The 141,101-nt window shown below is 46.9% G+C and overlaps 6 protein-coding genes and 1 long non-coding RNA gene across 18 annotated transcripts; 3 read left to right on the top strand and 4 right to left on the bottom strand.

The window, feature by feature from the left end:
- The first annotated feature begins 44,058 nt into the window (after nt 1-44,058).
- LOC119809368 lies at nt 44,059-52,383 on the top strand. The gene is given in 11 exon segments (XM_042054713.1): nt 44,059-44,090; nt 45,091-45,179; nt 46,055-46,170; nt 46,691-46,928; nt 47,409-47,550; nt 48,458-48,602; nt 48,812-48,985; nt 49,874-49,953; nt 49,955-50,004; nt 50,486-50,606; nt 52,296-52,383. Coding segments are annotated over 11 exon segments (1,275 nt in total).
- A 9,468-nt stretch (nt 52,384-61,851) lies between these two features.
- On the bottom strand, nt 61,852-79,888 carry Bud13 (BUD13 homolog). Of its 2 annotated transcripts, XM_038323527.1 has the most exons (10): nt 79,712-79,888; nt 75,782-75,872; nt 74,291-74,375; nt 72,415-73,182; nt 70,202-70,419; nt 69,006-69,108; nt 68,548-68,686; nt 68,162-68,346; nt 67,872-67,953; nt 61,852-62,205 (listed from the first exon to the last, which is right to left on the bottom strand). In XM_038323527.1, exons 1-10 carry the CDS (start codon nt 79,852-79,854, stop codon nt 62,112-62,114), a joined length of 1,908 nt encoding a protein of 635 aa, XP_038179455.1. In that variant the 5' UTR covers nt 79,855-79,888; the 3' UTR covers nt 61,852-62,111. The 2 variants fall into 2 exon arrangements, with proteins under 2 accessions (XP_038179455.1, XP_038179456.1); XM_038323528.1 differs by lacking the exon at nt 79,712-79,888 and having other exon boundaries at nt 72,415-73,127.
- A 2,319-nt stretch (nt 79,889-82,207) lies between these two features.
- On the bottom strand, nt 82,208-92,234 carry Zpr1 (ZPR1 zinc finger). Of its 5 annotated transcripts, XM_038324371.2 has the most exons (16): nt 91,993-92,234; nt 91,661-91,783; nt 90,862-91,217; nt 90,576-90,737; nt 90,088-90,178; nt 89,705-89,775; nt 88,596-88,682; nt 88,218-88,340; nt 87,816-87,863; nt 87,578-87,644; nt 87,189-87,259; nt 86,301-86,390; nt 85,612-85,722; nt 84,394-84,480; nt 84,173-84,238; nt 82,208-82,740 (listed from the first exon to the last, which is right to left on the bottom strand). In XM_038324371.2, exons 3-16 carry the CDS (start codon nt 91,036-91,038, stop codon nt 82,606-82,608), a joined length of 1,386 nt encoding a protein of 461 aa, XP_038180299.1. In that variant the 5' UTR covers nt 91,039-91,217; nt 91,661-91,783; nt 91,993-92,234; the 3' UTR covers nt 82,208-82,605. The 5 variants fall into 5 exon arrangements, with proteins under 5 accessions (XP_038180299.1, XP_038180298.1, XP_041910745.1 ...); XM_038324370.2 differs by having other exon boundaries at nt 91,661-92,234; XM_042054811.1 differs by having other exon boundaries at nt 90,862-91,869.
- Nucleotides 92,235-92,364: 130 nt separating this feature from the next.
- Nucleotides 92,365-108,856, bottom strand: Apoa5 (apolipoprotein A5). Of its 5 annotated transcripts, XM_038324375.2 has the most exons (5): nt 95,343-95,576; nt 94,858-95,047; nt 94,626-94,725; nt 93,170-94,137; nt 92,365-92,472 (listed from the first exon to the last, which is right to left on the bottom strand). In XM_038324375.2, the coding sequence occupies exons 2-4, from the start codon at nt 94,979-94,981 to the stop codon at nt 93,186-93,188; spliced, it is 1,176 nt and encodes a 391-aa protein (XP_038180303.1). In that variant the 5' UTR covers nt 94,982-95,047; nt 95,343-95,576; the 3' UTR covers nt 92,365-92,472; nt 93,170-93,185. The 5 variants fall into 5 exon arrangements, with proteins under 5 accessions (XP_038180303.1, XP_038180306.1, XP_038180304.1 ...); XM_038324378.1 differs by lacking the exons at nt 92,365-92,472; nt 95,343-95,576 and adding an exon at nt 108,838-108,856 and having other exon boundaries at nt 92,990-94,137; nt 94,812-94,868; XM_038324376.1 differs by lacking the exon at nt 92,365-92,472 and having other exon boundaries at nt 92,990-94,137; nt 94,812-94,868; nt 95,343-95,571.
- Nucleotides 108,857-122,677: 13,821 nt separating this feature from the next.
- LOC119808821 lies at nt 122,678-125,368 on the top strand. The gene is made up of 2 exons (XR_005284564.1): nt 122,678-122,897; nt 124,814-125,368. It is a non-coding gene; the product is annotated as an uncharacterized LOC119808821 (long non-coding RNA).
- Nucleotides 125,369-130,678: 5,310 nt separating this feature from the next.
- Nucleotides 130,679-139,935, bottom strand: Apoa4 (apolipoprotein A4). The gene is made up of 4 exons (XM_038321276.1): nt 139,827-139,935; nt 132,920-133,061; nt 132,521-132,647; nt 130,679-131,832 (listed from the first exon to the last, which is right to left on the bottom strand). Exons 2-4 carry the CDS (start codon nt 132,966-132,968, stop codon nt 130,842-130,844), a joined length of 1,167 nt encoding a protein of 388 aa, XP_038177204.1. The 5' UTR covers nt 132,969-133,061; nt 139,827-139,935; the 3' UTR covers nt 130,679-130,841.
- On the top strand, nt 138,124-140,305 carry Apoc3 (apolipoprotein C3). 3 transcript variants are annotated; one of them, XM_038321278.1, is made up of 4 exons: nt 138,124-138,216; nt 138,773-138,840; nt 138,960-139,083; nt 140,016-140,305. In XM_038321278.1, the coding sequence occupies exons 2-4, from the start codon at nt 138,786-138,788 to the stop codon at nt 140,134-140,136; spliced, it is 300 nt and encodes a 99-aa protein (XP_038177206.1). In that variant the 5' UTR covers nt 138,124-138,216; nt 138,773-138,785; the 3' UTR covers nt 140,137-140,305. The 3 variants fall into 3 exon arrangements, with proteins under 3 accessions (XP_038177206.1, XP_038177209.1, XP_038177208.1); XM_038321281.1 differs by having other exon boundaries at nt 138,178-138,216; nt 138,759-138,840; XM_038321280.1 differs by lacking the exon at nt 138,124-138,216 and adding an exon at nt 138,217-138,288.
- Nucleotides 140,306-141,101: the final 796 nt, after the last annotated feature.

Genomic DNA, 141,101 nt, shown 5'->3' with positions numbered 1-141,101 from the left:
CCAGGTCAGACAACTGAAGTTCAGAGACCCAACAACTAAACAGAATAGCTGGGACGCCCAACCAGACCCTCTGACACCAAGCCTGGGATTCTGATCACCAACTACATCATCTACAAAGCCTTTTAACCTTTGAAATTCTCACTGAGTTTTAATGACAGTAAAATAAATGCTATACATATTAAACGATCAAACGAAATGCCTGCCCTCCCCCACCAACCATGGGTTTAAATTTTTAAAATTTTTTCTTCCTTTTCTTGGAACTGGAGCATTCTGACAGTAATAGACTCCAAAGAAGAGAGGGAACATAAACATTTCCCAGAGCAAAGAACCTCAATCTGGACACCAGTCTAGGTACCCTCATCCCTCCTTATCCCTCTCGGGGTCCTATGACCCCTGGAAAGAGAGAAACACAGGCCTGTGCTGCCCTCTCGTGACTGTGATGATAATTACAGCCAATACCTTTACACTGTGTACACAGGGTCTGAGCAGCAATAAAGGACAGGTGCCATGCCCCATGTGGGCGCACCAGGCCCCCGAGAATCTGAGGTTTTGCCTGGATACTGGAGCTGAAGCTGGAAACTATGTGCCCCAAAGGGCAATTCATACCCCACTAGCTGACAGAGTATCAGACTCAGGGCTCAGGGATGTATAGCTCAGTTGGTAGTGATTATAGATCATGATCAAAGTCCTGGGTTTGATCTCCAGCATCAGATAAAACCAGGCATGATAATACATGCAAATGATTCTTGCGCTGGGAGACAGAGGTGGGAAGATCAGACGTTCAAGATTACCTTCAGCTACACAGCGAATTGGGGACCAGCCTGGGCTACATGAGACTTCATATACAGAGGTGGAGGTGAGAATCAAGAGATCTCCCCTAGGGTAGGCTCTGGCCTCAGGCTATGAGCAGAATTTCGTGCTGGTATTCACAATCCTCCAAAGTTGGCCACGGCCTCCTACCAGTTCACATCTGTACAAACTCTCCTACTCAAAAGATCTCCTCTGACCTTTCCACAACAGTCTCTCTAGCCTGGCTCGCTGGGTTATCTGGACACCATTCTTCCAGCCTAGAACCCTTTTCAGGACACTCAGACACCCCCACCTCCAGCCATCCCTTGCAGGAGACAGAGAGCCAGCCATAACTGATTCCAGTGCCCACCTGTAGAGTGCCACCCTACCCAGAGCAGGAACCTGCTCAACCCTGCACCCTCTGCTGAGGATTCCGCACAGGCATAGTCAGAAACCAGATCACTTTTGCCTTCCATAAGACCTTCTCTCCTCCAGGACTTCTCCCTTGGATCTAAGAAACTGAATCTCAGTCCCAAAACAGGACAAGAGACAGCAGACGCCAGGCAGCACATAAAACTCCCGAGGGGCCATCAGGAGACTTCATCAGGTCTGCCTTCGTTCTGAGACAGCAGGAATCGTGCAAACCCGGAAGTGAGGACCCGGCTCCTCACCCTTCCATCATTCCATCGGGTCTCAGGGTTGGGGCAGTGTGGAGTCATGGGCAGCTCTTCTCCAGTGAAGACGGCTGGGGCCTCCCCTCCATCATTTCCCCCTTTCGAAGTCAGCTGAGCCAGTGCGGCCCTCCCCCTTTACCCCCTCCCCAAGGCTGGAGTGCATTAGCAGCCTGCCGGCTGTCAGGAGCAGTTCCAGCCGCACCATTTATATTCCTAAGTAGAGGACTTGTTAATATGGAGCCTGCCTCTGGGGAAACAGGAGTGTGCCGGGTGAGAGATGACAAATCACGGCCCAACGGCCAGGCTGAGAGCACTAATGCTCACTTACATCTCATTCATCAGCCCTCACTGGTCAGCGAGCCTCTGCCACCACAGGGCCGACCACAGGGCCAAGGGCTGGCCTCCAGGAGGCCCTCTGGCTCTGCGAACCTCAGGCGCTGATGGCGGGTGGCCTGGTGACCTGTCCTGCCAGCAGGTCACCGAAAGGTCCACGCAAAAGATAATGAAGGTCCCATCCAGCCCCACAAAGTAGACAAGGACCTCACTTCTCGGGATGCAACCCCAGCCCTTGTCTCAGATGACAGGATGAGAATTTGGAGCACCACCGGTTCATCTGGCCACACCTAGCCTCCACACGCAAAGGGTCCGCCAGCCATTGGACCATGACTGGGGCAAGAGACCCCGCTGCCCCGTTCACAGCTTCCCAGCACCCACACAGCACAGGGCAGGGGCTGGGCTGGCTGGGCACTACTTCCTCATGTGGCTGGAGCCTGGTCCCAAGCAGAGCAAGTGTGCAGCTTGAGTAATGGCGGGCACAGATCCACCCGAATCCTGATAAGGGAGAATAATAACTTGTCAAAGATATATATGATATGTGTTTGCTTTCTCGACGGAATATCTATGGGGCTAATTCATCAAGCCGGCGAGCTGGCTGGAGACCCAGGGAGGAACGCAAGGAGGGAGAAACACGTGATGACTAATGCCCCAGTGGAAGGATGGAAACCAACGTGGCCTGCAAAGAACACTGGAAGCTAAGCAGAGCCCTAGCAAGCCCTGAGACTGACCTTGTCCTGGGGCTCATTAGACAGCAGTCTGTGCAGAACTCCCAGTCTAGAGAGCTGGAAGGTGAAGAGATAGAAGGACACCGCCTGGAGGGATCAGCAGACCTCTGTCTCCTCCCACTGCCTTGTCCCCTCTTCTCTCTCACCAGGAGAAAACTCTCCCAGGCCTGACAGAAGGGAAGGATCTGTTCCTCCCAGCTCCAGGTCATCCCAAAAATGCTAAAGTGAAATAAAAAGAAAAGAAAGAGAAATTTTAAAAATAAAGAAAAACACAGCTACCCACCTGGAAGCTCTTGGTGCCCACAGAAGATTCCACCTGCTGCAGACCCACAGGGGGGCCCTGAGAAAGTCCCCCCTGCAGCTGTTTCTTAATGATTCCTGATAGACAGCCCCCCCCCGCCTTTCTCTGCCCTTCCTCCTCTTTTCTTGTCACAGGAATAAAAATAACTGAATAGATTCACATCATCCCAGCACCCACGCTCTCATCCCCAGGGGACTTCCCTGTCCTTCAGTACCCAGAGCCAGGGACCAGTCTCCAGGCAGGGACACCAGCACCCAACACCTCAAGGGGTCTCTAGCGTATGCCCTCTCCGGAAGTGCCCTGCTCAGCCCCCAGCCTCCATGCACCTGATCTGTTTAAGTCTGCTTCTTACCAGTTGCTCCGGATCTCCAGACTCTCGGTCACCATTGCTTCAACACAGGGTAAAGCCCCCATCAGGCACCAGGCCTGACGTTGGCACCGTGTAAGTACCAGAAGGCAGAGATGACAGGCCACCACTACTGGACTCACGCTATGGCGCAGGGAGGCACCTCCACAGCTCCCAGCAGTGGCTCTCCCATGAGGCCCAGCCACTGAAGAGTTCATTCCTGACATAGTTCAGAGGGCCCCTAGGACTCTGCCCAGCTCTTGCTGGGTTTCCATCCCATTAGTGAGAGCTGGCCCCAATCTGTTGTTAAATGTTTTGACTCTCACCCCAGGAGCACATCTGTAAGCCTATCCTGTGGGAATCCCGTGAGTACTGCTGGGTGAGAAATTCCGTTGGCTCCCTGCCTCTCTCCTCCCCTCCTTCCTCCTCCCTTTCTGCATTCATTCTTTTCTTTCTCTTCTGCCTTCCTTGATCTCCTCCCTCTTTCTCTCCTCTTTTCCCCTCCATTTTTCCTCTTCTATCTTTCCTCCTCCCTCCCTCCTTTCTTTCTCTCTGAGGCCTCAGATCTCCCTCACAGCATACCATCCTCTCCCTGCCCTGGATCTGAGCATAGATCCAATTGGTCAGTGCTTACAACCGTGTATCTCCACCATCCTGGCAGAATATGGCAACTCCTATATCCCAAGGGCCAGGAAACATGGCGGCCTGCCCCTCCACAACCCTACTGCTCCCTAGTGGTCCCTGGAAGTCTCTTCCTGTGCACAGACAGCAGGTATCCCTTCAGGGTGTGAAGAAGGGGAGGGGAAAGGAGCGCTGTGCCCCTACCAGGGCAGCCTGGAACTGGAAGCAATTAACTCGGCATTTTCAAATAAGGGCAGTGGAAGCAGGAGGCACAGAACTGAGTCAGCACATTGGAGAAACGGGCTCCAGGCGGCTGGCTCAGCTCGTTAGCAGGGACTGGCTAAGCCAAGGAGATACAAGGTCAGGGAGAGGGGGATAAGAGCCCCCAGACACGGATGAAGTGGGTTTTGAGTCAGGGAAATGGCTTCAGAACCCTCCCTATCCCCTATCCCAGACTCCAGAAGGCCACTGCTTCAGACCAGTGCTCAACCTCTCCTCCCCACACAGAGGCACCCACCAGCCAGCAAACAGGAATGGGAGTCACTTCTCCACCAAGTGTTGGCATCTCAGGAAGCTGTCCCCCAGGCCCTAGAGCCTTTGGAGAACACACACTAGAGAGGACATTAGGAAGTTGAGAGGCCCCAGGGGGAAGCAGTCTGCTTTAGCACTTACATCTGAACTAAGGTACATAGCGTTGGGAAAGGACCTCAGATGGTAGAAGGCAACCTAGCATGCACAAAGCTCCAAATTCAGCCCCAGCACCCTGTAAACAGGTGGGAAGGCACACACCTATGACCCTCGCACTCCGAAGGTTCAGAAGGATCAGAAGTTTAAGATAATCTTCAGCTATAAAGTGAATTCAGGGTCAGCCAAGACTCCATGAGATCATGTTCCAAAATAATAAAATAGTACATATACCCCGGTGGTTTTTCCAAGGGGGGAAAATGTTGAATTTGGTCACCAGCTGAGTCCCTTGCCAGGTTCTAGAAGTGATGCCCATGTCACCCATGATCTTCCTGGCACCCATGATCTGCCTGGAAGGGACAGAGGCTGGGCAGTAGGTATGCAAAGCAATCCATTCTCATCTGTCCCTAGAAAATACCAGAGCTGAGAGCTACGTTAGGACTGCCTGTCTCCAAAGCCTGTGTTTCCCAATTCAGTGCTCCTGAGGTGGGCAGTGGAGGGGAGAAGCTGGTGCTGGAAGGAGAGAAGCCAACAAACTACAGCAAGGCCCATGCGTAAGAAAAGAGAGAGTCCCCACAACTCTGCCACCGTCTAGCTGGTCATGAAGCCAGCCTGTCCCAGCACCTCGACAATGGGCCCCTGCCATGGGAAACTGATTCTGCCTGGTGGGCATGTCACAGTTGGAGCTCCTGAGCGACCCATGAAAGAAAACCTCCTTGCAGATGAGAACAAGAGTTTCCCAGAACACCATCCGTACTGCTCGTCACCTCCGGCAACTCTACTGGTGGTGAAGAGAAGCTATGTGGAGCTCCTTTCGGCCCATTGTTCCTTTTCTGGAAAAGAAGGGACAAGGCTTAGAGCAAGAGCTACAGACTGGGGAGAAGGTGGGTGTCAGTCAAGAACTGTGGGGGAAAAAACTCAAATTAGCCAAGCCACAGCCACGCTGCCCATGAGACACACCAGTTCTCAGACAGTAAAAGCTACAAAGGAAAAAACAGAGATCAGCCTGGGGATGGTGGCGGGGATGGATCCCAGGACTGAGTTGCTACTTCTTTTCAGGATTCCCAACCCAATAGTCACGGGGGCACCCTGGTGATGTCACTCCCTCAGTCCCATTATGTCATCTATCACCGTCCTCCCAATCTTTCCCTAACGTCAAGATGGATGTATTTTTTCCCTTCTCTCATTAGTCTGCCCAAAAGAGGTTAGAAAATCCTGAAGGTAGATTTTTCTAATTAAAAAAAAAAAAAAAAAAAAAAAAAAACAGAGAGCAAATAACTTAAAAGATCGTGAAAGGGGTAAGTGTCCCAGACATGATTGTTTAATGCTACAATTAACACACGCTAGAGTCCACTAGAGAGACGTCCTTGGGAACAGGGCTTTTGACTTTTGTACCGTTTTGCCTTCAATGGCTATAATTGTGCTCAGCACACAGATCTTTGCAATGAAGGGACCAACATGGCAGAGGAACACCCCGCCTGGCACGAGCAGGCACACCGAAGCTCTTTCCTCCAACTTGCAGTACCACGCATCACAGACACGTCAGAACCCACCAGACTTCCTGCTGCCCCCACTCAGCACACCTTACACACAAGCCTCCCTGGGAAATCCCCTTCTAATCCAAAACCCTGTCTACCCACCTCAGCTCCACACTGTAGCTTCCCCACCTCTGGCCTCACCAACCACACCAGGACTTGCTACCATGGCAGACACCTGACAGCCTGAATGACTTTATTCAGTCTCCATGGTGACCAGGTATCCAAAACCTGTTTCCCAAACCTGCATTGCCTACCACTAAAAGTGACAGTGAACTATAATGCCCACAAGTGCCTGCTCAGGTCTTCACAAACTGCCTTGTTCAGAACCATCAGTGACGTGGAGTATGAGTTTGTCCCAAAGGCAAGTGTATTATATAGTCAATGGTGTAGAGATGCCAGGCGTCAGATCCAGCCCTAGGAGTCATCATGGCTCGCCAGGGTCCATGGCCCGGCCTGGGCCCTTCCATCTCTTCTTTGATTCTGTGCAATGGTGTAGAGAAACTCTCTCTTGTTTGGTTTCCTTGACCCCACCACAGGCAGCCTTCAGTTCCCAGCTTGTTAAAGAGTTGGCCTGCCAGCCGGGCGGTGGTGGCGCACGCCTTTAATCCCAGCACTCGGGAGGCAGAGGCAGGCGGATCTCTGTGAGTTCAAGGCCAGCCTGGTCTACAAGTGCTAGGTCCAGGACAGGCTCTAAAAAAAAAGCTGCAGAGAAACCCTGTCTTGAAAAACCAAAAAAAAAAAAAAAAAAGAGTTGGCCTGCCTATAGGTCCACATTCCAAGAATCACTAAATGCAGGCTTCCTCATGCATAGGGGTCTCTCAGATGAGTGATGGTTCAGGAGTCTCCCAGAGAGAAGGTTTTTGGAAGCCTGAATGCTACACTCCTGCAAACCCAAACCACGTCATACACTCAGAGGTGAGAATCAGCATCCCACCAAGCAGAGAAGAATTGCTTCCTAACAGTAGTGCCCAGCAAGTGAGGGCCAGAGCTGAGCAGGTAGCACCATATGGAAGGGAAGGGGATCAACCTGGAGCTCCGAGATGGCTCCTGCTCTTCCCTCCACCTCCACCCCACACACATGCTTTACCGAACAGTGATTCTCAACCTCTCTGTTTCATGTGACCCTTTAATACAGTTCCTCCTAATGTGGTGACCCCCCCCCCCACCATAATTATCTTCGGTGCTACCTCATAACTGAAATTTTGCTGCTGTTATAAATCACAACGTAAATATCTGAGATGCAGAATATCTAACATATTCTACATATGAAAAGATCATTTGATCCCCAAAGGAATCACGACCCACCGGTTGAGAACCCTTGCTTTAGGGCAAGGCTAATAAACTCTCCAGGGATTGTTGGAGGCTCACTCACCTAACAAATGGAGCCAGAATACGAGACTTTTTTTGGCCATGTTCTAGTTTTCTGTCTGTTGCTAAGCTAAAACATTGACCCAAAGCAACCTGGGGGAGTAGAGGCTTTTTTACAGCTCAGGACTCTAGTCCATCATCACAGAAGCCAAGGCAGGAACCTGGAGGCAGGAACTGAAGCAGAGGCCACAGAGGAACCCTGCTTACTGGCTCCTTTTCTGACATGCTCGGCTACTTTTCTTACACAGCCCCTACCTAATGCCTAGAGATGGCACTGTCCACAGCAGACTCCAGCAGGCATTCCCTGGGAACCGGCCAGCTGAGCCAGTCAGGCAGCAAGTAGGCCAGTGGAGCAGGAGGCGAGATTCAGATCTTCACTCTCCCTTCTCTCCTCCAAACCCAATCCCCCAGTCTCATCATCAACCATGTAGCAAATCACCTGCTGTGGCCTCTCTTCTCCCTCTGCCCCATTCCCAGGGAACTAAACAGATCCTGGTGGAAGATCCTGCTTTTCTCCCTCCTGTGGGCCCTCTCAGCACCTCACCGCAGCCTATCCCCATTCCCAAGAGTCAGCTCCCAATACCTAGACACACGTTTTACCCAGCTCCCCCATTGGCCACACCTAGCAAGATCCCAGAAGAATTGCCTACCAGACAACACACAGCTACCACTCTCTCCTAAAAACAAGAGAGGACAATCAAAATCAAGGAACAAAACACCCACTCACTGAAGACAAGACCAGATATCAACACCTAGAATTACAATATTCACAAGCCCAAATGCTTAGACACCAGCATAAAAACAGCATCAATAACAGCCAGGATATCTGTCTCCACTAGAGCCCAGCAACCCAGCAGGCCCTGGGAACTGCAACAGGGCTGAAACATAAGACGGAGGCCTTAAAACAGCCTTTATGTCCATGAGAGGTCCTTAAGTAAGAAATGAAGAACTCCTTTAGAGAAGTCTATGGAAACACAAACAGTGGGGAAAAAATGATGAAATGGTTCAAGATCTGAAAGTGGAAATAGAGTCAATAAGAAAACCCAAACTGAGAGAAATCTGGAATTGAAAAATTTAGGAATCTAAATGGGACCCCCCATAGGTGATCCTCACTAATAGACTACAAAGAGATGGAAGGCAAAATGTCAGGCACTGAAGACACAATGGAAGAAATGTATACCTCAGTCAAAGAAAATGTTAAATCTAAAAAACATCCTGGCACAAAACACCCAGGAAATCTGGGACACTGTGGGAAGAACAAGGCTAAGAATTATAGGAAGAGAGGAAGAAGAAGAAACCTAGGTCAAAGGCTCGAAAAACATTTTCAACAAAATCACAGAAGAAAACTTTCCCAACCTAAGAAGGAGATGACTATTAAGACATAAGAGGCTACAGAACACCAAATAGATGGCCCCAGAGAAGAGATTCCTCTCAGCACATAATCAAAACACTGAAGGCACAGAACAAAGATATAACATTTAAAGCTGCAACAGAAAAAGACCAAGTAACATAAAGGCAGATCTAGTTGGAGATGACCTGACTTCTCAATGGATATTTTAAAAGCCAGAAGGGTCTGGACAGATGTTTACAGATGCCAGCCCAAGCTACAACACCCAACAAAACTATCAATCACATTAGATGGAGAAAATAAGATATCCCATGATAAAACCAAACTCAAGCACTTTCTATCTACAAATCCAGCCCTAAAGAAGGTGCTAGAAAGAAAACTCCAACCTAAAGAGATAAACCACACCCAAGAAAGCAAAGGATATAAATAATTTCTTATAAGCAAATGAGAAGAAGGGGAAACACACACACACACACACACACACACACACACACACTACAAAAACAACAGGAATCAACAGACATTGCTCATTGATAACTCTCAATATTAATGGTCTCAAGTCCCCAATAAAAAGATACGGACAGAATGAATGTGAAAACAGAATGGATATGAAAACAGGATCCATTCTTGTGTTGTATCCAAGAAACACACCTCATCATCAAGGATAGACATTACCTCAAGGCAAAAAAAGATGGAAAAAGATATTCTAAGCAAATGGACCTAAGAAGCAAGCTGGTGTGACCATTTTAACAGCTGAAAAAAAAGACTTCAAAATCAAAACTAATCAAAGGAGATAGGGAAAAATAATATAATAAGATAAATTCACCAAGAGGACATTGCAATTCTTAACATCTATGCAGCAAACACAAAGGCACCAAACTTTATAAAAGAAACACTACTAAAGCTTAATTCACATATTGAACCTCACATACTGATAATAGACTTCAATACCCCATTCTCACCAATAGAGAGGTAATCTAGACAAAAACTAAACAGAGAAATACTGGAGCTGACATTATAAACCAAACAAACCTAAGAGATATCTACAGAACATTTCATCCAAACACAAAAGAATATACTTTCTTCTTAGCACCTCATGGAACCTTCTCCAAAACTGACCAGACACAAAACAAGTCTCAACAGAGACAAGAAAATTGAAATAACACTGTGCATCATATCTGACCACCACAAATTAAAGCTAGACATCAACAACGGCAAAACCCTACAAACTCATGGAGACCAAACAATTCACTACTAAATAAAAAATGGGTCAAGACAGAAATTAAGAAAGGAATTCTTTTCTATAATTGAATGAAAATGAGTACACAACACATCCAAACTTATGGGACACAATGGAGGTAGTTCTAGGAGGTAGGTTCATAGCACTGAGGGCCTAAAATTGTTGGAGAGATCTCATACTAATAATTTAACAGCACACGTGAAAGCTGGAACGTTTTTTGCTGTTTTTATTTCTAAAGAACAAAAAGAAGAAATCACACCCCAAAGGAGTAGACAGCAAGAAAGAATCAAATGCAGGGTTGAAATCAATAAAATAGAAACAAACAAAAAAACACAAAGAATCAATGAAACAAAGAGTTGATTCCTTGAGAAAACCAGTAAAATTGGCAAACCCTTATTCAAATTAACAAAAAGGTGAAAGAGAAGATTCGAATTAACAATAGTAGAGATGAGAAGGGGGATATAATGACAGACACTAAAGAAGTCCAGGAATCACAGGTCATACTTTCAAATTTTTACTCCACCAAATTGAAAAATCTTAAAGAAATGAATAATTTCCTCAATGCATACCACTTACCAAAGTTAAATCAAGATCAGGTAAGAGGGACTGGAAAAATGGCTCAGAGGTTTAGAGCACTGGACGTTCTCTGGAGGTCCAGAGGTACTGGGATCCTGAGATCCTGAGTTCAGCTTCTGACAACCACATGGTGGCTCACAACCATCTATTATGAGATCTGATGCCCTCTGCTGATGGGCAGGGATGCATGCGGACAGAACACTGCATACATAATAAATCAGTAAGTCTTCAAAAAAAAAAATCTGGTAAGCAATTCAAACAGACCTATAACCCCCTAGTAAAATAAAAGCAGTCATTAAAAGTCTCACAAACAAACAATCAAAAAGCCTAGGGCAGGATGATTTTAGTGAAGAATTCTACCAGACTTTCAAAGAGTTAATTCCAAATACTCCTCAAATTATTCTCAAAACAGAAACAGAAGGAACACTGCCTGATTCATTTTGCTAGGCCACAGTTATGCTGGTACCCAACCACATAAGGACCCAACAAAGAAAAAGACCTTCAGAGTATTTTCCCTTATGAACATAGATACAAATTTTTTTTCAAAAAAAAATACTTGCAAACTGAATCTAAGAACACATCAAAAACATTATCCCCGCAATTATCAAGTAGACTTCATCCCAGAGATGGGGATTGGTTCAGCATATGTAAATTGATAAATGTAGTCCACCATATAAACAGGCTGAAAGGCAAAAGTCAGATGATCATTACATTAGATACAGGAAAGGCTTTTAACAAAGTCCAGCACCCTCCACTGTAGAAGTCCTGGAGAGATTAGGGATACAAGGGCCATATTCCAACATAATAAAGGCAGTTTACAGAGAACCCAGGACTAGCATCGACTTAAATGGAGAGAAACTCAAAGCAATTCGGCTAAAATCAGGAAAAAGACAAGGTTGTTCACTCTCTCCATACCTATTCAATATGGTACTTGAAGTTTTAGCTAGATCAACAAAACAACTGAAGGATATCAAGGAGATACAAATTGGAAAGGAAGAAGTCAAAGTATATATATTTGCTGATGATATGATAGCAAACGTAAGTGAGCCTATGAATCCCACCAGGAAACTCTATAGCAGATAACCACTCACAGAAAAGTAGCTGAATACAAAATTAGCTCTCAAAACCCAGCAGCTCTCCTACATACAAATGGCAAAGGGACTGAGAAAGAAATCAGGGAAACAGCACCCTTCACCATAGCTTTAGATAATATAAAATATTATGGAGTAACACTAACCCAGCAAGTGAAAGACTTGTATGATAAAAACTTTAAGACATTGAAGAAAGAAACTGAAGAACATATCACAAAATGGAACCATTGCCCATGTTCATAACTTGGTAGGATTACTATGGTAAAAATACCATCCTACCAAAAGCCATCCCCATAAAAATTCCAATACAGTTCTTCACAGATCTTGAAAAAAAAAATCAGCTTCAAATGGAAACACACACACACACACACACACACACACACACACAAAAAAAAAAAAAAAAAAAAAAAAAAAAAAAAAAACAAGATAATTACAAAAAATACTGAAGAATAAAAGACCTGCTGGGGGTATCACCATTCCTGACTTCAAACTGTACTACAGAACTATAGTAATAAAAACCAGATGATATTGGCACAAAGACAGACCACATCAATAAGTGGAATCTAATTGAAGAACCCAACATAAATCTATGCACTTATGGACACCTGATTTTTGATAAAGAAGCCAGAAATACACACTTGGAAAAAAAAAAACATCATCTTGGGCTGGAGAGATGGCTCAGAAGTTAAGAGTACTGGTTGTTCTTCTAGAGGTTCTGAGTTCGCTTCCCAGCAACTACATAATGGCTCACAACCATCTGTAATGAGATCTGGTGCCCTCTTCTGGTCTGCAGACATACCTACAAACAGAACACTATTTACATAATAAATAAATAAATCTTTTTTTAAAAAAAGACATCATCTTTAGCAAATTGGAGTGATACATAAAGAAAAATTCAAATGAATCCATACTCAACACCTGCATAAAACTCAACTCCAAATGTATAAAAGACATCAACATAAAGCCAGCAACACTGAACCTGTTAGAAGAGAAAGTGGGGAATAGCCTTGAACTCATTGGCACAGGAGAAGACTTTCTGAACAGAGCACTGTTAGCACAGGCACTAAGATCAGCAGCTGATAATTGGAACCTCACAAAATCTAAAAGCTTCTATAAGACAAAGGACACTGTCATTAGGACAAAACAGCAGCCTACAGAATGAGAAAAGATTGCTACCATCTATACATCTAATAGAGGGCTAGTATCCAAAACATATAAAACTAAAAAAAAAAAAAACCTATCAAGAAAACATATAGCACAATTTTAAAAATAGGGTACAGTTCTAAACAGAGAATTCTCAAAAGAGGAAAACACAAAAGAGGAAAAATGAAAAACATTTTTAACAAAATGTTTGGGTCTATGAAGAATGGATAAGGAAAATGTGTTACATTTACACAATGGAGTGCTACATAGCAGAAAAAAATGACATCTTGAAATTTACAGACAAATTGGTGGATCCAGAAAACTTCATATTAAGTGAGGTGACCCAGACACAGAAAGACAAATATTATATGTACTTGCTCATAAGTAGCATTTAGACATAAAGCAAAGAAAAAACAGCCTACAATTCACAATCCCAGAGAAACTAGACAACAAAGAAGACCCTACAAGAGACATACATGGATCTAATCTACATAAAAAGTAGAAAAAGACAAGATCTCCTGAGTAAATTGGGAGCTTGGGGATCACGGGAGAGGGTAGAAGGTAAGGGGAGAGGAAGAGAGGGTAGCAAACAAAAATATTTTGCTCAATAAAAAACAATTTAAAATAAAATAAAAATTATCTCAAAGCCAAAAAAATGTTTGGGTCTAGAGAGATAGCTCAGTGATTGGGAGCATTGAGTGTTCTTCCACAGGACCCGGGTTCAATTCCCAGCACTCACATGGCAGCTCACAACTGTCTGTAACTCCAGTTCCAGGGGATCCAATACCTTCACACAGACATACATGCAGGCAAAACATCAGTGGTCACAGAATTTTTAAAGAAAGAAAGAAGAAAAGGAAAGAAGGAAGGAAGGAAAAAGAAAGAGAGAGAGAGAGAGAGAGAGAGAGAGAGAGAGAGAGAGAGAGAGAGAGAGAGAGGGAGGGAAGGAAGGAAGGAAAAGAAAAGAAATGGAATGTTCAGTATCCTTGGTCATCAGGGAAATGCAAATCAAAACTACTTTAAGATCCCATCTTACACCTGTCAGAATGGCTAAAGTCAATAACAGAAGTGATAGCTCATGCTGGTGAGAATGTGGAGTAAGGAGAATGCTCATCCGTTCCTGGAGAGAGTGCAAACTTGTAGAGCCACTATGAAATCAGTGTGGTGGTTCCTCGGGAAGATCAGAATCAATCTGCCTCAAGATCTCTACCACCCTTGGACATGTACACAAAGGATGCTTCCTTTATCCTTCTGCAGAGATACTTGCTCAACTGATCTCTTTATAACAGACAGAAACTAAAAACAACCTAGATGTCCCTCAACAAATGAAAGAATATGTGGTATACAATAGAATAAAATTCAGCCATTTAAAAAATTGAAATCATGATATTCACAAGTAAGTGGGGGGGTGCACGCCTTTAATCCCAGCACTTGGGAGACAGAAGCAGGTGGATCTCAATGAGTTTGAGGCCAACCTGGTCTACAAAGCAAATTCCAAGACAGCAAAGCCTGTTACACAGAGAAACCCTGTCTCAAAAGAGAGGGGAGGAAGGTAGGAAGGAAGGAAGGAAGGAAGGAAGGAAGGAAGGAAGGAAGGAAGGAAGGAAGGAAGGAAGGAAGGAAGTCACATGTAAATGGATGGAACTAGAAAAAATAATCCTGAGTGAGATAACCCAGACCCAGAAAGATAAATATTGTATGCATTCTCTTACATGTGGATAGCAGTTAAATCAGAAATAACCGAGCTACAATCTAAAGAACCACCGAGGTCAGGTATAGAGTAACTTGTGGGAACAGATAGCTCTCCTTAGAAAAGGGAGACAGAATAGGTAGTTATAGATTGGAGGTGAGGGGTACTGTAATTGAAGGATCAAGTTGAGAAGGAGAAGAAGAGAGGGATGAGGAAGCGGATATGTGCAGAGAGAGCTAAAATTAAGGACCATCTGAGGGCTACTATGGAAACCTAATACAGTAGAAGCTTTCTAACATATACACATAGATGAAGGCTCTCTAAATGAAATCACCAAACAATAGAGAAGACAGAACTCCAACTAGACATGTCTTGTCACCAAATGAAGATTCCAGAACCAGGACTAGGTTACATCTAACTGAGTTGTTGGCCAAAGGGGTCTCATGGAAACATCCAAACAACTCCACAAACTGTTGGCAAGGCCTCTCTGGTGAAGACACCACCCACACAACTCATTAAACTTGAAGAGGTCAAACTGGGGTCTACATAGAGCCTTCACCCCTACATTCTATCATCTTTGAAATAGGAAGGCTACCCAAAAAGAAACATAAACACCAAGCATTAAACATAAAACACAACCCACATGAGAATCAGGGCTTCTTTTTTCCTTTTATCTTATTTTTTACTTTATTTATATATATATATATATATATATATATATATATATATATATATATTTCTCTTTTTACACCACAGATCATTTTCATATATATTATGGCTACCAGTTTAATGATTTTGTGGAATTTCTTGTTGTTTTGTTTTGTTTTTGTTTTGTTTTTCAAGACAGAGTTTCTCTATATAACTGTCTTGGAACTCTGTAAACCAGGCTGGCCTCAAACTCACGGAGATCTAATGGGCCAATCAGTTTATAACTAATGTAAATCTCTGTGTGATTTCTTTGGGACTTAACGACTGTGGGAACCAGGCAGGACAGAAAACCTCAGACAACAGAATGGCACCCACGTGGACAACTGCACCCACATAAAGCCTGAGAGAGCTTGGGAAGTAATTCTAGACAAAAAAGAATAGAGTTAAGCACAGTTTATTGATGGCAGCATTTTCTTAGGTGGGCTCTGTTCGCTAGAGGTAAATGCATCTCATCTAAGAGAGGCTTCCTGACTCAGCTTTAGCCTGTAAAACCGTGCAGCTCTTTTAAGAGGCCCTACCACAAAACGCTTAAATGGTGTTGATGAAAAGCTGACTGCATGCTTTTTGGTTTTCAGCCGTAGCAGGAAAAAAGCCGCGCCATTTTAAAATGCCAGCTCTCTGGGCTGTCCTGCCAGGGCAAACTCTGACTCTTTCAGGCAGGAGGTCCACCTACAGAGCATTTGAGCATGTTTTGTGAGCAGACTGCTGCAGCTTGCTTGCTGGCAGGGACTTTGAAACGCCATAGAATTGTGGCAATAAATATGGCTACAGCTGGTACCTCTGCCATGAGGCTGGAATCTCAGAAAGCTAAGGAATGGGGTGGATCCAGCCGCCAAAGCACAGCTTTAACCTCGGTCATATCACTTAGCAAATTAAAGACTCGTGTGGTCAGAAAAAGAGAGATACACAGTAAAGAGAGTCAAAGGCGAAGAAAACCTCTAAATGGTTTACAGTGTGTTAAAAATATATGTAGGCTAAAGGTTAAAGTCCTTAAAATAAAAAAGAAAGAGAGTAGTTGGGTGTGGTGGCACACACCTTTAATCCCAACACTTGGGAGACAGAGGCAGGCAGACCTCTGTGAGTTCAAGGTGTGGTGACACACACCTTTAATCACAACACCTGGGAAGCAGAGGCAGACAGATCTCACTGTGTAAAGCAAGCTGTCCTTGAATCACAAAGAAGTGGCGGCCTCAGTCTGCCAAATGCTAGGATTTAAGGAGTGGGCCACCATGTCCAACTATGAGCCAGCTTTCAAAATCAACTCAAAATTGGCCTCCTGTTCTCTCCTGTAAATCTCTCTCCTAGTTCCTTCCCACCCAGAGCTTGGGTCTTCCCTGGGAGATGTTGGAACGTGTGTCTGGGTGATGCAGGCAAGATTCTTCCTGGCACAGTGCCTGACACACAGAAAGCCCAAAATCCACTTGGTATCAAATCAAGAAACACAATGTGCTATCATGATCTAGATGTAGAAACTGCAGTTGGAGGAAGATGAGTAGCTTGCCCAAGGCCACGCCCAGTCAGTACCAGAGGCAAGGCCAGAGCCCATTCAAAATGTGATCCCTGCTCTATATTCTCTCCCTGACTCCTTAACTACCTACCACCACGAAACCAAGGCCCAAGCTCCAAACTGGGAACTTCTGTTTGGATGCATTTGCTTGTTTGTTTCTTTGTTTATTATTTGAGTTGGAACCTCAGGTATCTCGGGCTAATCCAAACTCACTGTGCAGGTGAGGGTGACTTTAAACTCCTTATCTTCCCATCCCTACCTCCCAAGTGCAGATATTAGAGGGGTGTACCACCACACCCCATTCAGAACTGTCATCAGTCGCCACGGGCACCACAGAGAAGAACGCAGGGATATGTGTGCATACTTAAAAGAACACCGGCCAATCACCTCCCATAAGCCCCACCCAGAAGTCTACCTCTCCCCGAGTAAATCACCATCCCCACCTCTGTGTCAATCGCTGTCTAACTGTTGTTCCATGCTTGTGCCATTTTTTTCTGAGTCTCCCTAACAATGTATTTATCGCCCTTTGCTCGCACAGCTAGCTGCCTGCTTGCTACTCCAGTTTGCAGAACTACACAGAATTCATGATCTTTTTGCTGCTTGCCACTCTTCTGCTCACTTGCCTGTGCTGTGAACCCTGCACAGCGGCTTACCAGGACAGCCAGCCACAGACGCCGGCAGAGTCCTCCCGCCACATAGCGCCAGCTCTCTCCTAAGAAGCCACTTTATTTTAGGCGCTGAGTTAATAGCGTACAAATGACACACACAGTAATGTGGAATTAGCATATGTCTTGATTTTTTTTTTTCCCTAGGAAAGAATTTTGTATACGTGTGAGAAGTCAACCTGTTCCGGCCCTTTTCTGACAGGGCTGTTTTGATTCCAGTTGTCTGACAGCAGGTGATCTGACCTTGTGTTTTGGAGGCAGAAAAGAGGCCCCAGGAGAGTTCAAAGAAAAACAGGCTCAGAGGACCCCACAGAGCCCCCGCTTCTCCCTGGCCAGCCCTCACCACGGTGGCTTTGGCCCATAGCTGCCCTAGCCCAGGGACCCAGTGGCAGACAGAAGCAGACCTACTTCGGTTTCCATGACAACTGCAGGCATCCGGAGGCGGACCAAGTGAGCCGCAGCCAACAAGGCAGCTGGTTTGAAGGGTGTTGATCTCTCTGCAGACCAGCAAGGCAGAACCGCTAGGGACCAGCAGCAGCAACCGAGCCAAGAGGAGTCTTCGAAGACAGGCATGCACAATCCCTGGGGACCTGTCTGCCTTGCTCACACACTCACCTGCCACTATCCTTCACCCACCCACCTGGACAGGGGCACACACTGAGACAAACCCATCTATACTCCACTGTGAATACATGCTCACGACACCATAAGCATCACAGACGTCGACAAACACAGCCTCCTGCATAAATGTTCACTCACGCTCCAACGAAAAGATGTCCACACAGAAAGATCCGGGCACCCACTCAAGACACACATGCTTACATGTACAGGTGACACACCCAGAAAGTTCACTTTATCCACGCACACACAAACAGGTTTTACCAAGAGAAAGCAGCTCTATTGCCACCTAGGCCCTTACCGGGACACTACAAGATATGTATGGCCAGATACGAAACACAACCTTCAAATGCTGACACTCGGATACACATGAGCCCATGCTTTCTGAACCTACTCAGAAACACGATTGCTGGTTCCCACAGTGTTACAGTTGAATTGCAGAGTCAAACAAACAAAACAAGAGAATACACATATCCTCCTTCTGCCTCGTGAGCCAAGCCCCCCTTGGAGGCAGGCCCTTAATTCTCTTTGTTTATTTAGTGTTTGTGTGCATATTTCCTCCAGAAGTGATAAAAGGACAAAAACCCAGGCATGCTCCTGTTGTTCAGAATTAAAAATAAAAAATGAGCTGAAGCAGGTATGGTAGCACACGCCTTTGACCCCAGCACTGAGGAGGCAGGAGCAGGTGTATCTCTGGGAGTTCAAGGCCAGCCTGGTCTACATAATAGGACACTGTGTGCTGATAAATTCATAGAGCCACACAGTCCTCTTTAAGACACCCAGTGCCCCCCACATGCCCACAGACATGCTCCACAATGCAAAAGGAAGCCTGTTGCTTTCTTCCTGTCTCTAAAAGGAGGGCAATGCCCAGAGCATGGAGGAGTTCCCTAGGCCACAGGTCATCTCCTGACCTGGTTGCAACACATGACAACAATAGTCTCTGCCCACAGAGGCCATTCAAATCCAAAGGTCACAGAAGCACCATAGAGCAACATTCTGTCATTTAAGTAAGACTCTCTGAAAACACAGACTGCTAACACTGTCACTGTCTCAATCTTGTAGGAACAGGAACTTGTTCATCAGTGGCAAACTGAAAGAGAACGCAGTACACACACATTACACAACATTAGTTATACTCGCGGACCCCAAGCGTGTTGACTGTATTGTTTCTGGACTTTCACACTCATAATGAAACTAATCTAGAACTCAAAATTCTCGAGGATATCACAGAAAAGCACAGCCAATCTAAAGGCAGAGTTGTGGAACCCAGTCACAAACAGATACATCTATAAGACAACTCCTGCACCCAATACTCAGGGGTCATTGAGGGAAAGGAAGCAGAAAGACCGGAGGAGCCAGAGGCTTGGGGAGTTTGCTGAGGGATTGTCTCCTAGAAATATCAGGAGCCACATCCATAAAGTCTCTCCAACACGGTTGTCTGAACGTGAGCCAAACAAGGACAACTGCTAAGAGGGACTGAAGAAAGCCCATGAAGCCTCCATTCTGTGCAAAGAACCACAGGCAGCTAAGGAACGCTGAGAGCTGGAGAAAGTTTCCCAAGGGAGAGCACACTAATTGGTTATCCAGTGCCAAATGGTCAGCCCTGAATATGAAAACATATTCAGAAGTAACATTATAAACGCTGACCAGGTTTTATTTATGTAGTTAGGAACACTACACACACACACACACACACACACACACACACACATTACAGCAATGAAACAAAGAGGTCATGAATGTGAAAGAGAACACAGAGAGGCAAATAGGGGTAGAATGGAGGGAGGAGAGGGAAGGGGGAAATAATGTAATTATAATCTCAAAAAATAGAAGAAATACTTTTTTAACTCTCAGAGTTATTAAGATCGACAGTCTATCCCATTAGTTATAATTCAGTAACTACTTTTTGGTTTTATGAGCGATCGTATTAGCATTGTGGGTGGTGCTTGACAACACAATTTCATACACCTCACTTGTGTGGCTGAGCATGTCCTACGTGGCAGAATGATATATAGTTGGAGGGGACAGTGCAGAGTTTAGCAAGGCCCAGGCCTGAAGAGCCACAGTGGTGGGGGGGGGAGTGTGGTTAAGGGAGCAACTTTAAGACTGGGGAAGACCATGACAGCCAGGAGAAGGAACGAGGAGTCTTGGTTGGGGGGATGGAGATGACCAGTTGAACGAGACCTGATAGCACAAGTTAATCTAGTCAAGCACATGGCTGGAAAGGGCCACTGAAGTCTAAGGAACCAGTGCAGAGCCAAGGGCCTGGACCTCTGCAGCTGGACTTCAAGAGAGAAAGGGCAGCTAAAAGCAAGAGTAAACTGAGGCCAGACTCAGAAAGACCTTTGCTGCTGAGAATCGCCAGCTGTGGGAGCAGGTAAGCACTCTACTGTTGAGAACATTCCGGCTAGGCTGAGAGTATAGCTCAGGCAGTAAAGTGCCTGCCTTCCATGTTTTAAGCCCTGGCTTCCAAGCCCTGCACCTCCGAAACTGAGGAGACCTGTAATCCCTAGCTGGGAGGTGGAGGCAGGAGGATCAGAAATTCAAGGTCATCTTCAGCTACAAGTTTAAGGCCAGCCTGGATGAACATTAGACCCTATCTCAAGAAGCAATTAATTAATTAACTAAAATTAAGGGGAGAAAGGAAACCAAATATGAAAAAATGTCTCAGCTGATGGGCACCAAAGCGATACCACCTAAGAACCTCGTGTGTCCACGGGGGCAGTAGATTTTTGTCCAGTCATGAACACAGTCAGAGAACCGGTGACACACCACATGGACCGCACAGCCTGACCCACAGAACGCTCTATATAAACGTTTCCTGAACTGGGTGGTGCCGCCGGGTCACGCAAGGAAAATGGAATTAAGAGTCTGGTGACCCAGAGGGCTAGTTCAGGCCCGGTATTGACTGGTTCCTGGACCTCGGCGGGAGATTTAACCTCTTCTGTTGTCGATTTCCACGCTGGTAAAGCGAATCCGATAATGCCCTGACCTCTCTGGCTTAGCTGCTGCGGGGCTGTGGCAGGACTAGAGAGGGGCTCGGCCAGGCTGGAGCCTCGCAGGGCCGATCCCTCCAGCACCTGGGACTCGCCTCGCCCCGGGACCAGATGCGAGGAGGGCTGGCTCAGCCGTCAGCAATTACCTGCGCGCCCCCACCCGACACCTGCGTTCCGCTTCCGAGTGGGCAGATGGTGCAATCTGCCCGCGCCGCCCGGCTACCCCGAAGCCAGGCTTGCGGAGACCAACGGAGCAGCCACCGCGCCCCAGTGTGTAGCCGGCCCAGGATCCCAACAGGCGCGAGCCTCAGCACCCAGCCCGAAGATGCTCCACAAGGAGCCCCTTCCCTTCCAAGAATAGTGCGCCCTCCAGAGTGCAGGCGAACAGCACCTCCAGCTTCAGCTCCTACAAGCCCTCTAAACTGTGAACGGGAAAGACAGAAGCCCCTTGCTTTTCTTGTAGAGAAACTGAAACTCAGAGAGATCAGATGGTTTGCAAAAGAGTACACACGTATTAAGAGAGGGAACCAAAAAAAAAAAAAAAAAAAATAAGAGAGGGAACCAGACAGAAACCCAAGTCTCTTCAAGTCCACTATTTGTCTAGAGCTGTAAGAGTTCCAATGACTACTCTGGTAATATAGGCAAAAGGACCTAAGTGTTCCTTAGAGTCAAGGGGAGGTTTGCTGTAGCTGTGGGAGAAGGGAGAGAGCTGTGCCTTTCAAATAATTGAAGGTTAGTGGAGATCTGAGTCAAGCCTAAACCAGGATTCAATGATGATATACAAAGTACCCAAAAAAAAAAAAAAAAAAAAAAAAAAAAAAAAAAAAAAAGGAGGCCTGGCATGATGGTAAAGGCGGTTGCTGCCAAACCTGAAGACCTGAGTTGGATCCCCAGAACCCACATGGTGGAAGAAGAGAGTCAAGTCTTGCGAGTTGTCCTCTGGCAGACATGGTCTCTCATTCCCACACTCAGACTAAGGCAGGAGAAGTGCCATGAATTCAAGATCAGCATAGGGTATTTACTGAAACTTTGCCTCAGAAAAAAAAAAAGAAAGAAGAAAGAAGGAAGGAAAATAAATAAATCAGAGGGTTGGCCCATCGTGGTGACTCATGCCTTTAATCCGGTATACATTGTGAGAGTTCCAAGACACCCAGGGCTATGTAAAGAGATCCTGTCTCAAAATAAAAAGAAAGAAAGAAAGAAAGAAAGAAAGAAAGAAAGAAAGAAAGAGAAAATGAAAAGAAAAGAAAGAAAGAAAGAAAGAAAGAAAGAAAGAAAGAAAGAAAGAAAGAAAGAAAAGGAGGGAGGGAGGGGAGGGAGGAAGGAAGGATGGATGGATGGATGGATGGATGGATAGATGGATGGAAGTCAAGATGCTGGAGAGGGAACAGTCAATAAAAGCCTTACCCTGTGAACAGAAGAACCTGAGTTTGGTCCCCAGAAGCCACGCAGAAAAGCAAGACATGAGGGCACATTTCCAATGGCAGCACTAGGGAGGGCAGAGGTGGTGGATCCCTGCGGGTCACTCACTAGCAAGCCACCCAGGCCTAATTGGTGAGTCCCAGGCCTTTGAGACACCCTATCTCAAAAGGCAAGGTGATGGGGATGGAGAGACGGCTTCGGGCTGAGAATGCTTAGGGCTCTTGTAGAGGATCAGGGTCAGTTCCCAGCACACATACCAGCTCTCTAGCAGCTGCAACTCCAGTTCCAGGGGACTCAGTGCCATCTTCTGAAGTCCTCAAGCACCTGTACACACATGCACATAAATTTAAACAGGCGCATACACACACACACACAAAGTAGACAGCAACTGAAGAATGACATCCAATGTCGACACCTGCCTCCACTTGCACCTGCAAGCGAGCACGCATACACACTATCCATGGGATGTTAGATTCTCCAGCTTAGAAGGGAAGGGGTCATTAGACAAAACATGCTCAGATGAGTTTACCATTTCCTCTTTGCATCTGGTTAACTGAGATCCATCTGCCTCCTTAACTATCCAGTAAAGCTGGAGAGACGGTTTGGCAGATAAGGGCACTTGCTGCACAAACATAAACTGTGTACCTGAAATCCCAGCACTGTGAGAGCCGGGAGGCAAGCACAGGAGAGAATCCCTGGGATTTGTTGGCTGCCAGACTAACCAAAAAGAGAGAGAGAGAGAGAGAGAGAGAGAGAGAGAGAGAGAGAGAGAGAGAGAGAGAGAGAGCGCTCTGGGTTCAAGGAGAAACCCTGCCTCAAGGAACTAAGGCAGAGGATAACAGGGGAGGCTACTCAGCACCCATCTTCGGCCTGTGTCTGCACCTGTACATGAGCACATATACACATGTGTGCAAATACCACAAATATATACAGCACAAAAAATACATAAAAGTAAAAAATACAAAGATTAAGTTGTTCCTATTGGAACTACGTACAACAAGTAAAACGTTCCCAGTTTCTGGCCCCAAACAGGATCCTTTCCACCTCTCTGAATTGAAGAACCAATGACAACCATACATGGTACAAGCATCAAAGGAGACTAATTCTTGGCCAAGAACAGGAGAAGCAGGCAATAAACTCTAAACTCAACTTCCCCAGCTGCTGGGGATCCAGAAGTTACAGCTACAGGGCAAGAGAAAAGAGGGTGAGTGACAGGCTGATAAGGGACAGAATTGGGCTGGTTTTCTGAGAGTGGATAGAGGCTTCCCAGGAATTCTGAGGCCACCTCTTTTGATTCTTGTGATGGTTCTTTCCAGTTGTCCTCATAGCAATTGTCAATTGTCAGGACACTGGAGTGTGTCATTTAGCATGGGGATGACATCATAATTAAGTTTGCCATTATCTGGCAGCCATCTTTTTTTTAAAATATTTATTTATTTATTATGTATACAATATTCTCTCTGCATGTATGCCTGCATGCCAGAAGAGGGCACCAGACCTCATTACAGATGGTTGTGAGCCACCATGTGGTTGCTGGGAATTGAACTCAGGACCTTTGGAGGAGCAGGCAATGCTCTTAACCGCTGAGCCATCTCTCCAGCCCCCTCTGGCAGCCATCTTAGAAGCACTTCCTGCCTGTAGGCATCTTGTCCTCTGAGACTGTGGTGGGGCTTATCTTGATTGCCTACTTGATGGGATTTAGAATCACCATGGAAACAAATTTCTGATCACATCTGTGAGGGATTATCTACATTAGGTTAAGTGAGGTGGAATGACCTGACCTAAATGTGGGTGTAATACCTGGCATCCATCTTTGGAAGCTCCCTCCCCCTGGGAGTTGCCGTGGTCTGGACTCCACCTCCGGGGAAACTGGCCAAGCGCTGGCCCCTACCCAGGGAGGGTCAGGACCACTCCCACAGGCTATTTAGGCTGCTGCCCAGAAAAGAAACACATGGTCTTTGGGTTTTGTGTGGTCCCACCACCTCTCTTTCCATGTTCTCCTGACCACCCGGGAGAACTGCATTAAACGTGGGCATCTTTTATTCGGTCTAATTTGGTCTGATTGGAATTATTTGTGTCCGTGGAGAGGCTCATTTTAGGATTATACCTAACAGTGGGCAACACTATTCCATGAGTTGGCGTCATTCCCTGGTCTGAGTTCTGGGGCTGAATGGAAAAAAGAACAAGAGCGAGCACAAGCTTTGGACTCTTTCTGTTTCTTGACCGTAAATACAACGTGCCAGTAGCCTTCCACCACTGCTGATATAACTGTATCCCCTAAAACCCTGAGCCAAACAAACCCTTCCGTCCTAAGGTGCTTTCCGTCAGGTGGTTTTGCAGTAAGCACAGCACAAGCGGCTGATGTGCTGATGGAGCACGGGAGAGATGCAGCTAGACTGTGGAGGTCAGGGCCCGCCCCTCTGTTTCCACAACCAGTCTGCTTTAGGAGACAACTTTCTCTCTTCCAGTTCCTCGCCCAGCCCCTCTGAAGTCCTGCTGTGAATTCCTTTCGCTCCTGTGTTTCAGAGTTCAGGGCAAATTTGAGCTCTTCGCACGCATCCAGAGTACGGGAATTAGCTTCCCTCCATCTCATTTCTTCCCACCAGTCACCCCAGGAGGTGGCTACTCATTAGTCCCACTTGACAGATGAAGCTGGGGGCAAAGGACCTGTGACAGAGAGACTTTGCTCCTCTCTGCTGCCCTGCATGAGTTCCAAAGGAAAGAGAGAGGTTTGTACTTTCTCCCAGCTGCTCCAACAGAGGCGCAGGGAAGGATGCCACTGCTCTTGGAGTCCTTTTGGCTTTGTACCCACTCCCATTTGCTGTGGACCAGGGAAGACGCCTGTCTGTCCCCTGACCTGTAAAAGTGAAGACAGCAATAGTGGCTCCCCGATTCTATGTCATAACGGGGATGAATTGAGACACATTTGTCTGAGGATAGAAAGACAACTTAGCATTTGAGCGCTTGCTGCTCTCCCAGAGGACCTGAGTTCAACTCCCCACACCCACAAGGGGCAGTTCATAAATGCCTCTAACTCCAGGGCTACAGGATCAGGTGCCCTCTTCTGGCCTCCTTAGGCAACTGCATTGCGAACCCACACCGACACATAGCGCACATAATTAAAAATGAAATAAATTTTTAAAAATAAAGATTTGTCTGTGTGACTCTGGGCTTGATGACCCACATTAGTCCACTACAGTCGGAGCCCAGGAAACCAGAGCAATCGAGGCGATTCCTGTCGCACCTGGGAGGGTCTTGAATCTCTCCAGGTGGATGAGCTCAGTCCAAGTCCTCAGATCTCCCATCAGGCCTGGAGTCACTCTGTAAAATGATTTGTGAAGTGACAAGCAAAAATATATTACCAATTTAAGAGTGTGATTTGCCTGCAACTTTTTAATCCTCCGGCTGTTGTTGAATAGATTAAAGTGTCTGCTTTGATCCATGCATTTAGATGGAAACATAAATATAGCCATCACTTATTCTCCCAGCCGCAGGGATGGGTGTCGCGCTGTGTCACACAGGCTTCCGACCCCGCCAGGGTACTGCAAGAGAATGACCTTTTTGCCATTCAAATCCCTCTGCATTTCAGCCCTACTTTTCAGCTCCTGCACCGGTCCATCAGCAGCCTCCTAATTCGATCACCGCTCACGGTGGGAACCGGTCACCAGTAAGAAGGTCCCACGCACTGGCGGGCAGCAGCGGCCGCCCAGTGGCCTGGTGCTACGTACTTCCCCTGGCTCGCTAGAGCCCTGCAAAAATAAATCTCCGGAGAAATAGATTTTGAAGAGGAATTCAGTACATAGATCTTCTGTCAGCGGAGCAGACTCTGGCTCAGCCGTTTTTCAGGCTCGCTGCGTATCCAGAAATACATCTATTTTTACATGGCTCTCTAGCGAGAGTTCCTCTTGCCCGGAGGGGTAGGAGGACATGTGGGGAGTCAGAGGATGGGAGAAGCGAGGGCTGTGAGGACCTGGTGGAGAGGAACAGGGAGGCGACTGTGCAGAGTACTGGCCTTCTCGGTGTTTCTGCACATCCCGGCTCCCATCTGCAGAGCCTGATCCAGCCTCGTCACCACGCGGACTCTGTGCGTACCCTCGACCCACAGAACCCATCTTAGTAACAGGCCTGATCTCCTCGGACAAAACCATACACGAATGCAGACTAGCGAGCGCGCACAAAGAGCTGCAGCGCCGCCCGGGGCTCGCTGTTTGTTCTCGACTTCGCAGCCGCTGCGAACAGCAGGAGCCACGGGCCAGATGGCTGGAGGGAGGTGCGAGCCATCGCGCTGGCAGGCAATTAGGCCTCAAACAATGGCCCGTGAAATGTCAGAAGTGTCGGGGAAAGGCTGTGGTGGAACAGCGGGGTGACCACAAGAGGATGGGGCCGAGAGCACTGGAGACAATTCCTGCTTGCTCCCACAGGCATCTCTGGCAGAGTTAACACCCAATGACCCGTTTTCCCAGCGCCCACTCAGATTCCTGTCAGTATAAGGGAAAGGCTGAGAAAGAGGGTAGCGTGGAGACGGCAAACCCCAGGTGTAGAGTGTTTGCACCAGATAAAACCAGATATGGTGAAGAACACCTGTGATCCCAGCACTTAAAGAGATGGAGGGAGGGGGATCAGGAGTTTATGGCCATCCCATCCTTGGCTACCCATCTAGTGAGTTCAAAGCCAGCCTGAGATACAAGAGACCTCAAAAAAAAAAAAAAAAAAAAAAAAAAAAAAAAAAAAAAGAAGGGTGGGAGAGAGGAAAGGAGCAATGAGGGGACTGAAAGAGAGAAACAAAGCGAGGAAATGGAGTTCTGGGAAGGGGCAGTGAGAGAAGGCAGACGAGGTGAGGAGTGAGGAGAGAGGAGAGCCGAGAGGAGTGGGGACTGCCCTCCTGGTGGCTACCAGCTACCATGGCAGCCCCGCAACCCCTAGACGCTGGGGTTAAAGAGAGGCGACGAGATGGCAACACCCACCCCCTTGGCCACCACAACTAAGAATTATGTAGAGTAATTAATCAAGAGCTAATGAGAAATGTGTTTTCTCTCCCGGCCTAGCCCCGCGCCGTATTCTTATTAGCTGAGGTTATTACAATAGTAATCATGCGTGCTCCAGGCGCAAATTGGGTTTTTTGCTCCACTGCCACCAATTTAGAAAACCATTAATGGCAAGATAAGGCCCCGGTGGCTCACACCGGGCCGGCTTGTGAACCGGCCGCTGACTCTCGGCTCACACACCTACACACCCATGGTCCAGGGGGCGCTCTCCCAGGCACCCTGGCTCTTCCGGGAGGACTGAGAGAAAAAAGGGCCAAACATTAGGGAGGAGACGCTGGGCCTGGGGACCTTAGATCTTCCTCAAACAAGAGCCCTAAACAGCAGTCACTAGGATGGGACAACCTCGTGGAACAAAACATTAGACCAAGTTTGTCACTAGAGCCCAGAGCATCCTAATGTGCCCTTGAGTTCTTCCCCTCCATACAGCCTGCTAGAGCAGCTCCCAGGCAGGAGGTTGCAATCTGGCACTAGTCCTGAAAGAAGTTGCCACTAGTGAGAAGATTGGTGAGTTAAGTGTTTTGTTTTTTCATAATTAAAAAAAATTGCACATTATTTGCTTATTCATGTGTGTGAGCCACAGCACACACATGGAGGTCAGAGAACGACTCAATTCTCTCCTTCCACCATGTGGGGCCCAGGGATTGAACTCAAGTTGTCAGGCTTTGGAGGCAAAAGTCATGGGCTTGACAGCAAGGACCTTTACGTGCTGAGCCCTGTCCATAGCCCTGGTGATGGAAGTTTTTCATAAAAATAAATACATTTCATTTTGGTGATGATCTCAATCCCAAAGTTGTTTCCGTGTGTGTGTGTGTGTGTGTGTGTGTGTGTGTAAACTTGCATTTCTTCACATCTTTTCAGGTATACAAGATGGGTTCAGGCAAAGTTGGAGACAAGCTGGGTCCTCTGATTGGGAGAAACAGAAATAAACCAGAAGGGCAGATATCAGGCTGGGCTCTCTGTGTGGGTCTATCTTATATTACATTTGGGCTTCCTCCCCTCCTTGAATGGGACTTTGGAGGCAATGAACCCGGGCCACCCCCGAAAGCTACTCAGGGCTAGCATTACCCCTGCTTAAGCCCACTGGGGCAAGACTGTGTTCCGCCTCGCAGGTGATGCCCAGTTCTGTCCTGTGGCATGAGTACTCTAAAGCCCGTGATGGTGGGTGAAGACACAGGTCAGAGATGCTAGATTATGGTGTCACTCCTGTCGCCAAATAACTGCGTCCTTCTGCCCGCTAGCACAGGAACAGTCAGCCCTGTGAGAGTAAAGAGCCCAACTACCAAAGAGGAGTAAAGGCTTCTGGGAGAGTCAGGCGTGGTGGTATAAGCCTGTAATCCCAGCACTCAGGAGGGTGAAGTAGATGGACCACAAATGTGAGGCCAGCCTGGAAACCCTAGAAAGGCCATGCCAATAAAATAAGTAAATAAAATAAAGTTAAAATGTCAGTCCTCCGTGTGCCTCAAAGGGTGGGGTGGGATTCAGAGCCACCAGAAAGCATTAGGGATCATTTTACCTGCATGGGGAGGTGGCTCAGCTGGTAAGGTGCTTGCTACACAAGTGCCAGAGCCCGGGTTCCACCCCCAGCTCCCCTGAATGATCAGGCGTGGTGACCCACGCCTTTAATCCCAGCAGTTGGGAAGCAGAGGTAGGAGGAGCTCTGTGAATCCAAGGCCAGCCTGGGCTACAGAGAAAGTTCTAGGACAGCTAGAACTACATAGAAGATGCTGTTTTAAAAAAGAAAAGAAGCCAAGTACAGCAACACACTTGTAAGTCCACACACTTGTGCAAGTGTTCAGCAAGAGAAAAGAAGAGATCACTGTGTCCATAAGCATCCACCTCCCAGGATTCCCACAGGAAGCTCTGCCCACTAACTCTGGCAGTGAGGTGTGGTGGCAAGCACTCAGCATCCTCACTAGCGGGACAGGGCCTCAGGGTAGGCCTCTCTACAAGATACACACACAGGCAAATTCCCCACCCACTTCAGGCTCTTCTGCACTGAAAACCAAGCACTAACCCGGAAGGTTCCTGTAGCCCTGGCACTGAGGGTAAAGTTAGTGGGCAGCAATTTCTCTGCAGAGAAATTTCTTATTTGGAGGTCCTAAAACCTAATGGAAATCCAATCATTGTGGCTTACACATATTGCTAGAACAGGGACCTTTGGGCAAAATGACCTCCTGTTGTCCCCTCCCCCTACCCATTGTAGGCAACCTCACAGGTCACCCAATGAACACCCTCCTCTTAGGAATGCTAGTTTAGCTCTTAGATTTTTTTAAACTATAAACATAAATTGCTAGAGTACCTTACTTATTTTTCTTTTTTACTATGTGTACTTGGTGTATATGTGGGGAGGGGGGCTCATGCACGCCTGTGGAGGGCACACACACGGCATTCAGAGGACCATTCTCACGAGTTACTCCTCTTCTGCCCCGGTGTGGGATCCTGGACCAATCTCAGGTTGTCAGATCTGTTTGGAAGTGTCTCCATCTGCCGTCTGCCAGGGCCCCTCATCAGCCCCTTTATTCCTTTTCAACATGTATGTTGAAAGTGTCCCTGGTTCTACGCGGAGGTCTATAGCAGACAGATACAGTTAGGAAACAACAACTGTCTGAGCAGGAACTTACATGACCCTAAACAATTAGGGTCAACACCTGCCCCTTTTGCGGGAGGGGTCAGTTATTTCTATCATTCACTATTATTTAGTTGTTTGAACCCATTGTCCACAAAAATTCCCCCAAATAACTATTCCACTTCATCCAGTATTATAAAAGACCGAGTGACACAGACCTAAGTTCGAAGTCAGTTTACTTCTCATTGGCTGCTTGGTTGGGGACTTTTTTATGACTTATTTTTTTTATAAATGTATATTGATTTTTATTTATGTGTGTGTGTGTGTGTGTGTGTGTGTGTGTGTGTGTATGCTCACATGCATGCAGGTGCCCACTGGGGCCAGAAGAGGGCATAAGATCCCCTGGAATTACAAATGGTTGTGAGACTTAAGTGGTGCTGGATGTGGGTGCGAGGAACAAAACTCAGGTCCTCTGGAAATGGCAAGCACTCTTAACCACTGAGCCATCTCTCCAACCTGTCTGTTTGGGTTTGAGAAAAAGCATGTGCCCCTCTGAGCCTCCATTTTCCTTCATCTGTAGGATGGGACTGCACCTCCATGTCCTTTGAGAGATTGTTCATGAACATCAAGGAGGCCCAAATACACATCCTTGTGTCTTTTAATAATATGAGCACCCACTAAGTATCAGGCTTTATCTGAGATGTATTGTATGCAAAAAGGACTTAACTAAGGATGCCCAAGAGACCAACAGGTGTAATACAAAAGAGAATTAGTCAATGGAGCGGTGGTGCCGCTCACCTTTAATCCCAGCACTTGGGAGGCAGAGGCAGGTGGATCTCTGTGAGTTCGAGGCCAGCCTGGTCTTCGGAGCAAGTTCCAGGACAGCCAGAGCTACACAGAGAAACCCTGTCTCAAAAACCAAAAGAAGGAGGGAGGGAGAGAGAGAGAGAGAGAGAGAGAGAGAGAGAGAGAGAGAGAGAGAGAGAGAGAGAGAGAGAAAGAGGAGAACTAGTCCCTTGTCATAGGAGAGGCGTGAAGATCATGGATGTGTGCCAGGCGGGAAAGATCCTGGGCCTAAGGTTGTCTGTCTGTCAGTGCTGTGGGCATTTAGAGAGGGGGCTACTTTCAGACAGGCATGGGGCCAACTGGTGGAGGAAATGGCTGTCCGAGATGAAGGCAGAGTGTTTCCTGCGCGGCATGGTCCAAACAGAAGTCTGGAGATGAGAACGCTAAGGATAGGAAGCTGCCTCCCCTGAATCTAGGAAATACAGAGCTGCCAGGGCCTCCCACCTCAGCCATCTGCCTCGTCTTCCTCTACCATAGCTCCGCCTCCTCCTCCACTCCGATGCTGTCTGGACACAGGCGGAGGATGGCACAGGAGAGGAGACACCTGGACATCCTTGGGCCTAACAGACCCTAAACAAGAGCACCCCATACTGTTCCCCTCCTCCCCACCTCCTTTGCTGGGCTAAGGTTCAATGCTGCTAATTAGCAGCAATCAATCCAGCTCCCCCCAGTCCCACCCCTCCACCAGACCCGGACTCAGAGGCTTCCTTTCCCTCCTGCCGAGAAGGCACAGCTGTGCTGCAGGCAGGGGGCAGAGGGTGGAGCAGGCTGAGGTAGACAATAGGGAGGGGGTGGAGGTGTTAGACTCAATATTGAGTTATAAGTTCAACAAGCTGGCGGTCTCTCCAGCTCCCACTTTGGCTGAGCATCTGGGATAACGTGAATTTCTAGCATGAAGGTGCTGCTTGCCTTTCACATGGGCTGCCCACTAGTTTAGTCCTCAGATAGCCATCACATGCTCGTCATCCTGTGTGTGACAAGTCTCCCTTGGTCATCTCCAAAACTCACTCAGGAAGGCATGTGTCAGCCTTGTCGACGCCATGCGTCCTCAGCATCTCACACAGGACCCAGCAGAGAGGTAGCATTCAGCGAATAGTCACAGGGTGGGTGGGTGGAGAGACAGATGAATAGTGGAGTGGGTCAACGGGCAGGTAGAAGGGCAGATAATGGGTTATCCTATTTTACAGAACAAGAAACTGAGGTAAGCCAGGCATGAGGACTGACACCTGCAATTCCAATGCGTGGGTGGCCAAGGCGGGAGAATTAATGTGGGTTTGAGGCCCGTCTGGGCTCCAGAGACTCTGTCTCAAAGTGAAAATTTAAAATGTAGAGAAAGAAGGGAAAGCCAGGCGGTGGTGGCGCACGCCTTTAATCCCAGCACTCGGGAGGCAGAGGCAGGCGGATCTCTGTGAGTTCGAGACCAGCCTGGTCTACAAGAGCTAGCTCCAAGTCAGGCTCTAAAGCCGCAGAGAAACCCTGTCTCGAAAAACCAAAAAAAAAAAAAAAAAAAAAAAAAAAAAAAAAGGAAAGAAAGAAAGAAGGGAAAGAGGAAGGGAGTGAGAGAGGTGAGAAGGGAGGGAGCCAGAGAAGAAATAAAAAGAAAAAGAAAAGAAAAGAAGAAACTGAGGCAAAAGAAAACATGACTCAACCCAAACTAGCCAGATACCTAGAGGCAGGTCAGGAACAAGTCTTCGTTTACCCACCACCCCTCCAGCATGTGCCTGAATACACAAATCAGCTCTCCTCATTGGCTTCTTGACTCAGAAACCAAGTTTCTTCCAACTTAGCTTTCATCAAAACTATGGAGTCTCCGGAACCCGCAATCAGGAACTTGAGGTAGGCAGCCCTTTCTAGAGGACAGTGGCCTCCCAGAAGGAGCCCCACAGTATTTCTGGGTAGCCACGAGGTGATGGCAAAGGCTTGGAAATGCCCAGACGGACATTAGCAATCTCAGCCTTCAGCGTGTATCTGCCTCCCCACTCTGCTGGCTCGTTCACCAGGAGGTAGTGCTCCCCTTCCCTTCTCTGCATTCCCAGAAGCTTGGCCCCCATCTCTTCAATCTCAGGCTCCTATCAGCATGGACCAATGACACAACCCCCATCTCTCTGGGATAAGTGAGATGATGAGTCCCAGACTCCCTGTGTTCCTGTCTCCTCTGGAACCTGAGGCCTCAGCTTCAGCAGGGACGCCAGTCCTCTTCATGCACAGTCCCATGAGGCAGAGTCCTCACTGTGACATGCCTGCCTCTCCCACCCAAGAGCCCAGAGTTCCTCTTGAACTCCTAGTTCTGTCCCTAAACTATGCCTCACACCAAGTCAAAGTCCCTGTGCCTTCCAATGGCCCTCATTAAGCAGCAACCTGCTCGCCCTGGGACCTAGGCTCAGTCCTCAGTTCTTGGGTTAAGCTCTCCTCAGGTAAGTTAGTCATTGCCTTGTGGAGCCTGGCCAAGCATTTGGCTTCCTAGACCTGGAGTTCCTTCTTTCCCTCAGGCCTTTCTAAGGCTTCTGGTTGCTCTGCCCAGACCAGGATGGAATCCTTCTGTCTCCAGTCCAAAAGTCCTAAGTGGGACTTAGTACAGTTTTGGGGTTTCAAGAACTCAGGCACATTTGATAGAAAACAGTCCATTGCTAGCAATATTTTTGCCGCCCCCTCCCCCCGCCGCCACACACACACATTACCGCTACCTGCATGGAGCCCCCACCCCACCTTCCACCCTGGATCACATGACCTTTACCCCTGAAGTCACCTCAACACTGCAGACTTTTGGTTCCTTTCCCCTGACCCTCACCTCAGATTCATCATACCATCAAGGGCTGAGCCTGATACTAGGACCCGCCCTCTTCCCAGCCTGTCTCCTCCTACACAGAGCTAGAAGCCTGGGGTCAGGAGGGCTTGTCAAGTATCCTTGATGACCCCTGGACACTACACAGTAGACGTTGATCAGTGGGTCTGTATTCCATCAGGCAGAACTGGGGACCTAAGAAGTGGGCTCCCATGGAATCCTGCTAGCGTCTTTTTTATTTACTTATTATGTATGTGGTGTTCAGCCTTCATGTATGCCTACAGGCCAGAAGTGGGAGCCAGATTTCATCACAGATGATTGGGAGCCACCATGTGGCTCCTGGGACTTGAACTCAGGACCTCTGGAAGAGTAGCCAATGCTCTTAACCACTGAGAGCCATCTCTCCAGTCACAACCCATCCTAGTAGCATCTTAAAGGATTCCAAAGAGTCCTTTTGATTCTTCCCATTATACAGGAGAGACCACTGAAGTCCAGGCTCAACACCTGTCTGTCACTGGACAGCTGGTCAGTCAAGGAAAGGAACGAGATAAAACTCAAAGGCCTTAGTCTCTTGGGTTGGTTCAAGGGCTTGCAATACCTGCTTCCCCTTGCGACTTCATCAGCTCTGTCTGAAGTCAGCCTCCACATCCTGCTCCAGCTGTGGCCAAAAGACAGGGAGAGCAGCCCAGCAGCAGGTACATACATACCTATGGTACCAAGTCTCCGGTTTTTCCCAAGGGTGCCAACAAGGCTCCTGGCAGAAGAAGGGGGAGGGAAGCCCGGAAGCTACAGCCTGTGCATGCAAATGAGGCAGCTGCATAATTAATTAACATCGAACAGTTTCATTAGGAGACAGAGCTTTGCGGCTGTTTGTCTTCAAGGGATAAAAAAAAGTGCAAGAGCAGGAAGAGTTCAGGGAATGGGAGGGAGTAAGAACTGTTCAAGCCTAACTCTGAAGCTAGAGGTGCTGCTCACCACTGCTGCTGGGGACAAGGCTGCTAGGAGAGCTTGCCTGGGGTGGCTTCGGTCCCCAAATCTTAGAATGGGTTTTCCTGGAAATCTTCTTCACGGAGACGACAGACCCTTGATTATCAGGTGAATTGCTCAAGCTACCTCTGCCAGTTGCTTTGGTAGGGGAGGGGAGAGGCACCCAGAGAGCAGCGTGAAAGAGCCTCCTAGAGCAGAGAGTTCTAGTGTCTACCTGAGCCTTTGGCTTCCTGGAGGGACGGGGAGTCCCCTCCATAGCCCTGAGAGCAGAGCAGAAGCCTTGATTCCAGAATGGTCTCTAAGCACTGTGGGACAGAGAAGGATACTAGGGAAACAAAACCAAACCTCTCCTGCCCCCTTGTCCCTGCCTCAACCTCTATTGTTTTTTGTAAAACTGGGGAGGAAAGCAGGAGGTTGGGCAGCTCCTCGCTAAGCCTTCTGGGAGCCTCCATGGGTACCAGCCATGGAGTGTGCCTCCCCTCAAGCCCTTCCTACCTCTTCCCCGCTGCTGTGATAAACACCAACCAAAACCAGCTGGCGGGGAACAGGTTTTGGCTTAAACTCCTACTTCAGCCCATCAGTCAGAGAAGCTGGGGCAGGAACTCAAAGCAGGTACCTGGAAGCAGGAACTGAAACAGAGGCCATGGGAAAACACTCTCAGTGGCTTGCTCCCCCGTGACTTGCTCTGTTTGCTTTCTTGCAACCCCAAGAACACAAGTAGACAGAGGGAAAGGGACCCTCACTAGGGAACCAACACAGGTACGTCCTATCAGGAAGACACCTGAACAGGTGAATAGCATGGAGCTCTCCATTGTCCCAGAAGCTGAAGCAGCTAAAAGGACCCCGGTGCGTCTAGACTTCTGTGGCCCGTCAGTGTGTCCTTCACACGTCCTCACATCCCAGGCTCGGGCAGCGTCTCCCCTCTAGCAGGAACCATGCACACGACAGACACAGCTCTGCCAGAACCAGAGCCCCCTCGCCAAACCTTTTGGCCTCTGTATTCCAGTTTTCCTGGGATGGCCAGAGAAGACCCACCCCAGTTAACATAGTTATTACCAGCTGATTGCCTTGTAATTGAAATAGAGCAACAGGCACATGGACATTTTTTTTTACCTCCCTTTTTGCCTCCCATCCCTGGGAGACAGAGGAAACAGGACTCCTGACTACTTACGTGGCCCTTCTCCAATCAGGCTTTCGCTCTCCACATGCCCATACACACACACACACACACACACACACACACACACACACACACACACACACACACACGTCTTGGGGGATACTGGGACTAAACCAAACCCAAGGAGCAAGCTGCCCACAATCCCACAGACACTACAGAGAAGTTCAGCAACAGTAGAAGACAGATTTATTTCATGTTCAAAAGTATGTAACGGGGAGAGGCACAAATCCCGGGCCTCATACCCACCTATTTTATGGATTTTTACTTCACTGTAGTGTTATTCCACAATTAAGAATAGCCAATACATGTCAGCTTGTGAATTTTTATCCTAAGTTCACTGCCACCAGAGAGACACCGTGGTCAGGGTTTACGTTTCTTCCCGGTTCACCTCCCTCGGCCCCTCCTGACCGAGGAGAAGTTGGAGCACTGAGAGGGTGTGGAAGTGAACCCTTACCCTTAGCTGCCACGGTAACCCAGCACCCACCACTCCTGAGGGGACTATACCAGCTGTCATCTCTCCTTTTCCCTTGACTGTCACCTCCTGGGTGGAAGTCAGTGTCACCCTGCACCTTCACATACACCTCACTGAGATGCCAGATCCTGCCTTCCTTCCTGTCCTCTCTCCTTCTGTGGTCACAGCTTGGGTCTTTCTTGCAGACGGCTATGACAGCCTCTGGGCAGGGACCCCACCTCCAACTTCACCCGTCTTCACAGTGAGGCTGATGGGAGCTTTCTAAAACAATTCTAATCATTCCTTTCTTTTCTGCTCAGGTCCCTCACACAGGACCAGACTCTCCCAGGATAAAGTATCAGCCTTGTTATCCCCAGCGGAGCCTTCTCCAGCCCCTTGACCCTCTCCAGACTTCACTCTTCCACCCCTGGGCCCCAGCATGTGCCGTTCCTGCATCTCTTTCCCAATGCTCTCAAGGTCCTGGACACCATCTACAGTTTGCACCCCTAGCACTCGGTACAGAGAAGTGAAACCTGCTTAGCAGACAGATGGGTGAAAATGAGGAAAGGGAAGTGGGGAAAAGCCCACGAACCTACAGAATCTTCCCCACTGTATGTATTTACCTGTGGTGCTTTAGTTCAAATGGAGGGCCTTGCACTGGCTAGGCAAATCCCTGGGTTGTAAAAAGGAACAAACCCAAAGAGGTGAGGCAGCTCAACCTAGGTCTCACAGAGACTGTCCCAAATCCTGTCACCTTCGAGTGGCTCAGAAAAGCCCAGGAAGATGCAAGAGAGAAGTCAAGAACAGAATGAGTCAGAGATAGGGGTTTGCACCTTCGCTGAGTGCAGAGCTAGGGTATAATGTCAGCAGCTGTTCACCCACATCTGCCAGAGGTCAGGGAACCAGACCCTGGCAACAGGAAGCTGTGGGCTGGTAGGTAAATGTTTTCAATAAGAATATATCAGCAGGACTGGTAGGGTGACTCAGCCAGTAAAGAGCTTGTCTTGTAAACACGAAGACCTGAGTTCAATCCCCGGAATTGAAATCACTAAGCATGGTGGTGGTGGTGGTGGGGTGTGTGTGTGTGTGTGTGTGTGTGTGTGTGTAAAACCCCAGTGCAAGAGAGAGCGAAAGGAGGGTCTTTGGGCTCAGCTGGCCAGTCTGTCTAGCTTAACTGTAAATTCCAGGTCAATGAAAAACCTCAAAGGAGGTGAACAACTTTTCTGAGGTGACACCAAGATTGTCCTCCAGCCTCCACACACATGCATCCATGTGCAGACACACACACACACACACATACACGCACACTTGGGGATGCCCTATGACCACAGGAAGTACCTGTTAGCTGGACTAGGACAGCCCCACCATTTCTAAGTTCCTAAGCCGAGGAGACTCTTAACTTTCACTCCCGCCCCAGACCTGAGGGTGTAAAGGACAGGTGGTAGGTGATCAGGACAGGGAAAAGCGGCAGGCTTGCTTTTCACAGTGTCTGCCCTTCATGGTGGCCGGTCTTTCTTCCTCTCCCTGCTCAGCTGGCTCCAGCAGGGACCCCATGACAGTGAAGAAGAACTGGAGAGGGAACGAGGAACCAGAAGACAGCTGGGGTACTGGCCACATACTCCCCAACCCTGGCAACACAAACCCCATCATTGGGTGCTAATTAAATCCCCCTAATGAGGAAAAACGGATGCAGGAGCCGGTTCCTCCATGGCCTCCCCGGCCCACCGCCCTCGCTTCTCCATCGGACTTATCGCTCGTCACAGGATGTTTACAATAATTTTTAATTTGTGCAATTATTAATCACTTTTCTATCTGCCTCATTTGCATAATAATTAGTCATCTCACTGTTTGGCATGCCTGTGAATGACAGTGTTTTAAATTGAATTAAGATTTTAATATTCTATTTTCCTGCTTTCTTCCCCTCCACACGCTAATCAAAGTCAGATTTGGCAGCCGGAGGGAAGGTATGGAGGAGGTTGGCAGGCGCTGGACTTGGCCCTGTTCTGTGCTCCTGAGAACCGTGCTGGGAGCAGGGCCTGTGGAGAAGGCAATAAGCAATCACCCTCATCCAAACCTGACGCTGAAGGGGTTAACCCAGCCGTGGCTAATTGAGAGGAGGTAATGAGCAAGGAGTGAGCAGGGACAGCAGGGCGGGAGGAGGGTCATGCGGTCTCAGAGGCACCAGAGATCAAGAAAACTGCTTTCATTTATTTTCCTTTTCCAAACAGGCAGCTTTTTGTACGGGAACATTAGAGGGGACATGATCGGCCAGCCATTGATCCCCGGTTAGTCTAGGTTAACTTTGATGGTCCCAAGTCCTACAGGGAGAGAAGCAGACTGGAGCAACCTGAGACCCCGTCACTGCGTTTTCTTCAACATACAAGGCAATTCTCCGGTTCTTCTCCCCGCTTCTCCACACACCAACAGGTCCTCTGCCCAAGCTGGGTGTCTCATGGATAAATAACAGGGAGTGAGGGATTTCCACTGATGGGGGCAGCAGACGGACCACATAGCCCCTAAGTTAGGGGCAGCCGCAGGTCTACGGACCCTTTGTGATCCTAATTCCTTCTTCTAACCACGCCCGGAATTCAGCCTCAGCCTGGAGGAGGGCCTGCTCCATCCCTGCCTCCCTTTGGAACTGCTGGATTGCCTCTCACGTTGCCATGGTGATCCCTATGGCTACCCGGGCTACCCATTGCTGCTCCAGAATTCTCTACTTGAGCAGGGCAGCTCTCCCACCAGCCTATTTAGAACACCTCCCTTTTTTACTATGGTGTGCTTGAGATCTGCAAAACCCAACGCTGGCCTGTCCACACAGGTGAGTCAGGGCGGAAAGTGGCTCCCTGAGACGGGTTCTGGGCAAACGATACAAAGTCAGGCCATCTGTCACAGCCAAGAGACTGGAACCCAGTCCAACTCAGCCACCAAGCTTCCCCCGCACACACACCAAACAAGGTCTTTCAACCCTGCACACGGGTACCAAGAGAGGGGAAAGTACCCAAAAAGGGGAAGAAGAAAAGTGGGTCTTGCCAGAACGAGGGGTAGGCAAGAAGAAAGCGGTCTGGCCATTTGCTGGCATCCTTCTCCTCCAAGTGGCTCTGAAGTCCCTACCTTCAGTCAGTGGCTCAGGTCAGGCAGAAGGGCAGCCATCTTTGGCTCCCCTTTGGCTCGGGAGGCTCCTGAGCACACTGGCCCCCCTACTAGTTCCTACTAATCCACCAGGAAGGTGCCAGCCTCAGAGCTGGTCAGTCTAGGAGCCCACCCATCTCGTGTCTACCCAGAGGGATAGCAACAAGAACTGTCAGGATTTAGGAAAGGCACAGCCCAGTCCAGGACTGGCAAAAAGCTATGAAAAGCCAGGCCTGGGGCTGTGAACTGTGTCCCCTGGCCAAACCAGGTGAAGCACTCAGTCCCTTAGCCCCAGACAGAGCAAGAAAAACAGGCACAGGTAAGCCAGCACATCACTCAGGGTACATCAGCACCAAGTGAAGCCCAGACTTGTATGTAGTCGACTCTAACCAGTAGAGCCCTGTTTCTGTACCTTCACACCCTGGAAAAAGAAGATTTTAGAAGGCCCATAGCTAGTGTTGCAGCAGCCTCTGCTGGCCACCTTTGCCTTCCACACCACACCTAGATGCAGAGGCCAGGAGCCTGCCATCAGTTATGTTTGAGGTGGTCTTGCTGATATAATTATTAATGCTGTGCACTCTCAGAAATATCTGGGTTCACACATGACTCAGTAACCTTCAGTCACAGCCAAGTTCCAGGTACCAGAGAGCCTTTAAGAACCTAGAGAGGGGATGGAGAGATGGCTCAGAGGTTAAGAGCACTGACTGCTCTTCCTGAGGTCCTGAGTTCAATTCCCAGCAACCACATGGTGGCTCTTAGCCATCTGTAATGTGATCTGGTGCCCTCTCTGGCATGGAAATACACAGGCAGTAGGAACGTTGCATATACACAATAAATAAATCTCTTTTAAAAAGAAGAACCTAGAGAGATAGGTGGGACTTTAAGATCTCTGACCCGAGAGGTAGAGGATCTCTCTCATCAGCAACACAGGAGTAAATAGTTCAGAGTCCTCTATCCTGGGTCAGGGCTAAGGCTTCTTGACAGCCCCGCCCTGAAGAAGCAGTAACGCAGATGCGTGTTGAGTAGGAGGGAGAGGGGCGTGGAGAAGAGCAGAAAGAAAGAGAGTAAAAGGGACGAGACTGACGCAGCCAAAGGAAGCGCCCAAGGGTGTGACATGCTATTGATGCATGTGTCCAGCAGATGGCAACACGGAGCAGCCTGCATCAGCCCATCCAAGGGACTGCCTGAGCCAGCATCTGGCTTCTGGCCTCCTGCAGAGCTTTTCCTTTGATTTGGTTCTTGGTCCACTTTCCCCCACATGAGTCCTTAGGCTACACTATAAATCGCTAAAGAAGACCTTTCACAAGCCCCAAACCTTCCCTCCCCAAGAAGGTGGAAGAAAGGCCTGCCTGTTAGGTCCAAGGCAGCAGGATTCCTGGAGCCCTGTCTGGCACCAGTGCCTGAGTGACCAAAGGCTCCCAGGGAACCCTTTCTCCATCACCCACCTGTCAGGGATTCTGAGTACAGAAGTATAGACCAGTGTGATTTGGGGGAATGTTTCCATGTTCTGTCATTCGGGAAAAAAATCCCGCAAATTAGCAGCATGATAATGAACAATATCTACTTGACATGAAGGATCGCAGTGTTTGAGGAACAGCAACCGCAGCTCCTACTCCACAGAGAGAAGAGAGATCCTGGGCTGCCTCAGACAGGTTTCCCTGCACTGCACCTTCTTCTGAGTACAGCCCCCCAGTGGCCAGACTAGGGGAAGTCCCCGAAGGCACGACCTGCCTACACAAGCATATGGCTATAGCCTGCCTGGCTGCCCTAGGGCCCAGCCCCAGACCACTAGCTCACTACCCTGCCAAGATTCCCTAGGCACGTGGCTGGAGGGGAAAAATGGAGTCTTATGTTCCCCAGGCAGGAGAGGATTCTTAAGAAAATAAATAATAAAGATCTCCAAATCCCCGGAAGATTTGATACCTTCAAACACAGTCAATGCACATTTGTGCTTCATTCATGAATCAGCCGCTAAGTCTGCAAGCTCACACATGCTGTTTGGTTGGTTTTGAAAAAGGGTCCTTGCTTTATTCTGAAGGTTGGCCTCAAATTCACAATGTTAACCCCAGCTGGCCTCATGCTCCTACTGATCCTCCTGCCTCAGCCTCCTAAGTTGCAGAGATTACAAGCATAGGCCACCACACCCAGGCTGCAAGCTTGCTCTTGCCCAGTTCTTACCTACGAAGAAATCTTACCCTAGCCTCCAGTTGAATTCGACAAATATTTATTAAATGTCTTGTACAGGCTGAGCTTTGTGCTGGCGGCTGGGGATTGTGGCCTCTATCTTTAATAAACTCTTAAGTCCAGCAGGCAGAGGAAAACATGGAGTTCAGTGTACTACAGAGACCTCTGCTAGAGTTGGGCGCGTAGCTCATCATGCGACATCATGAGATTGAGCCCCTGCTGCCACCGTGTCAGCAACAAGGGACCAGGAGACTCTCCAGGAAGGAAATGACATTTGAGCAGGACGGGTTCAGGAAGGAGGAGAAGGAAGGATGGGGAAAGTAGATCCTGGAAGTGATGCTCAGCCACGGCGTGCAGTCCAGGGGTGCCACGGAATTCAGTCCAGGGGTGTCAGGAGGGGGTGGGGAAGCCAGGAGGCTGTGAAGGCTCTAGAGAGAAGGCTGAGGACTCTGGATGTGTCCTGTACACATCCGGCTTCATCTGGAATCTGTTGTACACAGGACAGTCCTGACCTCAGCCATTCCTGTCAGTGTCAGCAATCATGCTTCTCCCCCATGAAAAGCCAGACTCCCTGCCTTGGGGCCTGGTGAAGCCACTCCAAAAATGTCTGCTTGGAAAATTCCATATGCTAATGAAGCAGTTTTCTGACCCACAGCACACAGGCCCATCAGTTAGCCCGGCTAACTGGATCTCCTCTAAGGAGCTGCAGTGCAAAGCTCTGAATGCACTCTGGCCTCCCCCATGTCCCCGCCCCACCCCGGAGTTCCCACCCAGCTGATTATGAACCCAAGGACCTCACAATCCCCAAATAGGATAAATGTTGTCTTCAGAGTCCCGTGAAGCTCAGGAAAGACCTGATTAGACAGTAGATCCTGTGTCGGGAACACCAAAAATTTCTTAGGTAGAACTGGGTGGCAGAGCCCCTCTGTAGCCCTGGCATGCTGGGCATTGCCTATTGTCCCAAGTGGCTGCTTGAATGGTGTCTTTGTCACACTTTTTCTTTAATTTACAAGGAGACTTTCCAAACTGTAACTCAGAAACTGAGTGTTGGCCAGGCACAGTGGCTCCTGCCTGTAATCTTAGCATGTGGAAGGGAAGCAAGAGGACCAGGGGTTCCAGGGCATTCTCGGCTATATGGCAAGTTCAAGGCCAGGTGAAGGCCCCTGTTGTCAAGCCTGAAAACATGAATTCCATACCTGGGACCCACATGGTGGAGGCATAGAAATGATTCTCATAAGTTGTCCTCTGACCACACATATTCTCATAGTGTCTGCTTACACACACACACATACACACACACACACACACACACACACCATAAATTTTGTTTTAAAAACACTGATTAAGGGGGCTGGACAGATGGCTCAGAGGTTAAGAGCATTGCCTGCTCTTCCAAAGGTCCTGAGTTCAATTCCCAGCAACCACATTGTGGCTCACAACCATCTGTAATGGGGTCTGGTGCCCTCTTCTGGCCTGCAGGCATACACACAGACAGAATATTGTATACATAATAAAAAAATAAATAAATACTTTTTTAAAAAATGCTGATTTAATTAGGAGCAGGGGGTAGGCAACAGAGCCACATCCCTTTAATCCCAGCACTGGGGAGTCAGAAGGCAAACAGATTTCTGTGTGTTCAAGGACAGCCTGGTCTACAAAGCAAGTTCCAAGAAAGTTGGGGCTACACAGAGAGACCCTGTTCTCTGGGGGGGGGGAAACAATAATATAAAAAAAATAAAAAAACAAATTAGGGGCAGGCAATATAACCCGGCAGGTAAAGTATTTGCTGCAAAGGACTGACTAGCAGAGTTTGATCCCTGGAGCCCACATAATGGTGGAAGAAAAAAACAAACCCAACACAGCTGTCCTCAGACCTCCACACATGTGCCTTGGCATGCATGTTTCATGTCACACACACACACATGCACAATAATGATAAATAAAATTTAAATTTTAAAAATATTGACTAAACTCCGCCACGCTGGGAGGTCTCACAGAACAGACTCTGATCAAGGCCCTCTGAGCTTGCCGCCGTGCCAGTTCACCATGGAGTCACAAAAGCCTTAGCTCAGCTAGAAAATCCTACTGAAAAAAAGAGCGCATTTTATAAGCCTTGGGATAGACAATTCCGACAAATGGTGAAGCCACGGGGAAAGACAATTGAAAGTGGCTAGTGTTGCTCCAGAAAGAAATACATGTCTGTCCCAAGAGGGATGACAGAGTGGAGAGTGTTCAGATGTGGGGGGCAGCCCTGGGGGCAGTGTGGGGTCTCATGGCTGTAGGCCCTCGCCAGCTCTGCATCTACGATTAATGTCATTACCTCTGTGATCCCATGCACCAGAGGGGGACACTTGGAGCCAGAAAGGAAGAAGAAATGCTTTAATGGATGGGGAAAGCAGCATGAGCAGGAGTCTAGAGTCATCCTCCAGCTTCAGGGTTCCTATTTGTGACTGCAGGTTCTGAAAAGGAGCCAGCCGCTGGCAAACCTACACAGCTGGCAGAATGCAGCTCAACCCTCTGTCTCAGGACACCTGGTAGGTGTGCAAGGAGGAAATGAGGACAGGAAAGGTATCTGAGGGGTCAAGTTTAAGTATGCTGTGCACCCTCCCCCCCACACACACACACTGGACAATCACACACATGCATGCCTATTTCACAGCATATGCACACAGGCTCACACTCACACACGTGCACTGAACAGACACATGCACACATACTTCACTTCAACAGCTGGACTTGAGGTTAGTAACAGAGACAAAGACCCAGCAACTTTAAGGCCTGATTATTCCCACAACCACCCATTCCCCTAGATGCTGGTGGCAACAGTCTATTATTGGGGACGTAGCTGCCTCCTGCTCCTCTCCATGGCCTTCACATCTAGAGAAGGTTCATGGTAGCCTAAGACACTAACCTCAGAGCAAATGCCATTGTGTCATTCAGGAGCTGGGGAACAGAGGACAGCCATCACGTATGCTCTGTGACTGTGGGTAGCTGTCCTCTGACCGTCTCTACCTGACACCACCTCTTCAACCCTTCTTTAGTCCCAAAGTCCCTTTCCTCCTGCTATATGCTTCCCTCCCTTCAATGCTAGCAGAGAAGGACACAGGTTTTTGTCCTGTCTCCATAGACCTCTCGTTACTAGGCCCCTACTCCAACTGCAGCTGCCCACACCCTGGCAAGTAAGCGCCTAAAGCATCCAACTCGGTGTGGCGGGTATTCTCACACTCGCCCCTTCTGCCTACTCCACTTGATACCCACCAGTCAAAATGCCCCTTTCTTTCCCAGCTAAAAGTTGTCTGTCTTTTGCCGGGCTCCCTTGACCCTCAGACACCTGGCCTTCCTCTTGGTCTGATACCTGACCACAAAAATCAGCTCACAGGCCCATCTTTCCTTTTTGTTCCTCTGGAGCTAGAGTGCCCTTGTCAAGGTCCTGGAATATAGACTCGCAACTTTGATGAGAGCAAGGAACATCACCCCTGATGTGGCTCCCCTAGTTACCACGTTTCTAGACACTCTCCTTTCTCTGCCCCTTAGGAGGCATGGACACCATGGTACCTGCCCCACGCCCATTGAAAGGAATCCTCACTTGACTCTCCAGGACCCTACTGTCAACCGTTTTTACTGTAAGCTGCCCATTCTCAACAGCCACAGTGTTCAAAGCCAAAAGAAAGAACCAAAACAACCCTGGAATGTTTAAGAACAACTGCTTTTGCAATTTGGGGTGTAGCTCAGTTTTTAGAGTCATTTCCTAGCGTGCACAAAGCACCGGGTTACATTTACTAATTAAACGGGGTGTGGGGGTGCATGCCTGTAATCCCACCACTTGGGAGGTAGAAGCTGGAAGATCAGAAACTCAAGGCTGTCTTTTGCTATGTAAGGAATTCTTGACTAACCCGAGCTGCATACGGCTCTCTCAAAAGAAAATGAAAAAGGGAAGAAGGAAGGGAAGGACAGAGGGAGGGAGAGAGGGAGAGAGAGAGAGAGAGGGAGGTGATGTAGGTGAGGGAGGGGAGAAGGAAGGGAGATAGGGAGGGAGACAGGGAGGGAGAGAGGGAGGGAGGGAGGGAGGGAGGGAGGGAGGGAGGGAGGGGGGGAGCAGGGATGGATGGATGGATGGATGGAGGATGGATGGATGCGGTGGGGTGGGATGGAGGGATGGGTGGGTGGGTGGGGATGGATGGATGGTGGGGATAGAGGATGGAAGGGAGGGAGGGAAGAATGGAAGGAGGAAGGCAGCAGGGATGGATGATGGGGGATAGAGGAAGGAAGGAAGGAAGATTGCCTTTGTCGTGTGCCCCTACATGCAGACAGCCATCTCCATTCTACTCCAACGCTTCCACTCAACTTCCTACACTGAACAGTCTCAAATAAATTACTACTGGGACCCATCTGAACACAATGCCCATGCCTTGTTCTCCCCTTGGTGAGTGATGGGTAGCAGGAAGCTGCCCACAGGTAGGAGGGCTAAGATGGTCCTTAGTTCTTCTCCCTACTCTAGACATTCTCTCTCCTGGGAACAGAAGATCCTACCTGCTTGACAACTCCTCCAATTCCATCCAGCGAGAGTCCCTAGCTACCCCCATGGGACTGGAGGACAGTGCCCCCGGTGTTCAGGTAAAGTTAGGACTCTAATCAAGCCCCAACTCATGTCACTAATGCAGCATCATCTAAAAAGATCACAACCATTTAAAAGGACCATTATGCACTTACTACATGCTAAGCACGAGACTAAGTCCTTAGTTCAGATCTTCTCAGGAACCCAGAAAGGGGACTATTTGCAGGTAAGATCATTGCAGCTCAGACAAGTAACTTTTTAAAAAAAGTATTTATTATATATACAGTATTCAGCCTGCATGTATGCCCTCAGGCCAGAAGAGGGCACCAGATCTCATTACAGATGGTTGTGAGTCACCATGTGGTTGCTGGGAATTGAATTCAGGTCCTCTGCAAGAGCAGCCAGTGCTCTTAACCACTGTGCCATCTTTCCAGCCACCAGACAAGTAACTTTCTAGTTGACAGTGACAAATGTCTACTTACTCTAGGAGACTAAGATTCCCCCCACCCCACCCTGACACATACTCTCTTCCCCTACTTAACCCCAGCAATGACCCCTCTGACCAAGTAAACTTCCCAGCAGAGGCATCAGCAGCCTGGGGTTGCCCTCCAGAGTCTAGAAGGGGAGGAAATCGCCCCAACAGATGTTAAATACCGCCTGCAGCTGCTCGAGGAGGTTCCATTCCAGACAAACAGCTCAAGTGGACACAGCCAGCACAAACCGGGATGGAACCCGCTCAGCAAATCCCACAGAGAATGGTTCAAGCCCTGGAAGGTGGAGGATGTGTCATACCACAGGGACGAACCCTTCTATTCAGGTGAGAATTAATGGGGGGGGGGTAAGAAGGAGTGGAGGATGACGTTGAACATAAAGCAAAATTTGAACCCCCATCCTCAAACACCTTGTTGAGTCCTATCCCGGCCCCCAGACTGATCGCAGTGGAAGGCAGCACAGGCAAAGGCTTGGTTCAGCAGTAGCCCTTCAGGCATTGTCTAGCTACAAGCCTCTGGAAGGTGTCACACCGCCTACCACATCACAGCCTTCCCTTCTCCCTCCTCCCTCCTTTGGTTGGGCCTGATGACAGTCCTGCAGGCCAGGCTTTCAAAGCAAAGGGACGAACAGAGGCTGGAAGGTAGCTTAGTCCCCAGCCTGCCTGTCTTGCAGGCACAAAGCCCTGGGTTTGAGATTCATTATTGCATGGTGCAGGCATGGTGATCCATACCCCATCACTTGCGAGGGAGAAGCAAGAAGATCAGAAGTTCAAGGCCATCCTCAGCTCCCTACGTAATCCTTCCAGGTCACATTCAGGGCAGAAGAATAGCACCAAGAGAACATCAGAGCCACAAGGAGTATGTCAGCCAGGACCAGAATTACACCCAAGTTCCAATATGGAGGCAAGCCTTCTCACTTGGTCTAGACAAGAGCAGTCAGGGCATTGTGTGAGTATCTAGAACGAAGAGCAAGCCTCCAGCAGGGCAGTATGGGTGGGAGAAAGGTGGGGGGGGGGCCTGTTTCCCAAGGGTCCCATAATATTAGAAGTGTACCATCTGTCACCTCAGAAAAACAGTTGTCAAGCCACAGAGCAAAGAGCTCGGTCTTCAGGAATCTTGGACTTCCCTCTAGCTCAGCTTTAACTTAGACCTTTGACTTCACCTGAGATTTGAACAAGGGCAAACTGGTATGGGAATGAGGGTCCTAAATTCAGGGTCAGCCCCCATCCCCTGTGTATTCATGGGAGACATAAAGTCCCCACTGCAAACTAGGAAGACCCAGGCTTCCCAGTCTCACTGGAGTACAGAGCATCTTTGTCCTGCCCTCTGTCCCCAGACGGCCCTTGAATGCATCCCTACCCAGTTAGAAAACCCAGCTTGAACCCAGAGACACCACTGTGTGCTTTACAGATAATGTGTTCCTCAGAGTGACCCGTGCATCAGCCTAGTAACACAAAGAGCTATATATCCCGCCAGCAAACAAACGTCCAAGTTCTCTGGACCCCGAGCCCCCATTCTCTAAGCTGCAGTTCCTAGCTGCCTGCTAGGCAGTGTCTAGTATGCTCCCGGTGGCCTATCCTGCAGTGGAAGGTGTCTCATCTTCTCTGCTAAGACACAGCATAATAACAGGGATGTGAAAAAGAAACGGATAAAATAAATTTAAATTTTCCTTTCCAGAGAAGCAATAAAGAAGTTTTCATTTGAAAGGACCCGAAAATATATTGTTTGATTTAGGCAAACCCACAAATGAAAGGCCAGGAGGCAAGCCCAGGCTACAGGGCCCTTCTGTTCAGGTCATCTGAGTTGGCTCAAAGGGAGAGGTGACCACCAGTAGAATCTTTTGTTCCCTATGCAGCCAATCCACACAACGTGTGTTAAGGGAAATGGCGCCCGGCTGGCCCACGACCCATGCACATCAAGAGCTGAGCCAGACAAAGTCAGGGATAGCGAGTATGGGTACAAAGAGCATTGCCAACTCTGATGAAGCCACAACATCCAGGGTAAAGTGCCCAAGCTTCCCTGTCAAGAGGTAACCAGGGCCAGGGTGGTAGAGGGCTTCCTCAACATGCATGAAGCCCCAGCTCTGATTCCCAGCACAGTATAAACGGGGCATAGTGTGGCACGTCTCAGCACTTGGAGGTATAAGCGGTGGGGAGTTCAAGGTCATCCTTGGCTAGTGTTGACAGTTAAAACTGTTGTTCTTTCCCAGATGTCCTGTCTGCCACCTCTCAAGCTCCTGTCGAGAAGAGTCAAGAGCAAGTGGCCCCCGCAAACACCTGGAATCTTCCAAGGCAAATTCCAAGCTGAACTGACTGGCAAGCACTTCTTCCAGGACTGGAGGGCTCAGCCCCAAGGGCACTATGGAAGCAACGAAAAAACCCTGGTAGGAAGCCGGTGCTGTGGTGGCGCACACCTTTAATCCCAGCATTTGGGAGGCAGAGGCAGGAGGATCTCTGTGAGTTCAAGGTCAGCCTGGTCTACAAGAGCTAGTTCTAGAACAGGCTCTAAAACTACAGTGAAACCCTGTCTCCAAAAAAAAAGAAAGAAAGAAAAAAAGAAAGAAAGAAAGAAAGAAAGAAAGAAAGAAAGAAAGAAAAGTTTATCTAAAAAAAACCCATTTTGTATTGTTATATTTTCTGTGTATGGGTGTTTTGCCTGCTTGCACATCTGTACACCACAAACGTGCCTGGTGCCTGTGGAGGCCAGAAGAGGGCATCAGATCCAACAGACATTTGTGAGCTGGCAGCTCTTAACCACTGAGTCGTCTCTCCAGCCCCATCACCAGGCTTGGTAGTGGGTGACTTTACCCTCTGAGCTAGTATCTCACTTGCATTCAGAGAGATTTTGAACAAGAGTATTTCCCAATCCTGCTTACTAAGCTCTAATGACCCCATTTTTATATCTATTATTATGATTATGATTATTACATGCATGTGTGTATGTCTGAATGTGAGTATGTACATTTGAATTCAGGTGACCTCAGAAGCGAGAAATGTCTGAGCCCCAGGAGTTGAAGTTACCAATAGTTATATAAGCTATTCGGCTTGGGTGCTGGGAACCAAACTCATGTCCTCCACAAAAGCAGTACCTGCTCTTAACCACTGAGTCATCTCTCCAGCCTCTAGAGACTCCATTTTCACCTAAGGCAGAACAAAAGCATGCTCCTTGTGATTCCTTAACTAACAAATGGCTCAGATTGTGACATGCAGAGGGCGGGACTTATCCTCTATCAGCTGACTGCTCTGTCCCCTCCCATGTTCTGGGTTTGCAGGTGCCATTTGAGGATCAAGTCCACACCAGGCTCATGTACATGCCCTTGTTTACTGGAAGAGCGAAGCTGTATAAGCCCAAGAGCAAACACAAGACCAACATTTTCTCAACTGAGCAGGAAAAATCGAACAGGTACAAGGGTGAGACCAGTCCTTCCCAGGCACAGTACCTTAGTCTATACTGGCAACCAAGGACCAAGTCAGCCGCAGGACAGGTGTGACTCGGCTCCGGCTTGGACCCATAATCTCCCTGCCTGCTTTTCCAGGTCAGCGCCAGAATTTTGGCCTCAAAAAAAGAACATCTGGAGAAAGAGACTGCCTGAATAACACCTGAGGAAACACCATAGAAGCTGTGCCTGTAATCCCAGCACTCAGCTGAGACAAGATTGCTGTAAGTTCCAGGCCAGCTTGGGCTGTGGTGTGAGACCCTGTCATACATGTGTCCCAGGCTTGATGGCACTCAACAGCACTTGAGAGGTGGAGGCAGAAAGATCCCTGTACTACTTAAGGAGTTTGAGGATAGCCTGGGCTACATGAAACCCTGTCTTTTAAAAGGAAAACAAGCAAGCAAACAAAAACCCCCAAAGATCTCTGAACCACCTTCCTTATCCTAGACTCAGCTCTTAGACCAGTTGCTGCCATTCTTACCACCATCCACATGATGTCTCGTGATGCCAGCAGGGCATGGGTGAGTCATGTCTTGGGAAGGAATGCTGTCCCATATGTCTCAGAAGGGCAAGTGTGTTCCAGAAGACCTGAGAGGGAAGGTCAGTAATTTCTCTAATCAATGAGGCAATGGCAAAGCACCCAGGCTTCTCAAGAAAGCACCACCGATGAATTATATTCTGCTCAAGCCACCCGAGGGGATGCTCCTGCTCTTTCTTTTTAAAGTGAGGTAGACTGCACACACTGTAAGAGTAACCCTTTTAACATGTACAATTCTGTGGTTCCCTGTGTTGTTCATTGATTAGATCAGTGTGGGAGTGGCACACCCTTATAATTCCAGGGTTTAGGAGGCTGAGGCAGGAGGATTACGGTGATTTCAAGGCCAGCCTGGGCTACCTAGTGAAACCCTGTCTCAAACAAAACAAAAATCAAAGTTAGGAAAATAAGTTTAGACCTAAGATAGAGGAGAGACAATGGATGCAGAGGACAAAAGCGTGAATTTTCTTAAAAGGGGGAAATGGGTGAACTGGCTCAGAGGGGAAAGTCTTTACTGAGCAAGCCTGATAATCTGCGTTTAATCCCTGGAACCATGGTGGAGGGAGAGACCTGATGTCCCAGGTTGTCCTCCTCATGCACACATGGCATGTCCATACCTGGATACACATGCTCACATACACAAGCCACACGCACTACCAGCCTCAATTGAGAAAAGGCATGCTGCACTGCCCTCTCGTGACCAGCCTAGGGAATGACAGCCAGCTGCAAGCTAGGCAGGTAGGCAGGCTACAAGCTAGGGATCTCTGGAGAGAGGCACAGAAACCCTATACATCTTAATTAAGGCCGACTAAGCGCAAAGCCTACCCGGAACAGAATCCTTATTCTCTTCCTACACTTCAGTCTCTGCCTGAAAACACAATAAACTCCTCTGTGGTGAAGGAAAGATGATTAAGGATTTCTAAAGCACCTGGATCTAAGACAAACAGTACCTTGTCCCTGAGAAACTGTGAGATCCTTAAAACTGTAGTTAGAACGTGAGCCAGTATGTCGAGAAGACCACCACACAGAAGGGCTGTGACGATGGGCTCTAGCTTGAATGCGTTCACTTGTCCAAGGCAAGGGGCAGGCTAGACCTCCTGAAGAGGAGCCTCAGAAGCCTGGGTCCAGAGCCTGAATTCTTTGGAGGCAATTGAAAGGCTTTAAAAACAATTTTAAAGCTTATATTCTTATTTCCTTTTTGTGTGTGGGCAGGTGGATACAGGCTGACGTGTGTATATGGAGGTGTGTATATGGAGGTGTGTATATGATGGTGTGTATAATAGAGGTGTGTATACAGAGGTGTGTGTGGAGGTGTGTATACAGAGGTATGTATACAGAGGTGTGTATACAAAGGTGTGTATATGGAGGTCTGAGGACAACTTGCAGGTGTCAGTTCTTTGCCTCCACCATGTGGGACCTGGGGATCAGACTCAGGTTATCAGACTTGGCAGCAAGTGCCTTCATCACTGAGCCATCTTCCTAGCCCTAAGGGTCTTTTCTATTTTAGGGTTAGAGGGTAAGTTTAAAGATATTTGTAGAGACAGTGCAGTGTATTCTTTACCCAGTTCCTCTAATCTTAAGCTTTTATTAACTATTGGACATCACAAAACTGAGAGACACAACACTGGCAATTTCTATGAACTAAACTATAGGCCTTATTTAGACCTAGAAGCTTTCCCATTAATGACTTGTTTTGTTTTGTTTTGTTTTGTTTGTTTTAAGGCAAGGTTTCATGCAGCCCCAGGTTGACCTCCAACTCAACAGAAACCGTGAACTTCTGGTCCTCCTGAATTCTCCTCCCAAGGGATAGGCAAGCGCTGTGTCTGGTTTCTATGTGCTGGGGACTGAGTGACAGCCCTAACCCCTCGTCTGTTCAGAGGACCAGATGAGCAAGAGGTTTAGAGACCAAAACAGCAGCTCTGGCCCAATGGTCACACTGATTTGTAGAGTGTTTTTTTCTACCTCAAATATGGATTATATCTCTGATCAATCTCTTTCTTTCCTCCTTTTTTTTTTTTTTTGAGACCTAATCTTATGTAGCCGAGGCTGGCCTCTAGCTCTTTATGAAGCCAAGGATGACCTTGAATTTCTTCCTGACCCTCCTCCTTCAGCCTCCTGAACACTGGGATGCCGGGATGCTGTTTTTGGGAGATTTACAGGTATAATCTCAGAAGTAACAGAACCCTAAGGCCAGCACAGCTGCTGTGGGAAGCCTGCACTAACTTCCCATTAGGGACAGGGTCTGGGAAGGGCCTTCATTCATTCCCTGCACGTATAGTGCTAACTTTTTTTTTTTTATGACAGGGTACTGAAACTGCCTTTAAACTCCTGCTCTTCCTGCCTCCATCTCCCAAATTCTGGGATTACAAATACATCACCAAACCTAGCTTCTGTCTTCAGTGTCTCCCCCAACCCCAATAATCTTATTGATTCTTTGGGAATTTCACATCATGCATCCCAATCCCACTCACTTCCCAGTCCCTCCATATCTACATTCCACCCTTGTAACCTCCCCCTGAAAGAAAATTAAAATTAAAAAACAAACAACAAAATAAATCACCAGATGAAGCAATTATTTATATTGTTCTATTATTAAATAAAACTCGGGAGTCAGATTTTGGGGTAAAAACCTGATAGATCTGAAGAGTGACAGAGGAACAATCAACTAACCCTGCCCCTCCACACTTCCAGATTGATAAAATCACACATCTTTCTAAGGCCCTCCCTACTACTTCCTGTGTCCTCCTATATTAGTCCTCCAAAACCTCTGTGGCTAATTCTGGCCAGCCAAATATTGACTTTGCCTTCTAATTCAAGGTTTAACTTTATTGGAAGCCTTGGAGTGTCAGTGAGAATAAATCTCCTGCAACATTTCCCTCCTTTTGTCTAAATAAAAGGGAACGGTTTTAACTCTAATACAGTAATACTATATACAATGAGAACAACTATCAGATATTGCCTATATAAAAAGGGAAGGTTTTAACTTTAATACAATAATAATATACAATAAGAACAACTATCTGGGCCGGGCGGTGGTGGCGCACGCCTTTAATCCCAGCACTCGGGAGGCAGAGGCAGGCGGATCTCTGAGTTCAAGGCCAGCCTGGTCTACAAGAGCTAGTTCCAGGACAGGCTCTAGAAACTACAGGGAAACCCTGTCTCGAAAAACAAAAAAAAACAAAACAAAACAAAAAAAAAAGAACAACTATCTGGTATTGTCTAAATAAAAAGGGAAGGTTTTAAACTTAAATTGTACAATAAGAACAATTCTCAAGAATTATATTCACAATCTCCAGGCAATTTGCATTTGGCAAATTCAGAGAATATACTATCTATCCTACATTGGTGAGTCCAAATTTTTGAACTTAATTCACTTTCTTTTTTTAAAAAAAAGATTTATTTATTTATTATGTATACAACATTCCTCCCATGTTTGCTTGCATGCCAGAAGAGGGCACCAGATCTCATTATAGATGGCTGTGAGCCACCATGTGGTTGCTGGGAATTGAACTCAGGACCTCAGGAAGAGCAGTCAGTGCTCTTAACCTCTGAGCCATCTCTCCAGCCCCTTTACTTTCTATCATATATTACCATCCTAAAAATATTTTTTTAGACATTAAAACATTTTCTTAGATAAATAACTTAAGCTTTTATATTTCTCAACCTTATAAACTTTACATCTTTTGTAGATTTTTTCTCTGAATTTGATAACAAAGAAAACTGTAAAACTATAACTATCTATTTATTCTTCAACCCCGTCAGAGACTCAAGAAGGATATAACACTGCCTGAGTAAACAGGAAGTGCAGAGGAAATGACTTCCCAAACTATAGAGATGACAAAGATAGCTGACTGCCCAGACAGTCACCCAAGTTTCCTCTGCAGCATTGGGGCATCCATCTTTGGCCTAAAGGCCTGGAATATCTGACTCTTTTCTGTGAAGCAGGAATTTTAAAGAACCATCCTACCTTATTTTGGCAAAGCTCAGTAGTCACTTCCTTTCTTGTGTCCTGTCCAATTCAGACAGCATGCGGTTTCTTGCCCAGTGTCTAACTTTGCCACAATAAAAGCAAACTCCTCCATATAGAGGTTCTTTGATGTCCATCATCTGTTTTGTTTGTTTGTTTGTTTGTTTTTGTTTTATTTTAAAGTAAATTGGTGCTGTCAGGAGCAAACATGTCTCACTACCATGAAAAGTTTTAGTTATTAAAATGTCTTAAATGCCATATTCTTTAGGGCTCTGAAGTGTTTGAAGACCACTTATCTACCTAAAATATATGTTTTACCTTGACAACATACCTAACATAGTCACAAATTTGATTGTTGTAGATGACCAACTACTAGCCTGCATTTCTTATTATCCCAAATAGCTTTCAAGGACTAGAACTTTACAATTAAACAAGAATAGAAACATATATACGGTATGTTCTAACAAAAATAACCTTAAATTTGTATCAACAAACAAAAATCCATATCAATGTAAAATACTTGAGTCTACTAGTTGTTTTATAAAGTAGATTTAATAATCTACCTTTTTATCTTATCATTCCCATATCCCCCCTATTTTCTTTTCAGAAAGAGATTCTTGAATCTAACCTTCTTTGCTTAACTTTTTCCCTGACCATGACCAGTAACAACTTGTAACCAAACCCCCTAAACAATGACAAACATCCATAATCCACCAAACAACCAAAATCCACTCACCCCATCTCTCAGTAATGTGGGTATTGTGTTCTTAAATTTACTTACTGATGTCTGGAAGAAATGGCAACTTTAGGAGACCCTGAGAAAATGTAGGTAATGTTCAAGTCCTGGAAGAGCTAGCTGTTGTCCATTATCAATGTGAAGGGTTTATCTGAAGTCCCAACTGGAGTAGTCTATGAGGCTGAACCATCTTAGCTCACTGTTTTGAAGTTGTCCAAAGCTGATCTTTGGGTGGTGTTTGTCAGCTTACGGCACTACCACAATCCAGGTGGATTTGTTGTTGCAGCGACCCACCATCTTCTTAGAAACCTCAAAGGTCGCTGCCAGGAATGGTCATGAGTCACTGAAGAAAACTTACGCACTTCAAATGTCATATTCAGGAGATCTCCAAAAGGCTAAAGAAACACGTTTTGTTAAGTACATCCAGGGTATATAAACTTAGTTACTAGTTACCTGCTTCAGACTCAAGCCCAAAATCACTTACAAGAGATAGATGAAGCCTAATTCTAAAATTAGTTAGAATTCTAATGACCACTAATATCAAGTGAGAAAGTCTATACATATATTCCTATAATTTTTGAGATATTTATACTTTAATAAAATTTTTTAAAAATCAAAATAAAACCAAAGGATTATAAGATTAGTGATAATAGAAAAGTCCTATACCAGGTGGCTCTTCTGACATGAGACAGAGATTTTTGATTTTCCTTTAACAAGCATGCTTAGTTTAGAGAAGGAGAGACTCACACTCCAACTCCAAAGCTTTGAGTTTTAATTGAATTGGAACTACAAAAAGACCATTGCCTTATATGTCTGTAGAAAACAGGGAAAACAAACATTTGGGAAGATTTGTAAATTTTTAGCCTGTTGGAAATGTGCCATTATAGACCATTATATACCATTAGGCCAATTTACTCTTTTTTTTGGGGGGGGGAGGGGATTTTCTCTTAATGATTCATCCTTTTTCTTGCAATGTCTTATTGGTTCAGTGGTCTTCAGATTCCTTAGCTGGATGCTTTTATTCTCCTGGAAAGACAAAAACAAAACTCTGCTCCAACCCTAACTTTGGGGAGTTTCTTTTTTTGGCAGGTTATATCTGATAAAAAAAAAAAAAGGCATTTGTTAGTCTTACAAGTGAGTTTAGATAGAATGACCATTGTTTAATGAATTATTGCCTATCCTAATCAAGAGGTCTCTCTTGTTTGAATTTAATTTTTATCAATCTTGGTGGTAGTTTTTCTTCTCTTGTGCAAACAAAAGCAAAACCTCTTTCCCAACATGACACATATCCTGGTTTCCATTCTGAGGTCAATATATCTTTGAAGAATACAGGCTGATTTAATTCAGTAATAGTTGTTTTCTACTACCCAATGTCTCTCTGCAGCTGTCATTCCTTTCTCATTAGCATTTAAAATTTAAAGTTAATAAAGCATTGTGTAATCTATCTCTTGGGGGGGTCTTTATTAGCTTTTCTGTTTATTAAGCATATCTTTTAAAGCGTAATTAGATCTTTCTGTAACTACTTGTCCTGTAAGATTGTGTGGTATACCTGCAATATATTTTATGTTGTAATACACAAAGCATTGTTTAATTTTACCAGAGACATATGCTGGAGCATTGTCAGTCTTAATTTATACAGGATTTCTCATAATGCCCATACTTCTAATAAATGTTTAATTACAGAATCAACCTTTTCAGAACTCAAAGCAGTTTCCCATCGACATATTAAATATGTATCTATGGTATGGTGCACATACTTTAATTTTCCAAACTCCACAAAATGAAAAACATCCATTTGTCAAATTTCAATTCTTTGGGTACCTTTTGGGTTACTTCCTTAAGGTAGTAGAGTTTGTTTATACAAAGAACAAGTAGGATATTTCCTCATAATTTCCTTGACTTGTTGCCAAGTGATATAAAAATATTTCTTCAAATCCTTGCTATTAACATGGTGTTTCTTATGAAATTCTGAGGCTTCTAGCACATTTCTTATAGCTTATCAATTTCATCATTACCTTGTGCTAAAGGGCTGGCAGATCTGTATGGAATTTAGAATGTGATTTTATATATATATATATATATATATTGATCACTTCTTGTAGTTGAATAAATAACATAATTAACAAGGTTGATTCTAATAATATACTTAATTATATATTAATTCTAATAATTAAGTTAATTCTGAATCATATGGAATAAGTTCAGTGGTTTCAATATGTAAAACAGCTCTATGCATATTGAGAGTCAGTAATAAATATTAAGAGGTTCTGGAAAATCTAATATAATAGCATAAAATTCTGACTTTTGAACAGAATAAGGGTTTTGAGCCACTTATTTCTCCTGACTTATTTTTCCTGACCTGCTTTTCTTGATTTATTTGCATCAGTATAGTATGTATAGAGACTCCAGAAATTGGTGTTCCTCATACAATGTGAGAAAGAATCCAATTAGTTCTTTTTATAAACTGAAATCTCTTACTTTTGGGGTATCTGTTGCTACTCTTTCAAAAAAAAAAAACACACTACTGTAAGCTCTTTTGAAACAACTGGTTCTCTAAATCTCTTCAAATATTAAACTTTTACAGGATTCCAGCTAACTTCTGTATAACCTTAGGGATGCCTATCATTTGGTGGTCATTCTTGTATGGTAACTACTTTCCTAGGTAGAAGCTGAGTTGAGTCAGCCCAGGTCTCTGTCTGGCCTCCCTGCCTCCCACCCCCCAACATACACTGTCTATACTGCTGTGCCAATGAGGGGCTAGGACCAGCTTTCCCAAATGCTGTGGCTGACGAGGGGCAGGACCACCTCAACAAGTTACTGAACATCAACATGACTTCAGGTGTCAGCCAGACCATAGACATCCACAAGGCCTTTGGTGGTAACAGTTTCCAACTGCAGTAGGGCCCCAGACCCAGATCACATGGTGTTCCAGCTCCACTTCTCTCCACAGCAAATCAACTCCCATCTCTCCACTGTGTGCTCTCTTTCTCATCTCTCTATCACATATTTGGTCCTTCTAGTGGCACGTGTCACAGGTGAGTGGGTGGGCACTTCTGGCCACCCCAGGCTGCCTTCAATGTTCTTTTTAAAATTATGCTTTTTGTGTTTGTGAGCAGGTATGCATGTGAGAGTATGGTGGTTCTATCCACCATGTGGGTCCCAGGGAACAAACTCAGGTTGTCAGGCTTTATATATAGTAAGTACTTTTACCCACCGGACCAACTCAATAACAAAAACCGGTATTGTAGCCTAAGAAATTTTAACTATCAATTTCCATAGCAATAGGTCCTATATTAATTTACTTCTTGATTTCTGCTACACAGTGATTCCAAACTATAGATATTCTTATATGTAACTAGTCCATACATGTTCCTCTGAAGGGCATAGCCAGTGAAACTACTCGCGTGTGCATGCTAGCTTGTTTTTGAAAGAGGGTCTCCCATGGTCCAGGCTAGCCTCTGGTCCTGGTCTTCCTCCATCCATCTCACAAGTACTAGCATTATAGTCACAGGCCACCACGCTCTGCTACATATCTAGTTCTGTAGAGCAAATTCATGTTTGCCCCCTCATGCAAATTACCTATTTCAGGAACCTATTTCAGACACTGCAGCAGCTTCTAACAATAACTCGCAGATAAGAATCATGTAAGGGTGAGGGACTAGTTACCAAATACAAAATCTACTTTATTATTCTAGTTTGGGGTACTGAATCCAGGGTTTACACATGGCACAAGCTGAGTCTACCACTGAGCCACACTTTCAACACTCCAGAAATAATTCTTTATATGAAAAGTATATACAAGCCAAGTGTGGTGGCACAGGCCGCTAATCCCAGTACTCAGAAGGCAGAGGCAGGTGTATTTCTGTGAGTTCAAGACCAGCCAGGTCTACATAGTAAGTTCCAGAATAGTCAGAGCTATAGAGTGAGACCACCTCAAAAAAAGGCAGTGGCACTATTAGGAGATATGGCCTTGTTAGAGTAGGTATGACCTTGTTGAAGGAAGTGTGTCACTGTGGGGGTGGGCTTTGAGTCTCTTATGCTCAAGCTATGACCAGTATCACAGTTTACTTCCTGTTGCCTGTGGATCAAGATGTAGAACTCTCAGCTCCTTCTCTAGCCCCACGTCTGCCTGCCAACCACCATGATGACAAACCACTGAAACTGTAAGCTACCCCAGTCAAATGTTTGCCTTTACATGAACAGCCATGGTCATAGTGTTTCTTCCCAGCAACAGAAATCCTAAGACAGTACATACACACATATGTATACACATATGATATTCATGTGTATATACATATACAGAGTCCTTATATATACATGAAAAATGGGCAGTCCCTTAATAAACAAGAAAATAAAGACACTCAACATCATTATGGAAATCAGAATCACAGATTTACCACCTTCCACCCATAGGATAGCTGTAATAAAAATAGGAAGTATAGACAAGGATACAGGAAAAAAAAAATCAAAACTCTCATCTACTCTTGGGAAGAAATCTGGAAATTCCTCAACAAATTAAAACATGGAGTTCCATATGACTTAATGACCGTACTCCTGTCTGTATATGTGTGTTTGTGTATATATACCATACATACTTGTGTACATATATATGTACATATACATACATACATAAACAGCCACCACATTTCTTGTATTTCTAAAAAACAATCACCCACCACAAACCTTGTATATTGGTTATTCATTGCAGAAATATTTATAACTATCAAAAGTGGAAACATTTTGTAATCATCAAATCATCATTAAAATGTGATAACCACACAGAAATATTAAGTCAAAAAGAGAGAGGGGGATGTTGCAACACAACTAGAGTTTGGAAACATGTGACATGAAAGTAGCCAGACACAAAAGGCCACGTTGGATGACACATGACAACAATGTCAAAGTAGAAATCCTGGGAGGTGAGAAGTCAGCCAGGAGTTGTTCAGGGCAGGGCCGAGGTAGTCAGGGGAGTGACGAGTGACCAGGAATGGAAACAAGGTTCCAGTATCCATACGATAAAAGTACTTCTGATGGCTGCGCAGCTCCAAGATGTGCTAAAACACATTGATTCTACACTGAAAGGACCATATGCTACATAATTTATCTCAATAAAGCTACAGGAGGTTTTGATTTTAAGAAAACACTGAACATCATCACAGCTTCTTTGAGTCCCAGGGCTAGAGCTAGTGGCTCTGCTTTTGCAGGCTTGGGTCAAGTTATAGATGAGGGCTGCGCCTAAGGCCTGCCCATGCAGCTTCCTTTGCTGCTGGTCTGGAGAAGGCCTCTGCCTTCACATGGCCCCTGGAGGGCTGCTTGAGTGCCGCCCACTGGGAGAGCATCTTTCACACTAAGCTATCCTGGAGGGGACTACAGCCATGTCTTTTATGAACTTTCAGAAGTCACATGATTCTGACACATCCTACTGGGGACACAAGCTAGACCTACTTACTCTGGGAGGGGACTACCCAAGGGCTTGAATGCCAGAGAGCAGGGACCAAAAGATCTACCCTGGAAGCTAGCTACCACACTTGATGCTAATGGAGACAATGATACTAACAGCTAAGTATTTTGTGGCATTCACTATATGCCAGGCAGTTTTAAATGCACAGTAACAGTAAGCCCATGAGGTAGGTACTCTCTATTTCACAGAAGTTACGGCACAGAGAAGTTAAGCAGCTCACACCTGCTAGCAAAGGACAGCCAGAGTCAGCGTCCAGCAGCATGGTGCCACTGCCCAGCCTTACAAGACCACATAGCACTGCTTCCTAGTCTTCCCATATGTGCTGCCCATCTGCAGCCCTCAACCAACACCAGCTGACACTGAGTTTTCATTCTCCACGAGAGCTGTGTGGCCACACTACTAGCTGCAGAACAGAAAATGGTGTAATTTGCATTTAGTTAACTGGGAGTGAGGCAATACCCTTACTAGCTATCTCAATTTATCTATTTTCTTTCCAGTTTTCAGTTGTCTTTTCCTTCCTGATTTGTAGAGTTCTGTCATACAGTCGATCCTTCATGTATGCAATACCTCAGCATTGTTTTAGACTGCCAGTGCTTTCTTGGCATCTATAGGCATCTTCAGCTCTGACATGACCTGCTTTGTTGAAGGGAGACCCCTGCATTATGCAGCAGTTAAAGCAATCACAGCTTGTGGTTTGAAATGTCTTCACATGGGGTGCAGCCCATCACTTGCTGCTACCAGATTTTATTACTCGCTGCTGGAGTCACAAGCCCAGGGCCCCTCGTATGAGCCATCTTCTAGCTTCACGGCACTAAACTTCATCTGGGTCCATAATGGCCTAAGGACCCACTTCACTTTTGTTCATACAATAAAAAAATAACAATTTTCTGAGCCCCACTAGCCACCTTTCCCACTAACATGTAGCACCCACTACCTCATCACACACCAGGTTCCAGGATTCCTGAACCTGTTTTAACACACAACAACTCCCAAAGGCTTTACTCACACCGCTCGCTAGATGAAGGAAACACCCTTCACTAACACTCCCAAGACCCCAGGGAGTTCAGTACTAGCTGGAATTCTTCCCCAAGCAGAATACCCAGTTAGGAAATGATTACAAAAAAAAATAAATATGTATTTATTTTTAAAAATAAGAAGAAAAGCACTGGCTAAGAACAAGCTCTGGGATAGAGAAGTCACTGTGTCCTGCCAAAGCCAGTCAGACAGCACGGACACAGCCAAGGGTAGGTGCCTAGTCCAAAGGTCAGAACTGACCGCAAGTTGCTGGTTTGTGTCTAGCAAGACAAGCATTAGAGCTGGATGTCAGGCTGTCCTGTGTCACCACCAACACAGCACCACACAGCTGCGGAGAAGCTACATGTCCTCCACACTCCACTTGTAGGCAAGCTCCTCCACAGCCTTCTTGCTGGCAAGCCTGGCAAAGCGCTTCTGTTCAAAGCCATTGGATCTGCAATCAAAAGAGAAGTTTTAGTCAGCCAGAACCCAGAATGTTTATTTTAAAATGGACAGGGAAGTTACTCAAGGGAATACATCTAAAACATATGCAATAACGTCAAAGCAACAAAACATACAAATTAACCATTTCTCAGTCCCTGTTCAGACCTATCGCCACACTTAAAGAATTGTTTCAAACTTTCACTATTCCCTACAAAGGCTCGATACAGTTAGACCTGAAATCTCAGATACTCCAAAGACTGAGAAGGAAGATCACAAGTTCAAGTCCTGCTTGGGCTACAGAGTTGGCCCAAGGTCAGCCTAACAACTTCATGAAGCCCTGTCTCAAAAAAAAAAAAAAAATAAAATAAAATAGTAAAATAGCTGGGCATGAAAGTGAACACCTTTAACCCCAGTACTCGGAAGGCAGAGGCAGGTGGATCTCTATGAGATTGAGGCCAGCCTGGTCTATAAGAGTTCCAGGACAGCCAGGGCTGTCTCAGGGGAAAACAAAAAACAAAAAAACAAAACAAAATAAACAAACAAAAAAAAAACAGTAAAATGAAGGCTGGGGATGTAAGTCAGTAGTAGAGATAGAACTCAATACACAGCACAAAAACAAAGACTCAACTCTCTCTCGGCTGCTGGTCCACAAGCTCCATTACTTAGGCATGACTGAGTTCTCACTGGAAATTAAGTACAATGGATATGGATGTACTGAGTGACACAGCACCTGCTGACAAACTCAGACAAGTGGCACAGAGAGATGGAGGAGGGTAGTAAAAGGATTAGGAAGGATTGAGCAAGCCACATTGTGGGAATGGCCCCAAACCTCAGTCTGAAAGCAACAGATGCACAGGCATAGGAACAAGACCCTTGGTCTGGGCAGTGCTCACTAGTGTGGCCAGAGCCTAGAGAGTGAAAAAGGGAGTGGCCATGGGTCAACACTGGACGCCAAATCCCCAGGAGCTTAGGACATGGTAAAACAAACAAACCAACAAAACCCCCAAACAAACAAACAAACAAAAACTGGCAGAGGCAGGCAGATCTCTGTGAGTTTGAGGCCAGCCTGGTCTACAAGAGCTAGTGCCAGGACAGCCAGAGCTGTTACACAGAAACACCCTATCTCAAAAACAAAACAAAACAAAAACAAACAAAAAACATTTCATTGGAGAAAGATGAGCTAAAATTGCACTTCAAAGACAGTGCTCTGAAGATGTGTGACAAGAAGATTACTACAGCCACTTGAACAACAGAGGAAGGCAGTGATACCAGGATAGCAACAGGGACATGAGAGGCAAAATCAGCAGGATTTGGGCTGACTAGTCACAGTCAAAGGGGGAGGTCAGTGTGCCTCACCAGTTAGTCACCAAATGACCAAATAAATGGGGATGCTGTTATGGATTTTGTTCCTGGTCCCTTTAAGAGACAAGCCACGCCCACTCCCTCACCCATCCGCTGAGGCAGGCTGATCTTCAGCTTCTGGCCTGAGCTTGCTCACTCTCTTATCATCTTCCTCTATCATCTTCCTCTTGGAGAGGCAGCTTCACTTCTGCCTCTCTCCCCACTTCTCTGCTTCCCCCGTGTCCCCCCCGCCTCTCCTTCTCCCTTCCCCCTTCATAACCCCCTGAATATTCAGCCTCACTCTGCAAGTCATGTATATCCACGTCTCTGTCTTCTGCCCACCCGCCATGTGTCTCCCTGCCTGGGACGAGCCACTGCTAGGGGAACGGCAGCCATCTCTGCCTGGGACTGGCTGCTCCCAGGACCCCCGCTGTCTGCCACCACATGGCCCGCTATCACCATTTGGGACCTACAGCATTTCTGCTACCTACAGCTGCCGCCTGGGACTTTATAGCATTTTTAAAAGAACAACAAATGCCATCTCACAGGCTAGTGAGCACAGGAGGGAAGCAAGCGTAGGAGTATGCTCTGTACGTGTGAGCTACATGTGAGGCACCTCAAACATGCATGGACAGAAGACTCCACCATGCTGATGAACACACTAGTCTGCGTCAGACTCCAGATCTGGAACCATGGACAGACAGACAGATAGTGGCTGGAGGCAGCCTGAAGAACAGTGAGGGACTAAAGATGGAGAACTGAGAAACCTCAGAGACTAACAGAGAAAGGGTCATTCAAGACAAAGTCAAGACATGACAAGGAACCAAGAACAGGTCATTATGGAAGCCAATTCAGGGGTGAGGTTTAAATAAACGGTGAGTGGACCACAAATCTCAAATTCCCTCCCCACCCTTCTTTCTCTGCACTGCCACCCCTTTCTGATTTATTTTTCCTATGAGACAAAACATTTGTACACATACGAAATATTACACACATACCTTCACACACACACGAGAACTCTGGGAGACAAAATGACTGAAAAACATACTCAGAAAAGAAGATTAAATGAATAATAATTAAAAAAAAAAACTGTATTAGCCAGGCATGGTAGCACACACCTTTAATTCCAGCACTCAGGAGGCAAAGGCAGGCAGATCTCTTTGAGTTTCAAGGTCAACCTGGTCTACAAAGTGAGTTCTAGAACAGCCAGGGCTGCTATACCAAGGAACCCTGTCTCAAAAAGTCAAAAACAAACAAATAACAAAACTCGGTCTGCAGAGTTCTAAGTCTGGTGTGCACAGAAAGCCAGAGACATGAAGAGCATAGTAAGCACTTCAGCGGCGACGGCCAGCAGCTGCAACAAGAGCCACCTCTGGGTATAAAGCAAGTAAGACTTCAGGAACACCCTCCTGCCAGATGAACTGCAGTGTGACCAGAAAAGCACAGCAGCCAGCTAGCCAGCAACCACAGCCCCTCTATGGCTCTCTACCCACAAGAACTGGAGTCTTAGATTCCAGAAACAGCCTGAGGGACAGAAGACAACGCCTTAGGCCAGCATAAGGTGGGAAGTAGATTCCAACCCTCAAACAGCAATTATGAAACCTGCACAAAATAAACTGCATTGAAGGCACGGGTGAGTACTAAAGCAAGAAAAAAATCCAATGGGAGTCGTTCTGCCGGGGGCAACTTCTCAATCTACACAGCAAAAGTAGACCACAGGCAGAACCATGGCCTGACTAGCTTGAGGTGTTAGTGACAGTGGGAAGAGATGCTACAAAATTAAATCCTGAGACAGAGACACTGCAGAGGGGATAGACCCAATTATCTACCCAAACTTCCCAGCGAGCTTTGGGGAATCACTATGCATGCGCACAGGATACCCTACAGTGAAAGTGTTAGCCACTTATGGAGTCACCAGCATGTAATTTCAACATTCAAGAGGCTATGGCAGGAGGACCCTTGAGCTCAGGACCAACCTGGGCTACATCGCCAATTCTAAACCAGACTAGCCCACAGGGTGGAGTCCTATCCCCAAAACAGAGGAGAGAGATTGGGGAGGAAGAGAGCAATAGGCTATCAACAGAAACCAATCCTGTGACTTGAATGTTGCAATCAGCAGAAAGGACTCAAAACACCATATATATGTATTTTTCCCCAAAAAAAGAAAGCTGTCTCTAAATTGGTAAGCAGATGGGAAATCTCGGCAGAGATATGCAAGCCATCAAATGGGAATGCTGGAAGCAAACCAGCTGAAACAAAACACAACTGATAGCAACTGACAGAAAACAAATAAGACATCAGGCCACAGGTTTTGGAAACTCCAATGCCACCTTAGCCTAACAGATTTTATAAAGTGCCATCTTCCCAAGTAACTGCAGAACATATATCAAGTGCAACAGTCACAAGGGAGACTCAAAAGAATATGCAAATATTCTGGACCAATCCATTGTGCATTTCAGAGAAACTTCTCAGTATACCAAGTGATTTTCTGACAGTGCACAGTGAAAATGTCACCATTTGGAAGTGTGAAAACTCAGCAGATCTACATGTCACACAAGACCAATACATGCAATAATACCATGCATGGGTAAAAGATGCAAAACATAAAACGTCCATGGGCTGGAGAGATGGCTCAGGGATTAAGATAACTAACTGGCTGCTCTTCCAGAGGACCTGTGTTTGAGTCCCAGCACCGTATTGTAATTCCAGTCTCGGGGGATGCCCTCTTCTGGATGCCCCAGCATTCTTCCCGCATAGATACATACAAAAATAAACTTAAAAGGGGGGGGGGGGGGGGGGGAAGAGACTATAAATTGTGTATGCAAGCAATGGTGGGACATGACTTTAATCCCAGAACTTGGCAGGTAGATGTCTATGAGTTCAAGACCAACCTGGTCTATAATAAGAAAATTCCAGGTGAGTACCAGGGCTACAGAGAGAGAGCCTGTCTCGAAGAAAAGGAAAAAGCCACAAAGACCATAAATTTTAATGCAAAACTATCAAAAGCTCTTTGCATGTTTCAGACCCACATAAAAGTGTAAGGAGTAGGTATTTTTCTTTGCTCTGTACCTCCCTTTCCTGCCGGTGACACGGCAGCCTGTACTTCCCGCCTGCACTTCATCCAAACATGCCACAATAGACAAATTCCGAATCTAGCTCTCTACTATAAACTAGACATTAATTACATCTGCAAAAAGTTAAATCAATTCTGTCCTTTTGGTTTGTTGGAAAATAATTATTTTTCATTAAATGTAATAGTAATTATATTAGCATATAGAAGCTTTATTATTTATATAGTAAATATATGCTTTTAAAAATATACTTAAATTTTTAATATAGTGACTATAAATAAATAATCAACATAAAAAGCTTTTTGGGATCTTCACTAGTTTTTTTCAAAATTATACATTTGTTCATATGGGCACACACACACTCAAATGAATGTGCGGAGGAAGAAACAATTTTCAAGACATGGGTCCCAAGACTTGAACTCACATCATTAGGCTTGGCATCAAGTGCCTTCACCCACAGAGCCATCTCACTAGCAGAGTATAACAGGGTCCTGAGATTTACAACTCTGAGAATCATCATACTAAATGCTAACGTCCGTGTGGGCACTGAGATGGGACCTGCGACTGGCAGTGGGCAGGAGCTGTCCTGGCAGTCAGGAAGTCTCTTGAGTACTCAAGTGAGGCACTAGTAAGTAACCACGTGAGGTGGCAGGGCTCAGACATTACCTCGGACTTCCTCCTAGAACAGCGAAGAGAATTCCTGGTAAAGACACAACACAGAGAAGGATGCAGCACACAAGCCTCACTCATCCTCTGGCCAATGTTTGAAACAAAAGTGTGTCCTGTCAGAGTTGCTTCGGTTATCTGTCCTGAGCTTTTGAAAGGACATGGAAAGGAATGGGAGAAATACCCCAAACCTTAGAACTGACACACACAAAGCAGGAGAGAGTGGGGAAAAGCATAGACGGATCTAAGACAGCACAAAGCCAGCTGTGGTTCCAACGCCTGCATTCCCAGTACTCAGGAAGTGGTACACGAGCTGAGATCAGCCGGGCTATGTAGTGAGACACTGTCTCAAAAACAAAAACGAAAAAAGAAAAACAGAGAAGGTTAAGGCAGGCAAAAGAAGGCTGGATGGTGGTGGTGCATACCTTTAATCCCAGCACTTGGAAGGCAGAGGCAGCTGTATTCCTGTGAGTTCAAGGCCAGCCTGGTATACAGAGCGAGTTTCAGGACAGCCAACAGTACACAGAGAAACCTTGTGTCAAAGGAAGAAAAAAAAGAGCCAGGCAGAAGAGAGAAGAAAAACAGAAATCACATCTACCTGTCCACTCCATCCCAGCGGTATCCAGGCCAGATATTGAATCTATTGGGAGGAGGTGCAGGACCATTATAGCGAGGCCTCACTAAAGACAAAAATGAGAAAAAAGAAATTAGCTACTGTCATAATTTGATTCAGAGCTAGATGGCAATGGGAGAAAATTCTTCATGAGAGTTCCCATTGTTTTGAACCCAAGCTTCCAACAGGCATTACAGCTGTGGGCAGGCTCCTCTGTTGAAAGCTGTGTCCATGCCTCTTAACCCACCTCCAGCTCTGGCAACTCCCAGTCTCACCTTTCTTGTGCTTGTTCTCCTTAGCCTTATTCTTCTTAATGAAGTTGGCCATCGGGTCCCCCTCTCTCTCTTGTTCTCTCAGCATCCGATCCAGATCTTCATCATCGATATAGCGGGCCAGAGGCTTCTGCATCTCCTTCATTGCATCCTCTACATTCTGCTGCTGCTGCCGGCTCTGGGCAAGCCTGGGCAAAACAAAAGAAGCATCCTGGGTAACCATTTCCCCCTACATTGAGGAACTGCAATGCTACTCTGCAGAATTTCCTCTTTGTAGCAGCAGAGGCTAATAGCGTAAAAGCTCAGAATCCCAGCTGGAGGTAGGAGCCTACCATCTCTCAGAGACCCAGCACCTGAGGCTCATCCCCAGATCAGCTTTGTGTTCTTACCCTTTGCCCCACTGGGCATAAAGCTCATCTCGCTCTGAGTCCTTCTCTGCTTTTCTCCTCTGCTCCAGGCGTTCCAGCTTCAAATTCCTCTTCCGACCAGACTTGTCTCGAAACACCGTTTCAGCAAATTCAAACTGAGCTATGATGGGAAATCACATTTTTAAAGATAAACACCAAGCATCACAATCAAATAACATTCTAGCACTCAAGACCAGCTGCTTGGGATCTTCATGCTGGTAAGAACTCCACAGTCAGGCCACAGAGCTCCCACCAACATATGCACATCAGGGGAAAGCAGCGCTTGGATTACTGAGGTTAAAGTGCTGCACAAAAACCTGAGTAGACACATGGAAGCAATGAAAAGTTTCAACTAGCAAATACAATAAGCCACACTTAAAAACAGAAAAGACAGAGAGCTACACGAGCTGGAAGTGGCCCCTGAATGCTCTCGTTTGTACCTCCAAAGGCTGTGGTGTCTTGGTCCTGTTTCTTGAGATCCTGCTGCTCCCGCTGAACATCAGTCACCAACCCAGTTTTTGCTCCAGAATACATACGTGCAGTCTGTGCAAAAGAATAAGAATACATGTGTGCGGTCTGTGCAAGAGAAGAGGAATACATGTGTGCAGTCTGTGCAAGAGAACAGGAATACATGTGTGCAGTCTGTGAAAGAGAACAAGAATATATGTGTGCAGTCTGTGTAAGAGAAGAGGCAACAGTCAACACCGTGAGGCAGCTAGTTGCTTGTATGTCTGATCATCAGCAATAGCGAAACCAAAACCTCTAGTTTCATATTCTCATTATTGACCACAGGTTCACACCATAGGGAGGAATTTCTAATCTCATGAAGCACTTTATACTAGTAAATTTTAAAGTAAACAGAAAGAGAAACACACAGCACATAGAAGAAGAGGCTAAGAACATGCAAGCTTTCTTTCTCTTTTTAAGATAGGGTCCCATACAGGACAGGCTGGCCTTGAACTCACCTATGCCTGTTTCAGAAAGGAAGCTGAGGATTAAAGGAATCAAGTTTCTTGCCCAATCTCACAGATACTAAGTAGCAGAAGGAGGATTTAAAACTATGATTGGTTTCCTGGGGTTCTGTGCTTCCAATTGCACTCTGCAAGCTGTCAGCCTCAGCTTATTATCAAGAAAACAGGTGGTGCCTGATCATCCTATCAGGGGGGAGGATGCAGAAGGGTCTGAAGTTCAAGGCAATCCTGGTGTACTCTCAAAACAAAAACAAACAAACAAACAAAAAACTGGGAGGCTTCTGGATATACTGAAACTTGTGGCATTACAAGGCTATAAAAGGCTGGAGCCTCCTATGAAATCTGGTATAAGCTGGGCACTCCTGATCCAAAATTGGAAATACACAGCAGTCCATAATCCAAGATATTGAGCATCATTTTGTGCAGTATCTGCAAAGCCTTCAAATCTTCAAGCATCTGGATAAGGCATCCCCAAGCATCTGCTTACAAGTCCAGCTCAAATGAGTCAGAGCCATGCTGCCTTCAGAGAGAAGTTCCAGAAGTGCTTTTAACTCAGACTTACTGAACTGAATCTTGACTCTCTGGCTGCAATGTTTTTGGTGTCTGTAAAGATAGATGGGAGGATAGATGTGTCTGATAAAGACACAAGTCCTGGAAATCCCTACCTTCTTCCCGGGACGGGGACTCCTTCGAGGAGGAGAGAGATCAGAATCAGAAGATTTGGTCCTCTGTCTTCTCCGGGGTGGAGAGAGGTCAGAGTCAGAGCTCCGACGTCTCTGTCTATTCCGTGGCGGTGACAGATCCGCGTCAGAATCCTGGTGTCCTGGATTTTGTTTTTGCCGTGGAGGAGAAAGGTCTGAATCAGAGGCTTTTTGGCAGACACCTAGGTAGAAAGGCAGTCAAAGTGTGACTCCTCTGTTTCCTAGGTGAAGAGCTTGTATGAAATCTCTGGGTTAAGAGAACCTAGGGATTAAAGAATGGGATGGTCCAGAGGTAAAGTGAACCAAGTATGTAAGGCCCTGGTTTTGGTCCCAGCACAGGTAGAAAAAAGGAGGATAAATTAACCTCCTTGGAAGAATATTTCTAAGAACTTACCATGTACCAGGTGTTGGTGGCACACGCCTTTAATCCCAGTACTTGGGAGGAAGAGGCAGGCAGATCTCTGTGAGCTTGAGGCCAGCCTGGTCTACAAGAGCTAGTTCCAGGACAGGCTCCAAAGCTACAGAGAAACCCTGCCTCAGAAAAAAACACCTTACCACACTGGGGTACTCGGCCATCCTATAAAAAAAAAAAAAAACATAAAACAAGCGCAGGAGACACGGAGAACAAAGTCAGGGGCTCTGTGTCCTGGCCACCAGTGTCTGGGGACTTTGAAAAGTATGTGAAATTTCTGACATTCATCTATACTTTGGTCTACCACTGCCACTCTGTCCAGAATCAACAAGAAGAGTTTGGAGTCAGCCCTCGTGGTATGGCAGAGTCAGGAAGGCCTGGAGTATGTGCTGATATCCTCAAACTCAAGAATAATGAAGTGATTTATGTGTTGCTTTCATTGGTTGAATAAAGAAACTGCCTAGGCCTTTTGATAGGGTAGCATTTAGGTAGGCGGAGTAGACAGAACAGAAGACTGGGAGGAGGAAGGCAGACAGGGAGAGCCGCCATGAAGTTGCCAGGTCAGAGACGCTGAATCTTTCCGAGTAAGCCACGACATCGTGGTGATACACAGATTAACGGAAATGGGTTAGATCAGGATGTGAGAGATGGCCAAGAAGAGGCTAGATATAATGGGCCAGACAGTAATTAAATTAATACAATTTCTTTGTGGTTATTTTGGGGATTAGGCTAGCCAGGTAGCAGGATGCAGCCCGCCCCTTCTACAACAGTTTGGCACCCAACGTAGGGCTCAAACCCTTGACCCTGAGATTAAGAGTCTCATGCTCTACCAACTGAGCAGCGGGATACAGCCCACTCCTTCTACAACAAAAGTAATTTAACTTTAAAATCAAAACAGTTGCCAGAACAAATGCATAGGTCTGCTCTCGATGACAGTGTCCTGCAGTGGGTACCAGGTTGTAGCAACGGCCACATGTTCTGACCTACCAACTGCTCAGCTTTCTAGGAACCTGTCACTTAAATCCCCAAGAGATCTAAGATAAGAAATAATCCATAGTTGTTCCAACAGTATATGTACAGGATGACTGTCAACTATCCTAAGAGCAAAGCTAGAAATAATCCAAAGCATGCAATCTCAGGAAAATGGCTGAGTCAATTTATATAACATAAAAAGATTAAAAAAAAAAAAATAAGAAAAAGAAAACCACAGTAACATAACAATACCTATAAACCAGAGAAATTTTGTTGAGTGGAGAGAGCAAGTAAGACCATACACAGCAGGTACGCTCTGCACAGCCAGGCTCATGCATGATCACACACAGCAGGTACACTCTGCACAGCCAGGCTCATGCATGCCAGAGAGCACCCAAGGCCCTGGCTACAACATTAACAATGACGGTGTCTGAATGACTGTTCGTGAAAACCTTCCTGTGCATTCTATTCACAGCTTTTATTTGCATCTATTATTACTGTATGTGTGAGTGCAGGTGCCCACACATGGAGGACAGAGGACAGCATTCAGAGTCGGTTTTCTCCTCTCACTGCACGGGTACAGAAAATTCTTTTACCCACAAAGCCACCTCGCCTGCCCCATCAGTGCCTTTTTATGGGGTAGAGGGTGAGCAAGAGCACATAAGAACTTTCCTCCCTACCCCTGGGAGTTTTTAACTCTACGCCTAGCCCCTCGAGTTTCAAAATGTTTCCAAAGAAACTCACTCTCATACTCACAAGATCAAGTTCCTCTTACAAACAGCCATATGCTCACCTTTAGGATCAAACTGCTTCTTAGCTCCAACATGAGCCTTTGCTTGCCGTTTCCGTGGAGAAAGGTCAGAGTCCTGCCTGTACTTGCTGTTCTTGGAGAATGATGGGTGAGAGGGCCCCAGCCCCCTCTGGTGTACAGCCTTGCTAGAGGATCTTTCTGCAGCTTTACTACTTTTGGTTCTGGACAGTTCCAAATCAGGGGAGTCATGACGGGCCCTCCTGAGATGCTGTGGGTTTGAAGTGTCAAAAGTCCTCCTATGTGTAGCTGTGTCAGGGGAGTGGTTATGGGCCCTTCTGGGGGGAGAGACACCCGAGGAACAAGGATGGCCTCTCCTAGAAGATGCACCTGAGGAATTACGATGAGACTTCCTGGGAGGAGATGTGTCTGAGACATGGCGGGATCTCCTTGGGGGAGAGGGATCTGGGGTATCATGACGGGATCTCCTTGGGGGAGAGGGATCTGGGGTATCATGACGGGATCTCCTTGGGGGAGAGGGATCTGGGGTATCATGACGGGATCTCCTTGGGGGAGAGGGATCTGGTGTATCATGACGGGCCCTCCTGGGAGGAGATGGATCCGGGGTGTCATGACGAACCCTCCTAGGAGGAGACGGATCTGGTGTATCATGACGGGTCTTCCTGGGAGGAGATGGATCTGGGGTGTCATGACGGGCCCTCCTAGAAGATGGATCTGGGGTGTCATGACGAACCCTCCTAGGAGAAGATGGATCTTGCTCATCATGACGGAAATGTCCATCTTCACTGTGGTCTAAATACAAAAGCAAACAGATTCCCCACAAGAGCGCTGTGCATATCTCACCCAGTTTAAAAGCCTGGCCCAGAAACACGTATCTCTGAACTACTGGAAAAGCCCATAAGGTCTACCTGGCTCTGTGCTTAGGGGCAGCAAAGCAGCACTCACAGACAACCTAAAGAGTAACTCCTCTCACTTCCTCCCAAGACCCCAGTGTGCAAAGCACTTAAAGCACGTTTATCTATAGTACTCCTATAGTAAGCAGGGCAGTGATCGTGTCTAACAGACATGAAAACAGAGGTTCTGGGGATCCCCTAAGGCCACCCTTACTCAGAGAAGACATGTCCCCATCCCAGTCATTTCACTCCCAATCCAATTCATTTCCAGTGATTCCTGTTTCTATGTAGTCTAGATCATTTACAGGCTCACTTACTCCTTTTTCAAAAGGCACAGTGACTGAACTTGTACACATCAAAATGAGACGTACTAAGTATTTAGTCCATGTCACTATGCTCCCCTTTTAAGAGGGGAGATCAGGAAAAAAAGAAAAAGAAAAAAATCAAACATTAACTGCTATCTACTGTGGAGCAATGCTGTATACAGATTTCTTAACTCTCACAAGCCGGGGAAGCCTGGGCTCCATGCTCTTCCTGTTACTCACACAGTCCTTCCAAAGTTCTGCTGTTACCAACTGCTCCCTCTTGTGGATCAGGGAGGAACAGGGCTAAAAGGCTCCTAAACAGTCATGGTCAACAAGTCAGCCTCTAATGCCCCGTGTCCTCCTCCAGAAGTCCTGACACCCTTTCCCCACAATTGTCATAATCACTGACACAATGAAACAAGCAACACATTTCTCTAGAGCAGCGCTTCTCAACTTCCTAACGCTGTGACCTTTAACACAGTTCCTCATGTTGTGGTGACCCTGACCATAACATTATTTCATTGCTAATTCCTGTCATCTTGTTACTGCTATGATTTGTAAGATAAATATTTATAATGTAATTTATAATATGAAATGATAGGCAACCCCCAAAGGGGTTGAGAACCACCGCTCTAAAGCAAGAAGGTTTATAGGACCTGCCCTATAGACCAGACATTTAGAGTATGTGCTGCTGACACTCACCTCCCAGGAGCTTCCATTTGGCACTGGAGCGGAAGGCCTCCATCTGCTTCACCTCTTCTGGACGTTCATCCACAAACTCAGCCACCTGCAGGAGTGGGACACTACAGTAAGAGACTGCAGAATCCGGCCAAGGAGCACTCGTCACAAGAGCCTCCTAACACACACAGGGCCCACTTACCCTTGTGGCATCAGGAAACATGCAGCAGTGCTGTTACTCTTGCCCCATGAACACTGTCACTCTAGTGACTGCAGGCCTTCCTCTGACCAGTCACTCTCCCTCCAGAGACAAAATCATACAAACCTTCTTAGTAATTGTGCTGGCACAACGGCCATGAGTAGGTGAAAAGCTCATTCCTTCCACGTTTTTAGTTTCCACACACAGTGAGAACACGGCCTTCCTAACCTGCCCGTCACTAGTCAAAGATTCAGCTCTTACAAAGCTTTTCCTGTGATTATCACAATGACAGGTCTTGAATCCAACTAGAGGGAACTACTAGCCATACACCACATTACAGAATGTTCAGAGACGGCCTCCAATCTTCCTGATCAATGATAAACGACCACTCATAGAATCCTCCCTGATGCAGAACTCACCTTTCAAGTCAGTCCCTGTATTCTGCAACAGCAAAAGAACATTCTTGGTTTTATTGAACCCATATCTGCCCTCAGAGAACTTCTTTTCCTCCATCCTAACTCTGACCTCTAATCCCTTTCCGACTGAGAGACCTTCAGCGTGGCTATAGTTATACAGAGCAGCTGTGCAAGCACGATTCTCCTATTCAGTTCCTCACCATAATCCTGCCAAGAAAGATTGGAGGCCACCGACCAGCAAACTGTGCCTCAGAGAAGGTAAATGACCCTAGGCTAGCCAACCATAAAAATGGAATTCAAACGCAGGCCATCATTCCTCTGTACTACTTCTGCTCCCCAAGGCCCACCATCACTCCTCATATAATCTGCTCTGAGCTCTATCCCTGGGCGGTCCTCCAACTCACAGAGATCCGCCTGCCACTGCCTCCAGAGTGCTGGGATGAAAGTGTGAGCCCCATCAGTGAGCTCAATGCCCTTATTTCTAAAAGCAGGACTCAAAGGACTTGCTCTGAGGACTGAATGAGATCCTTTGTGTTTGCTCAGGAGTGCCTGGTACATGGTTGGTACTCAATAAACTAAGTCTACCAGTCATCCTTGCATGCAGAGAATTGCTTTTATCTCCCTCTGGTCACCTGATTATCATTCCCGAACAGTGCTAGGCTGGAAGATCAAAATTCAAAACCTTCTGCTGAAAATTTATAATATTCACACCAGCACACAGTAAAATCACTACTTTGGGATAATTTGTACGAGCACCACAGACAAAAACAGCACCAGACAGCTCTTTGTGTCACCTCTTCCCTTGCTCAGCTTTCCCCTAAAGCTTTAACCCACACTGGGGAGTCAAGGATGAGACACCTAAATCATTTCAAAGTCCTGACAAGACTCCAAGATACATACCACAGGCAAATCTCCATCCTCTTCCTCCTCCTTTTCCGGCTTAGTGGTAGAGATAGCTGCCCAGCCCACATCATCATCAACAATCCGCATTCTAGATGGGAACAATAAAAGGCTCAAAAAGGCACTCATTCTGGGACACAGGCCTATGTACACTAGTCTATTGGGTTTTTTACATTTATTTATCGTGTGTGTATATGTGACGGTATATTCATGTACCACAGCACGCATATGGAGGTCAGAGGACAATTGCAGAAGTCGGTTCTCTCCCTCCACCATGTGGGTTCAGGGGGCCGAACTCGGGTTGTCAGGCTTGCTGGCAAGCACTGAGCCATCTCACTGGCCCTGTATTGGTTTTTAAAGTTCAAAAGTATGGCTCAAGCCGGGCAGTGGTGGCGCACGCCTTTAATCCCAGCACTCGGGAAGCAGAGGCAGGCGGATCTCTGTCAGGACAGGCTCCAAAGCTATACAGAGAAACTCTGTCTTGAAAAAAAAATTAAAAAAAGTATGGCTCAGTCTTTGGACTGCTACTGTCAAACCACTCCAACACTGTCCCATCATTTGTTTTGTTTGTTTTTGGAGACAGAGTTTCTCTGTATAGAACAGCCCCAGCTGTGCCTCTGCCTCCCGAGTGCTGGGATTAAAGGCGTGCGCCACCTCCTGGCTCAGCACTGCCCATCTTGGATTGAGTCAAATTTCTTAATCTATCAGTTTTTACAAATGCAGCCCCTTCCCTCTGTCAGGCCCACTCTTCTCTCCCTTAACCAGGGATCTCATTTTCTTTCGGTTCTGACACTGAATAGCTTTTTTGGATGTATTTTTCTTGTTCATTGTCTCCTACTCACAACCTGGAAATCCCTCCACACACTCTTATAATGTTTTCATTTGTATTTATCAAACAAGTTAAATCAATATGTTGTATCACTGGTTGTATAAAGCCCACATTCCCATTAAACTCTAAGTTCCAACAGCCAAGAACTAGGACATTTTTTTATTTGTTCATCCCCCCCCCCCTCGGATACTCTCCCTATGGTTAGGTTCAAACCCTGTTCTTCTGCCCCAGCCTGCCCCACACTGGGACTGTTAGGTATCCACCACCATATCCTGCTGACTAATCCGTCTTGCTCATCAAGGCCTCTTCAACACAACTGTCACAGGAGATGACAGTCAGCCCTGCCATACCAATGGATTCCGCAACCACAAATTCAACCTACCACAGACTAAAAATACCCAGGGAAAAGAAAATTACCAGGCCGGGCAGTGGGTGGTACACGCCTTTAATCCCAGCACTTGAAAGACAGAGGCAGGAGGATCTCAGTGAGTTTAAGGCCAGCCTGGTCTACAAAGTGAGTTCCAGAAGAGCCAGGACTGTTACATAGAGAAACCCCATCTCAAAAAACAAAACAAAAACAAAAACAAAAAAAAAGAAAGAAGGAAGGAAGGAAGGAAGGAAGGAAGGAAGGAAGGAAGGAAGGAAGGAAGGAGAAAGGAAGGAAGGAAGGAAGGAAGGAAGGAAGGAAGGAAGGAAGATAGGAAGGAAGGAAGGAAGGAAGGAAGGAAGGAAGGAAGGAAGGAAGGAAGGAAGGATTACCAATGACCAATGTATTAAACAGATACAGACTTTCTTTGGTGACAGTGCCCTAAACAACGTAACAACTACTGGCATACCATTTGCCTTAGGGCTCCTACTGCTGCAACAAAACACCTTGACCAAAAGGCAAGTTAAGGAAAGGATTTATATGGCTTACACTTCAGCATTTCTTTTCATGACTGAAAAAAGTCAGGACAGGAACTCAAACAGGGCAGGATCCTGGAGTCAGGAGCTAATGCAGAGGCCAAGGAGAAGTGCTACCGACTGGCCTGCTTCCCATGGCTTGCTCAGCCTGCTTTCTTATAGAACCCAGATCACCAGCCCAGGGATGGCACCACCCACCATGGGCTGGGCCCTCCTGCATAGATCACTAAAGGAGAAAATGCCTTACAGTCAGAGATCTCATGGAGGCATTTCCTCTGCTAAGGCTCCTTCCTCTGATGAACCTAGCTTATGCTGAACTGACACACAAAACCAGCCAGTACACCATCTAAGCTGCAGTGGGTGTTGTAAGTAACCCAGAGATGATTTAAAGAGGATGTGAATAGTTTTCCCGCAAATACCGTATCGTTGTGTGGAGGAACTTAAGTACCTGTGGACTGGAACCAGTCCACCAACTACTGAACGATGACGGCAGCCAATAACGTGATCCACACAGATGAACTGTGCTGCAAAGAGGTATTTGAAAAGCCAAGAACACAGGATGCATCTTTAATCACAACAGCCATTTCAGACAAACAGTAGTGTTCAGGGTCACTGCTTTAAAGCCTTGGACACAGAGTCTCAGAGAGATGAACTCTCTTGCCCAAGACCACCCAGGCTATAAACATAAATAGCATGGCTGGGACTCAAACTCTAGTGTTGTTACAAAGCTTAAACTTTTTTCCCTGCATGGCATTGCTTCTTCTTATAAGGATGTCAACCCACTGAATTTGGCACCCACCTTAACTGGATATAGGCTCAACTGGTAACACCCCAAGATTCCATCTCCAAATGATGCCAGGCTGAAGTTCCAAATGAAGATAAGTCTGGGCAAAGGAGGAATTAGTCTACCCACTTCAATGGGCCACAAAATTTTCTCAGCTGAGATAGGGGAATAATACTGTTAGATCACGATGCTGCCCCCATGGACAGGAGCAGTGAGCCACGCTTTATATTCTATCTAGCACCTTCTCTAAGCTGCTAAGCTCCTAGCAAGTAGCAGACCCAGGGTGGGTGTAAGAGGGGGATTAGCTTCCGGAGTTTCGACCTTGTATCCAAAATAGCACCTTCTTAAAAAGCTGCTAAATTTAGGGCCGCTGCTCTAAAGTATATAGGGAATTTCCTTTGTTCTGTGGGCTGATGTTGGATCTTCTATCCCAAATTTTCCAGGTTCCAGGGGCCAAGTCACTACAGGGTATTTCATCCGAAATCTGTCTCAGCACACCTCACTTTTGAACCTGGAAAGTAAATTACTTCAAACAATGTCTAGCGCACATTGGTGGCGCACACCTTTAATCCAGCCTTTAATCCCAGCACTCGGGAGGCAGAGGCAGGCAGATCTCTGAGTTCAAGGCCAGCCTGGTCTACAAGAGCTAGTTCCAGGACAGGCTCTAGAAACTCCAGGGAAACCCTGTCTCGAAAAACCAAAAAAAAAAAAAAATGTCTACTTCATCATCACAAGGTTCTGAAAGTTATACAGTCGAAGTTTGTGGAAAGAGGCCAAACACATGAGATGAACTGCACCCATGTTAATTGATACTGTTAGTAGATAAGAGTAACAGGACTTGGATCTTTGATTACAGATCAATTCCTGATACTTTGAAGCTCCCAGAAACAATTTTTAGACCCTAAAATAAAAATTAAAAAAAAAAAAACAAGCCGGGCGGTGGTGGCGCACGCCTTTAATCCCAGCACTCGGGAGGCAGAGGCAGGCGGATCTCTGTGAGTTCGAGACCAGCCTGGTCTACAAGAGCTAGCTCCAGGACAGGCTCCAAAGCCACAGAGAAACCCTGTCTCGAACCCCCCCCCCCAAAAAAAAAGAAAAAAAAAGCAAGTCCTGGGGCTTTGAATGAGCTCCACTATTCTGAGGCAAGACTTCAATCTGTTCGACGGACAATGCAAGGTTACAAAGGCGGGAAAACAGTGGGGAAAGTTCCAGCTAGTCTTAACACACGGAAGGCGCTGCTCAGAGGATGAGGCCTGAGCTGCCAGCGGTGGCGACAAGCTCGCCCCGGAGCAGTGGAGCGGGGCCTGGGCTCCGGCTGGGGTCGGCAGCGCTCGGAGCGCCGCGCGGGCGGTGAGGAGGTAGAGCTGCGGCCGAGGCGCAACGGGGCAGCGCGACGTCCCCACAGTTCACTCACCCCTTGCCAGCGGCGCCTCCCGGCTTCGGTCGTTTTTTGCGCCTCTTCCGAACGGACTCTGAACCTCCTTCCAGGCCGGCATCTGCCCCAGACAAGTAACGCTTCAGATACTCAGCCTTGGAGACCGGCGGAGCTGCCGCCATGGCAGCGGCGAGGGCGGAGCAACGGCTCGGCGCGAGGGACAAACTTCTTCTACTGGAAACGGATGGGGGTGGAGCCAGGAGCGGAAGCCCTAACGCCTGATAGGTGTAATGACTCTAAACTAGCCTTTGCAGGGTGTGGGTGGGTGGCTGGGTGGGTGTGTTGTAAAAGGCCGGTTTTGCTTTCCTGTTACGACGCACACGAGCAACACCCTCAGCCAGGACTGTCCTAGCTGGAGGTCTCAGGCCGACTTAACTAGATCCTGCCCTGATGGCTTCTACGCCAGAAGAAAACTCAGATCAGACAGAGCACCTGTTTGAATATGGGGCCGATCATAACTGCACTACTGGGGGCAAGTTATTGAACAGCATATTAATAATGGATGCTGTGCCAAATGCTTAGAAGTGTAATTAGTTTATTTCCGCTATTTTTACTGGTATAAATTCTTTTTGATGGACAGTATGCTGGAACAGGCTTCCAAATATCATTTAGAGGGAGTCAAACAAACCCCACCCCCAATATTCTGACTATGAAAAATGAATAGGTTTGATCAAATCTTTACACGTTTGGTATTGTCTCAAGAAAATGGTATAAAATCTTCTCAATAAAAATGACATGGATTTGATGTCAGTGTGGCAAAAAAAAAAAAAAAAAAAAAAAGGAAGATTCTGGTACTTCTTCTATAGAGGGTTAAGTGTTTTGTGAATCTTCACTTGACCCCCACAGCTGTTTCTTCTTCCATCTAGCACTGGGGATGGAACCCAGGAACTTGCACATGGTAGGTAAAAGTTCTAGAGCAGAACTCTATCCCCCCGCCCCTTTCTGAATTGTGAAGACAAGATCTTCCTAAATTGTTTGGGTTGATCTTGAATTTGTTATCCTCCTGCCTCAGCATCCCAAGTAGGTAGACTGCACACTTGCACCACCACGGCCTGGCCTTCGGTTTTATTACCTTCTTTATAGATAAGTTTGGACAAGTACCGGAGCCCACCCATTTTCACACTCAGATTCTGCAGATTCTGGCGTTTGCCAGCAGAGGCCAGCAACACGTGGAGCAGTTTGGGTTGTTTTGCTCTTAGACAGGGTTTCTCTGTGTAACCTGCCTGCCTGTACCTGATGTGAGGAGGAAAGGTAGATAGTTTTACAGTGGGTACCCAATGTCCTCCTCCTCTAGCTTCCACATGCACATACATCATTACACACGTGCACACGCGCACACACGTTAAAGCTCTGAAGTTTAGGAGTCATTTGCTAACCTGGTCTTCAGACTTAAAAACTTCACTCTTGCCAGGCAATGGTGGCACACGCCTTCAACCCCAGCACTAGGGAGGCAGAGGCAAGCGGATCTCTGAGTTTGAGACCAGTCTGGTTTACAAGAGCTAGTGCCAGGACAGGCTCCAAAGCTACACAGAGAAACCCTGTCTCGAAAAAAAAAAAAAATCACTCTCACAAAAACTATGCCCTTCCCTTCCCACTTCACCTGACGTTCTCTCCCTTGTCTGGTATTGTAGGCTCCCCCACTAAACTTTTTGGTTTTTTTTTCAAGACAGTTTCTCCGTGGAGCCCTTGGCTGTCCTGGAACTCACTCTGTAGACCAGACTGGCATTGAACTCGGCGCTTTCCTCTGCTGGGATTAAAGGTGTACACCACCACATCTGGCTTCCCTGGCTAGACTCTAAGCTTCACGAAATGGATGGATCCATGCAGGTTCCCAGCTCGGAGTAGACATGGTTTGTTGGAATGAATGAAACACTGCCCTGACTGCCCAGTGACAGTACCCAAAGTAGACAAAGTTTGGGAAACTTTTTTTTAATCCCTTTTTTCTTTTTAAAATATTTATTATGTATACAATATTCTGTCTGTGTGTATGCCTGCAGGCCAGAAGAGGGTACCAGACCCCATTACAGATGGTTGTGAGTCACCATGTGGTTGCTGGGAATTGAACTCAGGACCTTTGGAAGAGCAGGCAGTGCTCTTAACCACTGAGCCATCTCTCCAGCCCCCACCCCTTTTCTTTTCTTTTTTTTTTTTTCTTTTTTTTTTTTTTTTTGGTTTTTTCGAGACAGGGTTTCCCTGTAGTTTCTAGGGTCTGTCCTGGAACTAGCTCTTGTAGACCAGGCTAGCCTCAAACTCTGAGATCCGCCTGCCTCTGCCTCCCGAGTGCTGGGATTAAAGGCGTGCGCCACCACCGCCCAGCTCCCTTTTCTTTTTTTGAAGACAGAATCTCACTAGCTGGCCCAAACTGGCCTCAGTCCTGAGTGCTGGGATTACACATATGACCCTCCATGGTCAGCTTAGGCAGCTGGATTCTAACGGCATGGTATTCTGCAAGAACACAGTGACCGCAGAGGCAGGTGTTGTTAAAAGCCATCGCTTTAATGTTAGCTTCTTCCCCTGTGCTCCACAGCCCCCCAGAAGCTCCTTCCTGCTAGGCAAGCCCGAAGCCAGCTGGAACTTGTATTTCACGTCACCGAGCTTTAGAGTCTCAGTGCTCAAGGGCAGAGCTGACGGACAAAAGGTGATGGCAGACCACATGGTGTTGAGTTCTCAGACTGACTAAAAACCTCCAAAAGAAGGTCAGGGAGCACAGGAGGGCTGCAGCTGCATCTCCAGCTGTTCATCTTGTGCTTAGATCTCTGGCTCAAGCAATATCCTCCTCCCCAGGGGCAAGGGCTTGGACGCTCATCGTTTCCAACAGTCATAAATAAGTCTGTGGAGCTGGTGGCATTGAAGATGGCCTGGGAGCTGTGCTGCTACCGCTGTGGGGCCAGGCCTGCCTCATAGCCCTCTGTCTTCATGTCATTGAGCCCAAGCTCCTCATTTTGGTCAAAGGTACGCGTGTACCGCTCTACTTTCATCTCTGGATCATCTTCTGGGGCATACACATTCTGCAAGGCCAAGGGCAGACAATTAGTGCCCTATATCCCACCATCCGCTCCCACAGCTGCAACTGCCTCTCAGTTTTCTAAGAACTCCATGGGATTTGGAGGGCTTTTAGTGCCCATAGCCACATAGTGTGTCTGTGAGCACGCATACACACACACGCACGCACGCACGCACGTAGGGGTGCTAGTTATCAAAACCTCTGTACATTGGTATATAAGAGTTCAATGACCTATATCCTCAGTTCTAAGCATTTTTATATATGGCCTTCTTATAAAAAAAAAATGTAGCCACAGCTGGTGATTGTGTGTAATGTCAGTACTCTGGACACCGAGACAGGAAGATTCCAAGTTTAAAGCCAGCCAGGATACATAACAAGGTCTTGTTTCAAAAAGATAAAGAAGGTGAGAGAAAGAAAGAAAAGAGAAGAGCGAGAAAGGGAGAGAGAGAAAAAAAGACAGGAAGGAAGGAGGGAGGGAGGGAGAAAGGAAGGGAGTGAGGGAAGAAGGAAAGGGTGGAGGGAGGGACAGATTGATTACAGCAAAGGTCTTGATAATGTGAGTAACTCAGGCCAGTTTGCCAGCCCCATCAGTATTAATATTAAAGTAAGGATGAGGCCCTAAGTTCAAACACCACAATAAGAACAAAATATTGTTATAGTTTTATCAATTAATAGACACAAGCCCAATCAGCTTAGCACCTCCCAACATTCCTGCCCTGACCTCTAGACAGGACTCTATTGCTCCTTACTTCAGTCAGAGATGCGGATGGAACCTCAAAGCTCCGAGGACAAGAGTAGGAGCAAGACAGCCCGGAGCAAGAAGAAGAGATCTTACTTTCTTGCTCACTTTTAAACCTGGGGTTTTGAGCATGCTAGCTGGGTAGGCACACGCTTACTTTTTAAAAAATGATTTATGAAAAAAAAATGATTTATGTACTTTTATTTTTTTTCTGTGGATTATTGTTATGTCTGTGTGAGGATATCAGATTCCCTGGAACTAGAGTTACAGACAGTTGTGAGTTGCTATGTGTGTGCTGGGAATTGGACCCTGGTCCTCTGGAAGAGCAGCCAGAGCTTTTAACAGCTGAGCCGTCTCTCTAGTCCTAGGCACTTACTCTTGGTTCTTTTTTCACCTTTTTTTTTTTTTTTTTTTTTTTTAAATCTTGAGACAGGCTTACTAAATTGCACAGGCTGGTCTTGAACTTGCAATCTTCATGGCCTCCTGAGCAGCTCAGATTACAGACCTGCAGTAGGTCTGGCCTATTTACCTTTAATTGCACACACTTGAAATCCTCCCACCCTCCCTTTTCTTCCTGTCTTCCAAGACCTGCCCAAAGTCCCAGTTAAAGCAGTCCACTTAGAAGCCAGTCTTTCCTTATCAAGGGCTATCACGCATAGTCTATGAAGATCAGAACACTCAGGAAGGCCTACTGTACCTGCAGGTAACTGTTTCCTGCTGGATCGTTCATAACAAAGTGGGCCTTCAGCTTGCCCTCGATGATCTACAGGAGAGAGGACATAGCAGGTAACTCTCACATTGATCCCGGAAAGAGGCTATGATCGCCAGACAAGAGCCAACGCAATTTACAGGTGTGGCTCCCAAAAGTTTAAAGAACAGGGAAACTAGGATTTATGAAAACGGCCCATGTCCTCTTACCTGGTCCAACTTCTGACTAAACTCTTGCAGTTTCTCTGACTGGTTAGGATTCGAGCTGTCGCCCAGTGTGAATGGGTTCTTGGTTACCTGTAGCACGTGACGACAGTTGAATTACTACGACACCAACTGTATTGGTTACTGGGCTCAAGCACACAGCAGGTGTGCAGAGTAGTGGTTGCCCAGTCAGAGAAGGCTGGTCTCCACTTCCCACACGCCTTGCTGACTTAGGTGAGGGGAGGAAGGCGGCATAGACTAGGACAGGGAAGGATGGCTACGAGACTGCTTTGCCAAAAAGATAACTAGCTAGCCAGGCAGTGGTGGAGTAAGCCTTTAATCCCAGCACTCAAGAGGCAGAGACACGTGGATCTCAGTGAGTTTAAGGCCAGCCTTGTCTACCAAGTGAGTTCTAGGACAGGCTCCAAAGCTATAGAGAACCCCTGTTTCAATATGAGATGAACTCTCTACAAGAGTTCTTACAATATCTAATCCCAGTCTGGAAAAGAAAGCAAAGAACAATTTACAAAGAGAAGCCAGGCATGGCTACACATGAGCCTGCAATCCCAGCACACGGAAGGCGGAGGCAGGACAGTGATCTCAAGGCTAGCCTCAACTACACGACCAAACAATCTCTAAAATAAATAAATTGAGCAACATATAAGATCTACTGTATCTATGCACTACTGTTTAGGAAATGCTGACAAGAAGAGTCCGCACATGTTCACCAGATATAATTGTTTCCTGAATTTTTCTATCTATGGTTGACTACAGTGGATTCACTACATAGGCTAAACCATCACATACACATATGCTATGGAGTTTAGATGCCAAAAAGACCCTCCTTCTCCTATCTTGCAATGAGATAATGACTTACTCAAGATCACAAAATAACTATATTACTTCACGGTTAGTCTTGAGGATTTCCATTCAAAATTTCCTATAACTAACTTCTCTTCATAATCAATACTTAAGTCTCTCAAACCAGCTTTAAGGCAAAACAAAAACAAAACAAACAAAAAAACCTCAGTTATAAGCAATAAGATTTTTTTCATAGAGGGCATTTGCGATGGGGCTTCAGGTCAGCCTCAAGTCCTCCGTCTTTCTGCCCCAGTTTCTAGAGTGCTGGAACTATAGGCACGTGTCACCATGCCTGACGGAACTAGGATAGCCGTTCCCCAGCCCAACTGCTCAAAGAAGCTGTATATCACACTCCAGACTCACCAGTTCTCGGATGTCTTTCAGAAGCCCTTCCAGAGTGGTGAACTTGCCCCCAAGGACAGCCATTCCCAGTTCAAACTCCAGCTCGGGGATTTCCACACTGCACGTCTCAGACTGTAAGACAATGGTCAAATAAAGATTTAAATCGAAGGACAGCAGCAGAGCTTCATATAGGAGGCCTTATCTAGTATTCCAGAGGCTCCAGGTTCAATCCACAGCACCAAACAGATGAGCAGGTATTCAGAGAGACAAATTGATTTAAACCAGAGCAAAGAAAGCCAACCAGAGGCCCCCTGACAAATGAACAAACCAGCAACAGTTTGAGGGCGCTAGTGTTTTCTCTGACTACCTAGTTAAAAGCCAGGGACTCACTCCCCATCTGAACCAACATGAACCTGGCATAATAACTGAAACTCCGAGTCACAGCTACAAGCTACCATTAGGGTACAAGCTATCATTAGGGACGGAGAAGAGCCCACACAGTCAATGGAAACTAAAAAGCAACCAAGTCATTGTTCAGAAAGATTACAGGCCACCTTCTGGGTCAGTAGTCCCAACCACGGAGAAGCCCTACTCGGGGTTACTCCAGCCCAGGGGACTACGGGCTTCCTTGTGTTCTTGAACACTAAAATGATAACTTCCTCTAGACAGACACAGCTATAAGAGCAGCTGTTTTCCAAGCAGGCTGTTACCTTGAGGAGGTCTCTGGTCATGTCTGAGGGGTCTGTGATGTGGAGGGTGATCTTGGTACCCAAGGGCTCTACTGCTCCTCCAGACTTCACCTGCAGGAAGGATGGTCAGGAACCAGCACCAGGGAAGGCCCCGTCACCAGTGCCAGGAAGACTTCAGCTCTATGTAGGCACAGACTAACAATTGCCAACAACAGCCTTCTAACTCAGCAAGGGCAGCAGGGACCGACACCAAAAACACCAAGAGTCGGTGGGAACACTGTGCCCAGCCTTGGTAGCTTGCTAAATTTAACCCAAATTGCCAAGCATCCTGAATACACCTTTAAAAATAAAAACCCTGACTATTAGGCACTGAAAGAGACTTCTAAGTTGAAAGAGACTCCAGTCCCCATCTCTGCAGTCAATGCAATAGGTGAAGAATTTACTCAGGGGCTGGGATGTAGGTTGACAGCACACTTGCCTAGAATATACCAGGCCCCAGGTTTATTGCCCACCGCTCCCCACCCCAGTAAGTTTAATCAGCTTATGTTTGATATACTTGGGGAAGGAGGGTTACAACCAACCCTCCACAGCAGCTATCAAATCAATTCCAGACAGTTCTCTTGAGTTCTTCACTGAAAGTTACAATCTGTCTAACTCCCAGCCCTGAGTGGTCAAAGCGTCTTCTCCAAGGTCACCTCTTCATCCATCTTGCAATCTCTGATACTTCCAACTTCTCCTCTCTAGGCTAATTCTCAGCTCCTTCAAGGGCTCCTCCCCCACACTATGCCCCCAGAAGCCCAACTACACCCACGCCCATCCTGAAGTACATCTAGAAAGCAGGCAAGTAAACTGCAAAGGCACAGATGGCCCTTGTGCCAATCTTCCTACCCAGCAATGGAGCCCACCCACCTCATTAGTCCGATGCCCACAGTTCTCGCAGTTGGTGGCCATGATGATAACATCTTTAAAGTGGGGGATTTCTGGAAGATGGAGTTAAAGAAGTCTATCTGCTTCCTAGAGAGTAAGACACCCCCCCCCCCCAAGAAAAAGAAAAGCCAAATCCCACACAAACAGATGCTGGACCCACACTAGACAACCTAACTCCAGGTCCCGTGTTTACAAATATTTAAAGACGTGGCATAGGCCACACATAGAAGTCAAGGTATGTAGTTTCACCAAAGGCTCTTCCTCATCACAGAAGATAAAGCATTGGCTTTCTCTGAAGTGAAATCTCCAGTCTTTAATATAATGTTTGTGTCTGAGTCAGCTGAAAAGCAACCCAACTGCTTAAAAGATACGGACTAGCTTCATGTTGGTCTGAGCTGGGGCATTGCACTCTGGGCAGTTGGTGTTGAACTGGAGCACCTGGAACACAATATGGGGCACAGGCTGAGCACTCCCACCCATGGAAGCTAAGGACATTTAGCTGGAATGCTGGTGGCCACCCATATTAGTTGTGACAATGAGAGACACTGGATTCCATGAGACTCAGCCCACAAATCTGCTATGTCTTCAAAAGGAGCCAACACAACTCACTTCATTTCTGAGATCTTCCTCTTCTGACTTCTCTTCTGGTGCTTCTGCCTAAAAGAACAGAAGCACAAACCACAAGCTGACAGGTAGATCTCAGCCTCCCTACACCCTGCCCTGCTCAGAGAGGGAGAGAATACCTTTGTTCCCTGTAAGGCGCCAACTCATAGGATGGAGAAATCCCTCAATCAAAGGAAGGACAGGACTCAAGACAGAGTCCCATGACTGCTACCTGACTCATGAAAGTCACCACAAATCCTAACTGAGCTTGATGAGAGGCACAAGTGAACTCAGATAGGGTGCCACCAGGTGGTAGCAGCGACAATAGTAAAATAAATCTGTAGTGGCTTCAAGCAACCCAGAACGCAGGCCAACCTGGAGCATTCCTGACTCCTTCAATCCACTTACCTGGAGCCCCAGCATCTCGGCTTGCTGTGGGGTTCGGTTGTAGTGTGTGATCACCAAGGCATCGTCTTTCTGGGGAGCATGTGGGTTTTCTACAAAGCTGTTTCCCGAGGGATCATCAATGATCTAACAGACAGGTGAGGAGAGAGTAAAACAAACCACGTATAATCTCCATCCATCACCAGGCCACAGCAGACAAATCGTAGTCAGTTTTCTGTTGCTCTGTATTTTGAGGCTGGGCTTCAGTGTACCGCCTGGCCGAGAACTTGCTATGGAGTCAAGGAGGACCCTGAACTCTTGGAGTTGGAGGGATCATTCAGTGTCAATGGCCTCTCCCCTCCCTCCTTACACTGAAAACAACCGCAGTCACTCAATACTTACCAGAGTGAATGGGGAAGCCACCTTCTTTAGGTCCTTCAGTTTGCCGATGAACTCATCGATTCTTTCAGCTATGGCGTGTTCCATCGCCTACCACGGACAGATGAAAACATCAGACTGGTGTACACCTCATGCCCAACCCTCACACCTGTATCGCGTGCACTGACATCAACCTTAGAGTGGGAACACGGGACCCACACTTCAGTGGGCCACAGCGGCAAATCTGAGGTTTATAAACAGTGCTGGGGCAGGAGGCAGGGCTCATTTTCCCACTTCTTCAACCATTTAGCTGTAACTCCACCCCCCGGGGATTCATTGCTCCTGGCCTGCAAAGGTATCTGCCATCATATATACATACCCATACACAGGCACACATCACACACAGTTAAAAATACATTCCTTCAAATTCAAAATCTTGTCATGCCTCTCTAGTCAGTTAGGGAGACAGATGACTAAATGAGCAATTACATTATTTCTGTATTAATAAATATAGATATAAAATACCCAGGAGGCTGTTGATAACTGAAAGGCTTCTTCTCCAAGTTCTAAGGTGAACCCTGAGTATACACGGGGGAGAGACAGAGAGAAACAGCACCTTTACGTGCTTTGTCAGAGAGTTCCCCAAGATTTGATCAGACACAGTTTGTAACACGAATAATAAAAACCCAGAGACAAATATTGGGATTCAACCCGAAAAACAGAAAAACAAAGCAGTCAAACCATGGGAGAAGTCTGGCCTCTACCAAGGCTGCAAAACCAAAATAGACCGCTTCTCTCCCCTCTCATGTTATACTCCCTCTAGTGCTGGGATTAAAGGTGTGAGTCACCACCACCTGCATTTATTTCTGCATTGATCTTATACAGCCCAGGATGGTCTTGAACTCACAGAGATCCATCTGACTCTGCCTCCCAAATCCTGGGATTAAAGATGCGTGCCACCATTACCTGACCTCTAGTGGCTTTAGTTTTGCCTCTGCTCTTCAGGCAAGATGTATTTATCAAAATACAAAGAATATACCACTCCAACAGTTCAGTTACATGGAAGAGGCTGACTCTATTTTAACACGAACGATAATTCCTTACTGCTGCAATGTGAGAAAACCCCTGCTCACCCGTCGTGTGGGCTGGTCCTGTTCCAGGCCAGAGATGGCACGGCTGATCAATCCTTCAACGGTGGTCAGAGCTTGTGAACAAAGCGCAAGACAAGTGAGTGCTAGCTTGCTATCCCATGACCCTTTGCGCTTTACCTCAACCGCTGCAGGCCTCGCTTCCCTCATCTGTCAAGTTCTAAAGTAAGTGCACTACTGGTCTGCCTTACTGGCACTCCCGACCACCCTTACTCTCAAGTGATTTGGCCATAACTTTCTACTCACGTTAAAATACGAACGGCCAAACACAAGGCACTAGGCCTGACCTGGCAACCAGGCTTTGCAAGAAAAAAAAGTAGCATTTCAGGAATGTGTGAACAGCTCACATACCCGCTCTCAAGACTCACCTCCCTTCTGGCTGAAGGCTGGAATTTCGAAATCCAGCTCCGGGATCCTTGTGGTGGCAGAGTCTGTCTTCACTACTTCTCTGTTCATGTCCTGGCCCGGAAGGAAAAACGTTCTAGCAAGAGAGGTCAGCAATGTGGCTTCTCTGGGAGGCAACCAGCTCAGCTTCTCTATCAGACGCCAGCCTAGATGTTTCTTCTCCCTCCCTTCCATTCAGAAACGTCCAAACTACGTCAGGACAGGCCATTCGGGGTGAACCAGAACGCCCATAAAGTCCTGCCCACTCACCCCATCACAAAATTCAAAGCACTTCAACCACAGGATTGCCGAGTACAGCGCAGCACCACCAATACCACTGCCAAAGGAGGATACTCAAGACTTGGCCACAGGGATTTACTGGAAGTGCGGTGATCCGGACCGGAGCTTTTGACTCTGGCTTCCAAAGCTCTCTCTGAAACCGTGGATAATGCCTCCTCTGGGCTATACTCACCTCTTGGCCCCTAACGGTCAAAGTGTAGCGCACTCCCTGGTCCTGGATCCTGCCTGCAGACTGGATCTCCGTGTTGTTCCAACCGCAGTGCTCGCAGAAAAAGGAGCTCACGATTATTTCTCTAAAGAAGGGGATCTTGGTGAGCAGAAGGCGCGTCGTGCCCTAAGGAAGCAGAAGCAGCGAGGGAAAGAATGAATGAAACTCGTTTGTCCTCCCTATACGCCTGGGCAGACTCTGGGTGCCCACCTGGGTGGCCCCGGCCCCAGACTCCGCACCCCTGACTCACGTTACGGTAACAGTTCATGCACAGCGACTCGATCTCGGTGGGCTGCTGCTCCTCGTCCTCGGCGCTGAGGGGCCGGAACAAGAGCCCCGTGGCTGGCGATCCGGCCGCGGAGGGCGAGGGCCCAACTGCAGCCCCCGGCCCCGGGGGCCCGGGCTGCACAGCCCCGCTGGCGGACATCACCCCACGCTCTGCTCAGGCAGCAGCTTCCGGCTTCCGGCGCCCGCGTGACCTCACTTCCTCCAGCTGATGCCAAAAGTTTCCCGCCCCTTCTTAAAGAGGCCACGGATCCTACTCTTACCAAGTCAGTATCTGACTTCCGGTTCCTGGATCACCCGGACTGCACTTCCGTAGCCAAACTGGAATACCGCAACTCGCAGTCAAGTCAGTGTCTGGCTCCCTGATTGTGTCTCCACCACACACGGAGCCTAACTGTTGGTCCCCAAGTCTATGTGAAAATGCCTGACGACAGGGGGACTGGCTTTCCTTGGAATCCCCTTGGCTGTGCCCTCCAAACTCTGCTTGCTTCATGATGACCTTGCTTGGGTTCCCTGTCCAGGGCTCAGCTTCTTCTCCCCTCTTTCCCTCCCTGTTCCCCCAGCTCCCTATTTCTGTCCTCATAAGCACCGCCCTGACTTTACCCTTATTTTTACCCTCTCTCTTCCCCACTTCACTTACCCGTTTCTTTCTCCCTGTTTCCTAACAAAACACCCTGCTTTATCGGTTTCTTTCAAGTTTTCTTTCTAGCACTTCCTCTCCACGTCATGGACCCAGTATCGTGTCTGAAACTGACTACGTTTACCATATCAGGGATGATAAGTGTGTGATCGCATGGAGCCCAGCTCCACATAGGGTCTGTGGTGGCGGGGTATGAAGAATCCTGGGCAGGGCAGGCTGAGGCAGGCTGAGCAGGGAGGACAGGGTTCTGGGCAGAAGTATAGAAAGACAGCGCTTTTATGTTTGCCTCTTTCCCCCACTTCATCCAGTTTCACTGCTCCCAGGCGATCTTTGCTGAGTGTGTGTACGAAGGAGGAGAGTTAGGAGTCTGGGGTTCTCCGAGCACGGTAGCATATACTGTTAACCCCAGCACTTGGGGGGCAGGGGCAGGCAGATGTTTATGAATTTGAGGCTAACCTGACATAGTGAAATCTTGTCTCAAAGACGGGGTGGGGAAAGTTGGTGTATGGATCCCAAGAAGAGGGTCAGAAATCCATAAGGAGTCCAGAACACCAGGAACAAGGGTGACAGGTTCCCTCAGGGATTCCAGGTGACAGGGGCATGTTTGTCCAGTGACAGGTTGTATTCCATGAGGGCTCTCCTATGATGAGTAGGGTGTGGATGGAGACTGGTGCAGAACTGGGGTCAAGCCTGCCCCACCCCCCACCCCCCACCCCCGTGTGACAGCTGTGGTTGAGCCAAAGGTCCTGTGGCAGAACTCACCCAGGTTGGACCCCTCTGACATGCCAGGAACAGAAAAGGGACAATGAGAAAGAGCAAACAGAGGGCTAAGAGTAGGGTCATGGGCGTGTTCTGGGGCAGTGGGAAGGCAATTGCTCTCGGACACGGTCCAATGAGAGTTACACCAGGCCAACAAACTTCCTCCGTCACGAGCATCTATTTCATTTCAACAAAAACATCAGTTTCACCCCGAGAGTCAGGATGTGGAGATGGAAGATGGGAGGGGGCATGCAGCATGCTCCCTACGGGGTTTTAGAAGTCCTCGCTGTGTGGAGGGCTCAGTCCCTCTATGGGTGCGGAGTTACATAAGGAAATAGGGGCTCTGCCCCGTTGCAGCACTGATCCGCCAGCAGCACTGCCAGTGGGATCTGCACACACCATAATACGCTCTATCACTTTCTCCTGCCCTCTTCCAACAGAAGCTCTCATGGCAGCCCTGGGAAGACAAAGCTCCTCTCTGTGGGCCAGCTCTAACAGTGCCCACCAGGCAGCCAGAAGTAACAGGAGCCAAACTCAGGGTTATAGTGGCACAGGCTTCCAGCACTGTCATGTACCGGCTTGCAGACAGGCTCCCATACACACACACACACACACACACACACACAATCTTCCACTCCCTTCACCACAAATGTTGCAACTCGTGTGGCTTCCCAAATGAGCACCAGAAGCTGGGTATGCGAAACCTGGAGAGTGTAATACACCTGAGTCGGGGAGCTGAGGAGGCTGGTTAGGTTTGGGCAGCACTATTTGGTGGCCTCACTTATGCTGTGCAGAACCCTCCACCCTCTGACCAATAGGCCGTGCTAGAGGCTCAGGATCCAAGGATCCCTGAACAGAGAGCTGGGGAGTGAACCTGAGCCAGTAGATGATCAGGGCTCTCCCGGCTGGCTATGGGCGTGGTCGTGAAGGCCATAGCTAATATCTTCCCACAAGTCATCCAGTCGGCTCTGCAGTTTGTTCAGGGCCTTGTCCTTGTCCGGGTGTTCCAACTCAGGAGCGAAGGCGCTGTGGCCAGGCGGGGGTGGTGCTAGCTGCTGCTGAACTTCCTCTGTCTCCTGGTCAATGGCCCGAGTGAATGCAGCGATCTGTAGGAAGGTGTCCTGTCGAAAAGCCTGGAGTCTCTGGCGGACCTCCTCAGATAGTGCCTGGGGGTCCAGGGAGTCTCCATCCTCGGCCCCATCTGCGCTGGTGCGGACAAAGGCGCTGAGCCCCTCGCGCAGCTGGTCCAGGTTGCGCTGGATGCTGGTGTGCAGGTCCTTTGCCTTGAGTGTGAGTTTGTGGGACAGACTCTGCACACAGCGGCTGAGTCGCGTGGGGCTGGCAGCCGCGTGAGGAGCGACACTGCGGTGCAGCTCCTGTACATGGTGCCCAATGCCGGTCACCAAGCGCTCTGCGTAAGGGTGGAAGAGTTTTTTGACCCGGTCTGTGTGATGCAGCACTCGACTTTGCATTTCCTGCAGCAGGCTCAGTGCCTCGTCCACGCCCCCCAGCAGCTGGGCCTTGGTGTCTTCTCCCACCAGACGCAACTGTTCTTGCAGCTCCCGCACGCTCATGCCCACCTGCTCCATCAGCTCCACCGTGTAGGGCTTCAGCTGCTGCCTCAAGCCCTCCAAGTTCCAGCCTACCTGCTGGTGCTTCGCAGCCATGTAGGGCCCCAGGTGAGCTCTCACCTCCCCCAGCTCCTGCTGAAGCTGCTTCCTCATGCCTTCTGGATCCTGTGGTATTGGGTGAGGATCCTTCCCCGGCCCACTTGAGGGGCTCAGCTTTCCTAGGAAATTGTTCAGATTGTAGAGGTCTTGCTCCAAGCCATTTTTCGTGCTCCTGGAGGAGAAAGGTAGAGAACCAGGCCATTAGGCTGTTAGTCCTGAACACCCCCCTTGCCTCAGAGCCATGGGCCAGCAATACTCTGTAGACACCAAGACAGGAGGAGTAGCAGGGAGAGCCATGGTCTTTAGTCCTAATCCCAGCCAAGTACATCCTCTCATTCAGAGTGCAAACACGACGTTGTGTGGGCAATTCAATTCAGTCCTACAGTGCCATCCAAGAAGACGTCACAGACATGTCCAGAGTCACACCATCTACCATCCTGTCATTCTATGGCCTGCTAATCTCAGGTGCCACACCTCAGTGGAAAAGAGGGCAGCAGGGCAAGGGACACTTGGGCAGAGGGTGACCAACATGGCTAAGCCATGCTTGCCAGTTCAAGCATGACTGGCTCCCTCAGCTTCCATATGAACCACAGAGCTGAGGAACCATTCCCCAACACGGCTGTGTGGGACCCTCACCGCACCCGAGTCCTGGTCACTCACTCCCGTGCCACCTTCTGCTGCTGGCCCATCATGCCTTTGTCCCTGCTGCTCTGTCTGAAGTAGTCCAAGAAATCCTTCCGTGCCTGAGTAGCTGCAAACACTGCAGAGAAGGATGAGTGGTTAAAGACTGGGCCTCCAGTCCAACCTCTGTCCCAACCCCACCCTGAAGGCAGACGGAAGACCCACCTGAGAGGAGGGCCAGGGCCCAAGTGATGACTGCAGCCATGCTTACCATGATGCGCTCTGAAAGGAAGGTAGGCGGAGGCTCGATCAGGAGAAAGGGCAAAAGAAGGGACTAGATCTTGAAACCGTGCTCTAGGGGCTAGCTGCTCCAATCCCAGTAACTCTTCTTTCATGTATAGGTAACATCATGTTGAAGGCTCCAGAGACCTTAACTAGGTACTTGGGGCATGGGGTTGGCACTGGGATGGGAGAGATGTCTTCCTCAGACAACAGGAGCAGGTTGTCCCTTACCTCAGTCACAAAGGAGGGAACCTGGAACTCAGGCTGCACTACAGAGATTGCCCACCCACCTTGGGGCAATCTAGCTCCCTTGTGTGTTTGACTTCCTGCCTCCAAGCCCACTTTGTGGCTGAGAAACTGGCATACCCAAGATGCAGGAGGCAGGTACTCTGTTAGCCCATACCAGCAGTTCCTTCCTACAATGGCAGCCACCACCCCCACCACCCCCACCATGCCTCTGCCATGCAGGCTTACCTGCTCAGTTCTGGGCACAGGGAGCAGGCATTCTGTTTTATACTCCAGGAGTCTGGGACTCTGACAACAATTGCTCTGAGCAAACACCACGTGGAGGTTCAAAGAAGGATGACCCCAGTTGGCTCCGAGCATCCCCTCTCTCCTTCTCCCGGTGCTCCGAGCGCTAATAAGCTTCCCAGCCTCAGGACACTGCCCAGTAGGGAAGTGGCTTCCTGGAGCCTTTACTAAGAGTGGACAGAACTTACCCCCCAAATCGTGTGACCTCCAGCCTCCCCACTTGCTTGTTGACCCGCCTGCCAATAGGCACCACTTGTTTGTCTACTGAGGGCCCTGCTCTTACTCAACTACCCAGGGCACTCTGTCCTAGCCAGCCAGGTAAAGGAACAATATCCAGGACTGGCTAGAACCAGGGCAGACTTGATCTGCTCCACCATGGTCACTGTGGCAGCCTGAGAAGAGCCAGCATTTACAGGGCTACAGACCCTCCTGTCTCTCTCTGTGAGAAATAACCCTGCATTGAGCGGGAGGAGCCAGGTCCAGTTGAAGGAGGGTGGGTGAGCTGCATCTGAGATTCCGGGCCTCAGGGGTTAGACAGGAAGGATTCTCCTGCCTCACAGGGAAGGCTGGACTCCACCAGTCTGAGCTTCTAAGAAGGGGAAGCCTGGAAGCCCAGACAGGCCTCCTCCATTCGCTTGCACACACACACCTGAGTGCTCCATCCTTACTCTTAAATGCTCCAGGCCGTCTATGAGTCCGCTCACCTCCACTCATACACGGCCACAGCCTCCATCCCTCTCTCCTCGATGGCATTCAGAGCCTGCAGCAGTTGCAGGTCCTCTTCTCCCATCCATCTTCCACTGTGACCCAGTTCAGCCCGCGTCCCCTCGCCCATTCCTTGAGCTCCCTGCTTCTCAGGCCTCTGTACCAGGAATGGGGATGTATGCCTATAATCCCAGCAAAGGGGAGGAGGAGGCAGAAGGATTTCAAGTCTGAGGCTAGCCTGGGCTGCAATACAAGGTCCTGTCTCAAAAACCAACACACACACACACACACAGAGAGAGAGAGAGAGAGAGAGAGAGAGAGAGAGAGAGAGAGAGAGAGAGAGAGAGAGAGAGAGAGAGAGACAGAGAGACAGACAGAGAGACAGAGAGAGAGACAGAGAGACGGGGGGGGGGGAAGAAGCTGCAGAAACCACCACAGCCCCAGCACTTCAGTCATTACAGAGGGATGGAAGTCTGTCGATAGAGTGCTTACCCAGCATGCGCAAAGACCAGAGACTGATCTCCAGCACTGCCTAACATAGCATGATGGTTCGCATCTGCAATCCTGAGACAGGGCAATTGAAGGGACACGAGAGGGACAGGGCTCCTTCTAGAATCTGAGTGAAGCCTCTCAGCTGAGAAGCAGGAATACCCACACAATTACCACTTGCTATAAAGGCTGCAGACATAGCTAGGGTTCCTTTCAGATAAAGATGCCTTAGGTTAAAATAGCTGCGGATATAGAGTCCTGAGCGGGGCCTCACTGCTTTCCCCAGACACTACCTGAAACCTTAAACAACACTGTGTCCCCATGGGCTAGACTTTTTAAGTTATAAAAAAGTATAAGACTGTGATACTATCAGTCAGGTGCGCGCGCACGCACACACACTGGGAACTACCCAGTGATAAGAGAGTCACTTCAAACCTCATCAAAGCCCTATATACGACTACTGTAAAGGCAATGAGCCTTGCCTCTCCCTTGAGGAGTCCATACCCACACCTGAGCATGTCTTCCCTTTTTTTTTGAACACTTCTCTTTCTCCTAATAGCCATGCTTTAGCCTATATTATAATGTCTTTTAAATAAATTTGCAGTCCAGGCCTGCTTTACTGTATCAGCTAGTCTTGAAATTTTATTTATTTTTCTTTCTAAGAGTTTTTTTTTTTAATATCTGTGTATATGTGTGTGGGGGGGTGATGCCTCAGGAGGCCAGAGGAGGGCATCAGATCCCCTGGAACCAAAGTTACAAGCAGTTACAAGCTGCTCAGTGCAGGAGCTGAGACCTGAACCCCGGTCCTTCACAGAGCAGCAAATGCTCTGACCTGCTAAGCTGTCTCTCCATGTTCATCTCTGCACTGAAGACTTTAGTGCTTGAAACACAAGGAGTAGCTTCTGTCTTTCTGTCAGAACCTGGACAAACAGGAAGGGTAATACAAGGCATAGTCATTGCTTGCTGGCACCTCCTGGCTTCAGGGTGGACGTGTTTGGGATGATTGGAGGCATGTGTGTATTTGCTTTGGGATGCATATGAATGAAATCATTTTTTATGACTAAAACTGAAATATTGGCAATTTCATGTAGTTCTATCCAACAAGGTATATTCATATGTAATTTAGCATGTTTAATTCACTATAGTATTTCTTAGTACAGGGTCCAGCACGTATCACAAAAGTGGGGTTGCTAAAAATATACATATTGACGATGGGACAACTTCGAACAATAGGGAACTAAAATATTAGACCAAAGCAATGTAGGAAATGGGGAAGGGTAGATCAAAGCTAAAGCATTCTCCAGACTTGCATTATCCAGGGAGAAGATAGGGTATTGATCATCTCTCACTTTTTACGTCAGACAACACTATTAAAGTTTTAAAGAAAACCCATTAAATGAGTAAAAAGGAAGAATAACTTTCAAACCGGTAGATGGGGAAGAGACTTAAGAGCGATGGGCTGACCTCTGGTAAAGGATGATGGATTGATCGCATGTGCTTGCCTTGAGCTGTTTCCTGAAAACCCAATAAAATGTCTTTAAAGTGCCCTTGTTAAAAATGCATAAATCCATGTGGAAGAGAGGAAAAAGAGACAAAAGCAACAATGTTTTGGAACTGTGAAACTCCTAAACAGTCAAACTGTAGTTACTGAGAACACCTGAAATTATGGATTTTTGAAGCAACAATCTGGAAAGCCAAGTACTTGCTGGGTTTGCCTGTGTGAACTCCTCCCAAAGTTTAGAGACAGCAGGAACAGATTCTTCTGGAAGTAGAGGTGGCAATGGCACTAAAAATGCAGCAACTGGCTCAAAATACGTTGGAGAAACAGCTATTTCCTTTGGCTTTACTTCGTACGGTCACTGTCCCTCCACTAAGGCAACAGAAAACTACGGGCTTGCTTTCTGGATGTCTCACCTATAGATGACAAAGTGTGATAGGTGACGGTGGCGCACAACTTTAATCCCATTACTCCAAGCATCGTGAGGCAGAGGCAGGCGGAGCTCTGTGAGTCTGAGGCCAGCCTGGTCTACAGAGCGAGTTTTAGGACAGCCAGGGCTACACAGAGAAACTGTTTCCAAAAACAAAAACAAAAGATGAAGTCAAGGTACTATAGAGGCCAGGGTCTGTCTGTCTGTCTTTTTCTTTCTTTCTTTCTTTCTTTCTTTCTTTCTTTCTTTCTTTCTTTCTTTCTTTCAGATTTATTTATTTATTATGTATATAGTGTTCTGCCTGCATGTATGCCTGCAGGCCAGAAGAAAGCACCAGGCCTTATTACAGATGATTGTGAACCACCATGTGGTTGATGGGAATTGAACTCAGGACCTCTGGAAGAGCAGCCAGTGCTCTTAACTGCTGAGCCATCTCTCTGGCCCCGAGGCCAGGTTCTTATACACAAATGAGAACTTTATATATTAAAGTTATATGGCTGGATGTGTTCAGTCAGTAGAGTGTATGCTTCATATGCACAAAGCCTTCGTTTGGTGATGGCTGTTTGCCAGGCTTACTTTCTCTCCCCATTTAAATATTTTCTATCTATGCTTACCCACTAGTTATAGACAGCATTTAAATCTCTCCACAGCTATTCTCAGATTGCTAAAAGTCAAAGGGGACAGGGGAGGAGCATGGGAGAGATAGCTCAGAGGTTAAGAGCACTGACTGCTCTTCCAGAGGTCCTGAATTCAATTCCCAGCAACCACATGGTGGCTCATAACCATCTATGATGAAATCTGATGCCCTCTTCTGGTGTGCAGGCAAAATGCAGACAGAACACTGTATACACAATAAATAAAAAAAAATTAAAAAATCAAAGAGGGGGCATTCTGTAAAACTATGATACCATTATCCTGTTTAAGAGAACTTCCAATCTTACACTACAACCACATATGAGTCCCAACCTTTCTTGACTTGTCTCTGACTGATTATTTTTGAGACAGTAGCTCTAACTGGCCTGGAACTCACAGCTCTCTAACCTCAGGCTTTCCAGCTCAATTTATGTTTAAAGGTAGGAATACTACCAGAGGGAGGTGGGGACTTCACATCCCACACACCACACTTGGAGGCACAATATGGAGGGTCTTGCCGCTTGCCTGTTTCTAGGGGGAACAGAGAGAAAGGATTGAGAATGCAAATGAGGCTTCAGTGCAAACACCTTTGTAAAATTTTTTGAGAGGGACGGGGATGGAGTGAGTGTGTGTGTGTGTGTGTGTGTGTGTGTGTGTGTGTGTTAGAGTTTGTGAGTTGGCATGTTGTGTGCACATGTTAAGTTGGTTTCTTCCATCATGTGGGATTAGACTCGGATCCTTGGGCTCCACAGCAAATGCCTTTACCTGCTGAGCCGCCTTGTCAGTCTGCAAATACCTTTCCATATCCCAAATGCCAATGAATCTTGGGATACTAAAGGATAGTGACTCTGTCTCCTATTAAACACAAAAAAACAGAGCTTAAGAGATGGATCAATGGTTAAGAACACTGTCTGCTCATTCAGAAGGACCCAGGTTCGATTCCCAGCACCCACAAAGCAGCTCACAACTGTCTCTAACTCCACTTCCCAGGCATCTGTCGCATATACATGCAGGCAAAATACCCCTAGATATTAAATAAAATAATAATATTGTTAAATTTTGGTGGGGGGGTTGCGTGATACATACAGGGTCTCTCTACATAGCCCTGGCTGTCCTGGACCTCACTATGTAGACCAGGCTGGCCTTGAACTCAGATCTGCCTGCCTCTGCCATCCAAGTACTGGGATTAAAGGATGTGCCCACCACACCTGGCTTATAATTGATTTTTTTTCTTTTTTGGTTTTTCGAGACAGAGTTTCTCTGTGGCTTTTTGGAGCCGGTCCTGGAACTAGCTCTTGTAGACCAGGCTGGCCTCGAACTCACAGAGATCCATCTGCCTCTGCCTCCCGAGTGCTGGGATTAAAGGCGTGCGCCACCACTGCCCGGCTAATTGATATTTTTAAAGACAAAAAGAAATAAAATATCTTTTCAATTCAAAAATCTAATAGTGATTGCCTTACTCCATGGTAAAATCCAGACTTATTCATAGGAGGAGAAGCATAGCATGACCTAGGACCAAGCCATCAACACATGGGCTTCTGGGGCATATTGCATTCCGGTCCACACTATAGAAACATAATATACAAGGCCACAATGAGTGATTTTATGTGTTTTACTCAGTTTTGGGTATGTTAATTTGAGATAGTTGTCTAAAAGTGAGATTGTTGGGTCAAGCATGAATGTGTTTATTGTTTGCTATTTCTCCCTTAAGGATTTTTTTTTTGCTTTGTGTATCTACAAACACTACATAAAAGTGTCTTTGGAGACTCACTATGGTGACTGCCTGAAGCGTCTCCCCCACTCTGCTTCCTTGTTCCCACAATTCTGTTCTGTCTACTCCACCTACCTAATTTTCTGTTCTTAAAGGGCCCAAGGCAGGTTTCTTTATTAATTAACCAATGAAAGAAACATAGACAGATAACTCTCCTCCATCATTTTCCCCTTTTTCTGTTTAAACAAAAAGAAAGGCTTCAACTTAACATAGCAAAATTACATATAACAAAACAGTTATCAAGCAAGTATTACAGTTACAATATTAAATCTATTTTATCTTTTCTCATAAACTAAGGGAAAGCTTATAACTATCTATTTATTCTTCAACTCCATCAAAGACTCCAGAAGGATATAATGCTTACCTAAGTAAACAAGAAATAAGTAACTTATAACAACTCTAGAAATGACAGAGACAACTCGCTGCCTGGACATTCACCCCAAAGTTCCTCTGTTACCGTTGGGGCATCCATCTTCAGCCTTCAGGCCCATAGTGTCCAGCAGACTTTTTTCATGAAGCAGGAAATTCCAAAGACAGTTCAGTCACTTTCTGCTGTGTCCTGCAGAACGTCTCGCAGACTCTTTCATGAATCAGGAACCCCAAAAGGCCATCTCACCTTTAGGCAAGTTCAGCAGTCCTCTTTCTGTGGGTTCCTGTGTCCAGTTTATGCAACAGTCCAGGCAAGAGCAGTTCCTTGCCCAAATGGCTAACAAACTCCATAAGTAGCCTCTTCGATGCCCATCTTCCTCTCGAAGTAGATTGGTGCTGCCAGGAGCAGACGTGTCTCATTGTCATGAAAAACCCTAAGTTATTAAAAACATTAAATGCCATATTCTGCAGTCTTTGAAAGATATGAAGAATGTCTATCTAACTGAAATATATCTCTACATATCTAGAAAATCTAATAACATTACTACAAGCTTAACTATTATCAATGATTATCCATTAACAACCTATATTTCCTAATTATACATTACAGTTTTTAAATGAACTACAATCACAATAGCTTAATCAAGATCAGAAATACATATACATGTAACAAAATTGACCTTAAAATCTATACCAATGCAAATTCATATCTATATCATCTCCCCCTTTAAATGTAAAAGAACATTTATAAGCAATATTTGGGAAAATGGGCAGCAGTTTTTTCTCTCCAAACTGCTTCCTGCTGAATGGGGGGCGCTGTTATTAGGTCTTTCATGGTATAACCTGTCTGCTAGGTTTCATCCCAGTCGGCAGTTGAGCGAAAGTAATTTTTTGAGGGGTGTTCACAGCAACCTTTCAGGAGGGCGTGGTCTATCATACCATATTGGGATAGAAGCAATCCACAGGTCTCGTCCTCTGTGAAAACAAAAGAAGAAACTCTTTTCCAAAGCATCATGTTCTTAAATCCAAATCCTGAAGTCATACCATTAAGATGTCCATTTTGGTCTAGACTGGCAGCCCATATAATGAAATGTCTCTCTGTATTTAGCTCCTTTACAGTCAAAAAAATCAAAGAAAACACAACAAAATACATAATCCAGACTCTCTGTGAATTTTCCATTTTTACGTGGCTTATTTTTACTCTATCACTTTACTTCTTTTAATCTATAACTATCTGTACTCTGTCTCTTTAAAGACTTTACCCTTTTTTTTAAGGCATTAACTTTTTTTCTATATTTTTTCTTCTCTTTCGCTTTCAAGCCTACGTACATTTATCCAACATTGTGACCCAGTTAAAGGCCTTCTATGTCTGAATCTTTCCTATTGTGAATCTGTAATTTTTTTACTATCCAGGAGCACTTTTGTTTTGTGCTTTTAAATCGCTACACACTTAAGAATCTAAGCTGTGACATTCCTAGGTCAAAAACAGGTACTGCAGGCTTGCCACGCCCAGTCCAACATAGCTGAGCCGCTTGTGACTCTGAATCGGTTGCAGCTCTGAGCTGCAGAGCTGCGGGCTGCTCTGGATGTTGGCTCCACCTCTCTCCAATTTCAAAATGGAGGATGTACCATTTTCTACTAGCTCTGGGGCCGCCAGGTAGGAGCCGCACTCAGCACTTTAACTCTGAGACTGAGCGTGCAGCACAAAAACTCTTTTCATCCAAGTTACAGCCAAATCTGACATGCAGAGCACTGCGCAGTCTGAAAACATCTCTCTGTATTGTGGCAGGAATCCGCCATGCTCTTCCACCTGCCTAAGCCTGATTCCGCCATCTGCCCAGGTGCAGGGCGGGGATCTCTGAGCCTTTGGACCGGTCTCAGTGCACTCTCCTTCCGATCCCACGCGGGAACACAAATATCCAGTCCTATAAAAGCCATTGAAATGCTTTAAAGCCAGAGTTCGCGCTGGCGGCACAGCACAAGGAAGGTGCGTTTTAAAATGACTCAGCTTTTTCTCTGCCGCTATTGCCGAACAGGAAATCTCTCTATGGCAAGTCCTAGCAAATAGCAAAAAGCTGTGTTAAACTCTCTCTCTCTCCTTTATTTAAAGCTTTTTCAGGTTTTTACGTGGATTTGGTCACCACGTTGGAGCGCCAATCTGTAGAGTGAGAAACGGCAGGGCTGTGTCCCACCACCTGCCGGCCGCCGGCTAGCTTTACACCCGAAATAATTACACGGAAACTGTATTCTTTTAAAACACTGCCTGGCCCATAGTTTCAGCCTCTTATTGGCTAATTCTCACATCTTCCTTTAACCCATATTAGTAATCTGGGTAGCACCCACGAGGTGTGGCTTACCAGGAGAGATCTTAACCTGCGTCCATCTCGGAGAGGAGCAGCATGGAGACTCACTATGGTGACTGCCTGAAGCGTCTCCCCCACTCTGCTTCCTTGTTCCCACAATTCTGTTCTGTCTACTCCACCTACCTAATTTTCTGTTCTTAAAGGGCCAAGGCAGTTTTCTTTATTAATTAACCAATGAAAGAAACATAGACAGATAACTCTCCTCCATCAGAGATCCGTCTGCCTCTGCCTCCCGAGTGCTGGGATTAAAGGCGTGCGCCACCACTGCCCGGCTAATTGATATTTTTAAAGACAAAAAGAAATAAAATATCTTTTCAATTCAAAAATCTAATAGTGATTGCCTTACTCCATGGTAAAATCCAGACTTATTCATAGGAGGAGAAGCATAGCATGACCTAGGACCAAGCCATCAACACATGGGCTTCTGGGGCATATTGCATTCCGGTCCACACTATAGAAACATAATATACAAGGCCACAATGAGTGATTTTATGTGTTTTACTCAGTTTTGGGTATGTTAATTTGAGATAGTTGTCTAAAAGTGAGATTGTTGGGTCAAGCATGAATGTGTTTATTGTTTGCTATTTCTCCCTTAAGGATTTTTTTTTGCTTTGTGTATCTACAAACACTACATAAAAGTGTCTTTTTGTTTTGTTTTGTTTTTGCTTTGCCAAAACATGCATGACATTGCCTGGAGTGGAGGCACACAACTGTAATCCCAGCACTAGAGATGTGAAGGCAGGAATTCAGGTCATCCTCATCTACAAAGCCAGCGTGAGGCCCGGGCTATATGGGACTCTGTCCCCAAAAGACAAGTAAACTAACAATAAAAACCTTAAAGTGGACTAGCAAGATATCTCTATGAGTTAAGGTGCCCCTGCTTCTGCTGAGCCTGACAAACTGAGTTTGACCCTCAGGACCCACATGGCGGAAGGAGAAAACCAACCCCTACAAGTTGTCCCTGACATGTTCCCTGACCATGACATATACATGTGTACAAACACACACATATCATGCATCACACATACACACCACATGCCACATACACATACACACCATACACACACAGACATACACACATACACACACACACACAGACATACACACATACACACATTACACATACGCACCCATCACACACACACCACATATACACACACATCACACACACACACACCACATATACACACACATCACACACACACACACACACACACACACACACACACTACACACTAAGTGCATAAAATAACAAAATTTAAAATTAAAGCACAAGCACGGCTGGCATTCTGACTCATGAGAGCGTCATCTTCATGAACTCCTGCTATTTCTCCCCTATGGGCAAAGCTGGCGTCATCTTCATGAATTGCTATTTCTCCCCCTATGGGCAAAGCTGGCATGTGTTCCTATCCTAATGGCTATCTGACCTTTCCGTGACTGCTTTGTTCATATCTTTTCCTTCTGTCTTTTATACTCACACGCTTATTTTTTTATATAATGATGATTTGTCCCTTCTTAGCATCAGTCAGGGTTCTGCAGAGGAACAGAGCTGATAGCATATATTCCTATGTATGGGACTCACTACAGGCTGTGATCCAGCTAGTCTAACAATGGCTGTCTACTAATGGAAAAGCCAAGAATTCAATGTTATTCAGTCTGCGAGTCTGGATGTCTCAGGTGGTCTTCAGTATTCTCTAGAATCCCGAAGAAGTAGGCTCTAATGCCATAGAAGGAATGGATTTGCCAGCAAGGGCACGCAGGCAAAGAGCAAAAGCTTCCTTCTTCCTTGTCCTTTATATGTAGGCTGCCACCAGAAGGTGTGGCCAAGAGCAAAGGTGAGTCTCCCCACTTAAAATTTTTTAATTAATAAAAAATTCCTCACACATGTACCCAGCCACTTGGGTTTTAGTTAACTCTATATGTACTCAAATTGACAAACAAGAATAGACACCACAGTGGTGTAAATTGAAATTTTATCTTTCAGTTTTTCTCTTTTTTTCACATTTACCTATTTATTTCGTGTATGCATGTGTGTAATGCCATGGTGTGGACGTTAGAGAACAATTCTGGAGAGTCAGTTCTCTCCTTCCACCATTCAGTCCACTAAGAACCAAACTTAGTTTGGGGTTGCCAGCAAGAGCCTTCCCCACCGAGGCAACTCACTGGCCAGTTTTTCTTTTACTTTTCTTGTTATGTTTTTGTTTGTTATATAAAACTAATATGCAATATTTTGTTTTGTTTTGGGTTTTTTTGTTTGTTTTGACAGAGTTTCTCTGTGTACCGCTGGTCGTCCTGGAACTCACTCTGTAGACCAGGCTAGCCTTGAACTCATAGATATCCACCTGCCTCTGCCTTCTGAGTTCTGGGATTAAAGGCAGGCACCACCACCACCCAGCAAGACTATTGTTTCATTTTTATGCTGTCAAATTTCCCTTTCATCATTTTGAACTTGGGAGTCAGAATTACAACAAGACCCACGGCTTCCTGGTGATAAAGGGATCTGCCTGCTTCTCTCTTCCACCAGTGTGAAGGCTTCCATGAAGGTCTCTTCATGCATCCGGTGATAGTCAGATGCCCGGCATAGCTGTTTTCTCTCCTATCCTGGACTTGTGCCCTTCTCCCTGCACACCGGATTCATACAACTGTTTGGGAATTAGGAGTAAAGTATTAAATCTTATAGAAAAGTTAAATAAACCACAGCAAAAGCCAATTAGTAATGACACGGGGGGGATCAGCATAAAAAATAAACAATTCTGGCCAGAACTGTGACACATGCCTTTAATTCCCACACATAGGAAGCAGAGGAAGATGGATCTCTATGACTCCCAGGCCAGCTGGAAGTTCTACAGAATGAGTTCAGACCACTCAGGGGCTACACAGTGAGACTCTATCTCCAAACAACAACAAAAAGAAATAAATAGTCCAGGGGCAAGGGAGATGGCTTGGTGGAGAAAGTGCTTTCTGTGCAAGCATGAGGACTGGAGTTCGGAACTCAGGTAAAAGCTGGGTGAGCATACCTGTAATCTCAGCCCTCAGAGGAGAAGATGGGGTTCTAGGGACAAGCCGGCTAGCTTGACTCAGTGAATTGGCAAGCTCCAAATTCAGCCTGAAACCTGCTACAGCAAAGAAAGCTGATATCTATCAAGTGAGATATGTCTGAGAGCAACCTCTGGCCTGCACACACCTGCACACGCAGTACACACGGCCAACTCATGTAAACATGCTACATATCACACACTCCAAGTTATAGCCTACTGAGCTATGAGGCCATGCACATAATTATGGTAACACAAACACTGATGATGATATTTTTAAAAAGAACCGTGACTTACATTAAGAGGCAGGAAGAAGAAAAGAAACGGAAAAGGTGTGTGAGTGTGTATGAGTATGAATGTGTGCATGGTGAGTATAGGATACAAGAGTGGTTGTGTAAACATGGGGTGTGTGCATGAGTATGGGCAGAGAACTGTCTGACTCATTAAATGATGATGTTTCTGTTAAAACCCACACTTTTAAAACACATAAATTTGTTCCTGAAGAGGAACAGAGGTAAGATCGCTGCCGTGACTCCTCCTGACCATGTGGCTCAGACACATCCAGCTTTACGGGAAGAGCTTTGAAACAGTGTGGAGAAGCAGGCTGGAGAAATTCTTGGATGGTGTAAGCGGAGCTCATGGGGGATCCTGATGGAAGCTGTTGGTAAGGGTGCAGACTGTACAAAGTCGTGGGGTTGCGGGTGGGAACAACGATGCGGCTGGGGTTGGTCCAGAGGCCATTTGTGTCACATCCTGGTCAGAACTTGTCTGCATTTGGTCTACACCCTGTGAGGCTGAGTTTACGGTGATGGCCCAGTTTGTCTGAACCGAGGTTTGAGGTGGCGCGGCACTCAGGCTTTTAATTCAAATTTATAATGAGACTCGCAACAGAAGCGGAAAGAGTGGGAAACTATATTAATTAAATCACTGCTTGGCCCTTTAGCTCTAGCTTCTGTGCAATTATTTCAAGGCTAAGCGGCCGGGAACGAAACAAGCAGCCTCCTTGCAATGTAAAGAAACATAAGGAAATGCTCCACATCCTTAGTCATCAGAGAGGTGCAAATCAAAACAACTCTGAGATTCCATCTTACACCTGCAAGAATGGCCAAGACCAAAAACACTGACGACAACTTATACTGGAGAGGTTGTGGGGAAGAGGGAACAACCAGTGCAAGCTGGAACAACCCCTTTGGATATCAGTGTGGCAATTTCTCAGAAAATTAGGAAACAACCTTCCTCAAGACCCAACAATACCACTTTTGGGTATATATCCAAAGGGTGCTCAATCGTGCCCCAAGGACATGTACTCAACTATGTTCATAGCAGCATTGTTTGTCATAGCCAGAACCTGGAACAACCTAAATGCCCCTCGACGGAAGAATGGATAAGGAAAATGTGGTATATTTACACAATAGAGTACTACACAGCAGAAAAAAATAATGACATCTTGAAATTTGCAGGCAAACTGATGGAGCTAGAAAACATCATTTTGAGTGAGGTAACTCAGACACAAAAAGACAATTATCACATTTACTCACTTGTAAATGGTTTTTAAACATAAAGCAAAGGAAACCATCCCACAAATCCCAGAGAACCTAAATAACAATGAGGACACTAAGAGAGACATACATGGATGTATGTACTTGGGAAATAAAAAAAAGACAAGATCTTCTGAGTAAATTGGGAGCATGGGAACCATGGGAGAGGATAGAAGGGGAAGGGAGAAGTAGGGAGGGGATCAGAGAAAAATGTAGACCTCAACAAAAATCAATAAAAAAATTTAACTGTAAAAAGAAAGAAAGAAAAAAAAAGCAAGCAAGCAAGCAAGGAAGGAAGGAAGGAAGGAAGGAAGGAAGGAAGAAAGGAAGGAAAGAAAGAAGGAAGAAAGAAAGGAAGAAAGAAAGAAAGAAAGAAAGAAAGAAAGAAAGAAAGAAAGAAAGAAAGAAAGAAAGAAAGATGCTGCTAGGTAGTGGCGCCCACCTTTAATCCCAGCTCTCCAGAGGCAGGAGGATCTCTGAGAGTTTGAGGTCAGCCTGGTCTACAGAGTAATTTCTAGGACAGCCAGGGCTACACAGATTAATCACATTTCAAAACACAAACAAGAGGAAGAGGAGGAAGAATAGGAGAAAGAAGTATGCTAAATACCTTTTGTATTATGATATGGATATGGCCTTTGGGAGGACAGAGGTAGACACTACAACTCGGGTATGAAAAGCTTTCCCGAAACTCATGTGTCACAGGCTTTGTTCCCAGTCGATGTACAGCGGTTACAGGGGTGGGGCTTCTGGGAAGTAGCCAGGTCACAAGTGTTCTAACCTAATTGATGGGTCAATCCTTGGTGGGTTGTAATCTTTGGGATATGAGATCTAGTTGGACGAAGAAGGTCACTGGGGTGTGCCGCCTGTTGAGGGTACACTTTGTCCTTAATGCCTTTGTCTTTCTACTTCTTGGCTGCCCTGGGGTGAGCAGCTTTGCCCCACGTGCCCTTTCTCTGTAATGCTCTGTCTATTTAATCAAAGTCCCAGAGACACGAACCGGCTGACCATGCACTGAAATCTCTGGGAACAGGAGCCAAAATCAATCCTCCCTTCCCTAGACTGTTTCCTGGGTATTTGATCAGAGCAATGAAAAAGAAAATTGGCCTGGGGAGATGACTCAGGTGGATAAACACGAAAACCTGAGTTCAGATGCCCCAAACACTCCTAAACCCAGATCAGCATTCACATCTGTAATCCCAACACTGCTGTGATGAGATGGGAGGCCGAGACTGGAGAGTTCCTGGAAGTTCACCAGTCAGCTAGGGCGGAGCCCTCAGCAGCAAACAACTAGAGACCCTGTCACAGGCAAGATGGAAGCAAAGACCAACAACTGAGGTTGTTCTTTGACTTCTACTTGTGTGTAGCACATGTGCACCCTCACTCACAAACACGAACATGCACATATGTGCACACACATACGCACAAAGATTAAATAACAACAACCCAAATAAAAGTGCACTACCAGGCTGCCGGTGTGGCTCGGTTGTCAAGAATTTGCCTAGTATGTACAAGTCCTTGGATTTGAATTCTCGCACTACATAAACTGGACACGCTGGTGTATATCTATAGTCCTCAAACTTGACAAGTGGAGGCAGGAGAGTCAGGATCTCAAGGTCTTCTCTGCTAGGTAGTGAGTTCAAGATCAGCCTGCGATATATGACTCTGTTTCAAAAATATAACTTTGATTAAAGTAGAAAGACAAATGTGGTAAAAGCACAAGATGCTGGTGAATATAAGAAGTTAAGAGATGCCACGATCAATAGAAAATGCAGCGATTTGGCAAAAATCCACCTTGAAGCACAGCCAGATGACATAGATGGAGGTCACAGAGCTGAACCGCAAGGCTAGAATGCTGGAACTCCTCAGGTCTTCAGACTTAGGTATTTAATTGCTCCATGCCTCAGTTTCCTTGTTTGTAAACTGATGGTAATACTAGTATCTAACTCTAGGATCTGGGAGAAATAAGACTTTTAAATATATATATATATATGTATATATATATATACATATATATATATATATTTGTATTTTTGAATACTTTTTGCTTATTTGAAACAGTATTTCATGTGGCTCTGCCTCACTGACTCACTCTGTAGACCAGGCTGGTCTTGAACTCACTGAGACCCACCTACCTCTGCTACCCATGTGCTAGGAAGAAAATGCATGCACCACCACTGCCCTGCAATGAGTACCAGTCTTTTCTTACTTTTTTAAATTTTATTTTATGTGCATTGGTGTTTTGCTATGGGTGTCCAGTTCCCTGGAACTGGAGTTGCAGACAGTCATGAACTGAACTACAGGTTCTGGGAAGTGAACCAGGTCATTTGGAAGAGTAGTCAGTGCTCCCTTTTTAAAAAAAAAAATTATTATATGTGTGTGTGTGTGTGTGTGTGTGTGTGTGTATGTGTGTGTGATTGATTTTTATTGAGCTCTACATTTTTATCTGCTCCCCTCCCTGCCTATCCCCTTCCCTTCAACCCTCTCCCAAGTTCCCCACGCTTCCAATTTACTCAGGAGATCTTGTCTTTTTTTCTGCTGTATAGTACTCCATTTGTAAATATACCCCATTTTCCTTATCCATTCTTTGGTTGAGGGTCATTCAGGTTGTTTCCAGGTTATGGCTATGACAAACAAAGCTGCTATGAATATAGTTGAGCATATGTCCTTGTGGCACGATTGAGCATCCTTTGGATGTATACCCAAAAGTGGTAATGCTGGGTCTTGAGGGAGGTTGTTTCCTAATTTTCTGAGAAATCACCACACTGATATCCAAGGGGGCTATACCAACTTGCACTCCCACCAGCAATGCAGGAGTGTCCCCTTTACCCCACATCCTGTCCAGCATAAGTTGTAATCAGTGTTTTTGATCTTGGCCATTCTTACAGGTGTAAGATGGAATCTCAGAGTTGTTTTTATTTGCATTTCTGTGATGACTAAGGACGTTGAGCATTTCCTTAAGTGTCTTTCAACCATTTTAGATCCCTCTGTTGAGAGTTCTCTGTTTAAGTCTGGACTCCATTTTTTAAATTGGGTTATGTGATCTTTTGGTGTCCAATTTCTTGAGTTCTTTGTATATTTTGGAGATCAGATCTCTGTCTGATGTGGGATTGGTAAAGATCTTTTTCCATTCTGTGGCTGCTGTTTTGTCTTGTTGACCATGTCCTTTGCTTTACACAAGTTTTTCAGTTTCAGGCAGTACCATTTATTACTTGTTTCTCTCAATGTCTGTGCTACTGGTGTTATATTTAGGAAGCAGTCTCCTGTGCCAATGTGTTCAAGTGTACTTCCCATTTTCTCTTCTATGAGGTTCAATGTGGCTGGCTTTATGTTGAGGTCTTACATCCATTTGGACTTGAGTTTTGTGCATGGTAATAGATATGGATCTATTTTCATTCTTCTACATGCTGATATCCAGTTATGCCAGCACCAATTGTTAAATATGCTTTTTGTTCCATTTGATTTTTTTGCTTCTTTGTCAAAAATCAGGTGTTCACAAGTGTGTGTATTAATATCTGGGTCTTTGATTTGCTTCCATTGTTCCTCCTGTCTTTTTTTAAATTTTTTTAAATTTAAAAATTTTTTTTTCGAGACAGGGTTTTTCTGTGGCTTTGGAACCTGTCCTGGAGCTAGCTCTTGTAGACCAGGCTGGCCTCGAACTCACAGAGATCCGCCTGCCTCTGCCTCCAGAATACTGGGACCAAAGGCGTGCACCACCACCGCCCGGTCCTTCTGTCTGTTTTTATGCCAATACCAGGCTGTTTTCAGTACTGTATCTCTGTAATAATAGAATTTGAAGTCAGGGATTGTGATGCCTTCAGAAGTTCTTTTATTGTACAGGACTGTTTTCGGCTATCCTGGGTTTTTTGCTTTTCCATATGAAGTTGAGTACTGTTCTTTCAAAGTCTGTGAAGAATTTTGCTGGGATTTTGATGGGCATTGCATTGAATCTGTAGATTGCTTTTGGTAAGATTGCCATTTTTACTATGTTAATTCTACCTACCCAAGAGCATGGGAGATCTTTCCAACTTTTGGTGTCTTCTTCAATTTCTTTCTTTAAAGATTTAAAGTTCTTATCATACAAGTCTTCCACTTGTTTGGTCAGAGTCAGTCCCAGATATTTTATGCTATTTGTAGCTATTGAAAAGTGTAATGTTTCTCTGATTTCTTTTTCAGCCCATTTATCATTTGTGTACAGGAGAGCTACTGATTTTTTGAGTTAATCTTGTATCCTGCTACATTACTGAAAGTGTTTATGAGTTGTAGAAGTTCCTTGGTAGAACTTTTGGGGTCGCTTATGTAAACTATCATATCATCAGAAAATAGTGAGAGTTTGACTTCTTTTCCAATTTGTATCCCCTTAATCTCCTTTTGGTGTTTTATTGTTCTAGCTAAGACCTTGAGAACTATATTGAATAGATATGGAGAGAATGGACAACCTTGTCTTGTTGCTGATTTCAGTGGGATCGCTGTGAGTTTCTCTCCATTTCGTTTGATGTTGGCTGTTGACTTGCTGTATATTGCCTTTATTATGTTTAGGTATGTTCCTTGTATCCCTGCTCTCTCCAAGACCTATATCATGAAGGAATGTTATATTTTGTCAAAACCTTTTTCAGCATCTAATGAGATGATCATGTGTTTTTTATTTTTCAGTTTGCTTATGTGGTGGGTTACAGTGACAGATTTTCATATGTTGAACCATCCCTACATCTTTGGGATGAAGCCGACTTGATCATGGTGGATGATGGTTCTGATGTGTACTTGGTTCGATTTGCCAATATTTTGTTGAGTATTTTTGCATCAATGTTCATGAGTGAGACTGGTCTGTAATTCTCTTTCCTAGTAATGTCTTTATGTGGTTTGGGTATCAAGGCAATTGTAGCCTCATAGAAAGAGTTTGGCAGTTTTCTTTCTGTTTCTGTTGTGTAGAACAATTTCAGGAGTATTGATATTAGTTCTTCCTTGAAAATCTTATAGAATTCTGAGCTGAAACCATCTGGTCCTCTGCTTTTTTTGGTTGGGAGACTTTTGATGACTATTTCTATATCTTCAACAGCCATAGGTCTGTTTAATTTGCTTATCTGGTATTGATTTAATTTTGGTAAGAGATATTTACCCACAAAGTTGTCCATTTTCTTTAAGTTTTTCAATTTTGTGGAGTACAGGTTTTCAAATTATGATCTGGTAATTCTCTGGATTTCCTCCATGTCTGTTGTTATGTTACCCTTTTCATTTCTGATTTTGTTAATTTGGATATTCTCTCCCTTTTGGTTAGTTTGAATAATGGTTTTTCTATTTTGTTGATTTTCTTGAAGAACCAACTCTTTGTCTCATTGATTCTTTGTATTGTTTTCTTTGTTTCTATTTTCTTGATTTCAGCTCTCAATTTGATTATTTCCTGCTGTTTAGTTCTCTTGTGTGCATTTGCTTCTTTTTGTTCTAAAGTTTTCAAATGTTCTGTTAATTCACTAATGTGGGATTTTTCCAGCTTCTTTATGTAGTCATTTAGTGCTATGAACTTTCCTCTTAACACTGCTTTCATTGTGCTCCGTAAATTTGGGTATGTTGTGTGGTCATTTTCACTGAATTTTAGGAAGTCTTTAATTTCTCCCTTTCTTTCTTTCTTGACCCATTGATGATTCAGGAGAGCATTTTTTTTAAATTTCCATGTGTTTGTGGGCTTTCTGGAATTAGTATTGCTGTTGAATTCTAATTTTAAGCCATGGTGATCTGATAAGATACATGGGGTTATTCCAATTTTTTGTATCTGTTGAGGTTTGTTTTGTTTCCAAGTATGTAGTCAGTTTTGAGAAGGTTCCATGAGGTGCTGAGAAGAAGGTATACTCTTTTATGTTTGGATGGAATATTCTATAAATGTCTGTTAAGTCCATCTGAGTCATAACATTTGTTAGTTCCTTTATTTCTCTGTTAATTTTTTGTCTGACTGACCTGTCCAGTGCTGAGAGTGGAGTGTTAAAGTCTCCCACTATTAGTGTGTGGGGTTTAATGTATGATTTAAGCTTTAGAAGTGTTTTTTTTAAATATGAAGGTGTCCTTGTATTTGGGGCATAGATGTTCAGTATTGAGATTTCCTCTTGATGAATTTTTCCTGTGACTAATATGAAATGTCCTTCTTTGTCTTTTTTGATTCATTTGACTTTGAAGTCTATTTTGTTATATATTAGCAATGGGGGTGGTCGATCGGTAATTAGAATTAACCAGACCAGTTTAACATAATAGATTCAGCTTTAATAAACGGATGAAAGGGAGCTTACAAAACCAGGGTTCCAGCCATACGGGGAACAAAAGAGACCAAGGCGAGAGCACCTGGATCTTTTATCTGTTTTACTTGGCCCCAGGGGGACACACCCTAAACAGAATGTGATTGGCTGAACTTCCCCATCATATTAGGATCGCTATACCAGTTTGTTTCTTAGGTCCATTTTATTTGAATTTTTCCCCCAACCTTTTACTCTGAGGCAATGTCTGTTTTTGAGGTTGATGTGTGCTTCTTGTATGCAGCAGAAGGATGGGTTCTGTTTTCGTATTCAATCTGTCAGCCTGTCTTTTTTTTTTTTTTTTTTTTTGGTTTTTCGAGACAGGGTTTCTCTGTGGCTTTGGAGCCTGTCCTGGAACTAGCTCTTGTAGACCAGGCTGGTCTCGAACTCACAGAGATCCGCCTGCCTCTGCCTCCCGAGTGCTGGGATTAAAGGCGTGCGCCACCACCGCCCGGCTTAGCCTGTCTTTTTATAGGTGAGTTGAGTCCACTTACATTAAGGGATATTTATGACCAGTGATTCTTATCTCCTGTTAATTTAGTTTATGTTATTGGTGATGTTAATTGAAGTTAATTTGTGTGTTTTTCTCTTTTTTGGGATTTGCTGTTGTGAGATCATCAATTATCTCTGTTTTTGTTGATGTAGTCAACTTCCTTGGGTTGGAGTTTTCCTTCTAGTATTTTGTGTAGGGATGGGTTTGTGGATAGGTATTGGTGAAATCTGGTTCTGTCGTGGAATATCTTGTTTTGCCCTTCTATGGTGATTGAAAGCTTTCCTGGGTATTAGTAGTCTGGGCTGGCATCTGTGGTCCCAGTGTCTGCATAACGCTTGACCACAACCTTCTGGCTTTCATTGTCTCCAATGAGAAGTCAGGTATAATTATGATAGGTCTACCTTTATATGTTACTTGGCCTTTTTTCCTTTACAGCTCTTAAGATTCTTTTGTTTGTATGTTTAATGTTTTGATTATTATGTGATGAGGGGACTTTTTTTTAATCTAGTCTATTTGGTGTTCTGTACACTTCTTGTATTTTCATAGGCATATCTTTCTTTAGGTTGGGAAAGTTTTCTTCTATGATTTTGTTAAGTATATTTTCTTTGCTTTTGAGATGAACTTCTTCTTCTATACCTATTATTCTTAGTTTTGGTCTTTTCATGGTGTTCCCTATTTCCTGGATATTTTATGTTAAGCTTGTTAGACTTAATGTCCTCTTTGACTGATGAGTTTATTTCCTCTATTGTATCTTCAGCACTTGAGATTCTGTCTTTCATCTCTAGTATTCTGCTGTTTATGTTTGCATTTGTGGTTCCTGATCGTTTTCTCATGATTTCTATTTCTATAATTCCCTCGGCTTCTGTTTTCCTTATTGTCTATTTCAGTTTTCAAGTCTTGAATAGTTTCTTTCATATGTTTGATTGCTTTTTCTTGGTTTTCTTTAAGGGATTTGCTGATGTCTTCCAATTTTTTGTTTGTTTTTTCCTCCATTTCTTTGAGGGAATTTCTCATTTCCTCTTTGAGAATCTCAAACATTCTCCTGAAGTTTTTTTTTTAGGTCATTTTCTTCTACTTCATCTATATTTGGTTGTTCAAATCTTGCTGCTGTAGGTTCTCTAGATTTTACTGGTGTCATGTTGCTCTCTGTGGTGTTGCATGTGTTCTTACCTTGTCTACTCATCTTTTCCTCTGATTGGTGTGGTTGGTGCTGTCTGTGACTCTGGTGATTAGTCTTCTAGGTGCCAGTGGATACAAGGCTCAGATGGTTGTTCCTCATGGTATAGTCAGTGCCACAGTTCTACTTACCCCATTGGTCACTCTGTGTTCCTGGGGGTCGCTCAGTGCTCCAGGGGTTTGCTCCACTCCTGTGGAGTTTGCTGCCTCAGGCTTGCTCTGATCTAGGTTGCCAGTTCAGACCTGTTTCTGTAAATGTCCCTGGTCTGGACCTGCTCCTTTGGAGGCCCCTGGCTTGGGATTGGTCCTGCAAAGGTCTCTGACTCTGATTTTCTCCCTTGGAGGTCCCAGACTTGGGTGTGTTCTGACCCACAGAGGACCTGGCTCAGGCCTACACCCTCAGAGGTCTCTGATTCATGCCTCGACCTGCAGAGGTTTCTGGTTCCTGGCTACTCCATCAGAGGTCCCAGACTCATGCCCAGACCTGCAGGGGTCCTGGCTCAGGTCTACTCTTTTGAAGGTCCCAGATTCATGCCTGGACCTGCAGGGGTCTCTGGTTCTGGCCCACTCGCACAGCAGTTGCTCCCCTATACCTGCTTTTATTGAGCTCACTGTTTCAGGTTAAGTGCTCTTAACCACTGAGCCATCTCTCCAGCCCACTGAGTACTGGGATTAAAGATGTGCAGAACCATGTCTGGCAAGATATATTCACTTTTATTTTATGTGTATGAGTATTTTGCCTGTATGTATGTAAGTGCACTGTGTATGTATCTGGAAACTGCAGAGGCTGAAAGAGAGTATTGGACCCCTTGAACTGAAGCTATGGATGGTTCTAAACCAGCATCTGGGTGCTGGAAACTGAACCTAGGCCCTCTGCAAGTGTGCCAAGGACACTAGCTGGTGGGCCAGCTCTCCAATCCCTATGCTATTATTCTGAATTGTGTCTATGTATGTGTGTTTATACACAGAGTGAAGATGCCTTCAGTGAGCAGAAGAGAGAATCAGATCACCTGGAGCTGGAGTTACTATGAGTTGCCCTGCTGGGATCCAAACTTAGTTCTCTGCAAGTGCGGTATGTGTTGTTGCCCTGAGCCATCTCTCCAGCCCAGGAAAGCAATGCTTTACTGTAACGTTTTAGAAAGCAGTCTTCAAGCTCCACATAATCCACACACAGACACAGACACAGACACACAGACACACACACAGACACACAGACACACACACATACACACATATACACACAGACACACACACATACACACATACACACACAGACACAGACACACACACACACAGACACACACATACACACATACAGACACAGATGCGCACAGAGACACAGACCATACACAGACACAGACAGACACACACACAGACACAGACAGATGTGCACAGAGACACAGAACATACACAGAATACACAGACACAAACAGACACACACATACATAGACACAAACAGAAAGACACACACAAATACACATTAATTAATTAATTAATTTAAAAAAACAGGATTTTTTTAAAAGCCACTTAAATATTCTTCATGCACAGATGGACAAGTAAATTACTCCTTAATTGGAGCAGCACACAACTGATAAGGATGAACAGACATGGTACATATGTGTCAACAGGGAATCATGCCCCAAACAGTGAAAGAGGCAGCAAGCTACTGGAGGATATGGACAAGGGTATTATAGCTGCCTGATTATAAAATGTGAGACAAGGCTGCATGTCACTGTGGCTACACAAAAATACACAAAAGAGTAAACCCTGGATGGAAAAGAGGCCACTGTAGATCAGTAAGAGAAAAGGTCGGAGACAAACATGGAGTTGGCAAAGGAATCGACTCTTCCTAAAATGGTGGCTCTCAGCCTTCCTAACGCTGTGGTCCTTCAGTACAGCTCCTCATGTCGGAGTGACCCCCATCTTGTGATATTTCTGTTGCTCACTTCATAACTGTAATTTTGCCACTGTTAGGAATCATCATGTAAACATCCATTTTCTGATGGGCTCAGATGACTCTTGTGAAAGGGTCACTCAGTCCCTGCAGGTGCCGCAGCCCACAGGCAGAGAACTGCTGCTCTGTCATGTGTGGGAGGAAAATAAAACACAACCCCCAGTCAGTGTGCCAGGGAAAAGACAGTCAGCTAGAGCGGCAAGTCGCAATGGGGAAGGAGGCCTGGATCTTCCTGAGTCTGGGCCCAGGAAGGCTGGAGAAAGCTAATAGATGGTCTCTTTCACAGAACACCCTCCATGAACAGTATAAACTGCATCTCTAGCACTAATCAATACTCCAAGGCAGACGTTTCTCTTTATAGACAATCCAGGGTTCAAAGAGATGTCACAAGGTCCTGCCATGGGCCAATTCCCAGCTTGTGGCCTCTAATGTCCAGTTCAGCTCACTGCCTTGTGCTCAGAAGTCAATCAAGAACCCAGTTCCTATCCAAAACAAGAGCTGAATCAGCTACACTCCCCAGCGGGAGAAGCCAGTGCTCATGGGGAAGCCAGGGCCCCTCCCCTTGTCCCATGATGTTTATCTTTCAAGGGAGAAGGCTGTTGGGGACACATGGTGTCTCAGGTGAATACAGGAAGAGAAGCCCAGGGCCAGCCAGGGGACGGACAGCCAAGTCAAGGTGCAACTACCCTGTCAACTCTGAGAGTGGGCTGTCCTTCTGTCCATACCCTGCTCCGTGTCACTCTTCTCCTGACCCCTTTGTAGTTAGAACCAGATCTAGCTACAACTAGGACACTAAGTCCTCAGGCCTCAGGAATGCCTCTATGACCTGTCTACTCTCTGAGACCATGGTCCACAGGGTCTGTGAAATGCCGTCAGCCTGATGTGTATGTCGGTGACCCTTGTTCATGGCGCAATGCTGGGTGGGGCCACTGACGTGGACTGATAGATACCAGAGATGTCCTCAGCATAGTGAGTACACACCGTGTCGATGCGCCAAACAAGATAAATGGTATTTACTTGCTCAGCCTGTGTTTAGAGAGGACCCCTCTCACCATCAGAGACCCACGGCTACTGGAAATAAATGCTGAGATGGTGATGGTGGAGATCAGGGCAGGGGGAAGAAAAAGGTGAACCTGAGGCCAGAGAGGATAACAAAACAGCAGAGGCTCATGAGCTGGTAAAAACAACAAAACAAAGCCAAACCCACAGTCACGGAGGCAGTAAGAGGCCAAAGGTACAGGAGCTGGCCGTCACACTGGCTCCAGGTTTCCCCTGGGAAGGGGTTCAGCCACGTACGTAATTATCATCAGAAGGGAGTCATGCCAGATTCAAGGGACAGGGTTTCACCAAACAGTGTAAAAAAAAAAAAAAAAACAGCTCAGAGGGTGTTTATTTGTTAATATGTAGTAGCCCTGTTGACCTGGAACTCGCTCTGTAGATCAGGATGGCTTCAAATTCACAGAGCTCCTAGTGCTGTGAATACAGTCATGTGCCACCACTACGCATGTGCGGCACATTGTTATTTATTTTTAAGACAAGTTTTGACAATGTTGTCAAGTTGGACACCAATGCTTGGGCTCAAGGGACCCTCCCACCTAAGCCTCTGGAAGAACTGAGATTAGGAGCACTACCCCTCATCTTCCATTGGCCTCTGTACAGAGTGTCTTCAGACTCATAGAGCTGGGGGTGTAGCTCATTTGGTAGAGTGTTTGTTCAGCAGACAAGAAGCCCTGGGTTCACTACAAAGCATCACCATAAAAGGCCACTGGCTGGGGGCATAGAGCTTGTGTTCAGGATATTCAAGCTTGTGGTCAAGCATTTTCCTCTTACTGCATTGTTTCCAAGTTTTAGAATTATAGATAGGACTAGAGAGAGAACAACTGTAACAGGAGATTCAGCACCCTCTTCTGGCTACTTGGGATACCTGCACTCATGTAGTATATATACATACACACAGAGGCACACACATACATATAAATAAAAAATTTAAAAACAATAAAATATGCTGTAAATAAGACTTCAGTGAACATTCTATGATGAGACACATGTATGTCATGATTCTCTCCCAGACTGAAAGTGTAGCTGGAAGAATGTGGACAAGGTCATTCCTGCCCATGGACCCTTTGCCCCAGCACTGCAGCCCTCCCTGGTGTCTGGCACCAATGGCTTCCATGCTAGTGGAGGGACACACAGCAAAGCCTTTGGCAATCTGTCCAGGTCACTTATGTAGACAGCTGCACAGAAATGGCTAACAGAGTATATGTACCTGCTTTTACTTGGGGCTGAACCTCTCCTAAAAACAGAGAAGAGATCATTTTACAGAAAATATTTATAGACTCAAAAGGACAGGAAGAGGGAAGAATAAAGCACAACAACTTTGGGGAGGGGTAATTATGAAGAAAGTGCACTAGTTAGGGTGAATTTAGCGGGCCTGAAAGTGCTGGTCCTAAGCTGGCAGTAGGGAAAGGTGAGCTCCAGTTTGTTCACCACGTTGGTAAACAAAGGGCTAAGGAATTCCAGCAGAATGCCTGCTGGGTGATGCTGCACCTGCGTATGGATTAGGAAAGCTTCGCCCTTCTCAAACACTCTGGGTCATCAGCCACACGTGTCGTAATAAATAATGAGCATGTAGAGCCACGAGCAGTACACGGTTGCAATTCCAAACCTTGGACAGTGGAAATAGGGGTTCAGGAGTCCAAGGCCATCCTCAGCTACATAGCAAGTTCAAGGCTATCCTCAGCTACATAGCAGTTCAAGGCCATCCTCAGCTACATAGCAAGTTCAAGGCCAGCCTGACACACAGAGACAAGCCATGTCTCAGAAAATAAACAACAAACAAACAAAAAACGCAGACACAAACAGACTAAATGAATAATGTGATTTTTCATACACACAGAGAGAGAGGGATGGAGGGAAGGAGAGACAGAGAGAGAGAGAGAGAGAGAGAGAGAGAGAGAGAGAGCAACTGAGGAGAACAGAGCCCAAGATCCTTCATCCAGAAACAATTGTGAAGTGCAGACCCCATCCAGCTTGATATTCTCTGTAAATGTTGGGGGTTCCACGAAAGAGTCTCTGCGTAGAGACTGTGCAGAGGTACAAATACAGAAGCTATTTCCCTGTGGGCCCCAGGAAGGAAAGTCTGAAATGCAGCATCTGGACAGAGAAAACAGCTTCATTTTGATTTTTGATTAGGCTGGGCTGACTAGCCAGCGAACCCCGGGGATCTACTACCTCTGTCTCTCCAGTGCTGGAATTATACATGTCATGTGTACCACTAGGCCTTTCTCTCTCTCTCTCTCTCTCTCTCTCTCTCTCTCTCTCTCTCTCTCTTCTCTCCTCGCTCTCATCTCCGACCTCATCTCTCTCATCTCTCCTCTCTCCTCTCCTCCTCTCTCATCTCTCTCCTCTCGTCGCATCTCTCTCTTCTTCTTTGGTTTTTTTAATTGGCGTGGTTCGGAGATCAAACCAGGTGCTCCAGGTTTGGCCTGGCAAAGCCACTTCACCAGCGCGCTCTTCAGCCTCGTCTCGCCATTTCTGTGGACCTGTCAGGAGGCTGCAAACAAGAGCAATCACCTTTTAAAGGCTGGACTGAGGCTGGGGGCATTGCGGTGTGGGTCACCTTCCCAAGGCAGGGTCCACATACGTGGCTAGCAGCATCACTGCTAGCTGTTGGGGCAAGTGTTTCCATCTATCCCTACAGGGAACTACTCCCTATGACTGCTGGAGTGCTCCTCAGACACGGTGACTCACCTTCCTAGAGCAGTGGTAGGTCCCAGGAGAACTACAACCAGGGAGCCACAATGCCCTCTCCACCCTACTTTGGGAACATACGTTCTGTCCTCCACGACAGCTCCTTGATCACACAGGTCAGCCTGTTGCAGTAGGAGAGAGACCACATGAGGTGTGAATACCAGCACCAAGGATTGCAGGGACCACCCGTGGCTGGAGAAGATGAAGTGACATAATCCCCTTGAGAAACATTGGGTGTTATTTTGATGTGATGAACGTGTGTGACCATAAGGCTTAGCAATAAAAGGATTTGCTAATCGTCAGTTACTACTTGAACAAATGTTTATTGAGCACCTTCTAGTGGGGACCTGCAGTTATGATCAGGGACACCGGGTGGTGTCCACCATCCTACATTGTATTTGGCTCTAGGTTCCCGTCTTTAATCCCCAAAGCACTAACCCATATCTTAGATTCTCCTCCTTCCTGTGTCCTGGAAATTCTGGGGTCTCTAATATTCCCCTGTGTCATCAGCTGCTTGTCCCCCATGGCAGGACAACCAGGACCCCACTCTCTTCGTTCCCACACACAGACATCCCCGGTGGACCTCAGACTTGTTTCTCTCTTTGCAGAGCAGCCTTGAACTTTTCCCCTGGGGACAGTGGGTGTCCCATGCCGACAACAGATGGACAGGACATCCCAGACAGGAGCTGATTTTGACCCTGCCAGGACAATCTCTCAAAGGCAGCAAGATCAGTGAGGGTGCAGGAGGGCATCTGATCAGGGCCACTGGGGACACCAGAGACTCCAACGGTAGTGCCCCCTTTGTTCTTCTCAGAGGCCTGCTGACCTTTGAACTCGGGAGTGGTGGGGGGTGGGTGACAAGCAACTTGGGCTGGTGAAGCACTCAGAGAACTACCAGTGCCTACTGTCCAGCTTCAGTAGGTCGGGGACAGGAAGATCCTTGGGGCTTACTCGCTTTCAGTGCAGCCAAGAAAAATGGAAACCCGGGTTCAGGGAGTGACCCTCCCTCAACAGAAGTGGTGAGTGACAAAGGGGACAGCAAGGCCATCTTCTGGCCTTTAGGCACATGCACAGGTGTGTGCAACTGCACACGGTATGCACGCATGCACGGGGGGGGGGTGAGAGAGAGAGAGAGAGAGAGAGAGAGATCTTTTTAAAAAGTTAAGCATAGAATCGCCATGTGATCCCCCTGGACACACAGTCAAAAGCACAAGGAGCAGGGACTGGAATGGAAGCAGGTACCCCTGAACCCCTGAGTTCATCCCTGTGTTCACAATGGCTTAGTTCAGGAATGAGTTTTCTGTTTGGAGTGTGCTGTCACAATTCTTTCCCTGGGGAAAACACAAACATCTGCGCCTCTGCCTAAGGTCCAAGGACAAACCAAGGTATGATTCCAAAGTTCACTGTGGAACTGGTACATTTCCTGGGTTTTCTTACACAGCGATGGAGAGGTTCCTGGCAAGATCACATGACATAAAACACCCAGCAGGGATAGTGACTTCCCCACGGCTGTGTAGACAGAACCTCCTATGCTTATCTTTCCCTGTCTATACCCTCCAGCCCCTCTCCGAAGACCAGGTGCGATTAGGGCCGAGTTGCACGTGACTGGTTGGGAGGGGTGACGGGATACTCAGGTCAGGTTTCCTTGACCCTCCTTGGCCTCTTCCTTCTGTGAGGCAAAGTAAGTAGTCAACAAGACCAGCTGTGCTCATCTTTTGCCAGGAGGCCCTGCCAAACTCCTGAAGATGGTGGGAGTTTGGCTCAGAAGATAGTTGTGTACCATAGGGCGACTTGAAGACTCGTGGGAAAAGATGCTGGTGATTGCACAGCACTGGGAATCTAGCAAGGTCTCTGAATAGCACTGCTTAAAATGGTTGAAACGGTAGATGTCACATTAAATATTTCCCCCAAATAAAAAGTAGTATAAGGCCAGGCTTGCCTTTAATCTCAGCACTCGGGAGGCAGAGGCAGAGGCAGATAGATCTCTGTGAGTTTGAGGCCAGTCTGGTCTAGATAGTGAGTTCCACAACAGCCAAGGCTACGTAGAGAGACCCTGTCTCCAAAAAAAAAAAAAAAAAAAAAAAAAAAGCAGTACAAAATTTCTTTTTTAGATTCCACAGCTTGGGCTGGAGCAACGGCTCAATGGTTGCCAGCAGTTGTTGTTTTGCTAAGGACCTAGACGTGGTTCCAGCACCCACATGGTACCGCACAACTGTCTGTCACTCCAGTTCCAGGGTATCCGATGCCCTCTTCTAACCTCTGTGGGTACCAAGCATGCACTGCACATGGTTCATACACATAGATGCAAACAAAACACTCATGCACAGAAAATAAAAACAAATATTTTTTAAAAATCCAATGTTCTAGAAATTTATAAAATAAAAATGGAAACTCCTTCCTCCTCAGGAGTCCTTGGACTGGCTCCTTTGGCTTCTGAACTCCTTACTCCTATGGAAGCCTGATTCTGGGCTTGGAACATGATGAGGCAGAATCCAGCCTGCCCTTGTGCGGGAGCATCCATGTTCATTTGTGAGGGTTTTGCCATCACATCTGGGTAGCTAACAGAAAAGTTTGCCAAGTTGGTTATCCCAGGTTCAAATTCCAATTCCACCCTTTGTGGAACTAACTGCCTTTGCCTCTTCTCTTCATCACTGACGTCACAGTCTAAGGATTACACAACCCATTTAGTATAGATAATTGTCTTTCAAAAACACCTCACATTAGTCAGCAATGAGAATTATCTCCGTCACCCCAAGAACGTGCCACAACCCTTGCTACTGGACATTTCTCATTGGCCATCATGGAAGGGTAGTTAGCCTTCTCTTTCAATCTGTTTTCCCTCCTTCAACCCCCTCCCTCCATACTTTCCAAAGGCCTGGTCAGAGAACTCACTCATGGAACAGTTGTTTCAAATCTCCTTCCTGCCATTTTTCAGGGCCTCCTGTTCAGCACCCAGCATGCTCTCTGACTGATGGATACCAAGGTCCCAAAAGCCTCTTCACAGCCTTGGACTGACACATACAAACACACACTGTGTTCATCAGCTTTCGGTTGCCTGTACAAACACCCCAAAGAAATCAACCTAACAAGAAAAAAAATGTTTATTTTGGTTAAGGGTCTCAGAGGTGCCAAGGCCAGTTAGCCTGCTACTTTTGGACCTGTGGCAAGGCATGACATCATAGCAAGAGCGTATCCAAAGGAAGATGCTTACCGTGTATTGGCAGGAAAGCAAAGAAGGAGAGCAAAAGGGACCGGCTACCTCTGTCGCTTTCAAGAACTGTGGTTCCTCCAGCGACTCACCCACTACGTCCCATCCTAAAGATTCTACCCTCTCCCCCAGGAGTGCCATGGGCTAATGGTCAGATCTTACCAGAGGGTCATCTGAGGAACACCTCAAATCCAAAGTGTAACAATAGAGTTGTGTAATTGTCAACCTATTTTTAACTTAAAATCTTTGGGATATATATTCATAAATAAAAACTTAATTTGAGTATGGTGATGTATTCTTATAATCCCAGCATTTAGGGCTGATACAAAAGGGTCAGGAATTCAAGGCTAACCTGGACTACATAATCTAGACCATTACACTATTTCAAAATGTAATAACAGGGCTGGGAATGTGGCTCAGTCGATGAGAGTGATTGCCTAGCATACACAAGGCTGAGTTCAGTGTCCAGCACTGGATAAACAAGGCACGGCAGCTCGAATCCGTAATCCCGAACACAAAAGGTACGGGCAGGCAGATCAGACACACACAGCGCCTGCGAAGTTAATAAATGAAGTACAGAGTTCCCCAGACCCATAGCAGGACATTTCCCCCCCCCACCTTGAACTCAGGACCTCATTGAAAACTTAAGAGCAGATGTCAGCGCACCTGAGCAGGGCAAATGGGACTGATCGCCCAAGCCAAGAGGTCATTCTCCATTTGTCCTGTATCTTGCTTGCTAGAAATGACCTAGGCCTAACTGGGCCAGAGGAGGCTAGGCCAAGGCACTAGCGTAGAACGAAGAGGATGGCTCTTTCCTCGAGGAACCATCAGTCTACTGAGGACCGGGTCCAGCAGACGGGTCAGTATGACTGGTGCAGGCAGGAAAGAGGCTGTGGTTTACAAAGGCCAAGGCACATGAGACTCCCCCCCAAAAAACACTGGGCAGGTGTGTGGGGTAAAGCCATGGACCTTGTGCTGAAGACTTGAGCCAAAATTGAATTGATTAAACTAGTTCGTTGTTTTTGGGGTTTTGTTTCTTTAATTTATCCAAAGCTTGGAAAAAAGACAACAGGAAAAGTAGGAGACAAACATGACCACTGTCACCATAAACCAGACCCCTGGAGAGAGTTATACTGCTCCTTCCCCTCCCTCCCTCCCCTCCTTCCCTCCTCCCTCCCTCCTTCCTTCCTTTCCCTCACTCCTTCTGTCCATACAGAGTTTCACTGTGAAGCCCAGCATGGCCTCAAACTCATAATCCCCCTGCCTCAGCCTCCTAATAGTAGGATTACAGGCCTGCTCCTGGGCTGTAAGAGGCAGCTGTTCTTGGCATCTATAATAGAAGTCGCAGGTGCGCTCCCTCAAAACTCACCAGAGGGTTGAGGAGTTGGCTCAGCCAGTAAAGGTGCTTACTGTCGGGTCTGATCACCAAGCCCAGGTCCCGCCTGGTGAACACCTGAAAGTTGTCCTCATACCTCTACATACCATGCCAGGAGTGCACACACACGTACCCATATGCCTACACTCGCATGTGTATGTGTCCACACGCACACAGAAGATAAATAAATAATAAATGTATAAATAAGAGGATTAAAATTGAAACTCACCGAAGAGCCTGGGGCAGAGGTGCACACTGCAATTCTAGCTTTTGGCTGAAGGAGCCAGGGGGAGCAGAAATGCAAGGTCATCTGACTACACATCAGATTTGAGATCAGCTAGGGATACATGAGACCCCATTTTAAAAAAAAAGAAAAGAAAAAGAAACAAAAGCTTCCTCAAAGGGGACTTCCCCAGCCAAAGCAGGACCATTCAGAAGTCAGGCAGCTGTTGTGAATGCTCTAACTAAATACCACAGATAAGAAGGCTCAGAAGAGCACAAATCTCACGATAATAATGCTCATATAAGCCCAGTTTTCATTTTCTTTCCTTAAACCCACACGTTTATCTCCCACAGCCCTAGAGACTGGGTCCTCCAAGTACAGGCTCCAGCAATCAGGTACCTGGTGAGGACCACCTCCTGGTCCATAGATGGTGCTGTCTAGCTCTGTTTGACCTTTGAAGTGAAGACAGCTCTCCACAGGTCCCTTTCAGAAGTAAAAATCCCAATCCTGTTTGTTGTTGTTATTGTTGTTTTTCTTTATTGGTTTTTTCGAGACATAACCATGTCTTTGTGTGGCCCCGGCTGTCCTAGAACTCACTCTGGCCTCAAAACCACAGAGATTCACCTGCCCAGCTCTCTTATTTTTTTCTAAATTAAAACATATTACATTTTGTTGCAAATTTCTAAAAACCAGGGGTAAGGAATCTATTAATCTACTCTAACTCCCCAAAATTCTAGCTACATTCTTTCAAGCTATTATATTTCCTCTAATAACTGAGGTTTCTCAAGCATATGGGAATAACAGACTCGTTATAGTTTCTTTGGGTCAAATCAAAGCGTAAAGGTATAGAGAAGCCATTCATATATATCCACACCACACACCAGTGACAAGTTTGGGAGATACTCACAGCACATGTGCAAGCCCACGCGTTTGCACACACACACACACACGCACACGCACGCACACACACACACAACTAAATGTAGTTTTTAGTAAAAGAAGAGACTATAAGATTAGGCCTAAATAGCCCCTTGACAATGACTGTTTTCTATTTGAGCGTTCTCATAAGGACCCAGCCCTTGATAAAAACTGTAGGTCTAGGGGGCTGGAGAGATGGCTCAGCGGCTAAGAGCATTGGCTGTTCTTCCAAAGGTCCTGAGTTCAATTCCCAGCAACCACATGGTGACTCACAACCAACTGTAATGAGGTCTGGTGCCCTCTTCTGGCCTTCAGACATACACACAGACAAAATATTGTATACATAATAAAAATAAATTTAAAAAATTTTAAAAAACAAAACGGTAGGTTTATTGAAGCCACATGCTTCCTGCATCTCTTGACGTCCCTTTTTAAAAAAATATTTATTTATTTATTATGTATACAATATTCTGTCTACGTAGATGCCTACAGGCCAGAAGAGGGTACCAGACCTCATTACAGATGGTTGTGATTTTGACGTCCTTTAAGACAGCAATATTTGCCCAAATTTGCCTGCGTGTATCTTTGCACTGACAGAGATAGCCTGGCCCTTTCCCCCACTGAGGAAGCCACAGTCTCCCAAGATCTGTTTGCTCTTGTCCTGGGTCTGCCCACCCCCACTGGCAAGGGGAGGGAAACTTGGTACTAGGTTGATTGCACAAGTCCTTGATTGTCGTTTCTTGCTGTCAGCCAGCTGAATCTTTGTGGGTGTTTTCTTCATAGGACACAGGGGTCACAGTGAATTTAAAACATTTGTGATGGTTTCATGGTAATGGGCAGAAAACTCAAAAGCTAACTCCGAATATAACCTTTTAATCCTGGAGAGACCCAGCCCCAAACTGAATGATAGGCAAAATAGACCAACCTAATATCGTCATTGTCTTTTTGTTTAATTGTTTTTGTTTGAGACAGGTCTCACAGTGTAGCCCTGGCTGACCTGGAATTCGCTATGTAAACCAGGCTGGCCCGGAACACACAGAGATCCACCTACTTCTGTCTTCTGGGTGCTGAATTAAAAGCGTGAGTCCAAAATCATTATATTGATGGTTGAAACATATTCATTTCAGGAAGGTCTAGACAAGTGGGTCGTTGGGGATCACTGTCCAGCCTTCCTGCCCTAATTGGTGAGCTCCAGGCTAATGAGAAACCCTATCTCAAAGGAAGCAAACGATGCTCTTGAGAATGACAGCAGAGGTTATCCCTTGACCTTTACACATTCCCACACACCCAAACACACACGCGCGCACACACACACACTGTGAGTTCATTTCAACACATGAGTTTGAGGGGACAGGAACATCCAGAATATTAAGGCATCTAAAAGCAAGCTGTGACCAGGAAGCGTGTGCCAGGTCAGGGACCTAAGAGACTGAAGACCAGGAGTGACAACCTGGCTTGGGAGAAAGCAAGCCAGTGTATCTCATTCAGGGAAACCAGGACGATAGTAGGACCCTGGGAGTGGGTGTTGCAGTCCTGGAACCAGCAGGGAAAATACTCAGGGGTCCCACTCAAGATTTGTAGTATGAACAAGGGTCTGGGAGACTCAGGGGCTTTGAGAGGCAGAACTCATCTAGAAGACCTACAGGGGAGAGCAAAAGTTTCCAAACCAGCCCAGCAAACCAATTTAGCCTTTATTCTGGTTCCGTTCAGTGCCTTGCAGCTCTGAGAAAGCCTCTCATAGCCGGTCAGCAAGCCTCCTGGAGCCAGTTCTCTTAGCAAAATGTGCTCACCTGTGTCGTCCCCACTAGTGGTCATGGGTGAAAGCAGCTGTGACAGTTTGACCTGAGCTTCCTGTTAGAAGGGCCGGGGAGATTTGAAGGTTTGGTGGCCTGGACCTGGAGGCTAGGGAGCTGAGCAGAAGAGGACATTTCTGGGGTGTCCTCTACACTATAGCAGCACAGCACACACTGCTCATTGAGTGTTTACACTGCACTTGAGGTAGGAGTAAGTGCCTGGCTCCGTGTACCGTCAGACTTTCTGAACAACTCTGGCCCAAGCCTCCTCATTTTTCCTTTAAAAAAAATTATTCCCTGCCCCCAAATCACTCAGCAGGCACCTGGGAAGCCAGGATTCAAACCCAGGCCTGAACTTATGACACATTGACGAAGCCTTGGGAGCAGAGGAGGAAGCCAGGGCAGCTGGGGCTACCCTCAGCATGTTTCAGTCCATTCCAGAACATTGCAGGGTGACTTCCTCATTCTGAGGAGAAGGGGTGTGATTTAAAGACCTGAGTCAGGGGCAACGGCCAGTTTGTGACATACTTTGGGAAGAAGCCCTGGACTGACTCTACTCTGAGACTCCCTCCTTGGGTCTCCAAGGGCAGAGAGGAATTATTCATTTCAGAGACTGCAGCTGCCCGTGGCTGGTTGTGCCCAAGAAACTGGTCGGGTCCATCTCTTAGGCCAGCAGCCACAAGCATTGTGACAGACAGGCCATCCATCATCAAGAGGCTGCTGAGCAGAGCGTGTCAGGACTGTTCCACCCAGACTCCTTCACATCCTGTGGTTTCTGTCACACCGCTCTGCAGTCAACAGGTTTAGCCAACAGGTGGAGAAATTTACACTTTGCGTGGGATAGAGGAAGATGGTTTACTTTTACATAAATAAGTCCAAGGACACAAGCCCTGCAAGAAGGCACTTGCTGTGTGGCGAACTGTCTTGCTGCCCTCCTGGGGCCCCTGTCAACATGAAACCCGGTCTCCAGGCACACAATGCCACCAAAGCTGTTTTGGCTTTTCTGTTTTGTGCTTGGAAGTTTGATTAGAACCTCCAGGGCCTTTGTTAACTGCCTGGTGGCTAAAAGACTGTATATGGGGTGTGTGCTTTGTTTCCTGATAGATTGACATCTTTTTTACCTTCTTCTCTCAGTTCTCTCTGTCGCACCAACCCCTGAGCCTCAGATAGGCTCCCCACAGTGCCACCCTGTCCCTGCCGGATGCTGCTCAGCTTGGGCCAGCATTGTTCTCGTCCCCACCTCAGGTCAGCCCCCAAGGAATCACATGGCAACCAACGGGGGCTAATTTCTCAGTTGCTTTATTGAGTAGTTAGATGAGACATCACCTCCTGCAGGACAAGTGTCCTCGAGCAGGTACAAGGCATGCTTAGGGGCAGACTGGCAGACAGGGGGTGGAGCAGGGCAGGTGTCTGCTGCTGGGATGGGTCGCGGGCACCAGGGACAGGTCAGCTCTCCACGGGGCTGGGGTTGGGGTTGGCCTCCTGGACCTGCTCGGGGACAGGGAGGGCCAGGGGCTGGTCTGGGCTCTCCTTTTTCTCCAGGCTGCCCATAAAGAAGCTGACCTTTTCCCTCAGGTTCTTCTCCAGGAAGCTCAAGTGGCTTTGCACGTCCCCCGAATTGGAGCCCAGCTGCTGCCTGAACTGCTCCATCTGCTGCACCAGGGCCTTGTTGAACATCTCCCCCAGGGGCTCCACGGTGCGCCGGAACTCCTCCACCTGCTGGTCCAGCTGGCTGTTCAGGTCTTCCAGAGACTTCTGCAGTCCCTCGGTGTTGCCCTTCAGCTTGCTGTGCACGTCTTCCACTAGCGGGGCCAGTTTCTTCTGTAGCTGGTCAATGTTGGTGGAGACCTTGCTCTGAAGCTCCTCTGCGTTCTTCTTCATCTGGAAGGCCAGGCCTTCGAGCTGGTGGTTGAGCTTCTCCTGCACACCCTCGGCGAGGGGGGCCAGGCTGCTGCGCAGCTCCTGCAGGTTCTGGTCTATTGTAGCCTTCAGCTCGCTGGCCCGGGGGGTTAGGCGCCCCTTGAGCTCTTCCACGTTCTGGTTAAACTTTTCCTTGAACTCGTTGGCGAAGGGCGTCATTGAGGCCTGCAGGCTGTCCACATTTTCCTGCAGCGTGGTCCGCATGCGCTGCATGTAGGGGGTCAGCTGGCGCTTCAGCTCCTGTGCCTGGGTGTTGACCTGGGTTTTCAGCCCCTCGGCATAGGGACCCAGGTGCTCCTGCAACTTCTGCACATTTTCCCCGAATGTCTGGCTCACAGTGTTGGCATGGGGCATCATGCGGGCACGTAGGTCCTCTAGTTCCTTTCGAATCTCTTCCTTTACCTTCTCTGTATCCTTGGCCAGGCGCTCACCGAGTTCCACGGCAAAGGGCACCAGCTTCTTCTGCAGGTCATCTGCATATGTATTCACGTTCCCAAGTTTGTCCTGGAAGAGGGTGCTTCAGGGAAAGGTGGAGAGAAGACCCATTACACTTGGCTGTAGAGACTCTGCTTTAAGCACCTGCCTAGGTCAGGTGTGTGTCCATGGGAACCGAGACCTCCATCTTGTCCCTGTGGCCCTCCCTGGGTTATGTCATGCTTTCAGGAAATCTACTAGGATTAGTGTTCCTTTGAATTTTTATCTGCAAGACTTCTGCTTGGCTTCGGCATCCTTATCTACCCATCATGTGACTCCTTTCCTTGTGATTAAAGAACAGAACAGGACTGGACTTTAACTGCCACCCCCTACCTCCCAGGCAAGGGTCACATTGTGCAACTGTGCATCTTCCATTGGCACAAGGTCTGATGTCCTTGCACGTGATCAGAGCATCCCCAGACACCCCAACTTCCCTTCCCCTGACTGCACAGGCACCCATGTTTCTAGAATCCCACCTCACGGGACAAGTCTTCTTTCTCCTTCTACCACGAGCTTGTAATGAGATTTGGCTATTTACCAAACTTAGCACACTTAGGAAGATACTATAGGGATGGATCCCTGGGTCCAACTTCCCTGTTTACAGGGAGAGTCTAGGTCCAGAGAGGCCAGACTCCCCTAGTGAGAAAGGAAGGATCCCAAGTGTTGGCGTCCCACCTCTCGTCAGCTTTGGCCTTCAAGAAAGCCTGGCGTTGCAGACGGACCCCACTTACTTGAGCTGCTGGGTAATGTCTGACTTCTGGAGTTTTTCCACAGCCTCCTTGGCATTGTTGCTTAGCTGAGTGAAGTAGTCCCACACCACAGTGGCCACCTGATCCTCACTGACCTCAGCCCGGGTGCCTGGTCAGAGAGCAGCCACAAGTCACGAACAGTGTACATCCCTCTCCTGGACCCTTGCCTCAGCTCTGAGCTGGATGATGCTGGAGTTGGGCTAGGCCAACCCATTTCTCCATCTCTGGGTTAACCCGGAGAGCCCCGGTGCCAACAAGGGCCTGTTCTGTAGGAGCAGCTGGGCAAACCCAAGGCCGCCCTCAGTCCTCCTCTAGTTCTAGAGCTGCCTTTCCACGCCGCCTCTCGTATGCAGCAGCGGCTAGAGAGCTGTGTCCACTTACCGGTGATAGCCACCAGGGCCAGGGTCAGCACCACAGCCTTCAGGAACATCCTGGGCTCCTCGCCGGGCTGCAACAGACTTGGCTACACTGGATGTTTCCAGCAGTGAGAAGAAACAGTTCACCCGTGTCGCTGCGGAACTGACTGCAGGCAAAGCCAGCCACGCATTTAAAGCCCCTCCAGCCCTCTCTCCCCGCCTCCTCCCCAGTGTGTGGCTCCACGTTGGAAGGTGACACACCTTCCCAGGAGGCCTCTTGGACTTTAGTGACCCTAAGAAGACAACGTGGAAGCTGACGGAACACAGGCAGCAGGGGGAAGTGGCCTTGTTGGGTTGGCCCCACCCTGTTCAGGAGTCTGGGAAGGGGACCTGGGAACTTCAGGAGAAACAAGCCTGGGAGACAAGGGGTGTTCCTGAGCAGGACTGAGGCCCCAGAGGCCCCATTGGCAGCTCTGGGTTTGTGCCAGGCTTGGGGACCAAGGTCCAGGTCTCCTCTTTCTGCCCCAGTGAGACAGGCCCTCTCTGACAGCTGTCACAAACAAAAACTCTGTCTCAGAACATCAGCTATGGACAAAACACCAGGCCCACCCAGGGCTGCAGCAGGCAGTGAGCTGTGGCCTAGGTATCTACGACAACCCTTGGTCAGGGAAGGGTCAGAACCCAGGATTGAAGGGGTTAAGCATAAGTGTGCTTTATGTCTCACGACTGTCGAGCTGAATCACCTCAGTCTAGTTATCTGAAGTCCCAAGCCTCAGTTTCCCCTTGGGACAATGTATAACTTGTTATATTAAGTTATACAGTGCTTGTGAAATGCGCGAGGAGCTTAGCACGGGGTAAGCGCTGAGACTAATGACTGGGGTCTTCCGTGGATCAGAGCTGGGAAGGAGGAGAGAACCTGACCCTCTCTAGAGAGTGGCAGAGGGAGAGCCTCCCTTCCCCTCAGAGGGTCACCAAGTAGATCAGAGGCAACACTGAGACAGTGGGGCTGACTAAGGCTCGATTGCTGTCCCACTGTCCCCAACCACACTTAAGAGTCATGCAGAATGGCCACCAACAGAAGGTGACAGACACGGCTGTGGAAAGTGAGTTTTTTGGTCTCCTACTAAGACTCCAAATGTGTCCACACATACAGTTGCAGGGAACATCCAGAGGAAAGGTTCCAGACACGGTGAGTGTGGGGCCTCCGTGGTCCACACTCAGGACTACACGATGACACCTGTCATACTGTCCCATTGACTGCTGTCCACAAGATAGTCGTGAAACAAGAACCATCAGAAGAGACCACAGTTGTGCCAAGTTTGCTTTGCTACATCTCCCACCCATTTTTTTAAACGTGTCCTGATTGACTTGTCCCACGGGACTAGAGACAGCTGCCCGCCCCTGCTGAGTCCCCATTATACTGCAATGTGTCCTCAAGCGGCCAGGAGTGAGCTCCTTCCAAAAGCAGCCATGCTTAGTGAGTTTCTTTTCTTTTTTTTTTTTTTTTTACTTCTATTTGGTGGAGGTGGGTATGCCTGCGTCACAACACATGCGTGGGGGTCAGAGGACAACTTGAGAATGTCATCAGGTTTGATGACTTAACCCACTGAGTCATCTTGTCGCCTCTCGGTGTTTTCTGAGTTCAGGCTCTGGAGTCTGACTGGGTTTACATCTGAATTCTATGCAGCCTGGACCATGTGGCCTTTGACAAGTCTCATGACTCCTCTGAGTCTCAGCGGTGAAAGATTCTGTGAGATAATCCGGCACACAGTAGGTGCTCATTGAATATTAGCCATGTTTTGCCTCTAAAAGGCTTATCTCTCTATACCACTGACTCATGGGTCTCCAGTTTGCTCTGCCGAATCAGGCCTGGTCCAGCCTGTGCTGGGCCCAAAGGTCAGAACGGACGGGGGACAAGTCACATGGGACGCCTCGGCTGCAGCTCCACCTCCTGGACTTGCAGTCTGAGTACCAGGTGCCACCAGCATGGGACAGGTCCAGAGGTAGCTGCCCGTTTGTACCCTCTCTGAGAAGACCTATATTACTTAAGCTTGTTCAAGAATGGCTGCCAGTGATTGATTGACAGATATGCATAGATATCCAAGTTGTCTGTGGACACAGAACTTGTCTCTGAGCTAAGAGACTGGGACAGCATGCATACATGTGCCCAGCACTCATGTATGTACTGGCTCTAGCACAGAGGGTGTACTGCCTCCTGACAAAGCATAAATGAACATATTGACTTCTCCAAGGCGAGAGCATATTCCATATGCATCTGAGAGTAATTTGCATAGGGGGAGGGACAAAGTGAGAACCCCATATCTCAGCTGTTGGTGAACAGACCCACCTTGCAGCCAGCTGCAACAGCCAGGGGACATCGGGCACAGAGGGTCAAGGGGTCTTGGCACTCACATCTCTGACCCTCCATCTGTTTGCCTGTGTTCATCCAGAGCTCATAGCCAGTGAGGCTGACAGCTATCCGTCATCTCTAGCCACCCTTAAATCTGCCCATATAGGGTCAGAGCAGAGTCCTGGGACTCTCATCACCCAGCCTGCTCTTAGCCAGACAGAAGGAGACTGGAGAGGGGGTCTCTGGTGAAGATCCCAGGCTGCACAGAATGGAGATAGCTAGCCAAGCTGAGCTGAGAGCTAGCATTTAACGCTCTTGGTTTTTAGATGTGACCAGTTGCTTTAAACTCCTGCCACCAAGACTTCCCTATTGGTGAGCCAAGACAAACCCTCCACTTGTGTTTGCCAAGACGCTGTATCATAGCGAGAGGAGAGGAAAAGTAAGGTGTGCCCACCCACTGCTGGTTCCTCCCTGGGCCTGGGTCTGTAAGTCAAGTACAGTCCTCTCTGCAGAGGATTCAAGGCCATAAAGCCACCAAGAGGCCTCCTGAGGCCCAAGCTGGATGGCTGAGAAGACACAAATATTCTGGAAGAGGTTCACTCCCAGGCCCCAGGTCCCAGGATGCCCTGCAGGCCATCTGTGTGGGGTCCACCCACCATGCAGCTCAGTATCACATGGCTGGGACTCTTGGCCAGCACCTTTGGGCTTTCTTTGATTAAGGGGGCATGTTCTGTACAGTGAAGCTGGCAGGCTTCCCAGACCTCCCTCCCAGTGGAAAAGGACCCAGTAGGCCTGTCACAGCATTCTCAGGGCCAAGGACCTGGTACCGTACCCCAGGTTGGGATCTGAGTCCCGTTGTGTCCTTTGCCTCGGGGCAAGAGACAAGAAGAGGACCGAGCCGAGCAGCTCCTGCCATCACACACAGTGCCTGATCCTGGCACCTCTCCTCACTTCCCTTCCCTTCCTTCCTGGCTGTCACCAAGGGCTTTTCTTAGAGGAAGCTTAGGTAGAATCGGCTGCTGAGGATCAGCTCAGGTGCTGGGACCGAGCTTTTCCACGGCTGGGTGTTATGCACCGGGTAGGCCTCTGCCTGACTGAGCCTTTGGTTTTTAGCCAGAAAATGGAGTTAGCAATGTCTAAGTCACAGGGTTTGGACAACTTACGTTTTAACAGAAAACAAACTATTTATTTTGTTTTGACATGGGGTCACAGTATGTAGCCCAGTCTGATCCCAACCCAGGATGGCCCTACCTGTTTCCGGAGTGCTGGACTCATAAGCAAATGCTATCCCAGTCTCCCTAGAAACAGTCTTTTGTCAAAAGGATGAGTTTCTGGTAGACTGAGTTTCAAGTGTCAGGCAAAGTGTCAGGGGTAAAGCCAGGCTCCCTTCTCAGGCCCTGCTCTCGTGCAGACAGGACGCTACCTGCTAAAAGTCCCATTTCTGTACCTCTTCCCGTCTCTGGCGCAGCTGTCCCTGCTTAGGAGGTGAGGGGGACATTGCGAGTCAGTCCTTCCCTGAGCCAGCTGTTGTATGTTTCTCTATGCTCTGGGAAATCAGTATTCTGTCCCCATCAGCAGGGTAAATAGAGGCTCGGCGGTGTTACATTTCTGCACACAGACCATGTGAGTCAGTGTCAAAGGCATCAGTTACGTGTTTGTGTCTGCGCAGGTGCATACACACATGTGCCGTGCATGCCTGTGGAAGCCAGCTGTTAGTCTCAGACATTCTTCAAGAGCTGTTCACCTTGCTTCAGAGATGGGGTCCCTCAGTGGTATCAGAAACGGGGTCTCTCAGTGGTATCAGAGACGGGGTCTCTCAGTGGTATCTGGGACTCACTGAAGGGGATAGACTGGTCATCGGCTCCAGGTAGCTGGCTACCTGTCTGCCACCTATCTCCTTGCCCCCAGTGCCAGATTACAAGTAGATGCCACCACACCTATGTTTTACATGGGTATTGGGAATTGAACTAAGGTCTTCGCGCTTGCAAGACGAGTATTTTGCTCAACTGGCCTATTTCCCAAGCCCCAAAGGTATCATTTAAACCTAGAATTTCTTGAGTCCAAGGTCTTCGCATCCAAGCGGCAATGTCCTCCAATGCTACCTGTCTGGGCTGTGGTTCTCAGTACTAGCTCAGGGGACATCTTAGTTTCAAGAAGTCTGAGGTCCCTCCTAAGCAGCACCTCCTTGACCTTCTTTGTGAATAGACTTTCCATACCTTGCTGCTCCGACAGTCAGGGGTTGTGTAGGGGTCAGATATCCTCCAGCCACGAGCCCTGTTCCCATCTCAGGATGCTATCAATGGGTCCAGAGGGCAGGTTGAGGCACATGGCAGAGGGAGGGGCAAAGGCCTTGGGTTTAGCATGATCTTTGCCCTTCTCTCACCAACCCCTGCCCGGGTACAGCAGAGGGGACTTCTGGGAACACAGCGGTGGGGGGAGGCCTTTGGTGGAGGTGAGGGGGGCACGTGTGACCTTCCTCTTGCCACCTCCCACCTGAATCCTGCCACTGCTGATCTGTGGCTGTACCAGACTCCCCATTCCTTTCTACCCTGAGGCCTCCAAGTGGCTTCTGCAGAGGCCTGTCATTGGCTCCAGGCTATTGTCTGGGTTGTGCAGGAGAGACGGTCTGGAAGATCAATGTGAAGGGCTAAAGCCGGTCTGAGGCCTGAGGCTTGTCCTTAAGCCTTTCTCCATCTCACCAGCCTCATGGGGGAAGCTAGTAGCTGAGCCTTTGGCTGTGGAGGTGGAGGTAAATAGCGTGGGCAATCTCAGAGGGATTTCTCAATTCTTCTGGCAGCTGGCTGCATGGCCTCCCTGCCTCAGGCTCTGGTCTGAACTGCTCAGCAGGTGACCTTTGGCCAGCTCACTGGGCCTTCTGTGCCTGCTGTCCCATCCTGGGGCCAATATAAAACAGGTCAGGGCCCTCCTGCTTGCCTGATCAGTTTATCCCTAGAAGAAACTAGCTACTCCAGGTAATGCCCCTGGGGAGGACAGGAAGGGAGGGAGGGACAGAGAGCCAGAGGAAGCCTTTGCCAGCCAGCCAGGTAGCCTATGAAAGGCTTGGGATCCATGAGTAGCCTCCACCCTTGGGTTCCTGGTGGGTGGGGGAGGGCTAGAAGCTGAGGAAGGGGAGGCCACTGGACCAAAAGCCCTGTACTGGGTAGTGGCAGAGCTGACTGGAACTGGGTCATGCTGTCTCTTGCTCAGCATGCCTAGAGCTATTGGAAGCCTTTGACATTCATGCCTACTCCAGACAGAAACATTGAGGTCTAGGGTGAGACAGAAACCTGATGTCACCCAGCACATCAGGGCAGAAAATGGGTAGATGTTCCATTCTGTGGAGGGTTTCTACACCCAACCTTCCACCCAACCCTGGGGCCTGGATCTCCTATAGTTCCCTGTCTGAGAGCAAATATCAGTAGGAGAGGGGCTTGGGATTCACCCCAAGGCCCATGGCAGTCTCCAGGGAACGGCCTCAGTAGGGCGGATCCTCCCACAGTAATCCTCTCACAAGACAATTTCCTGCAGGTGCATAGGTGCCATGCAGCCCCGGGTGCTCCTCATCGTGGCCCTCTTGGCGCTCCTGGCATCTGCTCGTGAGTTTTGGGGGTTGGGGCTGGGGTTTCTATGAGAGCCAGTCTGGGGACCCTGCCCTGATGAGTGGGGGCTGCGTAGGAGCTGTGGGCTGGCACGGCTCAGCTCTGCTCTTTTGCAGGAGCTGAAGAGGTAGAAGGGTCCTTGCTGCTGGGCTCTGTGCAGGGCTACATGGAACAGGCTGCCAAGAAGGTACAGGATGCACTAACCAGTGTGCAGGAGTCTGAGATGGCTGTGCAGGCCAGGTATGCCTACTGGTGCCCTTCTCCTGTTTCCTCCCCTCCTCTCCCTGCCCTTGTCTTGAGACTCCCACACAGAGACCACAGTTTCCCCAGTTTACCCAGGGTCCCCTCTGCTCCTTTGTGGGTCTGTGGCTGAGGTGAGAAACAGAGCAAGCAGCCCTCTTCTGCCTCCTTTACTTCTCCTTGGAGCAGCCTCAGGTGCATAGAGCCCTTACTGCACGTTCCCTTCTCCAAGTATGGGGCTCAAGGCTCACTTGGGGGGCACCTGCTCTAGTTTCAGCCTGTGCTGCAGGGCTCTGCCCCTGGTCCAGTCTGTGTTAGACATCTGCCCACTGTGGGTCTGGTCCTCACCCCTGCCCGCCAGCCCAGGGCTTTGACTGACAGTTGATATTGACCTATGCAGCAGAAGATGTTGACAAATGTTCTTTGTCCCCAGAACGGGCTGTGGGGAGGGTATGATTTCCCCAGCTTTGCAGAGGAGAAAATTGACTCTGAGAAGTTAGGTGATCTGGCTAGATCACACAGCTCATGGGTCCTCCAGTAATTTTTCAAATGAGAGGCTGCCCCACTCTGCCCCACACGTGCAGAGCCAGCAATGGGACACCTTCAGGACACTATTTGCACTGACCACAAAGACAGGCTGACCTTAAGCATCACCCTACCCGCAGGCCTGAAAGGGGTTTGATTAGGGTGGGTTGGGGCAGCCACGAAGGTCTGGTCCAACCAGGGTAAATGTAGAACCTTACCTTAGGCTGTCCCTCCACCACCTTTGCCTCTCTTCTGCCCTGGGAGTTAGCTGCAGGCATTTCCGGGGTGGTGCTTGGTGAGGTGGTGCTGATGGCTTGGAGAGCCAATAGGGCTCTGTGGTTCTGGCTGCCTGCAGGGGACCCTTCACATGGACCTTGATGGATGCCTCTTATTGCTTTAATCCCCAGGGGCTGGATGGACGGTGGCCTCAGCTCCCTGAAAGATTACTGGATCACCTTTACTGACAAGTTCTCCGGCCTCTGGGATTCTACCCTCAAGGCCCAACCAATCCCAGTTGCTGAGCCTTGAGACTTCTATATTCCAAATGTACCTGTATGTCCATCCTGTTTGCCTCTGGGCAGGCTGAGTGTCCCCCAGAGGTTGCTTGGAAGGAAAAGTATTCTCGTGTTTTCACCCCTCCCCAGACCTCACCTAAACAGACTGCTCCTAATAAAGCTGGATGAGAAGCTGCCATGCATGGGGGTGTCCCACGGACCATGATGTCTGGGCATGGGTATGAGTGGACCTGGGCTGTGCCTCCTCCACCTCTTTAGTTGTCTCCGGGGCATTTCTTCCTTTGTAAGTCGGACTAGTTCTGTTTACCTGCTTGCCTGGGTGTGTGTAGGTGAGAGCAAATCAGGCAACAGAGTTGCAATTACAGCCTGTGACAAACTGTCAAGTAGAGGGACAATGTGTCTTGAGTAGGGATACTGTCTAGCTGGCACTTCAATGTCATCTTCAGAGTTGAGGTCGGATGTGATCATGAAGCCTGTGTAACTGGTTTGCGTGGTCCAGGCTGCCTGGTGCCATGAAACACACTGAGAGGAAGGAAGCGGGGGTGGGAGGCTGATTGGCTACGGCTTAACCCCACCGCATCACAGCTGCCTCTGTTTCCTATATATAAAGTGGGCACGATCCGCCCCTCCGCAGCAGGCTTGTTATGGAGATGAAATAGTAGGTGTTCAAAAGCACGAGGCATAGCGTCTGTGCAGTCCAGGTGCCTGGTAAGCAGCCCTCACTGTGATAGCTAAACTGCCTGACCTCTTAGACTGGCATGGAGACTCAATGTTCTGGGAATCCCAACAGGGTTGTTTACTATGTTCCCACCATCCCAAAGCACTGACTTCAGAGAGATCCAGGGTCACAAAACAGGTCGCCCACACTGTAGAATCAACAACCAGTGTTCAGAGAGGTGACAGAGATTGCCCTGGGTCAAGAGCGAGCACACTGCAGGGCCAGCCGTCCATTTTCCACTTTGTTGTCGCGGGAAAAGC

The sequence above is a fragment of the Arvicola amphibius genome, chromosome 3, assembly GCF_903992535.2.
Source record: "Arvicola amphibius chromosome 3, mArvAmp1.2, whole genome shotgun sequence".
Lineage (NCBI taxonomy): Eukaryota > Metazoa > Chordata > Mammalia > Rodentia > Cricetidae > Arvicola > Arvicola amphibius.
The sequence above is the reverse complement of the archived record's forward strand: the minus strand, read 5'-3'. Positions and strand labels throughout refer to the sequence as shown.

What these genes read in the sequence shown, in the direction of transcription:
- Bud13 (XM_038323527.1), bottom strand. Translation starts at nt 79,854, where the DNA reads ATGGCGGCAGCTCCGCCGGTCTCCAAGGCTGAGTATCTGAAGCGTTAC. An exon ending in CAAATGGAAGCTCCTGGGAG is followed by an intron (nt 73,183 to 74,290) that starts GTGAGTGTCAGC and finishes TTTTGTATTTAG; the next exon opens with ACCACAGTGAAGATGGACAT. An exon ending in TATGCCCAGTGGGGCAAAGG is followed by an intron (nt 68,347 to 68,547) that starts GTAAGAACACAA and finishes TGTTTTGCCCAG; the next exon opens with GCTTGCCCAGAGCCGGCAGC.
- Zpr1 (XM_038324370.2), bottom strand. Translation starts at nt 91,038, where the DNA reads ATGTCCGCCAGCGGGGCTGTGCAGCCCGGGCCCCCGGGGCCGGGGGCT. An exon ending in TTAGTCAGAAGTTGGACCAG is followed by an intron (nt 84,239 to 84,393) that starts GTAAGAGGACAT and finishes TCTCTCCTGTAG; the next exon opens with ATCATCGAGGGCAAGCTGAA. An exon ending in CAGGAAACAGTTACCTGCAG is followed by an intron (nt 82,741 to 84,172) that starts GTACAGTAGGCC and finishes TTGGCCTTGCAG; the next exon opens with AATGTGTATGCCCCAGAAGA.
- Apoa5 (XM_038324375.2), bottom strand. Translation starts at nt 94,981, where the DNA reads ATGAAAGAAGAGTTACTGGGATTGGAGCAGCTAGCCCCTAGAGCACGG. An exon ending in TCCTTTCAGAGCGCATCATG is followed by an intron (nt 94,726 to 94,857) that starts GTAAGCATGGCT and finishes CCTTCTCTGCAG; the next exon opens with TGTTTGCAGCTACTCAGGCA. An exon ending in CAGCAGAAGGTGGCACGGGA is followed by an intron (nt 94,138 to 94,625) that starts GTGAGTGACCAG and finishes TTTCTCCTCCAG; the next exon opens with GAGCACGAAAAATGGCTTGG.
- Apoa4 (XM_038321276.1), bottom strand. Translation starts at nt 132,968, where the DNA reads ATGTTCCTGAAGGCTGTGGTGCTGACCCTGGCCCTGGTGGCTATCACC. An exon ending in GGCCCTGGTGGCTATCACCG is followed by an intron (nt 132,648 to 132,919) that starts GTAAGTGGACAC and finishes CTCTCTGACCAG; the next exon opens with GCACCCGGGCTGAGGTCAGT. An exon ending in GACATTACCCAGCAGCTCAA is followed by an intron (nt 131,833 to 132,520) that starts GTAAGTGGGGTC and finishes CTTTCCCTGAAG; the next exon opens with CACCCTCTTCCAGGACAAAC.
- Apoc3 (XM_038321278.1), top strand. Translation starts at nt 138,786, where the DNA reads ATGCAGCCCCGGGTGCTCCTCATCGTGGCCCTCTTGGCGCTCCTGGCA. An exon ending in GGCGCTCCTGGCATCTGCTC is followed by an intron (nt 138,841 to 138,959) that starts GTGAGTTTTGGG and finishes GCTCTTTTGCAG; the next exon opens with GAGCTGAAGAGGTAGAAGGG. An exon ending in GAGATGGCTGTGCAGGCCAG is followed by an intron (nt 139,084 to 140,015) that starts GTATGCCTACTG and finishes TTTAATCCCCAG; the next exon opens with GGGCTGGATGGACGGTGGCC.